The following is a 127661-nucleotide window of genomic DNA, read 5'->3' as shown; positions in this document are numbered from 1 at the left end:
TATTTAGCGTGGTGAGAATGATTGTTTGGATGTTTCAAAGTGTTTGATTGCCCGTGTGTATCAGAGTGTTTAACTGGCCGCGTGTTTCAGAGTGTTCAATTGCCTGTGTGTAAAGGAAAGTGTTCAATTGACCGTGTGTAAAGGAAAGTGTTCAATTGACCGTGTGTAAAGGAAAGTGTTCAATTGACCGTGTGTAAAGAAAAGTGTTCAATTGACCGTGTGTAAAGGAAAGTGTTCAATTGACCGTGTGTAAAGGAAAGTGTTCAATTGACCGTGTGTAAAGGAAAGTGTTCAATTGACCGTGTGTAAAGGAAAGTGTTCAATTGCCTGTGTGTAAAGGAAAGTGTTCAATTGACCGTGTGTAAAGAAAAGTGTTCAATTGCCTGTGTGTAAAGGAAAGTGTTCAATTGACAGTGTGTAAAGGAAAGTGTTCACTTGATAAGCAAAAATTCAAGGAGTGAATAAAACTATATTTCACAAATTTCGACCGCAGCAATGTCTTCTATGTTGTTTTTAGTACCAAATAGTAAATTTTCGTACTAAAATACCAATAACTGTAGAAGTGTTCAGTTGCAGGTGGGGAGTTAAGGTGTTCATTTGACACGCGTTACACGTATGTGTGTGTGTGTGTGTGTGTGTGTGTATTTCAAATTGACAAGTACATATGTACTCATTATGGATCTAGATTTAAAAGTTCAGTATCAATGGGAATAACATCTATAATGTTTAGAGTTATCCTTCTTGCAAAGTATTGAAATATGTGTTATGTACTGATTTATATTATATGTGTTTGAAACCTTTATCTTTTTATTATTTCATTCTTGTTATGTTACAGAGTCTCTCTCTCTCTCTCTCTCTCTCTCTCTCTCTCTCTCTCTCTCTCTCTCTCTCAGAGATCCTGATTTCTATTCGTGTCAATGAATGTAGAACCCAACCAGCCTACTTGTCATCTTTCATTCGACGACAACATGAACAGGATATCGCATGTATTCATGGAAACGAAAACAGTGATGAAGTCTGAGACTTTGTCAGAGACATAAAACAATGTTACACATGTCTCTGACTTCATTCTATTGTTTTCTGGTACGGAAATGTCATTTGTATTATACTAAGCAATGATATTCAGGATTAGAGATACCCTTTTTTCTTTGTTCTAGTAAAATGAGAAGAAGCAAGTTTATATAAGAATTGATGAGAATCACGTTGTTTTTGGAATCATAGAAAACATTCAAAATCATATAGATCTAAGTCTATCATTTTTAAATTATCAAGTAACAGATTGACTGGTTGGGATCTAGTCTCCGCTGATCCTCCACTTTAATCCTCCCCCAGGCTGTCAGGGGTCCCCTACATTGGATACATTTATAGTACAGTAATCATATGTATACGTATTAATCATTATTACAGAAAATAAAGTAGTACACGTAGCAAAAAGGAAAGGTATTGTGACAATATTGTCAAATTTAGATAATTGATTTCAACGGATTGTATAAAAGCAAAAACAAAACCCTCGTATCTCAAGGTATTTTAATATATTTCAAACAAGAATTCATCGTTTTCCCTGCGCTACGTTACTGGAAGCCAGGACACCTCAAGTAGTGGGTTTCTTCGTCATATACTAGTAAATGATAGTATCGATTAAAGTAAGCATTTCGCGACTTCTATGATCATTATAACCATCTAGTTTGCCAATACAACCTATCATTGGGTCAAATGCTGTCTGACTTGTTTCATACAATTTTTATTCCGTTTTTGGCACACTGATTTTGACTGCGGATAACTCCTTTTACCTGATCAGAATATAGGCCTCACGGCGGGTGTGACCGGTCGACATGGGATGCTTACTCCTCCCAAGCACCCGATCCCACCTCTGGTATATCCAGGAGTCCGTGCTTACCCAACTCTCGATTTTGTATTGCTTATAGGAATTATGAGATTGATCACTGTTAGAAAAAATCCAAAGTCGAGGCTAAGTGGGATAAACGTGTATTGTCCATATGCATTTTTGTGTGACATTATATTTAGTTTGTCCACATTTACGTTTCGTTTTATTAATTTGGAAAACAGAACAAATGTTAATATCATTAAATACAAAAATATGTTCCAATATAAAAATACTATCACTTTGAAAAAAATATGTAAATTTATCACTTATATCAACACTTGATTACTTAACTTTGATGCACTAGTCCTCCAGGATATGTACATTGCATCATGTACATGTTCTTTATGTACGGTATATGCATAGGTGTATCTGTATATGTATGCAAGGTGAAGATAATAAACAGTGATCCATCTCATAACTCCTACAAGCAATACAAAATAGATAGTTGGGCAAACACGGACCCCTGGACACACCAGAGGTGGGATCAGGTGCCTAGGAGGGTAAGCATCTCCTTTTGACCGGTCACACCCGCCGTGAGATCTATATCCTAATCAGGTAAACGGAGTTATCCGCAGTCAAAATCAGTGCGCCAAGAACGGCTTAACAATCGGTATGAAACACGTCAGACAGCATTTGACCCAATGCGAGGTTGTATTGACGAACTAGATCGTTATAACGATTGTTGTTATAAAATTTAGAAATTCATTTCAAAATTAAGAATTATCTCCCTCATTGCATAGCTCTTATCCTTGGACGAATTTGGCTCCACTTTTTTTGGCACGCCGATTTTTGGCTATATTTAGCTCTAAAACTTCATAATTATTTCGGATTTCAAACATTTCGGTTGAGCATCACTGAAGAGACATTATTCGTCGAAATGCGCATCTGGTGCATCAAAATTGGTACCGTATAAGTTTTACATTATGACCCCTGGGTCGAGGCCTCTGCTGGTGGACTGTTAGTCCCCGAGGGTCTCTACAGCCCAGTAGCTAAGTACTTCGTTACTAGCTTGAAAATACGGATGTATATTTAATTGTTGTTATATAATATATAAGGATTATCTCCCTCATGCATAGCTCTTATCCTTGGACGAATTTAGCTCCACTTTTTGGCACGCTGTTTTTGGCTATATTTAGCTCTAAAACTTCATAGTTATTCGGATTTTAAACAATTTGGTTGAGCATCACTGAAGAGACATTATTTGTCGAAATGCGCATCTGGTGCATCAAAATTGGTACCGTATAAGTTTTACATCGTTATAACGACCATAGAATTTGCGAAATGCTGACTTCAATCGAGACTGTTGAAATCCATGTACCATCAACTTGTTTGTCAGTAGCTTACCTCGATTTAAAAACTGACTATACCCAGAACAAGCTCTTGCATATCGAATCAGTTGAGATATATAAACACCATATGCAGATGATAATGGAATATTGTATACAATGTATATGTATGTATGTATGTATATGTTTTGTTTTTTCTGTCTTCTTTTTTTCCTATTCAATTACGGAAGAAAAACAAAATGAAAGTTTGAAGTATATAAATCATTTTGAAACCCCGAAAGTCTAAACCCGACTCCTGTGTCGTGAATGTCACAATTTGAGAAGAGGACATCACGGAGATCAGAACCATGTATTTAGTTTATCTCCCATAATTGTGAAAGTAGATAAGAAGAAAAAAATAAGATTTTCATACATTTTCATAATATGGCTATATAGGCTCTGCCCAAAGGCCCCAACCCTTGACAAAGGTACCATGAATTTCTCAATTTATGTATAGATAATTTCATGGACATCATAATCATGCGTTTAGGTCTTTTGAAATATATATGGGACGAGATAAGAAGCTTTTCAATTTTTAATATATTTTTACCATATGGCCATATTGGCCTCACCCTATGACCTAAACCTCAGACTCAGGAAAGGTGGATTTCTCAATTTCAGTAGAGAGCTTCATGGACATCATGTTCATACATTTAGTTCTTTTTAAATGTATTGGAAGTAGAGAAAAATATTTTCTAAGATTTAATACATTTTCACTATATGAGATTGAGATTGATCACTGTTCGTTATCTTCACCTTGCATGACCATATTGACCCCGTCCAAGGGCCTCAACCCCTGATCCAGGAGCCATGAATTGCGCAATTTAGGTAGAGGCCTTCATAGATATCATAGTCATATATTCAGCTTTTCTCATATACATATGGAAGTAGAGTAGACTTTCAAAGATACAACTATGCATTTTCACTATATTGCCATATTGCCCCCCCCCCCCCAACCCTAGGGCCTCAAAATCTGACCCAGGAGCCATGAATTTCTGAATTTAGGTAGAGTGCTTCATGGACATCATAATTGTAATTGCATTTATTTTTTTTCTCAAACGGTGGTCGAGTGGTTAGAGCATCGCGATCAAAATAACAGGGCCTCTCATCGCGTGGGTTCGAATCCAACTCGCCCCGGTAAGTGAGGAATTTTCCTAGTTTACTTTCGGAAGGTCGGTGGTCTCTTCCCAGGTACATAGTATCTGGGTTCTCTCTTCTACCAATTAAAAACTGGGAGTCACCAGATAACTGCAAAATAGTTGAGTGTTGCGGAAAACAGCAAAACAATCAATCAAATACACTGTATGAATGGGAGTAGAGAAGATTTTTAAAGATTTTATACATGTTCACTATATGATTATATTGGCCCTGTCTTAAGGCCCCAAGCCTTACCCAGGGGACATGACTGTAACAATTATGATACAGGATTTCATGAAAATCATAACCATGGATTTTGTTTTTCTCCCACATCTGTGGCAGTAGAGAACATTTATGAAGATATGACCTTTTTAGCATATTTGGCCCCGCCCATGAGGCCGTGGGTAGTAAGGTAATATATTTTACAGTATATATTCCTCTTATCCTAGAAGCGCTTATACCAAAAAAATGGTAACAATTGGTCTTGCAGTTTTCAAGAAGTAAAACTTGCAAAAAATTGTTAACGGACGACGCACGATGCACAACGACGGACGAAGACCAACGACAATAGGTTACCCGAGTGACTCGGGTGATCAAAAAAGTCACTCTGATTCTACGCACAAGTACTCTAAAGTTGATATTAAGAAAGATGCTGGAGTTCCTCATTGATTATATCGTCGTAGTATTTGATGATCAGATATTCCACCAATGTTGGTCATCCCATGGGCACGAATTGTGTCCCTTTGTTACTTGACCTGTTTTTATATTCTTCAACTAGACATCTATGTAGATCAACAACGTTTTCTATTAAGAATTATATTTTTCATTCATCTGGTGGTTCAATGAAAGGTGAAGATAACGAATAGTGATCATAACTCCTATAAGGAATACAAATTCGAACGTTGGGTAAACACAGACGCAGCTGGATTTACCAGAGGTTTGATCAGGTTCCTAGAAATCGTAAGGATCCTCTGTCGACCAGCCACGCCCGCCGTGAGTCCTATATCTTGATGGGGTAAACGGAGCAATTCGTAGTAAAAATCAGTGTGCCAAGAACGGCCTAACAATAGGTATGAAACAAGTTAAATAACATTGTATCTGGGTTCTCTCTTCCACCAATAAAAACTGGACGCCACCAGATAACTGAATAAGTGTTAGGTGTGGCGGAAAACATCAATCAATCAATCGTTGTATTGGCAAACTAGATCATTATAATGGCCATAGAAATGCTGACACTAAAGGAGGCTGTTGAAATCCCTGTAACATGGTTGTGTTTCTCAGTAGCCTGTCTGGATTTAAAATCTGATCATACACAGAACATGCTCAGGTGATAATGGAATATTGTCATATAATTATTGAAAGTTGACGATGGAGAAGCTGAAATTATTTCGTTTGTCATAATGTTGGGTTCTTTTATATGTATAGAAAATTTGCCATTAATATTCATTTTCAATAAAATATCTAAGTATGAATCAGATGTGGAGGTCTCTGTGGTGTCTTTTATTTCGAGTTCACAGGGATATATCGAATCGACATATGAATGAAAATGAGCATTGGTAATAGATAAAACGTCATTTATGTATCTAAATGTCGAATTGAAGGCCACAGCGAAAGATTATTTCTTCTCATGTACATTATTTTGAATAAATTCTTTCATAAGAATATAAACGCAAGTCAGGTAAAAAAGGGGGCAGAATTCGTACCCATGAGATATCTAACAGACTGTTGGAAGACCTCATCACGAAAGACTAAGAAGAAATTGTCAATGAGGAACTCCAGCATATCTTTATTTCAACTTCAGAGTACTTGTGCGTGGAATCAGAATGGTGTTAAACAAAGTAATTTTTTAATGAATGATTACTAGATATGAATATTTCCTTTCCATTTTTTGTTGAAAGTCTAGTCTTTGATTTATCGTGGGGATCGATCGTGTAAACTATTGAAAAGTGACAGTTTTGATGTTGGCGATTTGAGAAAGATTTAGCGATTTCTTTACTAAATGTTCTTTAGAATTTTTTAGAATCCACATTTGATGTACACCACTTCTGCCATATGTTGTGTCATGTTATGTTTAAAGTTTCTCCTTCACAGCTGTTAATGTTTGCATGAGGAGTAAAGATAGGGGCTTGGTAAAACATTTACTGAATCCAACAATGTATCTTTATTTGTACGGATTTTTATGAAGATTAGGAATCCAGTATAGGTATGATATTAAATAAATTTTCATATTCATACATCCCAATGACTGGGATATTAAATGTGTCTAAAACAGAAGCATGATTTTGAAGAATTTCATCTTTTAAAAGGGCAGTTGGAGTATAAGAACGATTACTAAAAGTGGAATTAATGCCAAGTTCGTTTAAAATATCTAATTCTTTGATCACTTCTGGTTTACTAAACACAAAAGTATACATACATATATTCCAGTGAACTTTAAAATAAAAGACAGCACAGGGTCTTCCATATATGCTTCATACCTAGATATTTTATTGTATGACTTCAGCTTCTCCATCGTTAACTTCATTAACATACGATTTGAAACACAATACAGTTTCAAAGGTTTTACGATGCATGGGATGGAATGTTCAACAGACCTCCTCCCTCACACGGAAGCCATGTTCACTATCTACTGCGCAGTGTTAGATTGACAGTACAAAGTAGGTTCCATGTCTTTTAATCCAAATACTCCCATCATTACGTGGTATTATGAAAGGCGAAGATAACAAATAATGATCAATCTCATAACTCCTATATGCAATACAAAATAAACAAGAGGTCCATGGGCCACATCGCTCACCTGAGTCACCTTGGTCCATATCAGAAGACTTTCCATGTATATTTGCATATAAAACCGTAGTCCCTATTATGGCCCCAACCTATCCTGGAGGTCATGGTTTTTGCAAACTTGAATTTACACTATGTCAGAAAGCTTTCATGTAAATGTGAACTTCTTTGGCCCAATGGTTATTGAGAAGAAGATTTCTAAAGATTTTCCCAATATATTTGTATGTAAAACTTTGATCCCCTATTGTGGCCCCATCCTATCCCAGGAGGCCATGACTTGAACAAACTTAACTCTGCACTATGTTAGGAAGCTTTCATGTAAATATCAGCTTTTCTGGCTCAGTGGTTCTTGAGAAGAAGATTTTAATTTTTGCTATATATTTGTATGCAAAACTTTGATCCCCCCTTGTGGCCCCATCCTACCCCCAGGGGCCATGATTTGAACAAACTTGAATCTTCACTATGTCAGAACGTTTTCATGTAAATATCAGCTTTTCTGGCTCAGTGGTTCTTGAGAAGAAGATTTTTAAAGATTTTTGCTATATATTTGTATGTAAAACTTGGATCCCCTATTGTGGCCCCATCCTACCCCAGGGGGCCATGATGTGAACAAACTTAACTCTGCACTATGTTAGGAAGCTGTCATGTAAATATCAGCTTTTCTGGCTCAGTGGTTCTTGAGAAGATTTTTAAAGATTTTCCTATACATTTGTATGTAAAACTTTGATCCCCTATTGTGGCCCCATCCGACCCCTGGGGGCCATGACTTGAACAAACTTGAATCTGCATTATGTCAGAAAGCTTTTTATTAAATATCAGCTTTTCTGGCTCAGTGGTTCTTGAGAAGAAGATTTTTAAGGATTTTTCCTATATATTTGTATGTAAAACTTTGATCCCCCTTGTGGCCCCATCCTACCCCCAGGGGCCATGATTTGAACAAACTTGAATCTTCACTATGTCAGAACGCTTTCATGTAAATATCAGCTTTTCTGGCTCAGTGGTTCTTGAGAAGAAGATTTTTAAAGATTTTTGCTATATATTTGTATGTAAAACTTTGATCCCCCTTGTGGCCCCATCCGACCCCCGGGGGCCAGAATTTTAACAAACTTGAATTTGCACTATATCAGGAAGCTTTCATATAAATATCAGCTTTTCTGGCTCAGTGGTTCTTGAAAAGATTTTTTAAAAGATTTTTCCTATATATTTGTTTGTAAAACGTTGATCCCCTATTGTGGCCCCATACAACCCCCGGGGGTCATGATTTTAACAATTGAGAATCTGCACTACCTAATAGAGCTTATCTATAAATTTCATCTTTTCTGGCCCAGTAGTTCTTGAGAAGAAGATTTTTGAATGACCCTACTTTATTTGTACCTTTTCTTGATTATCTCCCCTTGGAAGGTGGCCTGGCCCTTTATTTTAACAATTTAGAATCCCCTTTACCTAAGGATGCTTTGTGCCAACATTGGTTGAAATTGACCCAGTGGTTTTTGAGAAGAAGTCAAAAATATTAAAACTTTACAGATGGACAGATGGACGGACGGACGGACGGACGTCGGACTACGGGTGATCAGAAAAGCTCACTTGAGCTTTTAGCTCAGGAGAGCTAAAATTGAGAAAACACGGACTACTGGACATAAGGGAGATGAAACAAGTGCCCAGGAGAAGTAAGCATCCCATGTCGACCGGTCACATTGGCTGTGAGCCCTTTGCCTTGATGAGGTAAACGAAGTAATCTGTAGTCAAAATCAGTGTACCATGAGCGGTCTAACAATCGGTATGAAACACATTAGATAGCATTTGACCCAATGCTAGGTTAAATGGGTAAAGTAGATCATTATAACTGCCATAGGATTTGCGAAATGCTGACTTTAAACGAGACTGTTGAAACCCTTGTAACATCATCTTGTTTGTCAGTAACCTGCCCCGATTTAATAACTGATCATACGCAGAACAAGCTTTTGCGTATCAAATTAGCTGAGATACTAGTATATAAACATGATGTGGGGATACAATGTGGGGATGTGAATGGAATACATAATTATTGGGAGTTGACGATGGGGAAGCTGAAATCGTCCCGTTTGTCATAAAGTTGAATTGTTACTTTGCCGTTAGTATTACTTTTTGATAAAATATCTAAGTACGAAGCAGATGTGGAGGACTCCGTGGTGTCTTTGATCTCGAGTTCACATGTATACATCGAATCGACATATGAATGAAAATGATTATTAATAGATAATACGTCTTCGATATATAAATGTCGAGTTGAAGGCCACAGCAAGAGATTTTTTCTTCTCATGTAGAAGTTTTTGAATAAATTATGCTTCATAGGAATATAAAAACAGGTGTGAATCATGGTAAGAACATAAAAACATGTCGTAGTATGTTAGCTGTGTCGCTATGGCATCTAAAGAGGATAGCATATTGCCCTTTAAACCATGTCCTACAGATCTATCCTTTAAAGGATAAAGCAGGGTAAATCAATTGGGTATTGCATGGGACAGGGCTCTGAAGGTCCCAGTAAAACTGAACTATCTTTGGCTACTAGTTCCACAAGGTACCTGTGATGTAATGCATACGACTTGTTCACAGATGTGTCAGTTTAAGAAGCTGACAGATTGATAATGCATCTATCATATTAATTAAGTATCAACATAAGTCATCTGCTTATTTGACAATACTAAACTCCTGAAGCGTCCGACATGACCTCTAACACCATGTGACGTCTCCATATGAGTGAAAGATTCCCAAGAGGGGCGTTAAACAATATACAATTAATCAATTAATTAATCTAACACCACGACTCCAACAGGGTTCATCCTGTAACCACTGGGGTCCTTTCTCGGACTTCAAATTCCTCGCCTATGGGATTGTGTACTTACCAGTTGTGGGGAAACCGAGGTTGCAAGAGAGATAACTCTGACAGGCCTCACAGTAAACCCTACCAATATACTAGTGATAAATCTGTCTCCCCTGCCGATTTATCGATTTTAGCTAAACTGCGTTACATGAAACGTAAGCTTTTCTGATGATCTTTGGACAATCGCTGTCGGTCCGTCCGTCTGTCTGTAAACTTTTCACAATTTCATCCTCTTCCCTTACCAAAATATAAGCCCTCTGGCACACAGTTGCTGCACATTTGCAGCGCATTTGCGGCAAGTTTGCCGCAACTAGTTGCGGCACATTTGCCGCAAGTATACTTTTCGTATGCAATTTTTTCCTCTGGCACACAGTTTGTGGCACAGTTGCGGCACACACTTGCTGCACACTTCTGGCACAGTGTGCGGCATATTTGCCGCAAGTGTACTTTTCGTATGCAAATGTTTCCTCTGGCACACAGTTTGCAGCAAACTTGCGGCACACACTTGCTGCACACTTCTGGCACACAGTGTGCGGCATATTTGCCGCAAGTATACTTTTCGTATGCAAATTTTTCCTCTGGCACACAGTTTGCGGCAAACTTGCGGCACACTCTTGCTGCACACTTCTGGCACACAGTTTGCGGCAAACTTGCGGCACACTTCTGGCACTGTCTGCTCGAAATTAAGGGATCCTATATAAACTAATTCTCCTAAAGCACCGAGTCAATTTGGAATAAATCATAGCTATCATATCATAACAGACAGGCGCGGATCCAGAAATTTCTTCCGGGGGGGGGGGGGGGGGGTCGAACCTTTTCACAAAAAAATATTTATAATATAATAACAGTCAACTCATTTTTCTTATAAATCATTATATGTAATTTTTTTTATCTTTGCAAATTCCATGGGGGGGGGGGGGGTGTCCGGACCCCCCCCCCCCTCCCGACCCACCCCCCACCCCACCCCCACCTCTAGATCCGCGCATGATAGATATACATGTACATATAACAGGCACGAACAATTAAAGGGAGGCCCCCCTTTTTTGTTACGCATCATTTTCACATGCAAATAAAAATATATTAGCTAATTGCCCCCCATCCCACTATTTGATAATAGAAGTGAATGAGAAAAATTTGAGCTCGAAAGTTATGAATATGGCTAATCGGAGGGTGCCCCCCCCCCCCTCCTCCTTTCACTACAAGCGTAAGATGACCTCTCCCCATATCCATCCAATGCTTTAGAAAATTGAAATCTGCAGGAAAAAAATTCAACTTTTACGGCAGTTTCAGATTCTGGTGATCTCATACCCATTATGAATCATACATTTCGTAATTTTCATGTTGATTTACAAACTATTATCATCTTTCTAAAAAAAAAAAATTCTTTGACGTCATTATAGAAGCGGTGGAGGACTCAAGGAATCGACTCGCGTGAAAGTTTTTTTCTTCTCACGGTTAATAAAACTGCATTAATTTGGCTTAATATAGTTTAACCTCCTCTCGTAAGGCTATAGAATATGTGTATCTACAACGATAATATCCTGAGATTTTTTGTGAGCTGACAAAACAGACCTACTTAAATCTTATTCGGTTTGTATACGTGTTAAATGCCTTAAATCAATCGAGAACAATGCTTGATCCTATTTGAATTAACGGCTGAATGGGGCGATGACGCTGGGAATGTAAACTCCTGTCATAATTCTGATTATCACCGAGTACCTTGTCATATTGGAAAACCCTGTCTATATTCAGGCGCGGATCCAAGAGATCACAAGCGGGAAGATTGCAGCCCACTATCCCCCCCCCCTCCTCAAACAGGGGGACCCCTGGCCCCCCCAAGGATCCATGTATTATTACAAAGAGGCGATGACTATAATAATACAGAGAAATGTACTAATTACACAGACACGTGTACTAATTTAGTTATAGCGGGTTTTTTTTTTTCGCGGTGTAATAAATGGCTTATTTTAGCGGTCAAAACTTTCTGCCAAAATTTCACTCGCCAAATATGCACCCAATTGCGATTTCAGTATTTGCAAAAGAGATATATCTTGCTTGTCCGCCAAAAGGTATTCCGCTAATACTATTAGCATACCTTAGATCCAGCAAGTCGCCAAATTTTACACACACGGAAAAAAAAACAAAACACGCTAGCATGTACTAAACCTAAACTGCACACGCCGAGTTTTAATTCTTATGAACTTGGATCGGTAATTAAAAATATCGGGCTTCAATATACTTTGCGAAGTTTTTACAACCGTGATGTGTGTTTATTAATTTATGAGGATATTTCATATACACAATGTAAACAGTATAACACTACAGAATGTTCTACGTTATTTGCATTAGAATAAATAAGTATGAGAACTTGGACAAAACAAATACTTTTTAAAAATAAAGAATACCACAAACACAGAATCCTTAAAAGAAGAATGTGGAGTAGCGCCGGCATGTACGTGTAGAATTCTATAGGTAACTATAAATCTCAAAGCAGTCTGTGGAATGGATTTTCTTTTTAAAGCATGTTAAGTAAACGAACAACAGTTAAAGAAAGGGTTTTAAAAATTGAAAAGCGTGCGTAATTAGTATAACGTTTAAGGTTATTGTCATGTATTAGAAAATGTTTGAAGGTTGCTTTCTTTTTCTTTTTAAAAAACCCTGGATGTGTTTCTGGTTCCCACAGTTTTCGCCCCCGTCCCAGTTTTCGCTCCGGTCCTACAGTTTTCGTGCCAACCATTCATATTTTTGCACCGAACTTGATAATTTTTTCAATGAGATAGAATTGACACTGAATTAAATACCATTGCGCACGTGATGACAATATAAGGTCACAAAACCATTAAAGCGATGTTCACAGGTTGATAAAAGTTTGAAAGTTCAGATTCTATCCAAACAACATGATCAAAATAATGCATGGGACTTTTTCTCGATTTGTTTTCGCGAGTGCGAAGCAAAAACCCCCATGTTACTCTGAAATAAAACTCCACATTCAACTACAAAGCATTGGATATCCTCTATATATACATGTATGTAGAATACTACAATATATTCTTCTGCTGAAATAAATAATCTATATCTTGATATTGCTTCAAGCAGTTTTGTTCCACTTCATTTAAATGCTAATAATAAGACACTTACATGTCCCAATGATTTTTACATTGAAAATTAAATATATTCCAAGATTAGCCGCTTTCAAAATTAAATACATGCGTCCTGTGGGTATCCGATCTTTCTATATACGCTTGCCTGCTTGACAGAAACTGCGTTTGTATAAATTTAGTCCAGACGTCTAGCAAAGTTGTCTCTGGCAGTGTTTATGGGTCATCCATACGGAAAAGAAAATGAAAATGTATTATTATGCAAATTAATTTTATTGCTTTAAACAATTTGGAGAACATATACAGATTTTTTTTAACATGATAATAATAGAGTTGACTATTTTGAAAAGCCTTAGAAGTGAAATCATAACTATGTACACTTATCACAAAAAACAGTGTTTTCGTCCGAATACACATCATAATAATACTATGCAATACATATACAGTATAAATCATAATTTATAATCATGAATAAAAAGGGTGTAAACGATGGCAATAGAGGGTGTATATAGTCAAAGCACGCTTGTGGGGGCAATACTGATAGTAAGAACAGATAACACGGTTAATACAAAGATAAAATTTGTAAAACAAAAAACAAGTTTAAAAAAAACACCAACAAACTTTTGAGCTATTCAAATACTCTCAGTAATACTGATCAACAAACAATAGAAACGTCGCTGGGCGCACACAGTCATAAATACTTCCACTATAACTCCAGGCTGCGCATTTCTATGACAAAATCACCAGCTAACATTCAGAATACGTCACTTCGATAATTCTTTCAAACTGGTGCACTTACTTTTTCATTTATAATCACTTTTTTTTATCATTATTTATAAAAATCCACACATTGAAGGAGATTAAGCAGGTGACCCAGGAAAACCACACAGATGCACTCTTAACGAAATAAATAAGCTCTGTCCTATTTTCGTAAAATCCACATGATAGAAAGCAAAAAAGCTAAGTCTTAGTGATCACTTAACAGGTCTAAAATTTGCCAGAGGAGCGGATCCAATTACTGCACAAAAGACCTCCACTTGACAAGGTCACTGGGTGCTATTCCGAATTTCTTCTTCTTATTGTCCGTTTGGCGGCTAAAGAAATAGCCGCAGGTGGGTTTTTCCTCCGTGTAAAATGGCGCTATCGAGTTCATTTTCACTTTCTCCCCTCCGATGATAACGTAACTGGTTCCACCCTCCTTAACGATCGTGGCAGGGAGCGGATCCGACATGTTGGTATTGTCTCGCTGGAATCGCTGGAAATGGCGAGAATAGCGCTTGGATCCAAGACCTAACTTGCTGAGGCGTTTGTTTTCCAGACGTTCCCAGGTCAGAGTTTTAGGGTTCGGGTTGAAGGACTGGATGTGGGGATACCCTATTTCATCTGGCCTTTGGTCCAGGGCTGTCGGCATTTCCCGTCGCTAAACTCGGTTTCCCTACTCTGTGGGTGCTGGTTTCCTCGATGTTGTAGGTTGCTAACCAACTTAAGGTGTCACAAGTTCAGAAAGCCCGATTCTTAAGCTGTGGAAATCAACAAATCGATGTGGAAAATAGATTTAAACCCCGTGTGCAGAATGGCGTGTAGTGTTTCCGAAGCGTCACATCAGTTCTATAGCGACGGGATGAACTAATATGTAAATCGCAAACGGCCAACGAAAACCCGGAATATCCTTACGAATCGGACTCCAGCGAATTTTAGGGAGGATGTAATCATTCCTTTTCTTTCTTTCTTTTCTTTTTTTTTTTTGGTATTGTTTAAGGTGTCACGAGTATCATGTAACTTCTGTTATCTCAGCTACTGCACGGGTATACTCAATATTTCTGCTCCTATCATTGTATTCAGTATTTAGTAAACAACCTGGCGTACTCAATCGCCTCAGGTTGTGATATTACACACACACACACACACACACACACACACACACACACACACACATGTTAATTGTTAAATAATGATGAAAGTGGAGCAGATGAAATTCACATGTCTGGTAAATGATTAGAAGCTGACCTGTTTGCACTTACTACTTTTTGGAAGAGTTGTCTGCCCTTTGTAAAAATAAGAAAAATCTAATTTTCTAAAAATGTGTGTGGTCAATGATTAATTTTATTTTATATTTTCATTAAGAGAAAGTGTGTGTAACTTTCTACTAAGAGATTTGTATGAAAATATTTCTTTTTAAAATATTGTAATAATTTTCCCATATACTTCAATGTTAAATTCTAGGTGAAATAAATCAAGCAGTAAACAAAATTTTGAAAATTCCTATGGTGGATTATTTTTATTTGTGAACCCTTCAAAATGATACCATGATTACAAATATTCCACCACCCATTTATTAGATATGAAATATGGTCATTATACATTGCACTCAAAGTCAATAAAAGCGTGCAATCGATGTCGTCGGCACTTTATTAGAAAATAAGCTATATTTATAGGTTATAGACTTTGTATGGGAAAATATGACGACCGAGTTTTTGGCGCGTAGACGGACCGAGCTTGCGAGGTTCGTCCGCGACAAAAAACGAGGTCGTCATATTTTCCCATACAAAGTCTATAGCCTTTTTGTTATATCCTTTCAATTTCATTTAGAAACTAACAATGATTTTATTTTAACAATTTCTTTATTGGTTTAACTGAGTAAAAGATGAAAAACACGAAAAATTTGAAAATTAACGGCGTAGTGTATTGATGGTGACGTAATGTTTGCGGGCCGGAATGTTTCCGGGCATATATCGTGTGATATATGCCCGCAAACTTTTTAAAAAAAAAGAAGAGATGAAATTGAAAGTATATATTAACAAATCATATATATTGTGTGCTATGCATTCATGGACCCATAGCCTCCCTAGACGTAGTATACTTTTTTAGTTCCCCTTTACTTATAAACTTGGTAGGAAGCGTAGCTACCCTAATTTTGTAACATACGTTACTGTCGCCGAACAAATTCTTAAAATTGAACAAGCAAATATAAAAATCTGAGAACGTGTTTTTTAATTTTCTTTACGTTAATATCATTTGTATTACCTACATTTTCATTCAATACAAGTTCAACACCTTTTGCGTATGATTTTAAACAGTGGTGTATGTATTACTCATGTCGCCAGATTATATTCTGTGATCATATGGTCAATCAAACACCCAGTGTATGGACAAAGATTTCGTATTATTGAATTAATTGATGTCGTTATGATTTTGCAACATCAGTCGTAAAGAATAACTGATGATGACATCATTTTGGCATAATATTTTCATGGATGTACTGTTGTGTAAGTGTTGAAACATACGTTACATAATTATAGCGCTACTTCATTTACATACAAAAAAGCTATTGTTCTATAACTATTGCAGTCTTTTGTTTTCATGTTTCATACATATTGAAATGTTCGAGAATATTTGTTAATCAATTTTATTTTCTGCCATTTCAAAGATATTGAAAGTGATATCTAGTCGTTTATTTTGCGCTCTTAAAATCTTATTGCTGACTTTTACAGCGGATAATTTCTTGTTGTGTTGATTAAATATTTTCTTTGAAAACCTGTATTTATTGTCTTTCGCAAATTAGAAAAATATATGCTCAGTCAATTCCAATACAAGTTATGGAATAATACATGGAAAATTAATGTTTATCTTACATATTATCATGTCAAGGAATCAGTAACGAAGGTTACATGTGAGAAGAATCTCGAAAAATATACCATACTTTGACCTAATGTAAAAAAAAAAAAAAATAAATAAAAATCTGTCATACTTAACTTGAAACAATTTGAGGTGAGTGTTCAACAGATATTTACCATTAATAAACGCATGTTACCATGTATATTTTGAATGGTCGATAAACCATGATTTTGAAACCCTCAAATGCACGCTTTTGTTGACTTTGGGTGATTGAATACCTTAAGTCAATGAACTTTTTGCGAACCTGACTTGGGTATATAAACATTAATTAATCTCTGTAAATTTCAGACCTGCTGAATTCCTTATCATGAAGACCCCCCCCCCCTCTCTCTCTCTCTCTCTCTCTCTCTCTCTCTCTCTCATACAGTAAGATTCCTGTAAAGGCATTAGTGACTCTTTTAATTTGGATATTGAAAAGTACACATATAAACATGATTAATGAAGTTTAGGTCATAACTGAATGATTTGTGATAAAGAATCCTGAAGATAATGCTGACCCGAGGCTGAAATGATTGACGTTTGAAATATTCAAACGGTTTAGTACATTCCACTAAATATCGCCGGTCAATGCGGTCTTTTTCATTATTCTATTTTCAATTTTTTTTCTGTATCTTCGCCCTCACATCCACAATTAGCCGTCTACTGAAGACTATTATCCACTGTCTATATCAATTGTTCCAATGAACATATTAATCATCTTTAAGAGTATTTGGATTGTACTACCCGCCCATTGTTTTATTGGATCCCTGCCAGACTTTAGTGCGACAGCTGATTCCACCGCTTTAACTGACCGCCTTACATCGTCTCACTCCCCGCTTAATCGAAATTAATTCCGATAATGATTTTGATTAAATGGGTTCTCAAGTACATGTAGTATACCACACTGAATTCATTTGAAGTCCAACTACATGTCCGTATAATCATGGATATGTGCTACGCATTGAAATTGAATTTTTACACCTGTAACTTTTATAGCAAAACTAAGAATAAGTGCACATCTGTTATTTATAAAAACAAGTAGATATTGTAATCCTGTCATTCCTAGCAGTGGCGGATTTAAGAGGAGAGGAAAAAAACCTTTTTATTTCTTGAATTACCTTATTGGGAGAACTTGAATTTTTTCCAAAAACCCTTAAAATTTGCGTCATTTTACTAATTTCACCTTATTAAGTGATAGAAATTAGTATAAATTACTTGAATAGGAGACATATTTCAAGCCCTATAAAATCTGCAAAATCCAGGGCGCCCAACCCCCTTGTAACCACAATTTCTGGATCCACCCCTGCCTAGAGAAAACATATTTTGCTACCATTGTTGGGAGATGAAAACCATTTCTTGCTTGTGTTTCATACTACATGGCTAACAACACTTGCATGTGCTTCAGTGCCAATAAAGAATTGAATGCAACATTGCCACCATTAACTCGAAACTGTTTTTCCCCAGATTACTTAATGCGCAGGCAAATTTAAAGAGTAATTCTGTTTGTGTATTTTGGCACACCGATTTTGACTACAGATTACTCCATTTACCTGATCAAGACATAGGATTCATGGCTGGTGTAACCGGTTGACATGGGCTACTTACTCCTCCTAGGCACCTGATTCCACCTCTGGTATATCTAGGGGTCCATGTCTGCCCAATTCTTTAATTTTGTATTCTTTAACAGGAGCTACGAGATTGATCACTGTTAGTTATCTTCATCTTTTCCGTATAAATATACATCTTCCATGAATAAATATTGTTAAAATTTTAAACAAACAGCATGATCTTCAAATGTCATTTTAGTCTAAGAATGGTCTTCCATATAAACTACACTAATGATAATCAATATCTAAATGTCTTTAAAAGAATTGGGCCAACTATTCTTAATAAAGTAAAATATCTGGCTTTAATACCAAAGTTCATGATAATCTACAAGTTGTGAATCATCATACGAGATTGATCACTGTTCGTTATCTTCACCTTTATAGGACTTATGAAATTGATCACTGTTCGTTATCTTCACCTTTATAGGAGTTATGAGATTGATCACTGTTCGTTATCTTCACCTTTATAGGAGTTATGAGATTGATCACTGTTCGTTATCTTCACTTTTATAGGAGTTATGAGATTGATCACTGTTCGTTATCTTCACTTTTATAGGAGTTATGAGATTGATCACTGTTCGTTATCTTCACCTTTATGGGAGTTATGAGATTGATCGCTGTTCGTTATCTTCACCTTTATAGGAGTGATGAGATTGATCACTGTTCGTTATCTTCACCTTTATGGAAGTTATGATATTAATCACTGTTCGTTATCTTCACCTTTATGGAAGTTACGAGATTAATCACTGTTCGTTATCTTCACCTTTATAGGCGTTATGACATTAATCGCTGTTCGTTATCTTCACCTTTATGGGAGTTATGAGATTAATCACTGTTCGTTCTCTTCACCTTCTATATGCCTAATTCTATAATACTCCCGAGTGTACATCTACACTTAAAGGTGTTATTCTAAATCTTATCACCTGGGTAGTTTTCTTCGTCATGCTAAACTAAAGGTAGGTCTTATTATGTAAACACTACAGTTTTGTTATAATTTCATTAGTCTCACATGGGGATCCAGGTTACAAAAGGTCCTATGTACCTCTTGCTTGTCATAAGAGGTGACTAAATAGGGCGGTCCTTCAGACGAAACTGCAAAAATTGAGGCCCCGTGGCCCGATAAATATCTCCTTACTCTTAGACCTAAAACGCCTAGTATAGGCCTAAATTTTGCAGTCTTTCACCAGCATATGAGTGAAAAATTCTCGAGCTTGGCATTAAACAAAAAAGCATTCAACAGTCATTAACCCTGTAACTTCATCACCTCAAACCAAAAACATAATGAATAGTCTTTCATGGTTGCACACATTTATTTGCCAAACATAGACAACACATAAATCCCGACCAATTCATGAATAGCACCTCTACACAGTGCATCTTATCCACACTCAACTACAGCATTTGACATTAGCCAGAGTGATGATAAGTCTGATCTCCACACACAACTACAGCATTTGGTGTTAGCCAGATTGGTGATAAATCTGATTGGTGACAAGTCTGATCTCCACACACAACTACAGCATTTAGCGTTAGCCAGGGTGATCTGAATCAGTGATTGTATGCACTCTCTAGGGGAGTGCTTGTTTTCTACCTTTCACCATAATCCGAAGGAAAAATAAATTTCTGTTCTATATAATCAGACTGCGAGACATTTTCTAATTCATTTACCAAAAAAAAAAACAAAAAAACCCTGTAGGCACTGCTGATCTTGCTTTCCTTCATAATGTACATTGTATATAAAACTATTTCTGATGGATCTACATGTTTCAGTATGACATTTTCTAACACATTAATACATATATTCTGCATTTAGGTATATGTTAAATAGTGAATTACATGTAAAATCAATAACTCTATGGTGAAGCAATACCCTCGAAATGTGCACTGGATTTCCTCAGCTAAGAATGTAGATGAAAATGACGGATATCTTTTAAAAGTAAAACCTATTCCACCTAACACATGTCAGTCCCAGTCCAGCTGTAGGCTCTACAATAAATTACTACAGGGATGATACCATCAGACACCCAGTATATAGTTTCTTAATCCCAGTAATTCATATTTATATATGGTTTCTTAATCAATTTCAATTTCTGTCAATACATTTCATCTATGCATCAAGATTCCAATTTTCAAAAAGTTGTTTTTCTACTACTCCGACATTGAAACATTCACAAATAAATTCATATACAGTGCAGCACAAAACATACACCTCAATACATGTATTCATCATTATCAATACCCTCCCCCACTTTTTAAAAAATAGAACTTTAAAATACTAAATATATAATACTCAGGAGATCTGGACATTTTGATACCATGAGATGCATTTGTTTCAACAGACAATTCCTCCATGCACATTGGTATATCATTCAATATTCAATTCTAAATCAACAATAACATCTTTCCTTCTGAAATCACATGTTTATCAATCAAAGTCAATTTACATTTGGTTATGAACATGAAGGCTGTCACAATTAGATTTGTAATATGCAAACACTGACATCTCATCTGACAACACGGAACCATTTTCTCAAATAAATGTCTGTACTATAAACCCGACAAGATACTACCTTAAACCATAATTAAAGTCAGCCATATAAATGTATTTGTAGAATTTTGGACATTAAAACCACACGACACATCATGTGCCCTCTCCTGTGTCAGAGTTAACAAGCATGCGGGTTGACATAAAGCTTACATCTAAGTATACATCATTTCCACGATTTTAATAAATGCACACAATGATTTCACAGACAAGCACACATACAATGAACCAGAACTACGAAGTAACACTTCTTCTTAAATAAGGACGAAGGGAGATAAACCCTGTATATCATTGGTCTAAACAACAGATAAATACTCTGGTATAAAAATAATCTTATAAAGAAAAACTTGAAATCCCTCTTGTGTAGATTAGCTTCCCTTCAATAAATAAACATCTATTGTGTATTTACTCTAGCTAAAACTACTGGTCCCCATTCAGAATTTTATAAACCTAGAGAGTTAATTACAATGTGGGGTCACTTTCTTACAACTCCCAGACGTTTTTGAAGAAACGCAGACGAGACCTTGTTAGCGTTGTTCTTCAGGATATCTCGGCCGCTGTGTTTATTCCACTCAACCTCGAAATCTTTCCCTAGGATTTCTGCCCCCTTCTTACGAGTGAGACCGGTCTCGTCTAAGCTCAGCTCGCACATCTGTAGGTCATGAATACCTATAACAAAAAGTCTTTTACAGTCAATTGAATACTTGTTGTAAATCATTTAAAGTTATTTCTTGTTCTGGTATAAAACAAAGTTATGCATGATTGATTAAATACCTGTAACACAGTCATTAGAAAACGATTAAGGTAGCTCACTACATCTTGAGAGAATTTCTCAAATCAACATGAAATGATTTCATTATGAAAAATATGATAATATATATTAAGTGTATTTGTCAAAAAGGTGGAAAATATGCAATTTTGGATTAAAAATGATTTTCCAAAATGTATTTCAATACAAAAGAACAAAAGCCTCTGGTGGATTTGAACTTCGGACCTGCGGTTCTTCAGTCCAAAGCTTTAACCACTGACTGAGCTATGATAATATACAACCAAATCGATGAATACAAACAATTCCATGAAACGTTTAAATTGCCATCTTGTAATAAAGAGTATAAGCTTTGGTGTAGTGAGCTACCCCAAGTACCAATAACAAAGTCATTAGCACAATTAAATAACTATACCAAAAGATCATTAAATGTTGATTGAATACCTATTATACGAAATCATTAACAGTGGATGGATGCCAATGTTATCAAATCATCATTGTTACGATGTCATGTTATATCATCAAACAATTATCGTTGTGATTTATAGAGACCCTTGTCAGAACGAGTGTGGCATTGGGAAATTCCATCGAGGGAACAAGCTTCACAGGGACGAGGATTTGCCGAGTCCTAGACAGTGAATCTTGTCCCTGAGGAAGAATTTACCCATTCCTCATGAGAAAATAATGAAGGATTATTTTTCTCACATTTTACCCACAGTTTAGTGCATTCATTCACAAGATTTGAGAAAATTGAAAATGATTAAAATCCTCATTTGAACTTCAATACAAACACAAATTAAACTGTCAGAAAAAGCATAAAAACCCAAAATTGGTTTATGCTTTGTGTAAACTAAAAAGCCCAGAACTGTCCCCCAGAAAGCTATCTCAAATTGAGATGAAGAAAACAATGTCATATATTTTACTTCTATATGTTATGCAAATCATAGGAATTACACGACATCATAATCAATGATCTCATTACAGTATAAGACAGAAAAATCTCACACGGCTGTCTCACATGAGTAATGTCAGTTACACACTGGCGATCATGTGAGAAAATGTTATATTCCATTATCAAATCATCATCATTATAATGACGTGATATTACATAACGAAATTATCATTCTTACGATAATGTTATGTTAAATGATCAAATAATCATTTGTTACGTTTTATCAGTATGATAATCAGTCATATAAATCTGGTGTTTCTATGTAAATGACCTTTTGTAATTTCAATATATGACACAACACATTGTGACCCTCTACATGAAATTCCAGTATGATTACATCAAAATTGTTTTGCACAGCTCCTTCATTACAGATTTTAAGTTGACATCTTGAGTAATTATCCCCCCCATGACAACTCTTTTTGTGTGCACATTACTCACCAGCAAGCAGAAGAAGTGGCTCTTTGTCCGGATACAGCTCCATCTGACGGGCAATATACTGTCCATCGAAGTGGGCATACCACTGACCATGCTTCTTGTGGGTGGGGTCGTCACGGAACTCGTCCGAGGGCCGTGCAAATGGAATCCGGAAAAATCGCTGCATGTTATCAGCACTTGGTGCCGCTTGTTTTGGTGCCACCTGTGCTTCTGAAGCTGTTGGAAATTAAAACATGATGGTATTAATCAGGTCTATATCAGATTTTTTTTTTATAAGTCAATCAACACAAAGAAAGAGTTATTTCCTTTATATATTCAACAGAACATTAGTATCAAAATTGAGTAAATATTTACTCTTAATACAATTACATTTCTGGTTTCTTTTTTGAAAATGGTCCTGCAGTGCACAAATGAGTAATACATGCTAGCACATTTCCAAACAATTCTAAACTGCAATTCTTAGCACAAAAGAGTCAAAATATAAGCATTTTATGCTAATGTTTACATTGTAATTTACATATGATGATATGCTGGTGTTATTGTCCAAAAGCTTCAATCAGATTTATGTTTCTCTTCAATATTGCGTCACTCATTTCACCTTTTTCTTTAATCAAATGCAATAAAGTAACAAATCACAATTTATCTTTTATCAAATTCTTTAAATTTTGTCATGAATACATTTTAATCACTAGCGGTGGCACTCTCACCATTAGTGACTATGGTTTTATCGTTAGCAACAATAGTACTTTGATTTAAACCCACCATTAGCAGTGACAGTACTTTGATTACACCCACTGTTAGTAGTGACAGTACTTTGATTACACCTACCGTTAGCAGTGACAGTACTTTAAATACACCCACTGTTGGCAGTGACAGTACTTTGATTACACCTACTGTTAGCAGTGACAGTACTTTAAATACACCCACTGTTGGCAGTGACAGTACTTTGATTACACCCACAGTTAGTAGTGACAGTACTTTGATTACACCCACCGTTAACAGTGACAGTACTTTGATTACACCCACTGTTAACAGTGACAGTACTTTGATTACATCCACCGTTAACAGTGACAGTACTTTGATTACACCCACCGTTAACAGTGACAGTACTTTGATTACACCCACCGTTAACAGTGACAGTACTTTGTTTACACCCACCATTAACAGTGACAGTACTTTGTTTACACCCACCGTTAACAGTGACAGTACTTTGATTACACCCACCGTTAACAGTGACAGTACTTTGATTACACCCACCGTTAACAGTGACAGTACTTTGATTAAACCTACCGTTAACAGTGACGCTCTCCGGCGCTCTTTGTTCTCCTTTATCATCAGTCTTCTTCTTGTTTTTTTGTTTCCAGCTGTGGTACACCTTTAGACGCCGGTGAAACTCCTCTCGGCAGGCGTCCAACAACTCGATGTCTGAAACAAGCAGTGCTAAATTCAGTCGTACTGATATAATAAAGGCATCCAACAACTCAATGTCGGAAACAAGCAGCGCTAAAATCAGTCGTACTGATCTAATAAAGGCATCCAACAACTCAATGTCTGAAACAAGCAGTGCTAAATTCAGTCGTACTGATATAATAAAGGCATCCAACAACTCAATGTCGGAAACAAGCAGTGCTAAATTCAGTCGTACTGATATAATAAAGGCATCCAACAACTCAATGTCGGAAACAAGCAGTGCTAAATTCAGTTGTACTGATATAATAAAGGCATCCAACAACTCAATGTCGGAAACAAGCAGCGATAAAATCAGTCGCACTGATATAAGTGAAATCAATCTATGAATTTATGAATGTTATGATTCCTTAAACTGGTTTCTGATTGTCACATGCAGTGCACTATACACATACTTTTTGCCACAAGGAGAATCATTAACTCCTAGACTTTACATAGTTAGATAAAAAGTAGAGAAATGCCACATCTACATGAAATAGACTTGGGTCAGTACAATGAGCAATTTTCTTATCAGTTTCATTTTAAGAAATGATCAATCCCCCATTTAACATATACAACCAAGCTTTGAGCCCCTGTTGTAACTCTGCCTTGGATCTGAAGGTTATTGGTAGGAACAAACTTAAATCCTCAGTATATAAGAACATTTCCATTAAGTTTCTGCTTTTCTGTTTGTTTGGTCCTTGAGAAAAATATTTTAAAACCATTTGTGATTATCTTCCCTTGGAATAGGGGACCCTTAATTTGAACAAACTTGGAACCCCTTTACCTAAGGGCTATTCCAGCAAAAAACGTATGGGGGGGGGATGGCAGCCGATATTTTTTTGGATGGGTGGGGGTGATTTGGGAAATTATATTTGTATGGGTGGTTGTCTTCCAGGTTAAATAAAAAACATGGGTGTCTGTGAATTATGATAAAAGTGAAAACGTATCACGTTACGTTTCTTTTATTACAAAAGAAGAAGAAAAGCGGAGCCATTCTACATTAACTTAAGTACAGATAAAAGATTGATAAATGGGCAGATAACTCAATGTTACCGTAAAACTTTCCCCTCCAAGGCGTTACCCAACCTATTGTACCTGTCCTAAACGACCACCTGTCTAACGCAACCAACGATCATGAGTTTTGCAACCTTTTCGTATAATTTCACCTTTATGAAACGACTGTACATTTTTTCGATTACAACGCGATTCCTACTTTCGATTTCAGTCGCCCCTAACACTTTCGTTTTAAAATGCACAGGTACTAGTTCGGCGGTGATCTACTTTAATCGGCACTCTGAATCATGCAATTATTATACCCAAGCTATCAATTGGTTAACGTGTAATTAACATGCAGCGTCGTGTGAGGTTAATTACCAAAACCCGAGTTGTTGTTTATTTAACAAAATCAAGGATCAGGGAATCACGACTGTTGTTTCCGAAGGTGTGAATTTCGACAGACTTTGAGATGTGTGGGGTAATTCGGATATGAAATCTCCCACCTGGTATACCATTACGTTTAACAGAGTGGAAAATTTGCCTGATTGCGATATAAATCAGGTAAATATTATGCTTGGGACTGAAATTTTAAATGGAATATTCGCGAGTTTCCTGTACGAGAGATTGTAGACTAAGGAAAAAGGAATTTGTTACAATTGGAAAAATGTACAGTCGTTTCAGAAAGGTGAAATTACACGAAAAGGTTGTAAAACTCAAAGGGAAAAAGTCACAATCTATATGCATACACTTTGTAATTTAGGGAAATATCTATGTCTTGCACTTAAGTTGCGAGAAAACGTAACTTGTTGAAAAGTTCTTCTTCGTTGCTTGCTTGAATTTGTACACCGCTATACAATGCCATTTTATGTATACATATTGTAACTGATGTAATAAGACACTTGTCTTTTAAAAGCAATAAAGAGAGGAACAATATATGTGAATTTAAATTTAAAGTGGTATAATATATTCATATTTTATTTAGTTTTATATCATTAAAAAAAAACCCAACTTGTTATTTCAACAATTAACAAGCACCCAGATCATGACATGAGTAAAAAGGACATGCACATCTAGTCCAGAAATGATATGACAATATCCCACATCATTAGTGTAGTGAAACTGTTCGTTTATAATAAGCAAACAGAACTTAGGTTTCTACAACTCGCATGTTTCCAGAGTATACAAAATTAATTGCATTTTTTCTCTCATTTTATATGCTGAGATCATCCTTTTTTTCTCCCTACCAAAATTGCATTGGAAACCAAAATATGTAATTTTTTCTGCAATGATGCTACCTTCATCTCCCGATGAAACAACAAAGAAAGACATTTTATTGCTTATATTTTTTGCATTTTTAAAAATATAAACTAGAATTAAGTTCTAAAATATCATATGGTTCATCCATTTGTTATGTTAAATGAAAAGTATTGAATTGTATGGGTGGTGGTGGCAGGGGAGAATCTAATTGTATGGGTGGTGGTAGCAGAGGAAAATTTAATTGTATGGGTGGCTGTCTTAAAAATAAAGTGCCTTCCCTCCCACCATATTTTTTTTGCTGGAATAGCCCTAAGGATCATTTGTTGCAAATTTAGTTGAAATTGGTCCTGTAGTTCCTAGGACAAAATTGATAATGTTGATAGTTTATAAAAGACAGAAGCTGGATTTTGGCCCAATTGAAATCAATGTCAGCTTCTGAATCAATGTATCTTATTGCAATGACAAATATTGTGGTTTCAAAATTTTCATTGAATTAAAATTTTCATTGTAGTTTTAGTGGGGGTGTATAACCAGAAAATCGTTCTCATAGTTTTAGTGGGGATGTATAACCAGAAAATCAATCACATAGTTTTGCGAATAAAAGGAAAAACCATAGAGCTACTTTTCAGGAAATAAAGTATCACTGACACAGTAATTTTTCAGAAATCCAAAAAGTTTGGTGCCAATAAAAAAAGCTGGATGAAGCCAGAGTAATTGAAGCAGTGGCGTACCACATGACGTGTTGATGGCGTCTCTAAGCTCCGCGTACTTCCACTTAGACAAGTCGTACTTCTTCTGCAGAGCAGCTGCCCTGGTGGCCCGAACCTCCTCAGATCTAAAAATAGAAACAGCAGTCACATGACGTAGCAGCTTACACTTGATATCGATTGAAAAACGGTCACACAGAATTTCCTGCTGGAGAGGCTTGAGATGGTAGACTGAGTGCAGATGAAGCAGACACGATTACATCATGTATATATATATACTGAATATAAATGCAGCTTAAACAGACAGCTTTATACATTGCTTTGTCTACAAGGCAAATTTACAAACGAAAAGACTTGGCTCTAAAATATATAATCAGTTGGATCTTCTTTCAGAAGATATTGAATTTTATTGAGTAAAATCCTGTCACAAGCTGACACTTAACATTTACACTGCGTTAATACTTATCCCTGACAAACATTGGCAGTTCTAGCACAAAGTAGCTTTGCAGAGGGGAGAAGTGATATTTGAGTGCTTAGTGCGTTGTAATAGACTCCATACAACACGCGAGTAAGTGATGAAATTGTCGACCAGACATTGATGCATGATATAACTTTTGTTCTCGTGTTTCATTCATTTTCCAGATTCCATCTCACATGAACACTCTAATATTCATTACAGAAGAATTTTTTTCAACATAAAAGATAAATATCTTACTTTTTACCATCACCAGCGCTGTACATAAGAAAAAAAATCATTTATGTATGAAGTAAACAGTTGGTACACACAGTGAACTAAACATACATAACAAACACAGCCTTAGAATGCTCATCAATACGGTGCAATGAACCTTAGAATGCTCATCAATACGGTGCAATGAAGTTCTAGATGCAGATGAACCTAATGTAATAAGGCACAGAATACAGAAAATGCCAATGTTGAGATTTCAAATTGGTGATCTTAAATAGCATTGTATTAGATATCCAAATATATTCATTTTATCAAAAACTTCCGTGTCTATATAGTAAAGGAATTACAACATCCATTTTATACTGTCATTAACCTACAGTATGTAAACTAGTCTTTGTATCGAGGAACTACGAGGTCCCAATTATCATTAACCTGTGTAAGCTTGTCTCTGTATCGAGGAACCATGAGGTCTTATTTAATATCATTTAACCTGCATAAGCATGTTTCTGTATCAAGGAACCACGAGGTCCTATTCATCATTAACCTGTGTAAGCTTGTCTCTGTATCGAGGAACCACGAGGTCCTATTCATCATTAACCTATGTAAGATTGTCTCTGTATCGAGGAACCACAAGGTCCTATTCATCATTAACCTATGTAAGATTGTCTCTGTATCGAGGAACCACGAGGTCCTATTCATCATTAACCTGTGTAAGATTGTCTCTGTATCGAGGAACCACGAGGTCCTATTCATCATTAACCTGTGTAAGATTGTCTCTGTATTGAGGAACCACGAGGTCCTATTCATCATTAACCTGTGTAAGATTGTCTCTGTATTGAGGAACCACGAGGTCCTATTCATCATTAACCTATGTAAGCTTGTCTCTGTATCGAGGAACCATGAGGTCCTATTCATCATTAACCTGTGTAATCTCATCTCTGTATTTATGAACCATGAGCTCCTATTTATCATTAACCTATGTAAGCTTGTCTCTGTATTGGGGAACCATGAGCTCCTATTATCATTAACCTGGGTAACTTCGTCTCTGTATCGAGGAACTACGAGGTCCTATTTATCATTAATCTGTGTAAGCTTGTTTCTGTATCAAGGAACTACGAGGTCTTATTTATCATTAATCTGCGTAAGCTTGTCTCTGAATCGAGGAACCATCAGGTCCTATTTATCATTAACCTGGGTAACTTCGTCTCTGTATGGAGGAACCACGAGGTCCTATTTATCTGTATAGTGGAGGTAACACAGGCTCCTTTGCATTCTATAAACACCCTTCCAGTACGCTTACCTTTGTAATGGAGGTACCACGAGGTCCTATTTATCATTAACCTGTGCAAGCTTGTTTCTGTATCGAGGATTCACGAGGTCCTATCTACGGTATAGTGGAGGTAACACTAGCTCCTTTGCATTCTATAAACACCCTTCCAGTACGCTTACCTTTGTAATGGAGGTACCACAACATCTTCCACTTCACTTTGATTTTCCGAGGCCAGACGAAGAGCCAGCTCACGGTCACGGCGCTCTTGTTCCAGAATCTCCTGTCTGGAATTTACGAATAATTACTAATAACAACATTCAATTCTCTCAGCTAATTAACATATATATACAATTTTGATTCAAATAGCTTAAAAATATACTCTGCAAAAAAGGTACTGAAATGTACTGTAATTTGACTTTGCCTTACAGAAAAGATTTCTTGTATGTTTGTATTTTAAAACTAGTTTTATCATCAAATGTAGATAAACTGATTTTATCATTAAAGGTAGATAAACTAGTTTTATCATTAAATGTAGATTTGGAAACCTTCTTCTGTTGTCCTCCCTCTCCTTCTCAAGCTGTGCGGACATAATTGCCTGAAGAAAAAAAAATTACCATCATATTCATATATCTAAGTACAAAAGGGATGGGCCTGCAACATTCCACAGGCTAGGTTCACAAGATTATTCCCCGAAAATTAAGTCAATACTTCAGTTTCTAAAAACCACAACCATTTTTCTATTAAAAATACATAAAGGTACATGACAAATCACTAGGAATAGAAACCTTTTGTTTCTTTTCCTCCTCTTCTCTCTTCTTTCTTTCGTCCTCTTCCTTCTTACGTTTTGCCTCCATTTCAGCTTTCCTGAAACACAAATGGAGGAAACAATAGTAAGAGAACATTACAGTGTGGTCTCGTTATGTCGAAACAACAGACAACAACATTACAGTGTGGTCTCGTTATGTAGAAACACACAACAACATTACAGTGTGGTCTCATTATGTGGAAACAATAGACAACATTACAGTGTGGTCTCATTATGTAGAAACAGACAACAACATTACAGTGTGGTCTCATTATGTGTAAACAATAGACAACAACATTACAGTGTGATCTCGTTATGTAGAAACAATAGACAACAACATTACAGTGTGGTCTCATTATGTGGAAACAATAGACAACATTACAGTGTGGTCTCATTATGTGGAAACAATAGACAACATTACAGTGTGGTCTCGTTATGTAGAAACAGACAACAACATTACAGTGTGGTCTCGTTATGTAGAAATAGACAACAACATTACAGTGTGGTCTCATTATGTGGAAACAATAGACAACATTACAGTGTGGTCTCATTATGTAGAAACAGACAACAACATTACAGTGTGGTCTCATTATGTGTAAACAATAGACAACAACATTACAGTGTGATCTCGTTATGTAGAAACAATAGACAACAACATTACAGTGTGATCTCGTTATGTAGAAACAGACAACAACATTACAGTGTGGTCTCATTATGTGGAAACAATAGACAACATTACAGTGTGGTCTCATTATGTAGAAACAGACAACAACATTACAGTGTGGTCTCATTATGTGTAAACAATAGACAACAACATTACAGTGTGATCTCGTTATGTAGAAACAATAGACAACAACATTACAGTGTGGTCTCATTATGTGGAAACAATAGACAACATTACAGTGTGGTCTCGTTATGTAGAAACAGACAACAACATTACAGTGTGGTCTCATTATGTAGAAACAGACAACAACATTACAGTGTGGTCTCATTATGTGTAAACAATAGACAACAACATTACAGTGTGGTCTCATTATGTAGAAACAGACAACAACATTACAGTGTGGTCTCATTATGTGGAAACAATAGACAACATTACAGTGTGGTCTCGTTATGTAGAAACAATAGACAACAACATTACAGTGTGGTCTCGTTATGTGTAAACAATAGACAACAACATTACAGTGTGGTCTCATTATGTGTAAACAATAGACAACAACATTACAGTGTGGTCTCGTTATGTAGAAACAATAGACAACATTACAATGTGGTCTCGTTATGTGTAAACAATAGACAACAACATTACAGTGTGGTCTCGTTATGTGTAAACAATAGACAACAACATTACAGTGTGGTCTCGTTATGTGTAAACAATAGACATCAACATTACAGTGTGGTCTCGTTATGTGGAAACATTAGACAACATTACAGTGTGGTCTCATTATGTGTAAACAATAGACAACAACATTACAGTGTGATCTCGTTATGTAGAAACAATAGACAACATTACAGTGTGGTCTCGTTATGTGTAAACAATAGACAACATTACAGTGTGGTCTCGTTATGTGTAAACAATAGACAACATTACAATGTGGTCTCGTTATGTGTAAACAATAGACAACAACATTACAGTGTGATCTCGTTATGTGTAAACAATAGACAACAACATTACAGTGTGGTCTCATTATGTAGAAACAGACAACAACATTACAGTGTGGTCTCATTATGTAGAAATAGACAACAACATTACAGTGTGGTCTCGTTATGTAGAAATAGACAACAACATTACAGTGTGGTCTCATTATGTGTAAACAATAGACAACAACATTACAGTGTGGTCTTGTTATGTAGAAACAGACAACAACATTACAGTGTGGTCTCATTATGTAGAAATAGACAACAACATTACAGTGTGGTCTCATTATGTGTAAACAATAGACAACAACATTACACTGTGATCTCGTTATGTAGAAACAATAGACAACAACATTACAGTGTGGTCTCGTTATGTGTAAACAATAGACAACAACATTACAGTGTGGTCTCGTTATGTGTAAACAATAGACAACAACATTACAGTGTGGTCTCGTTATGTAGAAACAATAGACAACAACATTACAGTGTGGTCTCGTTATGTGTAAACAATAGACAACAACATTACAGTGTGGTCTCATTATGTGGAAACAATAGACAACAACATTACAGTGTGGTCTCGTTATGTGTAAACAATAGACAACAACATTACAGTGTGGTCTCGTTATGTGTACACAATAGACAACAACATTACAGTGTGGTCTCGTTATGTGTAAACAATAGACAACAACATTAGAGTGTGGTTTCGTTATGTGTAAACAATAGACAACAACATTACAGTGTGGTCTCGTTATGTGTAAACAATAGACAACAACATTACAGTGTGGTCTCGTTATGTAGAAACAGACAACAACATTACAGTGTGGTCTCATTATGTGTAAACAATAGACAACAACATTACAGTGTGGTCTCGTTATGTAGAAACAGACAACAACATTACAGTGTGGTCTCGTTATGTGTAAACAATAGACAACATTACAGTGTGGTCTCGTTATGTGGAAACATTAGACAACATTACAGTGTGGTCCCGTTATGTGGATTAATTGATTGTATCTTGTTTAAAATCCCTTTCGAAAATGCTCTACCTTTAGACCACCACAACAGTTTTTCGTTAATGTGGAAACCAGCAACACTGATGCTTCACTCTCCCGTCAATTCGTTTTAAAGGAAAAAACTTTTACACGTCATGTAAATATGTAAAAAGAACTTGGGTTGACATAAATATATCTAAATTCTATTTAGTTTTTTATTCAGATTGAAATATTTCGCAGTATTTGCATTTGACGAGGTAACAATCATGATAACTTACAACTTCACGATCCCCAAGGTCATGATAACTTACAACTTCCTGAATTCCCTGAGGTTGTGATAACTTACAACTTTCTGAATTCTCTGAGGTCATGATAACTTACAACTTCCTGTATTTGAATTCTCTGAGGTCATTATAACTTACAACTTCCTGAATTCTCTGAGGTCGTAATGACTTACAACTTCCTGAATTCTTTGAGGTCATGATAACTTACAACTTCCTGAATTCTCTGAGGTCGTGATAACTTACAACTTCCTGAATTCGCTGAGGTCATAACTTACAACTTCCTGTATTTGAATTCTCTGACGTTATGATAACTTAAAACTTCCTGAATTCTCTGAGGTCATGATGACTTACAACGTCCTGAATTCTCTGAGGTCGTGATAACTTACAACTTCCTGAATTCTCTGAGGTCATGATAACTTACAACTTCCTGAATTCTCTGAGGTCGTGATAACTTACAACGTCCTGTATTCTCTGAGGTCATGATAACTTACAACTTCCTGAATTCTCTGAGGTCATGATACCTTACAACTTCCTGTATTTGAATTCTCTGATGTTGTGATAACTTACAGCTTCCTCTCTTCTTCTTCCTGTTTCTTCCTTCTTTCTTCCTCTTCCTTTCGTTTCCTCTCTCTCTCCATTTCTTCCTACAAAACCAAAACATACAGCATTAAAGCAAACAACATTACTCCCTAATTCTTCATGCTCAATGTATTTCTGACATTATCTATCAAACCAGTTGGTATTATTAAATGTTTTACCATATTTCAGTATTCATTAAATCTTCCACTTATTGAATCTCATCTGCACCTATTCAATCTAACCTGCATTTATTAAAGATAACCTGCATTGATTTAATCTCACCTGCATTGATTTAATCTCACCTGTATTGATTCAATCTCACCTGCATTGATACAATCTCACCTGCATTGATTTAATCTCACCTGTATTGATTTAATCTCACCTGCATTGATTTAATCTCACCTGTATTGATACAATCTCACCTATATTGATTTAATCTCACCTGTATTGATTCAATCTCACCTGTATCTTCCTGAGCCTATCCTGTTCTTCTTTGATCTTCTCCTCCTCCAGTTTCTTCCTCAGATCTTGGAAAGTCTGATCTATCTGGCTGAGCAGGTGATTCATGGTCCGCTGCATTTCCTCCGCTGACATGTTCACAGTCTAAAACCCAAACCAAAAGTGTAACACCTGTAAAATCACTGTAACACCTGTAAAATCACTGTAACACCTGTACAGATAACACCTGTACAATTATCATAACACCTGTAGTCATTGTAACACCTGTACAATCATTGTAACACCTGTACAGTAATTGTAACACTTGTACAATCATTGTAACACCTGTACAGTCATTATAACACTTGTACAATCATTGTAACACATGTACAATCATAACACCTGTACAATCATTGTAACACCTGTACAGTCATTACACCTGTACAATCATTATAACACCTGTACAGTCATTTAACACCTATACAGTCATTGTAACACCTGTACAATCATAACACCTGTACAATCATTGTAACACCTGTACAGTCATTACACCTGTACAAACATTTTAACAACTGTACAGTCATTGTAACACCTATACAGTCATTACAACACCTATACAGTCATTGTAACACCTATACAGTCATAGTAACACCTGTAAAGTCATTGTAACACCTGTACAATCATTGTAACACCTATACAGTCATTGTAACACCTGTACAGTCATTGTAACACCTATACAGTCATTGTAACACCTGTACAATCATTGTAACACCTGTACAGTCATTGTAACACCTATACAGTCATTGTAACACCTGTACAATCATTGTAACACCTGTACAGTCATTGTAACACCTGTACAGTCATTATAGCACCTGTACAGTCATTGTAACACTTGTACAATCATTGTAACACCTGTACAGTCATTATACACTTGTACAATCATTGTAACACCTGAACAGTCATTGTAACACCTGTACACTTATTACACCTGTACAGTCATTGTAACACCTGTACAGTCATTGTAATACCTGCAAAGTCATTGTAACACCTGTACAGTCATTGTAACACCTGTACAATCATTGTAACACCTGTACAGATCTTGTAACACCTGTAAAGTCATTGTAACACCTGTACAATCATTGTAACACCTGTACAGTCATTGTAACACCTGTAAAGTCATTGTAACACCTGTACAGTCATTGTAACACCTGTACAATCATTGTAACACCTGTACAGTCATTGTAACACCTGTAAAGTCATTGTAACACCTGTACAATCATTGTAACACCTGTAAAGTCATTGTAACACCTTTACAATCATTGCAACACCTGTGCAATCATTGTAACACCTATACAGTCATTGTAACACCTGCAAAGTCATTGTAACACCTATACAGTCATTGTAACACCTGTACAATCATTGTAACACCTGTACAGTCATTGTAACACCTGTACAATCATTGCAACACCTGTGCAATCATCTCAAAGTTATATAGCTGTTTCTGTGTTACCCAATACCCTGAGTCTGTGAACTTTCTGTGTTTGCCCCATACCCAGATTTTGTTAACTTTCTGTGGTTGCCCCATACCCCAATTCTGTTAACTTTATGTGTTTGCCCCATAATGATTAGTTCCAAGTTTTGGAGGAAAAACTGCACGAAGGACTTGAGGTCCTTACACTCACCCTTTACGGTTTTGACCCTTACACTCACCCTTCACGGTTTTGACCCTTACACTCACCCTTCACTGTTTTGACACTTACACTCACCCTTCACTATTTCGACCCTTACACTCACCCTTCACGGCTTTGACACTTACACTCAGCCTTCACAGTTTCAACCCTTACCCTAATTTTGTGAACAAAGTCTTGGAAGGCTTTCTCAATGTCTTTGGCCTGTTTTGTGGCCCTCTCTTTGTCCTTCTTCAGTTGGCTGATGATCTCCTCCATACGGGACAGCTGACCCTGGGACTGCCTCACCTGGACGATCATCTCGTACCTGTTGATTATCAAACAACAGTCACCCCCAGTGTCTCCTCATAACATGATGAACAGAATGCACTGACTCCATCATTTCGATATTCAAAGGGAAAGGCAACCCTAATCACATTGTTGCTTTTCTGAACAAAGTATTACTTACTGATATTGTAAATGACAGTCTTTGACAACAAAAAAATCCTTGTTTAATGGTTAAATCAATACTAAACTTATCATATATTTTGATTTACACACCGCTAAGAAAGCGGCCATTGAAGGTTAATTGATGACGTCACACCGTCAATTCCGTTTTATCTCATCAGCAGCACTGTAAACATGACAAGTCACGAACAGTTAAGTTTGGAGTCGTATAGATTTGAGCCTGTTCTTTCGCAAGAAGGAATTGAAAAAAGAAGGTGTTTATTCCAGTTGCAGACCAGGCAGACGGTACATGCCTCTTCATACAAATATTCCAAACTTCAACTTGTCATTACGCAAATGCTGGATCCACAGTTTACACAGTCTTTTCTTTTCAGATGACTTGTTTGGGTCAGGGATTTCGAAAAAAAAAACTTTTTTCACATCTCCCCTTCACATTAGTGCAATTAACAACTTGATAGGAAGGCATCAACCTATTTGTTTGTAAAATCTACCACATGCACATCTGTGATTACCTTATAATCTTATTAAAACCGGAACAGATGGTGTGACGTGAAAATTGTTGATTTTTGTGGTCTTGAATACAAAAAGAGTTCCACATCATGACAGCCTCTGTAGATAGTGGGAATTTCAATGTTTTCAAATTAGTACTGAAGCTTATCAAGGCTGTATATCAACAGAATAATGTGACAAATCTTTATCATATAATTAATCCTATCATCTATCATGTAAATGTTTTTTGGGTTGCCTTCTCCTTTAGTACAACAGCTGCTTTACTTCCCCACATCTCATAATCTGTTACCTTCACTAGTAGTATTGTAATCATCGCTTTGCTTTTCTTAGAAACTATAGTTTTCCTTATCCCAATTTAAAACTATAAACATTAAATATTATTGAGGTTGTAAACAGGAATTATGGAACAGGGCAAAATACGTCACACCTTAAACTACTTCCTAATGGGACTGAGGAGTATGATGACGTTGACTACTTGGGGCGGAGTCTGATGACATTGAGTACTTACTTGGGGCGGAGTCTGATGACATTGAGTACTTACTTGGGGCGGAGTCTGATGACATTGAGTACTTACTTGGGGCGGAAGCGTCGGACATCTCTCCACATCCTGACAGATTTCTGTAAGGTGATGATCTGAGATCTCCTCCACAGAATCTTGTTCTTCACTGAAAATATATAATTAATCTGACTATACTGATAATCTGGGTGACTACACAGAAAAATTATGTAACAATCATAAGTCTAAACTTGGACTTAAGGTATTCAATGTATAATGACCATATTTCTTATCTAAGAAATGGATGGTGGAATTTTTGCAATCATGGTATCATTTTAAAGGGTTTATCAAATAAAAATAATCCACCATAGGAATTTTCAAAATTTTGTTTACTGCTTGATTTATTTCACCTAGAATTTAACATTGAAGTATATGGGAAAACATGTTTTATTACAATATTTTAAAAAGAAATTATATTTTCATACAAATCTCTTGGTAGAAAGTTACAAACACTTTCTCTTAGTGAAAATATGAAATAAAATTAATCATTGACCACACACATTTTTAGAAAATTAGATTTTTCTTATTTTTACAAAGGGCAGACAACTCTTCCAAAAAGTCTTAAGTGCAAAAAGGTCAGCTTCTAATCATTTACCAGTCAAGCGAATTTCATCTGCTTCAATTTTATCATTATTTAACAATAAACATGTATGTTGATCTAAATCCTTCAAAATTGTTCATTATCCTTTCATTATAGTACACGGAATACCTTAAGTCTGAGATTTTACTCTCTTTTAGACTGTTCAAATAAAAGAAAACTCAAACTCTTTAAGTTTGAGATTTTTTGAGAAATCCAAGCCTGGTTATACAAAGTAAGGGGTTCCTCCACATGATATGGTTATACATTGAAGTAAGGGGTTCCTCCACATGATATAGTTATACATTGAAGTAAGAGGTTCCTCCACATGATATGGTTATACATAATTGAAGTAAGGGGTTCCTCCACATGATATGTGAATTGCAAGATATAGGAGATACAATTATAACTTATAAATTGATGGATAATCTTATCACCGATTCAATACAACATTGCAATCTGTTGGACTTACAGTGAGAGTGCCCCATTGTGCTTTCTTCCCTGTCAGACTTACGTTTTATTACAGAGAGAGCGCCCCACTGTGCTTTCTTCCCTGTCAGACTTACGTTTTATTACAGAGAGACCGCCCCACTGTGCTTTCTTCCCTGTCAGACTTACGTTTTATTATAGAGAGAGTGCCCCATTGTGCTTTCTTCCCTGTCAGACTTACGTTTTATTACAGAGAGAGCGCCCCACTGTGCTTTCTTCCCTGTCAGACTTACGTTTTATTACAGAGAGAGAGCCCCATTGTGCTTTCTTCCCTGTCAGACTTACGTTTTATTACAGAGAGAGTGCCCCATTGTGCTTTCTTCCCTGTCAGACTTACGTTTTATTACAGAGAGAGCACCCCACTGTGCTTTCTTCCCTGTCAGACTTACGTTTTATTACAGAGAGAGCGCCCCACTGTGCTTTCTTCCAGCGAGAACACAGAAGCCACCGTTTCACCTTCTTGACCAACATAGCAAGATTTTCTGGGTCGCTCTTCATAATCTGGTCAAACTCGGCAAATTTTCCAGGACGGAAAAATACTTTTGTCAGACCAAATTTAAATTCATTTTCATTCAATCCTAAAGCTTTGAACAAAGCCTGGAATAAAAAAGAAACACAAATATTGTTAGTCACAAAATGTATAACTGTGTACAGTACTTAGTACATTTCTCATGAAGTTAAAACTTTTTCTTCTGTAAACAATTCTGATGTGGATTTTTTGTGAATTTTTCTGAAACAAAGGACTTTCTGTGGACATATCAGAAACAGCGTATATTTTGAAAACCTTCTCCGAAACAGGAGATTTTGTGTGAAACAGTATGAATATTTCAGCATTAATAACTCATACTGATAGATTACAAAGCTTAACTCCTAATATTAAACATACCGATAGATTACACAGCTTAACTCCTTATAAACATACCGATAGATTACACAGCTTAACTCCTTATAAACATACCGATAGATTACACAGCTTAACTCCTTATAAACATACCGATAGATTACACAGCTTAACTCCTTATAAACATACCGATAGATTACACAGCTTAACTCCTTATAAACATACCGATAGATTACACAGCTTAACTCCTTATAAACATACCGATAGATTACACAGCTTAACTCCTTATAAACATACCGATAGATTACACAGCTTAACTCCTTATAAACATACCGATAGATTACACAGCTTAACTCCTTATAAACATACCGATAGATTACACAGCCTAACTCCTTATAAACATACCGATAGATTACACAGCCTAACTCCTTATAAACATACCGATAGATTACACAGCTTAACTCCTTATAAACATGCCGGTAGATTACACAGCTTAACTCCTTATAAACATACCGATAGATTACACAGCTTAACTCCTTATAAGCATACTGATAGATTACCCAGCTTAACTCCTTATAAACACATTTCCTTAGTATTCCACTTAATTCATCAATTGACTTTGCCCAAAATCTTTCCACTGAAAAATGCTAAAATGTCCTGGGCTTTTTTTCCTGCGAATTTTGGGGATACTAGAACAAGCAATCTCTTAACAGAATGTGTTACGTAGTGCACACACTTCACAGAAGAGGTTTGATGTTACGTTACATAGTGTACATACTTTACAGAAGAGGTTTGATGTTACTTTACGTAGTGTACATACTTTACAGAAGAGGTTTGATGTTATGTTACATAGTTACGTTACATAGTGTACATACTTTACAGAAGAGGTTTGATGTTACGTTACATAGTGTACATACTTTACAGAAGAGGTTTGATGTTACGTTACATAGTGTACACACTTTACAGAAGAGGTTTGATGTTATGTTACAGTGTGATACATACTTTACAGAAGAGCCGTGCGTCCAGACGAGCTATATCAGCAGGCATGTACTTCTTGTACATGTTGTAGAGATCAGAAAACTGGGTTCGGGACGGGAAGCCCTGCTGCATTAGTTCCAACACAGAGCCCATGCCTGTAACATTCACTCATGAATCAGTCTCAAAAAAAAAAACTGTAACATTCACTAACCCTCACTCTCAAAAGTCAACTACGAGCAGAAATCTGTGAGTCAATGAAAATGTTGTACTGTAAGCTTGAATTTGCTGACCCCTGACCTCTCACCTGAGCACTCCAGCTGGCTCAAAATTTGACCCCCTTCAAAAAGATGGTCCACCATTTTCACGTTGGGTTTTATACATCTAATGAAATTTGTTCCCTGAAGAATGAAAATGAATCTTACATACAGGTACCGTGAAGATTAATTAGTTCTTATTCACTTCAAGACTTTTTGCAAAAAAATATTTTCATGAGATATTAATTAAAACATAATGAGTAAGATAATCCCAGGGTTACTTCCCTTAGACTGTGACCTTGAACTCACCGTACTCTTGAGTTTTGCCATCAGTGTCTGTAGCTGGGACCTGAACTTGCTGCCCACACTGATGAAGTTCAGCTTTCCCGAGGAGACCTGGATACCCTCGAACATGGTCTTCAGCATCTTATTCGAACTTGTTTGTATCAGGAACTCCAATGATGCATGGAGGGCATCATTATTTTTCTCGATGAACAGTTTCTGTGAAAGAAAGATCAGTAATTCTACATGAATTGAATTCATAAACAGTTTCTGTGAAAGAAAGATCAGTAATTCTACATCAATTGATTTTATGAACTGTTTACAGTTTTTGTTGTATAAAGTGGAATGATTACTTTTGTTAGACTGAACATAAAGTTGCTGTTTTATAGCAATACAAAAAGCTACATGTATAATACTACACACAATGTCATACAAGTAAAGCACATAGGCACCCTGAGGTGATAACCCTACTAAGACCTGATAATTGTGATGTCTCCCTGCTAAACAGTCAATAATTATATAATGTTACATACAGTGTGATAACAGACGGCTCCAGCAAAATGGCGAATAAGGAATCCCTCGTCATCGCGCACGTCACGGTGCATCTTTAACTTGGACTTTCTCGGCAACTAAAAAATGCAAAAGTAAACAACCCCTTATGAGTATTTTGTCCCAGTTCACCAAAATTACAGGTATTTACACGTGATTGATAATTTTGTACATGTGCATACAAGAACAAACTAATATTAACATAAACTTCCACGAGGACTGATGACTCACTGATTCTGTCAATTGTTACATGAACTTACACATGAATTGATGACTCACTGACTGTAAATTGTTACATGAACTGATGACTCACTAATTTTGGATTGTTACATGAATTTACACATGAACTGATGACTCACTGATTTTTTATTGTTACATGTACTTACACTAAGTCTGAAGTGTGCCTTGTTGCGGTTGTGAACCTCCATTGTGAAATGTTCAGATTTGGGTGTGGGCAGTTTACTTTCTTCGTCCAACAAGTCAAAGATACCACTGGACTTCATCTCAATCAACTCTGTGTAAAACAGCATCAAACAAAACTCCTAATACTCGTAACGGATATTCATTATATACAACAGAACTCCTAATACTCGTAACGAATATTCATTATATACAACAGAACTTTGATTATTGAATGATGACAAGCACTAGAGTTCATTACATTTTACTTCCGAGTAAATTTGTTCCAGTATGTTCTGAGTGATTAGAATAGGATAGCTAAAGTTAAAACCTTTCTCTATAAAAAACAACAATACACAGATACATAATCTTCATTCTTAAAGTCGGACATTAAACAAGAATGAAACATTAGGATACAGTGGAACCCCGTTATTACGTTCCCCCTTTAATACGTTAGTCCGCATATTACGTTGGAATTTCAAAGCACAAAACCATTTCTTAACAAACCTATATGAAATAGACCTCGTTATTACGTTGTCCTAAGATGCCGGGACTCGGTATTACATTGTAAAAATTCCGACGAAAACGTAATAAACCCATAATTATTCAATAGTGATTCTCAAAATAATAAGCCATTCACACCTTGACTGCCTGAGGCAGTCACCACGTAAATTTCCTGGTCTGTTTGGGGATTAGAGACGCTTGACTGATCACGCTTTGATAGATCTAGGGACATCAATACAGGTGAATACCCCGTATCGAAGCCAGTGATAAACAATTAAATAATGTTTATTTAGAAATTGTACTCTATGAAATTTACTTCATTTTTCATATTTTGATAATCAAAGAAATAATTTCTCAACTACCTGCGTGTTCAGCATAGTGCGATTACCTTCGCTATTAAAACTCTATTTACGGACAGCTTTGGTACCAAACATGAAAGACAAGATTTACGGTAGTAATGTTAAAACTGCTTGGGTAACTTCTTGGACATAGGTGACTAAAGGTGTTCAATTAAAAAATTGTCCGTTGTTTGGACATGCAGCTTGGGTGTTCGTAAATCTCATCCATACATACACAAATCAAACTGTCCTGTGTTATCGGCCGATTCGTGCACGGCATTTACCTCTGTGAATATTCTAAAATCCCTTGATGCGCACGTGATTTTAGTGCCATCATTTAGCGTTGTAAATGAAATCTTCGTGCATCATTATATTTTTTTATGTGGATTGTGCTTAAATTGTTCTCTGTGTTTATCGCTGGTGAGAAAAGTGTGTAAGTGTTGGGTATCGTGTGCGTTTTGTGTCTATATATTGTTGTTTTTTGGATGGGGATTTTTTTTTATTGCGTTGTGTATTGTGTAATCAGCGAACTTAATAAAAACGATGTTTTGTTATTTTTTTAATACGAATATTGAATACGAACCGGAACGAGTTATTAAGAGAAATTTACATGAACGCATTGTTTTAAAGTTGAACAAAATGGCGGTCCAAACGAATGCAGAAAAGCAACGTTTATCAAAACATCCTTATGAATCCTACACCAGAAATAAAGAAAAGGGATAAGAACATGAAGAATTACGGACATTAAAGATAAGATGTAAATAAAACAAAGTATCATAATCTTTTAAACAAAAAAACAGTAAAGATATATTCACACACCCCTTAACGGAGTACCAACGGACGATATACAATTTCCAAACGATATTTTTAACGGATTTCACTAGGAACGTTTATTACGTTGCCCCCGGTATTACGTTATTTTATCGTGACAAAATGGAAAACGTAATAACGGGGTTCCACTGTATATACAGTAACTATCTATTTACGGATTAGCATGGATGTTGGTGCTAAGGGGTCATTTGTGGGAGGAAACTGGAGTACTAGGAGGAAATCCATGTGTCCGAGCAGGCGACCACCATACCCTTCACACAAAAACACTGCTGACCATGAGGATTGACCTCAGGGCACAGCGGTGAGATGCAAGTTTCACACACAACCCTTGCCAATCTCAGGGATCAAACTCCAGTCTCAGCGGTGAGAAGCGAGTGTTAACTACTAGTCTCTCACACACAACCACTGCCAATCTCAGGGATCAAACTCCAGTCTCAGCGGTGAGAAGCGAGTGTTAATACTAGCCTCTCACACACAACCACTGCCAATCTCAGGGATCAAACTCCAGTCTCAGCGGTGAGAAGCGAGTGTTAACAAGAGGTACTGTGAGCAATGCTCACTAAGAATACCCCCCGCTTACCCCAATCTCCCAAAGGTTGTTGCTAATAGGTACATGTATAAACTACCTCTTTTCTGAGTGTAAAAAACAAATGGCATGACAAACCGAACCATATTGCTACTTCGATGTCCAGTGCCCTTGACCTTTGACCTTTTGACCCCAAAATCGATAGGGAACATCTTCATCCCATGGGTAGTCCATGTGTATGATATGATGACTGTAGGTGGAAAGGATAACGCTTTAGAGCCCGGAAACCATATTGCTACTTCGATGTCCAGTGCCCTTGACCTTTGACCCCAAAATCGATAGGGAACATCTTCATCCCATGCCATATGTATGATATGGTGACGGTAGGTGGAAAGGATAACACTTTAGAGTCCGGAAACCATATTGCTACTTCGATGTCCAGTGTGCTTGACCTTTGACCCTTTGACCCCAAAATCGATAGGGAACATCTTCATCCCATGGGTAGTCCATATATATGATATGGTGACGGTAGGTGGAAAGGATAATGCTTTAGAGCCCGGAAACCATTGCGTCTACAGACGGACGGACGGACGGACGGACAGACAGACGGACAACCTGATTCCAGTATACCCCCCCACAACTTGTTGCGGAGGGTATAACTACTAGCCTCTCACACACAACCACTGCCAATCTCAGGGATCAAACTCCAGTCTCAGCGGTGAGAAGCGAGTGTTAATACTAGCCTCTCACACACAACCACTGCCAATCTCAGGGATCAAACTCCAGTCTCAGCGGTGAGAAGCGAGTGTTAACTACTAGTCTCTCACACACAACCACTGCCAATCTCAGGGATCAAACTCCAGTCTCAGTTGCTTTACGGATTGTTCAAAGTCATTACGAGCACTTTATGTATAGACACGATTATTTTACGAGTACATACTTAAACTTTATGATTAATACCACCTTCACACTCACAGATTTTTCTTACGAGTCCTTATGGATCTCCGACTTGTAGTCAATCGCAAGTATTCATAAATCACTCGTCGGTATCCGTGTCTAAATCGTAACAATCCGTGTACCCTTTACGGATTTGTGGAATACGTAAGGATCCGTAGGAAAGATCCGTGAATGTGAAAGTACCATTATACAGACATTTCCCTATGTGTATATGAAATGTCTAACATACACAGACTTTTCTTTACACACATACACTAGTGTTAAATCTAGGATCTAGAGAGGGCACACATATCATATGTTCAGAAGGGCACTTTCCCTCGCAGCAAGACAATTTCGGGGCACACTTTCATTGTATCATACTATGATAGTAATAGAATAATCATTTAGCTTCTTTAAAAGTTAATACCCGCTGCCTTGATTTTAAACTTTTCAATCAACCTTGTGAAATAAAGAACAATTGTTTATGTTAACAAATATTTAATATAAAAATTTTATAGAGAAAAAAGGGCATGGTGCAAATATAAAGGTCATGGCTAGTTTGATTTAGATTTAACACTATACCCACTGTTTACTATGTATTGTTTAACATACCTATACAATCCTGATTGTCAGTCCAGGTGATTTTCTTTACATTTAATCCTTCCTTCTCATACAAAATTTGTTCCTAAAGCAGAAATTCAAATCAAATACAACTATTCAATATAAAGAACATACTTCTACAAAAATATCAGCAATTCAATTTGATTTCAACTCAAAAACAAAGTTTAAATTGTTTTTAGACAAAAAGCCAGCCTTGCATATGGTTCATGGAAGACAAGATTACCTCCACCCCCCCCCCCCCCGCAAATTAAAAATAAATAAAATAAAATTGTGCTGCAAAAAAATCTTTTAAAATATTGCAGATCTATTGAATTCATTTCCCAAACATATTTTTCCAAAGTCTGAGAAAAGAGAAAATACTTTCCAATATAAATTTAGCAACGTACTCGTGAACGGCAAACTTTGAGTTAGCAACGTACTCGTGAACGGCAAACTTTGAGTCATCTAGAGCATATTCACCCAATTTGGCATAAATAAACCATTGCGAATTTGAATTCCAATCAAATTTTGCGTTACTGAAAAAATGATCCATCATAATCTTTAAAATGATAGCAATATCATGTTAGACCCTGATGTTTGTTTTTATGGTTAACTGAGCAACAGCTCACCCATTCATATCTACTTGATGATTGCAAACTTTGGAGAAAACAGTACCTCTTTAAGAATCCTTTCATTGAAGAATTGCTGTAGTTTTTCATTGCAATAGTTGATACAAAACTGCTCAAAACTGTTGACTTGAAAATATTCTGCAAAAACATACATATTTCAGTTATGCCGGTCATTTCTAATGAGTTACATATACTTCAGACATTCTATATAAAATGCATGACAGTGAAGCTCTAGAAGTCGGAATGACAGAACCTCGCTATACTTCCAATATATACATGTGTGTGTCTACTTATATACACAGCAGTGAGGCTCTAGATGTCGGAATGACAGAACCTCGCTATAATTCCAATATATACATGTGTGTAGGCCCAACACAGGGTTTGCCACTGGGGAGAATTAACTACTTTCAGAAAGAATCAATATCTATTTGACCTGCAAATGCTGAAGGTCTTGACCTCCTCTGAATGACCTTGTTTGACAATCAATTAAGATATGTGATTAACTATTCACAGCAAAGCAACTTCAAAAATTGAAGCCTCAGAAAAGTCTATTTTTTTTTTATATATATATATATATATATATATATACAGATGAATCACTGCAAACACAAACCAATCTTTGTGATTGACATGATTATTATATGATGCATTACAAAGCACTGAAGTACTACATCAATCTATTCCCTGTGACCTTCACCTTTTGCAAATGACCATAGCAATACATTCGGTTTAATACAAGAAATGTTTGTCTTGGGCACAGGTCACTTTCTGCAACAACAAGGTCATGACTCCCGACAATTCTAAATACAGTCTGCCCAAACTGTGACATCACGTTCCAGATTTCTTTAGTTTAAACAGATTCCTGGACAGACAGTCACTGCATGCTAATCTTTAATATTCCTATTAATTTCATTTCTTCCATTCAAGGGTGGGTAAGTGTTGTATCTGACTGATTAAAATGAACTAGAGATGTTTGTAAAACACATGCCCCCATGGTGCAAAAATGGAAAGGGTTATTCACACACATCATTTAATTGAGAGTAGTATCATCAGTTCAAAATATTGAGCAGACAATATCTTCCTATGTCAAGAGTGGATTGACCATGTAACCTAAAAATCAATAGGGGTCATCTACTCCTAATCCTGTACCAGTGAATCAAGTGTGGTGTCAATCAAGCAAATAATTCTTAAAATATAGAAGACAATATATTATGTCTAGTCTGACCCTTGACCATGTGACCTCAAAATCAATAGGGGTCATCTTCGCCTGAAGATGTATCAGTGTACCAAGTTTGATGTCTCTCAAGCAAAGGATTCTCAAGATATTGAGCGGACAGTGCATTCCTATGTCCAGTTTGACCCTTGACCTTTGACCATGTGGCCTCAAAATCAATAGGGGTCATCTTCTTCTAAAGATATACCAGTGTACCAAGTTCGATGTCTGTCAAGCAAAAGATTTCTAGACATTGAGTGGTCAGTATATTTCTATGTCCAGTTTGACCCTTGGCCTTTGACCATGTGACCTCAAAATCCATAGGGGTCATCTACTCCATGGGATGTACCAGTGTACAAAGGTTGATGTCTATCAAGCAAAGGGTTCTCAAGAAATTGAGCGGACAGTATATTCCTATGTCTAGAGTAGATTGACCCTTGACCTTTTGAAAAACATCAAGGGTCCTCTCCTTCTGATAACGAACCCACATATGAAATATCATTATGATTAAGTGAATGGTTCTCAAGATATTGAGCAGACAACGTGATCTACCGACCGACCGTCGACCGACCGACAGGGGCAATGCAATATGCCCCTCTCCTTTGAAGGGGGGCATGAATATCAACATTGTGTTTGGTTCCTAGCTATCATTTACTCACCAAATCCAGCAATGTCCAGCAGGCCTATGAAGCTCACAGTGGAGGAAAAGGGAATAGCTTTGTTGACACTTGCCACAATGTAGTCAAACAGTCGACTGTAGATGGATTTAGCGAGGGCATCTCGAGCACTAGACGCCTCCCCCGACTTCAGAGGAACTCTAAAACAGATCATAATCTTCATAACATTGTACCAGACAATGATAGGCCTGTACTGATGTATGTAAGTTTGAGTGATTTTGTACAGTACTGTATGTCAGACAAAAACAATGAATGATTTTGTACAGTACTGTATGTCAGACAAAAACAATGAATGATTTTGTACAGTACTGTATGTCAGAAAAACAAAAGGAAGGATTTTATACAGTACTGTAAGGCAAACAGAAGGAATGATTTTGTACAGTACTGTTTGTCAGACAAACAAAAGGAAGAATTTTGTACAGTACTGTATGTCAAACAAACAGAAGGAATGATTTTGGACAGTGCTGTATGTCAGACAAACAGAAGAAATAATTTTAGACAGTGCTGTATGTCAGACAAACAGAAGAAATGATTTTAGACAGTGCTGTATGTCAGACAAACAGAAAGAATGATTTTGTACATACTGTTTGTCAGACAAACAAAAGGAAGGATTTTGTACAGTACTGTATGTCAGACAAACAGAAGGAATGATTTTGGGCAGTGCTGTATGTCAGACAAACAAAAGGAAGGATTTTGTACAGTACTGTATGTCAGACAAACAAAAGGAAGGATTTTGTACAGTACTGTATGTCAGACAAACAGAAGGAATGATTTTGGACAGTGCTGACAAGTAAATAATTAAAACGATACAAAAATTACAAATAATGTACTACACATGATATAAAATTCAAATGGAGTGAATTTCCTTTTCAAAGTGTCTGGGTGAAATTTTTTTTTAAAAAGGGGCTAATATGTCTCTGTATACAGTATTTGGCCTGCACTTACTTAATAGCCGTGCCTTTAGATCCACCCCTCGCTGTCTGCATAATCCTTGTAACGAGACTTTCTCTTAGTTCCTCTTTGTCCAGACCCAGCAGTGTGGAGGAAGTAGCAAGAGACGCCTCAGCTGATGATGTTACCTTACAACCACCTGTCACATCAAAGTCACAATGTTACATTACAATCAGCTGTCATATCAAGGTCATAACATTATCTTACAACCACCTCTCACATCAAGGTCACAATGTTACCTAACAATCAGCTGTCATATCAAGGTCATGAAATTATCTTACAACCACCTCTCACAATGTTACCTTACCATATAAACAACCAGCTGTCATATCAAGGTCACAACATTATCTTACAATGAGCTGTCATATCAAGGTCACAACATTATCTTACAATGAGCTGTCATATCAAGGTCACAACATTATCTTACAATGAGCTGTCATATCAAGGTCACAACATTATCTTACAACCAGTTGTCACATCAAGGTCACAATGTTACCTTACAACCTGCTGTCATATCAAGGTCACAATGTTATCTAACAACAGTCATATCAAGGTCACAGTGTTACCTTACAACAGTCATATCAAGGTCACAATGTTATCTTACAACAGTCATATCAAGGTCACAGTGTTACCTTACAACAGTCATATCAAGGTCACAATGTTACCTTACAAGTCATGTCAAGGTCACAATGTTATCTTACAACAGTCATATCAAGGTCACAGTGTTACCTTACAACAGTCATATCAAGGTCACAATGTTACCTTACAAGTCATGTCAAGGTCACAATGTTACCTTACAACAGTCATATCAAGGTCACAATGTTACCTTACAACAGTCATATCAAGGTCACAATGTTACCTTACAACAGTCATGTCAAAGTCACAGTGTTACCTTACAACAGTCATGTCAAGGTCACAATGTTACCTTACAACAGTCATATCAAGGTCACAATGTTACCTTACAACAGTCATGTCAAGGTCACAGTGTTACCTTACAACAGTCATATTAAGGTCACAGTTACCTTACAACAGTCATATCAGGGTCACATTGTTACCTTACAACAGTCATATCAAGGTCACAATGTTACCTTACAACAGTCATATCAAGGTCACAGTGTTACCCTACAATAGTCATATCAAGGTCACAGTGTAATCTTACAACAGTCATATCAAAGTCACAGTGTTACCTTACAACAGTCATATCAAGGTGACAATGTTATCTTACAACAGTCATGTCAAGGTCACAATGTTACCTTACAACAGTCATATCAAGGTCACAATGTTATCTTACAACAGTCATATCAAGGTCACAATGTTACCTTACAACAGTCATATCAAGGTCACAATGTTACCTTACAACAGTCATATCAAGGTCACAGTGTTACCCTACAACAGTCATAACAAGGTCACAGTGTTACCTTACAACAGTCATATCAAGGTCACAATGTTACCTTACAACAGTCATGTCAAGGTCACAATGTTACCTTACAACAGTCATATCAAGGTCACAATGTTACCTTACAACAGTCATAACAAGGTCACAATTTTATCTTACAACAGTCATATCAAGGTCACAATGTTACCTTACAGCAGTCATGTTAAGGTCACAATGTTATCTTACAACAGTCATATCAAGGTCACAATGTTATCTTACAACAGTCATATCAAGGTCACAATGTTACCTTACAACAGTCATATCAAGTTCACAGTGTTACCTTACAACAGTCATATCAAGGTCACAATGTTATCTTATAACAGTCATATCAAGGTCACAATGTTTCCTTACAACAGTCATGTCAAGGTCACAGTATAACATAACTTGTCATACATTGTAGATCATGATTTAAACACACAGGTAATTCTAATAGTTAGTGACCTAATTCTAATATCGTTACCTAATTCTGATATAATAGAGTGGTTTAGTTCTGACATAAGATGCATGTAAACACTAAGAATGTAGATATTTAAGCCTTCGTGTTCTGTTAATAACACCCTCTCTCATTCGATGTCGATGTTAGAGCTCACCTTTTGTGTCCTCCATATTTTCCTCAAACACGATGTTACCGAGATGTAGAACTGAGGCCACCAGTGTGTAGATCGAGTGCTTGTCCTCGTTAGAAATTCCCAGGTGTGTCATAGCGCCATCACAGACCTGGAAATCTCGAACATCATCAAGAACTGGGTCGTGGAGACTGCCTTGCTTAAGGTACTACAAATAAGGGAATAAAAATGTTTGAAGTGTAAACATTATTTCCCCTGGAAAACGTTCATGTGCAGCAGATCAAAATGAAACAGTATTAGAACGGCAATTGCAATCCTCCCATCCATTGATCTTTCCCCTTACTTCATAATTCTTTTTTATTTCATTAGAATTCATAATTCTTTTTAATTTCATTTGAATTCATAATTCTTTTTAATTTCATTATGAACTAACAATTAACAGTAACGATATTGCCACCAGTAATTTTTTAAACAGATTTCATTTATCATAATTATTCTTCATACAATTTGATCTTCATTATATTCATCATACAGATTTGAAACTACATTAAAAATCAATTTATGCTTCCTTTTCTTCTTCAATTTATATATATTTTAGTTAATCAAAGAAAAGAAAAAAAAAAAAATTAAACAGAAAAGAGTTACTACATGAAAAGAGATATTTTGGGCTCGATGCATCACCTAACGAACACCACAAGAATTATTCTTACAACGATGAATAGACAAATGGTTGGTTTCGAATTTATTCTCGACTTTTCCTTTGAGACAGATGAGCCATTTTAATTCACTATGAACAGAATAAGATCGTCAAACCAAGGGGGGAATGTCTTCACTTGCCAGATCAGGAAACCATCTCAGGATTTCGACTCCTCTGAGGAGGGACGCACTTTATTTACCCCGGGCAATTGGACAGCCATTAACATCTGTTCCTGGTACGTGTATTTTAAATACTAACAAAACCGGGCTAAATCTGAGTTCTAAATCTGAGTACTAAATCTGAGTACGTACCATTTGGCTTTTTCTGTCCTGTCCCAGTTTCTTGTCGTTTTCACGAGTACAGAAATACTGCGTGCAGCCTCTGTTTAAGTACTACAGAAAAAAACGGGGAATACAACATCTTACAAACTACTGACAATACCAGGGTAGGAAATTACAGCTCGTCTAACTGTCCAAGACAGCCCATTTCTTAGATGGCTAGGCTAATTTTATGCAATGGCCCAATGGTCAGGCTAATTTTACAATGGTGGTCAGGCAATTTTTTTTTTACAATGGCACGGTGGTCAGGTTAATTCTTTACAATGGCCTGGTGGTCAGGTTTTATTTTTTTACAATGTCCTGGTGGTCAGGCTAATTTTTTACAATTGACTGGTGGTCAGGCTAATTTTACACAATAGCTCGGGGGTCAGGCTAATTTTACACAATAGCTCGGGGGTCAGGCTAATTTTACACAATACTTTGGGGGTCAGGCTAATTTTACACAATAGTTCGGGGGTCAGGCTAATTTTACACAATAGTTCGGGGGTCAGGCTAATTTTACACAATAGCTCGGGGGTCAGGCTAATTTTACACAATAGCTCGGGGGTCAGGCTAATTTTACACAATAGTTCGGGGGTCAGGCTAATTTTACACAATAGCTCGGGGATCAGGCTAGTTTTACACAATAGTTCGGGGGTCAGGCTAATTTTACACAATAGTTCGGGGGTCAGGCTAATTTTACACAATAGTTCGGGGGTCAGGCTAATTTTACACAATAGTTCGGCTAATCCTAACAACCAGTGTACAACAAAAAATGTCACAATTAAGCTTAATTAGTAAATTCCTTCATAACCCCCCCCCCCCTCCCCATCCCCCATAAAAAAAAAAAACCCACAAAACTGAAAATCAGGCTTGGATTTTTCAAACTTTTGTTGGAGTCATTGTTTTTATCTAAGCAGTCAAAATTTGAGAAACATCTCAGACTTAAATCCAAGTTTTGACTAAGATGTTTTTCAGATAACCAGACCAGGACTGACCGATTTTGAACAGGACAGGCAACTTTTGTGTGTAGCCTGAGCCCTGTGACTTCATTGAGTTTCCAACACTGGACAATACTAAGATGTGGTCATTTTACTGACAATACTAAGATGTGGTCATTTTACTGACAATATTAACATGAGGTCATTTTATTGAGTGCACTGTACAACTCTACCGAAGTTCTCCATGCAAATCTGCTTTAACATACATAAAAATCTGCTATAACATGTATACATACAGTCAAACCTTGTTATCTTGAACTCGATGGGTCTGAGAAAAAACTTCGAGATATCTGAGGATTGGAGGTATCAAGGGTTAACTACTTAGATAACAAGTGGTTGGGACTTGTGAATCACTGTGACATTTATTCATGGTATTAGTCTAAGACATATCGGTGTTCTCGATACAAAAGTTCAACTGTATATCATTCTGCTACAGCATACATACAAAAGTTTAAAGGACACATCTCATGTTTTCAAAGTATACAACATTACATGCATTTTGTCTTCTTTATGCTCATAGTAATTAATTCTAATAGTTCGTTCGCCGAAATTTTGCGATAATTAACCACAATACAGACTTAAATCTAAGCCCTGATTTCAAAAAGTCAAGTTAATTAGGTAGGTAGTCACGTGGTACAGTGACGTCACATGCGTCCCTCGGATTGTGAAAGTACTGCGAGATATTATTAAAAACTCAACTTTTAGGGGCCTAATTTATTTACCATGGGCAACATTCAAATCGATGTTGACAAATTGTCCGAGTTTTATATGTGTTCGCCACCAGTGCACACATATAACAATGTAAATACCCAAATATAGCGAGTAAAGCGTGTATGAAATCAGCAATATTGTGAGTAAATAATGTTTATATGGGTTGCTGTCTACAAACTGTTTGGGGATGTTATTCCTTTATACATCTGTAATTAGCGTTGTTTTTCTAAAATAAACAGTGCAATCTTTATTTATTTTTGGATTAGACAACTATTATGATACGTTAAATTGTTGACAACTAGGCCCTATGCCAAGCTATTGTCACGCGTGCATTTCGGAAAGAAAGAAAAAGACAACACACACAAATCAATAAAAATATTTAAATTTAAAGTGGTAATCACATTATTTTATTTTGATAAAGCAATCTTATTATTATTTTTGAAATGTGATCTGCACGTCTTTAGGAAGTACGAAGTGGGAGCACGGCGTTTAATAGCCTACTGACACACTCAAGATGCTACAAGTTCAATAAGGAAATAATTTTACAATTCAATTTAAAGTTAGGAAATAGAATATTCTATTATTTGTATAATTAAAAGTTCAATTATTTTGTATGTTTAATTTTTTTTTGTGGGTAAATCTACCAGTTGGTAGAAGTTACATTATATCGTTGATATATGTTGTTACAAGGTGAAGGTCAGTTGATCCGAGTGTGTATTGAATTTGAAGAGCAAAACAGAATGTATGCTATAGGCCTACCAGTGCTTATATAGCTTCGATATATCCATTTTCTCGCAGTTTATCAGGGTCTCTGTCCAAGTGTTGTTTGAAAAGGTGACTGGGTGTGTTTTTTAAGGTAAAGTTCTTGCTCCAACAAAAAAATTATCCACGTCATTTTTCTCGTACCTTCCTTAGAAAAATTGAAAATTACTCAGTATTTAATATACTTAATCCTTTCTACCGACAACTAGTACACCCGAGCACGGCACAAAACATCTTAATGTATTATGATTTACAAGCCGTTAACGTGATAATTGGTTTTTTGTCGATTAAAACTAATCTGTTTATGAAATGGCTAATAGATGTTTTCAAACCCGAGGGCGCATATGACGTCACACATAATGGCGCGTAAACTAGCGAAAGAAAATATGCATATCGCAATATTTGAATTTCATCGCTTTCAAACTCGAAAACTACGCAAAATATTTCATTTAAAACACATTTAAAGTAGTTTTAGGCATAAAAAGAGTTAATTTTGCTGAAAAAAATGAAAAAGTTAAGAAACATGCGTTGTATCCTTTAACTGTATATAAATCTGCTACAGCATAAATACAAAAGTTTAACCCTGATATTATTTGTTATGGAAACAATCGTTATAAAAAAAACTTGTAAATTAAGAATTTATGTCATAGATGTACACGTGCTGATTTATTTAATGATAGTTACACATGAATTAAAGGTGAAATAAAAACCATAATTTATGATAGGAATTTTTTTCCCAATCACTGACAAAAATTTGAGACCAATCAATACCTTTACAGTGAAGGTCTGTCCAATAATAAAAGTTGTAAAACTGTGACTTACTAGAACCATGCATTGTGCACAACCTCAGGAATCTAGGAATATCAATTTAGTTGGGGAAGGGGGGAGAGTAGAACAGACAATAAATAAATGCTGGCAAATCTTACATGGAATTGGTCTGGTGATGCCAGCTTGAGCTGTTTGCGTAGATCCTCTGGGGCCCCGGCACACAGTCTGTAGAAAATATGGTAGTTGCGTTCCTCTCGACTCTGAACGATGACTCGAGACTTCTCCAGCAAATAATGGGAGATAAATCCTCCTGCCACCAAATTCTGGAACCGAAAGAGAGAACAAAAATCAGATATTTTGATAGATATTCGAACATGATTTTGATCATCTTGTTAAATAATGGGATAATTCATCATAATTATTAATAATTCATTTTAATATATGCATTAAAGGACTTAGGATGATAACAGCTTTTCTGGGCCCTGTAAAATTCAAAATTTGAAAGACAGACGAAATCTTTTTTTTTGTTTCCTAAAAAAAAAAATTGTGTCCCACATTTCACACAATTTGTTTCTTATAATTAAGTCATCTAGAGTTTTTTACACCTAAAAAGATGCTAATTTGTAATTTTATTCAAACTTAGTTGAAATATTCATTTTTGTGATGGCGATTCTTTCAGAAAACATAGAGTGCAGCTTTAGACCAACAATATCTCTCTTCTACCATTCAATACATTGTACGTGCACTAGGAAGACAAGTCTATAGTGTGAATGTAAAGTTTGTCTAAGCCTGCACTCAGCATCCATTACTTGTAATCAGTATATGTCAGAATACAGAAAACGACAGCAAAACGCCGGGTTTGTGATGTCCCACTTCTATATCATTTTGAAATCAAAGCACAACTGTTTATTTTGGTGGGCAAATACAGCCCTTATTGTATATAGTCCTTTTCACATGCCCTCAATTAAAATTCACAGAAGTAGTAGAGTGTCTATTATAGAAGAGTTATTGAAATCACACATTTTGTCAAAAATCCAGTGATGAGACATTACTGTAAAAAAAGTATAATATTGAGAAATAATATAGAAATCAGCTTTAGAACTGTAGCTATTCAAGAATATATGTATTTCTGTATGAAATAAGCATGCTCACTCATATATGATGTATATGATTATAATATAATATATATATATTCTTATATTAGCTGCATAATTTCCACACATACAAATATGAAAACTCATCCCTTATAGAATCCACTCGGCTTTTGTCTCAAGAAATCTTTCTCCTACTGAGTTTTCTGATATGAATGTAAATCAAGAAAAATGTCTGATTCCCTGAAAATCATCGTAAAATGGTCCTGCTAAAAAAAGTGTCAGTTTAAAAAACAGATACACACCTATTCAAAACACCTAGCTATTTCATTTGGTCTTATGAAAAGTTCTGATACATGTAAGTTCCAAATGGGTTCATTTAAGATTGAATTGCATCACGAGTTAATTGGTCCCCCATATAAAAAACCAGTTTACAGTAGCACACGACAACTATCATGATGATTGGGTCCCGGTTTTAAATGTTGTATCAATTTCAACTTTTATTGTGGTTACCCGTCGGCATCGGTACAATAAAACGGTTAAAGTCTATCATTGAGGGAGTCAGCAAGATTCCAGTTAATCTAGAGCAAGCCTCGGGGAAATAGGCTTGTTCTCCGGAACTCAAAACTTGCTGACTCCCTCATCGATACACTTTAACTGTATACCACGATTTCACAAACTTAGAATTAACAATTTCTGACAACATTGCTGTGAATATTCATTCAATCCCAGTCTAACTCGATACAAGTGTCTACACAATGACACAATATTCCTCTGTTACAAGTGTCTACACAATGACATAATATTCCTCTGGTACAAGTGTCTACACAATGACATAATATTCCTCTGGTACAAGTGTCTACACAATGACATAATATTCCTCTGTTACAAGTGTCTACACAATGACACAATATTCCTCTGTTACAAGTGTCTACACAATGACATAATATTCCTCTGGTACAAGTGTCTACACAATGACACAATATTCCTCTGTTACAAGTGTCTACACAATGACATAATATTCCTCTGGTACAAGTGTCTACACAATGACATAATATTCCTCTGTTACAAGTGTCTACACAATGACACAATATTCCTCTGGTACAAGTGTCTACACAATGACACAATATTCCTCTGGTACAAGTGTCTACACAATGACACAATATTCCTCTGTTACAAGTGTCTACACAATGACACAATATTCCTCTGTTACAAGTGTCTACACAATGACACAATATTCCTCTGTTACAAGTGTCTACACAATGACATAATATTCCTCTGTTACAAGTGTCTACACAATGACATAATATTCCTCTGTTACAAGTGTCTACACAATGACACAATATTCCTCTGGTACAAGTGTCTACACAATGACATAATATTCCTCTGTTACAAGTGTCTACACAATGACACAATATTCCTCTGTTACAAGTGTCTACACAATGACATAATATTCCTCTGGTACAAGTGTCTACACAATGACATAATATTCCTCTGTTACAAGTGTCTACACAATGACACAATATTCCTCTGGTACAAGTGTCTACACAATGACATAATATTCCTCTGTTACAAGTGTCTACACAATGACACAATATTCCTCTGTTACAAGTGTCTACACAATGACATAATATTCCTCTGGTACAAGTGTCTACACAATGACACACAATACTCCTCTGATACATGTGTCTACATAATGACACACAATATTCCTCTGGTACAAGCAAATTTCAATTACAACAATCCCTAGGTTGACCTTTGACCTCTAAAAATGACCTTGATGTGTGTTACTGACATTTAACCTGAATGTAAAATTAATCCAGTCTGCTATGGATGGTTTGAGTTTTAAAGTTATGGCAAGTTTAGTTACGATACCAAATGCCAACACATAATGCACTGAATTTTTCTGAGGGTCATGCAAGTTTATACAGTTACATGTTACAACTAAAAGTGTTTGTGTGATACAACTAGTGTATTTATAGCACAAAGCAAAAATAGTGTACATACACTACGTGAAGCAGTACTCTATCAGCTACTTCAGATCCACAGCATATCATTAATGTGAGAAAAATGGTGTCAAACAATCTTCAAACCAATAAAATGAAAAACAGCTCATAGCGAAACAATACATTCAAAATCTTCATTTCGTGTGAGAATTTCTGAATAACTGGGAAACTAAACTAAAATTGAACAATATCTGACCTTGAACTGTTTACCCTAAGCTAATAGACAGACAAGTACTGTCGAGTTTACATGTCAGATGTGAAATACACAAATACAATTACTGTAAACGTACTTTTTTTCCACGTGTTCATAAGTCCGCGGAATCACAATTTCTGCTTATTCCGCGGGTAGAAAATCGGGCGGATTTCTTAGATTGCCACTTTCATTTACTTTAAGTACGCTGCGATAAATTTCCGTGGAAAATTTGTGACCGCGTACATAGCGTAAATTAATACCGCGCAGAAAAAAGTACTTCTACAGTATATATATAAGTGTTCTAAGATTTTTCAAGTTCATTTTACAAGAGACTCGTAAGTAGGTGTACACATGTAATTAACATACACATGTAATTAGCATATACATGTAATTAACATATCAATGTAATTAGCATACACATGTAATTAGCATATACATGTAATTAACATGTAGATGTAATTAGCATACTTATGTAATTAGCATATGCATGTAATTAACATATCGATGTAATTAGTATATACATGTAACTAGCATATACATATAATTTGAAAGAGACAGAGTCACTGTGACCCTCACTGATTGACAGAATGACTGTACGTAAAGAGAGAAGGGAAGGGGGGGGGATACTGCACTAACTCTCACTGGCATACAATATGAGGCGGGGCACAGTCCTACAGTACTCTGAAACCCAGGAAAATAACAGTATCACAATCACTATAAATCAAGTGATCAACAACCCACCTCTGGTGGAAAGGAGTTCTCCCCAGTTATAAGTGGGGAAAGTCCCTCACATTATAGATAGTTCTCCCCAGTTATAAGTGGGGAAAGTCCCTCACATTATAGATAGTTCTCCCCAGTTAGAAGTGGGGAAAGTCCCTCACATTATAGATAGTTCTCCTCAGTTAGAAGTGGGGAAAGTCCCTCACATTATAGATAGTTCTCCTCAGTTATAAGTGGGGAAAGTCCCTCACATTATAGATAGTTCTCCTCAGTTAGAAGTGGGGAAAGTCCCTCACATTATAGATACAATGTAGTTCTCCTCAGTTAGAAGTGGGGAAAGTCCCTCACATTATAGATAGTTCTCCTCAGTTTATAAGTGGGGAAAGTCCCTCACATTATAGATAGTTCTCCTCAGTTAGAAGTGGGGAAAGTCCCTCACATTATAGATAGTTCTCCCCAGTTTTAAGTGGGGAAAGTCCCTCACATTATAGATGGTTCTCCTTAGTTAGAAGTGGGGAAAGTCTCTCACATTATAGATAGTTCTCCTCAGTTAGAAGTGGGGAAAGTCCCTCACATTATAGATAGTTCTCCTCAGTTAGAAGTGGGGAAAGTCCCTCACATTATAGATAGTTCTCCCCAGTTATAAGTGGGGAAAGTCCCTCACATTATAGATAGTTCTCCCCAGTTAGAAGTGGGGAAAGTCCCTCACATTATTGATAGTTCTCCTCAGTTAGAAGTGGGGAAAGTCCCTCACATTATAGATAGTTCTCCTCAGTTATAAGTGGGGAAAGTCTCTCACATTATAGATAGTTCTCCTCAGTTAGGAGTGGGGAAAGTCCCTCACATTATAGATAGTTCTCCCCAGTTATAAGTGGGGAAAGTCCCTCACATTATAGATAGTTCTCCCCAGTTATAAGTGGGGAAAGTCCCTCACATTATAGATAGTTCTTAGCAGTTATAAGTGGGGAAAGTCCCTCGGATTATACTCCAGAAATAATGTCATTCATCAAACTGATTAGTTTCTCAAATTATATTCCAGAAATAATGTGAATTATCAAACTGTATAATGTGTACTTGTTAAGTGTTAATCTACTATAGGTATAAATATGTATTGATAATGATTAGGTTATGCACAGAATCCACTTCACCCAGATACTGTTTAATATATATATATATATATATAAAGAAATAAATACAAGTCAAAGATTAGTGAGATAAATACGTGAGTTTCAAACTCAACACTGCACGCTAATACCTACTTGTTGCTTCATGGCCTGTAAAATAACATCCGTTATCATTCAACTTCTGTAATTTTCTCTCTCACTTCATGCAGTGTATACCAATTTCTTATTAATATTACGTTCCACTTAAATATTAATGCAGTCAAATTTACGACATAAATTTTTCTTTCAAATCAAGAAATGTTTTGTTAATAATAAACTGAACTTATATTCCAAAAACAGTTTCACTGAGAGTCCCACTGGACTTCATTATAGTATACTCCTGTAGTGCATGTTAATCAGATTCCGAGACAGGCTTACAATATTTTAAGATATGCATGGTTGTTCAGTAGCTTTTTAGCAATACGTACCTTGTTGTCAAAATGAATTTCAATGAATTTTCCGAACCGACTACTGTTGTTGTTTCGGACGGTTTTAGCATTTCCGAAGGCCTCCAGTAACGGATTGGCTGTGTAAAAAAAATACGGCAATATTAGCTGTTATCTCTGGAAGGGGTATTCACATTTCTAATGTTTTTTCCTTTGATATCTTTACCAGTTGTAATGATAGCCATTTCCTCATGAATGCAATGTAACTGCAGATCTGTAGCGTTATGGTTTTATATTCTTGTCTTTGACCACAACGCTACAGTTCCTGTAACGTAAATATTGTGCAATTTACGGCGCAAGATTTTCTGCGCACGTTTGGGGATGTATTTATCCACTTTCCAGCATTGGGCAGTCATCCCTTCATTCCCTAATTGTAAACATATTTTATTACCAACCTGTATACTTCATCCACCTCTCAATCTTTTATAATCCTATATACAGACCGATAAACTCACTTGTTTTGAATTTTCTGCCATCCGACAGCCATGTTAACCTACTGACGAGATCGGATGGCAGAAAATTCAAAACAAGCGAGTTTATCGGTCTGTAGAGACGATTATAAAGGATTGAGAAGTGGATAAAATATACAGGTTGGTAATAAAATATGTTTACAATTAGGGAATGAAGGGTAGATGATTGTCCAATGCTGGAAAGTGGATAAATACATCCCCAAACCTGCGCAGAAAATCTTGCGCCGTAAATTGCACAATATTTATGTTACAGGAACTGTAGCGTTATGGTCAAAGACAAGAATATAAAACCATAACGCTACAGATCTGCAGCTAGAATGCAATGTAGTTGTGAACTCAATGATAAATGTAATAACATGTTTATTTTAATGGCTAGGAAGTGTGACAGTTGAATGTAAATATAGAAAATAATGCATGAAGATTTCAAACTATTTTTTTGCTTAATATTCCGAAAGTCAAAATAATCAATATTACGTAACTTATGCCTTAGGATCGAGTGCTGCTCCAGCTGGATTATTTATGCCCCCCCCCCCCCTTCTGAGATAAATTCTCGCTGAATGACGTGTTTATCTGTAGTAACTTACATTCCAGGATCGCCCGCTCCCGCTGGTTGATGCCACCCCCCCCCGATGACTGACAAACTTATTTGTTGTAACACTTACACTCTAGGATCCTCTGCTCTAGCTGGTTGATGTGGGCTCCCCAGGATTCTGTGAGGTACTTCAGAATATACTTGGTGGATTCTGTCTTTCCGGCCCCGGACTCTCCAGACACGATGATAGATTGGCTCATCTTGTTGACTTTCATGTCACGGAATGCCTTGTCAGCTGACAATAGATCAAAAGACAGCCCATTAATTATTAAATTAAAATGTCGGCCCATTAATCACTGAATTCAAACAACAGCCCATTAATTACTGAATTCAAACGACAGCCCGTTAATTATTGAATTCAAATGACAGCCCATTAATCACTGAATTCAAAGGACAGCCCATTAATCACTAAATTCAAATGACAGCCCATTGAATTCAAAGGACAGCCCATTAATCACTAAATTCAAACAACAGCCAATTAATCACTGAATTCAAACAACAGCCCATTAATTACTTATATCAAACAACAGCCCATTAATTACTTATATCAAACAACAGTCCATTAATTACTGAATTCAAACGACAGCCAATTATTAATTGAATCCAATGACAGCCCGTTAATCATTGAATTCAAACGACAGCCCATTAATTACTTATATCAAACAAGAGCCCATTTTGTACACAAAAGTATATGTTCTTAATGACCTAGATTGTTACAAAATGACCTTGAGTGACCTTTGTCCGAAAGTCATTGGATTTGCCTAATGATCAATAATTGTTGAAATTGTTGAAATGAAGCTTTTTTTTCTTCATATATATTGTATATATTCGGGGTGAACTTGACCTTACAAAATGACCTGGAGATTGTCTAAAAACCATTTGCTTATCACTTATTTGCGTAATAAATGATCAATACCTGTTCAAAAACTGTTGAAATATGGAGCTTTTATATCTTCCGAGTGACCCTGACCTTTTCAAAATATCCTTGAGAGACCTTGTTTCAAAAGTCCTCGTCTCAAGGAACATTTGTGATCAATTATAAGTCGCCAGCAACATGCTGTTTTTCTTAAACGATAAAATTTTAAACCCACCATCTTGATTTTGTTGCTAAGTACTAACTGAGTTATCTTTCTTTGTGGTCAATCACTTTTTCCTGTTCATGGGAATTTACGCATGCAAGGCCATTACAGGGAAGCAATGAAAAAAAAAAAAAAACCAAGTCCCTTCCCTCTCCCAAACAAAACTGAGTAATTTTACAGCAAGTTTTTACAGTGCTTACCCATAGCATACACGTGAGTAGGAAGATTAAAAAACAAGTACTGGATTAGTACTGAATCTGCAACATCTCCAGCGCTTACCTATAGCATACACGTGAGGAGGCAGGGTCCCCAGTGACTTCCCTTTGTATTTCTTAATTGTGGCGGAGGAATACAGCTCTGGGATTTCATAATACGGGTTAATGGCGATCAGGATGTTGGCTGTGTACGTCTGTAAAGATCAAAGGTTAAAAACACCGACATCACAGAATGGAGGCTCCATGGACAAGGTCTGCACAGAAGCACATATACATCAAACAAACATCACAGATACAGAAAGATTAACAGAACAAGTCTGCCTTACATTTCACAAAATCTGCTTATTACTAAGTTTGTAATCTTGGGTATCTGTAATGATGCCTGGAGCATGTGCTTTCTGTTCTTAGAGGGAAACAATGTTTTTTTCAGATTCGAGTATTTTACATGAAAGTATAATGATATACATTCTTCTGTGAAAAACTCACATAGATCTGGTTCTTCATGTATCGGATCCTTAAGTTGTTCAACAAAGTGGCTTCATTCAGGTACATCAGCGCACCTACAAGCAACACAAAATCAGCAAGCAGTTGACATCATTGTATGCATGCAAATCATCTTAACATAAAATTTTAATTTCAATTAACTTATCATTTATTTTTAAGGTTTTTTCTACACTAAAATTAAACTGCTGTTAGTAACAGATACAATTTCAGTTCAGCTGTTTTTTTAATAATACCAATTCATGACCAGCCTAAGACTCATGCATACAAAACATTTCTAACATTCTAAAAGTCTATAATAATATCATCCAATCAAATGTCAATAATAATATCATCCAATCAAAAATCAATAATAATATCATCCAATCAAACGTCAATGATAATATCATCCAATCAAATGACCATCATAATATCATTCAATCAAATGTCAATGATAATATCATCCAATCAAACATCAATAATAGTATCATCCAATCAAATGTCAATGAAGGCACCATCCAATCAAATGTCAATGATAGCATCATCCAATCAAACGACCATGATAATATCATCCAATCAAACGACCATGATAATATCATCAAATCAAATGTCATTGATAGTATCATCCACTCAAATGTCAATGATAATATCATCCAATCAATGCCAATATCAAATTTTCCAGAAAACTTACAATTATCTTCCACATCTTTATTGTCGTATTCCTCTGCAGGAAATGTACGGTCGTAGATAGCATTGATTGTCTACAAAAAGACAGACACAAATAAGAACTTGTTAAAGACTATAGCTACATTTACAAAATATTCAATTTCTACGCACAGTCTACTGAGAAAACCAAGTTCATGCACGCAAACTGATCATACAGCAGGTCAGCATGAATGTGTAAGATTAATCTCTGCTGAGGGATGTAGGCAAATTTGTGACATAAAAATGGTACTCCCTACACACATATTCTTATCTTACACACGTTCACATTCATTTCTGCAGCTGAATCTCTACACACATATTCTTATCTTACACACTGTCACATTCACTTCTGTAGCTGAATCACGACAACAGTGGAGTGGGATGCATCGACTCAATACCCAGGTCTGCGCTTACTGCTGTTGTTGTTCATTTTGAATTTAATTATAACCAATCCAAGAACACGTGCAATTAAGTATCATAAATACTCATTTTGGAGCCAAATCAAATATAAAATCACTTGGACTGAATCGAACCTGGTATTAAGGGATCTGTATCGCAAATAAACTACACCACAACACAGATTAGCAACAATTAGTTATCACATATAGTGATACCATCACCAGGGTCACTAGACTTACAGTTCCGGGAGCATCAAATGGTTCTATAGCGATACTGTCACTCCCGATGTCCACGATCCGTCCGAGTTTAAACCCCTCCGTGGCGTGGGGCACCCAGACCTTCTTTCCACCATCCATGGCTGTACACCACAATCTGTAGAAAGAAAATCATCCCCATTGATAAATCTGACGGCCATACATGAAACATGATTCATGTGTCTTTGTACAAGGAGGTGCCAATTTCACAGGTACGACAGTATTTCATAAGTAAGAAGCAAACAGCTATATACATCTCTAGCAGTATCAACTGTCACGGCCCGATTATTGGGTTTTACGGAACGTATTGAGAGGATGTGACTTGTCATACGATACAACAGAGGCACAGTGTAACATTTGTCTATAGATATTCTGTATAGATTGTATTACACATTTCAGTATCTAAAACAATTAAACAATGACACAGAAATCATATATACCATGCAGGCTCCAATTTATTTAAACAAATCATATACCACACTTCAGTTTAAACAAATCATATACAACGCTTCAATTCAAACAAATTATATACCACACTTCCATTTGATGACCGCAAAACTGAGGTCCCGTGTCACAGCAGGTGTGCACGATAAAGATTCCTTCCTGCTCAATGGCCATAGGCGCCAAGCATAGGCCTAAATTTTGCAGCCCTTCACCGGCAATGGTGACGTCTCCATATGAGTGAAATATTCTCGAGAGGGACGTTAAACAATATTTAACCAAGCAATCAATTTAAACAGATTATATATCATGCTAAAAGTTAAACAAATTATATATAGCTGAACTCCAATTTAAACAGATTATATACCATGCTAAAAGTTAAACAAATTATATATAGCTGAACTCCAATCTAAACAGATTATAAATACCATGCTACAAGTTAAACAAATTATATACAGCTGAACTCCAATCTAAACAGAATCATTATACCACCCTCAAGTTGAACACATTTCTTAAATCAAAATGGCGAAAAGTCACTGTGTGATTATTTCAACAGCATTTGTTTCCAATAAACGATACCATTCCCTTCCAATAAATGGTACCTGGATTCCCAATAAATGGTACCTGGATTTCCAATAAATGGTTCCTGGATTCCCAATAAATGGTACCTGCATTCCCAATAAATGGTACCTGGATTCCCAATGCCAATCAAATTTTCCTATTTTGAGGCTAAAATATGCCCAGTAACAAATTTTTTAATCTTCTTAATGTGAGACTCTGAATTCGCTTCACATGAAACGTAATTTCATCACTTCCTCTTAAATAGAAGGTAGAGGTCAATTATAAAATGGTCCTCGTTTGTAAAATTGTAAACAATGAATACTTATTCATCCTTTAAAATATATGCTATTCAGAATTCATTTTAAAACAAATGGCAGCTGTTGATACGAGATATAATTCCCAATTTGTTCTATCTTGATTGTTGTCTCGCATTCACAATAAAACACCTCTAAGTGACCCACAATCCTCTGACACACTTTAGTTGTTCTGTTCTGAACATTAAGTCCACAAATTTGGAGAACCACTACGAGGTTTGTGTGTGGGTAGTAGGGAATTTTCTGTCTGCCTCCAATGTTTCTGAATCTATGAAATCTACCCCATTATCCTTGAAATGAATGATTTTTTTTTTTAGATTTAGACAAAACACTGGTACACTCTAAGAGTGTTCAACAGCAACTGTCTCATAAATCAGGTGACCTTCACCTTGTGTCAACAGCAACTGTGTCATATATATCAGGTGACCTTCAGACAAATAAAACATTATCTCTAATGACCTTCACACAAATAAAACGTTCTGTTTAATGACCTTCACACAAATAAAACATTATCTCTAATGACCTTCACACAAATAAAACATTATCTCTAATGACCTTCACACAAATAAAACATTATGTCTAATGACCTTCACACAAATAAAACATTACGTCTAATGACCTTCACACAAATAAAACATTATGTCTAATGACCTTCACACAAATAAAACATTATGTCTAATGACCTTCACACAAATAAAACATGTCTAATGACCAGACAGAAAGGGAAGATAGAAGACAGATGGACACATTCAATACTATAAAGTCCTTTACATATTACTGCATTTTTTAAATTTCGTTTACTTTAATAAGTTCTATTCCAAAAATTCAATTATTTACAAAACATTTTACATGGCATAGCATAGTACTAATCAATGTTTACTTTTAAATTAAATAATTTCTCCTGCACATCAACAAATCTAAATTACAATAAATTTTGTTTATCAGGAAGTGATTCATTAATATTTACTTTTCCAGTTGAAAGAATATGAATCAATTTGTTGTCATGACACATCAAATCACTGACTAAATTAAAAACATCATGAATTTACATCACAAAGGCTCAGCAATGTTTAACATAACAGCAGAGTCTCTCAGTGTTATGTGCATTAGTCTTGTAGAATCTCCATAACAAAAAAAGAATCCTTGGAACAATTAAGACAGAAATAAAAAGATTTCACAGAGAGAAGGAATATCTGACACACCTTTGATGATGTCTCTAGGAAAATAAAATAGGTTGGATACAGATAACACACACACCAACTGCCTCCCATTAATTAATTTCATTAATCAATTAAAAATGTCGGAACCTGACAGTCTGATATAGAGCTTCAAAGTATGACTGTTTACAACACAGGAGATGCTGCCTGCTTTTTGATGGAAATACTAGTTTTATAACCTTATCATACCCCTCTGCTGTAATATCACAGAGACTGTGTTACAGGTTTCTGCCTATAGGAACCAATTTCAAAGTGAGTGTGCAATGTGTGTGTATAAATAGGTGGATATCTTGCACAAATTTTCGTGTCTCTGAATTTCCAACAAAAAAAAAAACTACTAACATTTTGTGAGCTGGCACGTCATGTAAATTTCTACTAATGCCCCAATACTCCCCACCCACCCCCTCCCCCTGACCTAAAGCTCTTGTTGATCAGTAAGTTAATTGTCAGTATAGAACTGTGTTGTCACCACTAGTTGTACTAGGGGATTATAGGACTGAGTGTACATTTGTGTAGAGATATATAAATCAGTGCCTGTGATTGTACAAGCTTATCTAATTCCCTGGGCATGTAAACAAGCTTTTTATTGGTGATTTATAATCAACTACTCAATGATCTCCACTGCACTAGCACCCCTGACCTTTGTTAAACCTATCCTCCCATCCCCTCCCAAGTAAAAACAGTTTTAAAAAAATCAATTTTAGAAAGAAAGAAAGAAAAATGTAATATACATGATGTCTATGATGATATTCTAAATGCATCGTAAGTTTCATGGTATATGAATAATGTTGATCAAATAAATTCTGGTCAATAAATGCATGTTGAATCAGAAGTTCACTAAAAATATATTGACACAAATTGAATTAATTAATAACACTGCATGTATTTCAAAGCAACACTACACAGAGTGTTGTGTACAATCAATATATATATACTTCTAACTGTCGCCTAAAATCCAACAGAAATCTGCCGTCATGAATTAATAATTAATAGTCTTCTTCGAAACCCTGTCTCCTTTATCTGTTCATATAATTATACTAACTGAAGAAGAAAAAATCTTCTGAGTGATGCCGACTAGTTCCATTCAATGCTCAGATTACAATGAGGAATTTTCTCTTTTTTTTATACAATATACACATATTGTAATAACATGTATTAGTCCTGGTGTAATGTTTAATTCGTAAGAAAATCTTCACACATACTTAAGTCTACATGATTTTATCTTGTCTACCCACACCCATAACGCTGGTGATAAATCTCAGGCATGGGTGTATACAGATACACAGTTACACAGTCAGTCAATATATACACCTGTCTTCATCAAGTGTTACCATGGAAACCAATACCAATGTCTACCTGTACTCCTGAAAAGCCCAGTTGTTTTTAAATATTGATCAGTTATTTGCTCTAAAATTGCAGAACATATACGACGCTAAATAATGAATATTGTACACAGAACATGTACGATGTAAAATAATGAATATTGTACACAGAACATGTACGATGTAAAATAATGAATATTGTACACAGAACATGTACGATGTAAAATAATGAATATTGTACACAGAACATGTACGATGTAAAATAATGAATATTGTACACAGAACATGTACGATGTAAAATAATGAATATTGTACACAGAACACTTGTATAAATAACGGAAGGTTTTAAATATTTCACACAGGTCGCTGAGATATCGAACTCTGGACCCCATCAGGGGCATCGAAAAATGTATATTGGCATTTTGTCTAATATTGGGGACTGGGTACAAGCCTATCATAAAAACAATTAAAAACTGTCATTTGTATATTACACCTTAAAGCTACTGCATGGATTATAGGAATACGTGCTGGCTATCCCTTACTGTGGACAATGATGTAGCCTGTAGGAATGAACTCAGTCTGGAGAATAATATTATCAAAGATATCGGTCATGTTAGCTGTAGCAGGAGCTTCAAAAATCAGTTCTTCCACTTATAACATACGACAAAAAGAGGCAACTCAGCACATTAGCTAGGGTACTATAAATATTCTAAATTACTGTAAATATGTGAGTATATAATTATATCGCTTTGTTTTGTGTAGAATGACCCAGTTGCATTGTCTTTCACCCTTTTTTTTTCAAAATCAGCTTCTCAGATGATCCATAGAGTTGGTTGATCGACTTCAGTAACTATACCTCTAGTTATAGATTTTTTTTTCAATATTAATTGTTTCTAACCGAGAGAGAGAGAGAGAGAGAGAGAGAGAGAGAGAGAGAGAGAGAGAGAGAGATCAAAATATGAATATGAAGTGTTTGTTTACAATTTACACCTTAGGATTTATTGAACATAGGTAAGGTACGTGACATTTTGAATTAACACCTTTTACAAAAATAAATTCTCAGTCTATTGCATTCCTGTCTCGTTCATTAATCGCTAAACTTCCTCGAAATCATGAATCAACCCTGAAGATTGAAAGTGTTTTAGATAAGACTGAAAGATCCGCCCCGAGTTGTTACATGAAACAACCAACAGGAACGAGCATGCTTCTGTTTGCCTCTCGCCACGTGTTGTTACGTAATGTGGACATCTATAAAATGTTTCCATCTAATCTGTAATTATTGCGAGTCAAAACTTATACCTGGCGAGTACAGGAGCTTATCGCGATTTACAAAAAATGCTGAAAAAAAGGTGGATCCCGTTTATGTACACACGTCTTAGACAGCCAGGGTTCGGTTCTTTGTGTTCCCGCTTTCATGACACGACAGCGAGCTTCTGGCGAAAGCAGATCCACATTTTACCAAAAACTTACGAAATATACAAAAGACAAACACTCACCTTTCCTAGGGACGGCAGATTTGTCGTCTCAAAGGTCTACACTAACCTCAGGTGTGACTTCCGGTTACAGGTGCCGGTGAATTGACATTCTATAAATAGTTCTGCGTAGTCTGTTGCGCACTGTGAAACTCAAACAGGTATGGCCGGAGGGGCAATAATAAAACACAGAAAACAAAACGAAGTAAAAATATTTTTTTATGGCGGAGAGAATTTGATCAACAAATCAAGTGGTTTTTTTTTAAAAATGGTGTCGATTGTTTTAAAGAATGATCATCGTTCTAATTATTGACATGATCTAATCTTCTTAAAGAAAAAAGAAAAGAAAAAAATGATTAAAAATTTTATCTGTAAAATTCGTTATCCTTCCTTTATTCCCCCTTTTTTGAATTCATGTTTTATATTTTCATAGACATATTTATAATAGAAATTCAAATTCTTTATTGGCACAACACATAAACAAGTAATGGTTATTAGGCCCTACCCATGTGTAAAACAAATAATTTTAATAATGATAGTGATGACATGGCATAGCGATAGTGTTTCATACTTATGACAATAGTGATATTGTATATATACTTGTGTCTTTAAATGACAATTATGGTGGATAATTCATAAAATATTCATAATTAAGAACATTAGAATACACATTCTTGTACAAACATAGAAAAACTTGCATGTGTACTCATGTCTCTATGGTAAACAAGTTTATATGTACATGTACATTAATGCAACGGACCAGACCGGGATTTGAACCCGGGCCCCCTGAATTCTCTCCCTCCTCCTTTGATATCTTCACCCTTGAAGACCCAAAACCCAGAAACCCAGATTTTTTTTTTGGTTACACCTGGTAGGACTTTCATCTGCAAGTCCAAGGGTGGTCAAAGGCACCAAATGTAATCGGAAAGGAGAAAATGTAACGGACTAGACCCGGGATTCGACACCCCCCCCCCCCCCCGGACCCCCTAATCTCGAGATACGGAGATGACCAGACCGGGATTCAAATCCGAGTCGCCTGAATATCCAATCAGGTGCTCTACCAACGGAGGTAAATGACCATCCGCGACCGAACCTGACTGACCGCTATATTCTTCTAAACAGGTAGACAGGTGTTCTACCAACTGATCTAACTGGCCTGACAATTTAAGGAGGGAGGAATGTAGCGGTCAGTCAGGTTCGGTCGCGGGTGGTCAGTTACCTCCGTTGGTAGAGCACCTGATTGGATATTCAGGGGACTCGGGTTTGAATCTCGGTCTGGTCCGTTGCATTTTTCCCTTCTTGTTCAATTTGGCATTTTCACCTGTCGAATTCAGGGGCTGACCTACGCACTAAATGTAACAGGAAAAGAGAAAATGTCACATACCAAATCGGGATTCCAACCCGGGTCCCCTGAATCTCCATCCAGTCAGGTGCTCTACCAACTGAGGTAACAGGCCACCGACGACCGAACCCACTGACTGCTGCTGATACATGAATATACACACACAAACACACACACCTACATCATCTTTTAAATCCAAAATTAACACTGTTTTAAGGAAATATTCATGAATGCATTAGAATTGATTTTTTAAATATCATTTTTTAAGCTTGATTTATTTTATTGATCCTAATGGAGAAGGACTTGGTGTGCTCCACCACTGTAAATACGGAGGATTACGTAGTTCCTTCATTTAAATCCATAAGCTTTAATTAACAATTTCCATACATTGTAATTTAATACCAAATGTAACCAAGGGATTCTGTACTTACATGTGATATCATCAATTAGACTAATCACTATATCATATATTAGTTTTTAAAATATGTTATGGGTCAGAATAAAAAATACCCTTCATAATACAGCAGCAGAATTAACTAACAAAGGCCATCAAACAATAAAATTTATTAACAATTAATAATTGAAAGAAAATTGTAACAATAGAAAATACTAAGTTACGGTAGTTGAACAATGAATATCAAAATCCGTGCTGAACTGAATCTACACACACAAAATAGTTACTCGTAATTCCAAACTCCTACTTTTCAGTTATAAATAATCCAGATCCATAGAAAGTGTCTATCCAGAGCTTTTTTTTTAATCAAAGCTTTTTTTAATCAGAGCTTTTTATACCCTAAAAATTCACAGTGTATTTGCAATAAGAGTGAATTTTCTCGTACAATCTTGAAAGACAATGACGCAACCAATACGTCATTTTCTATTAAAGAAATAAGCATGAGTTCTAGAACAATCTACGTCACAGGTGTCAATCGAGTGCAAGTAGTCCACAACAAGATGCAAACATTCAACTCTAGAACAATCTTGGTCATGGGTGTCGATTAAGCGCAAATAGTACAGAACAAATACCACCTGATTCCACGCGCAAGTAGTCTGAAGTTGAAATTAAAAATATGCTGGAGTTCCTCAAGTAGATATTCTTCATAGTCTTTGGTGATCAGGCCTTCCAAAAGTCTGTTAGAATCCCCATGGGCACGAATTGTTTTGCTTTGTTAGCTGATCTTTTCATATTCCTATGAAGCAGAATTTAATCAAAAACTTCTACGTTAGAAGAAATACTGAATATATTGCTGTGGACATTTAGATATATCGACGACGTTTTATCTATTAAGAATCATAATTTTCATTCATATGTCGATTCGACATATCCTTGTGAACCCAAAATAAAAGATTTCACAGAGTCGTCTACTTCTGCTTCATGCTTAGATGTTTGATTGACAATAGATATTAACAGCAAACAGTTTTTACTAACAAATCAACTTTATTCTAAACGGGATGATTTCAGCTTCTCCGTCGACAACTTCCCATATTTATGTAGCAATATTCCATTATCACCTATATATGGTGTTTATATCTCTCAACTGATTCGAAACGCAAACGCTTGTTCTGCGTATGATCAGATTTTAAATCGAGGTCAGGCTACTGACAAACAGTTGATGGTGCAGGGGTTTCAACAGTCTCTATTGAAGTCAACATTTCCCAAATTCTATGGTTGTTATAACACTCTAGTTTGTCAATACAATTCATCATTGGATCAACTGTTGTCGGATTTGTTTCAAACCGATTGTTAGACCGTTCTTGACACACTGATTTTAACTACGGATACCTCTGTTTACCCGATCAGGATATAGGGCTCATGGTGGGTGTGACCGGTCGACAGGGGATGCTCACTCCTTCTAGACACCTGATCCCACTTCTGGTATATCCAGGGGTCCGTGTTTGCCCAAATCTATTTTATATTGCTTATGGGAGTTATGAGGTTGATCACGGTTCGTTATCTTCGCCTTTCATATGCACATTCACTATTGTAACAATTTTATAAATTTTACAAACTTTATAACATTTTATATTTTCTTCATTTTCATTTACATTTTCTAAGTTTTTTAATAAAGAGAAAACCCAACGACAGTAGCAACAATAATACGTATAACTGAAAACTAGTTTTCTTAAGAGGATGTGCCACATTCTGTCGTACATATTTTATATTGCATGTCAGGAGCATTATTGTTGGTATATTTGTCTGGGGTTCTCCTATTTGACATTTTTTTGTCTTTCAAACCTGAGAAAATCAATAAGTGTCACCCGAATCAATGAAGACGACATCTTTAGAGCAATTTGTTAAGAAAACGTAATAGTTTCATATGTCGTTTACCCTTTTCTTTGCATTATAAGAAAAATCCCAAAGTAAACTTGCGTCTTTTTGAGGTCAATATTAGTAATAGTTTATTTTCACATCCTCCATCGACAAGATTAACCCAATGTCTAGGTAGGAGACGTTATCTTTGAATCGTCTAGACACTTCTCCCATGTACGTGGAGCAATAAAGTCGTAAAATTATCTGTCTCCTGTCCTGTTTTCGGTTTTCAAAAGGTCACATCAAGCACGCTGATTAAAAAGAAATCAATAGAAAAAAGGGAACTATCTGTGTATATATTGTAACAGTTTTGATTTTTGTTGCAGTCTTTTTCACTCAATGTATTTCACAGCCCCTGAGGAACATGACGCAACAATGCGAATCTCAAAAGGCTTATTACAAATAGCGTGTATACAGATTCAGTTAGAAAGGGAAGCAACTCCAATATATGCAAGTGTGAAGTTGTCAAAAAGAGTTGTTGTCTCCCCTGGCGGTGAAATCATTGTTTCAGGTTTACTGGTTATACTGTAGGATGTGCAGAGAAGTCTGCATATAATCAAGGGCGGATCCATTTGAACCATACGCGTTCTTGGAAAACAAATTCCTTCTAGTTGCAAGGACTTTAGGCAATCCTGATAAAAAGTTTTTCATGGTACATGTTTCAGACAGGCATATCGGAGCTGACAAGAACACAACAGTAGTATCATCACAAAGTCAAAAAGTTTCCTAAATTCCTCTGAATTGTGTGTCATTATTTGAAAGGTCACCAAAAAGTTTGTCTGAAGAACAAACATTACAATCGTTCAACAGGCTAATCTCCTATAAATATTTTTTTGTGGGTCCCGATGGAAAATTTGTTAGAACCAAGACATGTACTTTTGTCGCAATGTTTCGAGGGGACATCACGCTTATAAATTTTCAACTGAGTGTAAACAAGATTTCAATGACGTATTTACTCATAATTTTTCGTCATAAACATTAATCATATATAATTACAAGATGTTTCCAACGAAAGTCGGTACTTTCTGTTTAGCATAAAATCGATGTCCGTGTAAACCATGTTTTAACCATCGACAATTATCAATCGTACCCATTCCTCAGCATAACCTACTATAATCTCTAATGCTTGATGTAATTGTATGCAAAATTTACTACTATTATTCTTTACATGAAAAAAAAAAAAAACCGTTTCCCTATCAAGATGGCTTACGCGGTAAGCATCAAAAGATTGCACGGACGCCTCGATCGCCAGGTTAGGTAGATGAGGTACACACAAAGACTAACAACTAAATGTCCATCAATTTCTAGCATCCGGCCTGAAGCTTAATTTCTCCTATAGACAACTAAATAAAGTCACCGAAAAACGGATGCAAAAAGAAACCTCTAGATGATATAGCCGGCACTTCATGGATTTCTACACTGGATCTGGTATCAGACTATTGGCAGTGTAAAGTAGAAGAAAAAAGACAAACCTTTAAATAATTGCTTTTTCAACACATATGGGTTATGATTTAAGGTGTTGTCCTTTGAAATATCCGATGCCCGAGTTGCTCTGAAAGGCTCATGGAATTGGTTTGAATAGGTATTTGGTGGGAAGAGTGCCTTTTGTTATGTAGACGACACCATTGTTTTTTGGTTCTAGTTTTGATCAGGCTGTGCAAAATCTTAAGTCTGTTGTTGATAGACTCAGATCCGCCAAGTTGACATTGAAGCCATCAAAATTTAACATTGAAGCTATCAAAATCTGAAGATTCATAAAAGGGACGTCAGACAATATATAATGAATGAAAATGTAAGATTTTCCAGCAGACAGTGTTCCCCCAGGTAATACTGTGTCTTGTGCAGGGATACAATGGGATTCCTGGACGATTGATAACATTCAGACTTATCCTACTCCTACCAGTGTTACAGATGTCCGTAGTTTCTTGGGTCTTACGGATATTACCGGAGGTTCTTATTTTTTTTTTTACTACTGAATCTCAAAGCATGAATCTGTGCAAGAAAGGCTTTGAATCCCCAAAAAGTGCAAGCAGCTACTGATGAGATGTCAAAAACACGACACACATTCCCTGCTACAATATAAAGACAAATCGGTAGGCGACAGAGTTCCAATGACTACAGCCTATCTCCCTGTCTTGAAAGACCTCAAGAAAATTCTGAAGAAACATATTCCCATTCTTCATATCAATCCAAGAATGGTCGAGGTCTTCAAGGAACCTCCCATGGCTGCCATCGGACGCGGTGGTGCGAACCATATTGGGAAATCCTTTGCCCGATGTGGGCTTTAAAACATGTTCTGATGGCAGTTGCCTGTTGTACAAACACAGAGTGAGCACAGAGAGTTTTAAGAGCCATATCACCGGCCGATGCTACCGAATCCTTGGGAACATATCCTGTCTTTCAAGATCGAAAGGCTGTAACTTCGAGTCCTGCTGGCCGTATCAAATGTAAAAAAAAAAAAAAAAAAAAAAAAAAAAAAAAAAAAAAAAAAAAACAACAACAAAAAAACAACAACAAAAAAAACAAAAAAAAAACAAAACAACTCCAGGTAGTAACTGCTCCTTCGCCTTCTAGAAATTAGAATATCAGGTCTATTGGACGAAACCTTAAAATCATAGGTCCTGTGTCTCAACAGACGTTAGCACGATACCAAATCCTAACTGATACGATCCTGAGTGACATTCACAAGTCTAAATTTGTTGTACATCACCCACACATAGTGACGTCTTAAAATGAGTGAAAATGCACACAGATTCGTATAAAAAAAACTAGCGAAAACACCCGTTAACAACATGAATCTGTTGTAATCAACAATCAATAGAAAAGACAAAATGAATTGAGGTATTTCAGGCGTTCTTTTTTAATCTAAAAACAAACATTTCCTTGATCACAATTAGACATAGTAACATTTTTGATATCTTATACAAGCATTGTACAATCCATTGTATACGTGACAAGATTCTGTAGAATTATACTTTTTTGGGTCTAAAAAGACATCCTGGTAAATTGATCCATATTGGTGTGATGGGAAGACGAGAAAGGACCATTCAAGTGGAGAACTTATAAATCTGGATATTTTGATTCCTAAATAAGTCATCGAGATCAGTGAGGTTTCCGATTAGCTGAATCGCATCAGATCGAGCGAATACCAAATGTAAAAAACGTAGAGTTGGTCCCCAGATAACATCACACTGAAGCTAATTGCAACCGTAATACCATAACTATGAATATGAAATTAGATATTTATGTTCACGCCACGGAATAAACGAAATTCAAACACACACGGAAATTTGTGAATTAAGTATATTTCAATACTGCATATCACTACACAATGTTTCTGAAAAATGGAAAGAAAGCATTATCAACTTCAGAAACAGTGCCATTCATTTCGCTGCTTCCTTTTCTTCTTTCAACTTCACTTTGCTTGTTTTTCCTTTGAGGGCGCAGTATAATCCTATTATCAATGAAACCAAAAGCACGGCACAAATTCCGAGAACCACCACAATGATTGTCAAGGAATCTAGAAATAAGAAGAAAACCATTATTTATAATAAAGAAAAATCCTGCATATACTACACCAGTAACAGTATTTTATAGCTTATACCTTTTTTGAATATATGAACTTTCATTAATGTGTTATATTGCAAACACTGCTAAATTGCTCTTTCGCTATTCACTTTTGAATTGATGTGGCATTTGTTAACTTAAAAAGTTTGTAGTATCTTTCCAAATAAGAAGGGATTATATATAGAAGGGATTAGATATACTTTTTTGCAGGAATGCATACCTTTTTTCAATATTTCAAATGTCAGTATTCATATATTAATATTTCAAAGAATCTTCTATGCATGAAAAACTTTTACATGATATAGTGCATAAAGTATTCATGTGTAAAGATATACATCTAAACGTCTTTTCCTCAAATAGCTCAACTTTCACGTCTGAGGTTTTGGAAAATACGTACATCATGTGCAGTGTTATTTGAAGAAGTGTAAACGACAAAAAAAAAAAAAAAAAAAAAAAAAAAAAAAAAACCAAAACAAAAAAACCAAAAAAGGAGAGAGAATATTTACAGAGTATTAACAGAGGCTGATAATAAGGTGAAGATAACGAATAATGATCAATCTCAAAACTTCTATAAGGAATACAGAGGTGGGATCAGGTGTCTAGGAGGAGTAAGCATCCCTTGTCGACCTGATATGTAAGTTTGGTTTGCAAATTACCTGTTGCATCGTCTGCCTTCATAACACTATACCAAACAAACAAATAAAACACTTCTTTAAAACCTAAATGAATATATCACGTGATGTATTATTTCTCCTTTTTTGAAAATCAGCTTGCATTGAAGAGTTAGTTGGTAAATATTGATACTCTGATGACAATTTGTTTGCACGAGACATACGTATTGCATAACGAATCGTGAACGTTTGATAGTGCACATTTATGCACCATTGATTGGCATTAAATTTAATGTTTTATCCTGCGGTTGTATCAGTAGATTACTTACCGACAAACCGGTCCGTTTTGTTCTTCAACACACCGTGTTCCTCTGTTACACGGATTATTTGCCTCCAGAATTTGACACTGTGTGGTGGTACTGGTAAAGTTCACTGAAATAGTTCATTTGTGTACATAGAGTATTCTTTAGAGCAGAAGTGACTTACTGATATAAAAATAATGACACATTTTCCTTAAGTTTGCTTTACATAAAGACCTACATAACATTATCACATGTTAATTTTTTTCGGCATGCGCAATACCGCTGAATTTCAATACATGTATATATACCGAATCCTCCCGAAGAATCCACAAATGCCATTGAAGATACCGGTGTACTCCTCCCGTCATAAGTCACGTTCTCTTTACCAGACAACAGAGCTTGGTTCACAGACATTATGCTTGATGCTGCAGATGCATCGCTTTTTGTGATCAGGCCATAATCAACGATTAAACTTCCTTTCCTTAAACCACAATGGAAATTAAAATCACAAAATTTACACCTTATGACGTTCTCCCTGTTGTCTCAATTCTATCCCAGACTCTATATGTACAAAAGTGTATTCATCTTTACCAAATGCTTGTTCACATTGGAAATATATAGTCTAAATTCATCCAGGTGTATGCAATATTGAACCGATACAATAAAGAATTTTAATAGAAAGGCCTGAAATCACACGGTCATACATACTGGTCCTCCGTCAAAAATGAGCATCACAAAGAAAACTAAACCATTCACCCATTGATTAGAATGTTTAGCTGAGTAATTACAAAAGAAAGTATACTTCCTCATTACTTGAGCAGTATAATACATTGCAGTATTGTCCATTGAAGTTTATATTGTTTGCAGCTAGTAAATCATCATTGTTTTTATTGGTTAATGTCAATTATCATTGTTTTCATTGGTTATAGTCAGTTATCAATGTTTTCATTGCTTACAGCTAGTCAGTTATCACTGTTTTCATTGGTTATAGTCAGTTATCACTGTTTTCATTGGTTATAGTCAGTTATCAATGTTTTCATTGGTTATAGTCAGTTTTCACTGTTTTCATTGGTTATAGTCAGTCATCTCTGTTTTCGTTAGTTATAGTCAGTTTTCACCGTTTTCATTGGTTATAGTCAGTTATCAATGTTTTCATTGGTTCTAGTCAGTCATCTCTGTTTTCGTTAGTTATAGTCAGTTTTCACTGTTTTCGTTAGTTATAGTCAGTTTTGACCGTTTTCATTGGTTACAGCTAGTCAGTTATCACTGTTTTCATTGGTTATAGTCAGTTATCACTGTTTTCATTGGTTATAGTCAGTTATCAATGTTTTCATTGGTTCTAGTCAGTCATCTCTGTTTTCGTTAGTTATAGTCAGTTATCACTGTTTTCATTGGTTATAGTCAGTTATCAATGTTTTCATTGGTTATAGTCAGTTTTCACTGTTTTCATTGGTTATAGTCAGTCATCTCTGTTTTCGTTAGTTATAGTCAGTTTTCACCGTTTTCATTGGTTATAGTCAGTTATCACTGTTTTCATTGGTTATAGTCAGTTATCAATGTTTTCATTGGTTATAGTCAGTTTTCACTGTTTTCATTGGTTATAGTCAGTCATCTCTGTTTTCGTTAGTTATAGTCAGTTTTCACCGTTTTCATTGGTTACAGCTAGTCAGTTATACTGCTTTAATTGGTTGTAATCAGCCATAAATATTCATTACACAGTTACAGACAGTGGCTAATTATTTCTTCGTCAGTCACCTTGTTTTCATTGACTAGCCACGCTATTCCTTATGACATTAACTTTTCTTATGAAAATCTGGACATGACGAACAGTGATCATTCTCATAATTCCGACAAATAAAATAAGATAAAGAGTTTGGTAGAGACGGATCACAGAAGTGGAGTTAGATGTCAATGAGGGGTAAACATCAATATAATCAATTACAATCAAAATGATTGAGAGATTGTTAATTACAACAATTGAGATACAACGCTTAAATCGTTATATTTTTGTATACCTAACAAGTGATACTGTGGTGGTATCAACTATCGTGGGCATCAGATGCCGTGGGTCAGTCACAATTCAGTTTCTTTAATACGATTTACTTTGGAAACAGGCTTTTCGAGAAAAAAATTTTTTGTTGATTACATCCTTTCGTTGTCAGCCACGAAACCAACAAACATTGATACTCACCGAAAAATAATGAAACCACAGTACTTGCTTCATATATGTACCCCTGCTTGCAGCCATGTTTAAGTAAACATAAATTTAGGGTAATTAGAAACAATGAAATATGTGAAGTGCAGACAACGAACAGTGATCAATCTCAAATCCTATGAAAACCACAAAAGTAAGAGATGGGCAAAACTGGCTCCCTGGATATACCAGAGGTGGGATCAGGTACATGTACCTCGGAGGTTTAAGCATCACGAATTGACGGATTACACCCTCCGTGAGCCCTATATCTTGAAAGGTGAAGATGACGAACAGTGATCAATCTTATAACTCCTACAAGCAATATAAAATAGATTGTTGGGCAAACACGAACCCCTGGACACACCAGAGGTGGGATCAGGTGCTGAAGAGGAGTAAGCATCCCCTGTCGACCGGTCACACCCGCCGTGAGCCCTATTTCTTGATCAGGTAAAGGGAGGTATCCCCTGTCGACACAATGATAACTTATATTGTCAAATTTGATCGTTATAACGACCATAACATTTGGGAAATGCTTAATTTAAACGAGACTGTTGAAACCCCTGTATCTTTGCCATGTTAATGGAGACATAACTAGACAGTTTTATAACTTTTACTTGACCTCACTATTACTTTGTGGTAACTGTAAGCAAACTTAGAGAAGAAATGCATACCACCATGAATAGTTTTCATGTCTTGATTATCACGCGCCCCTATAAGTATTTTCCCCCTTTTATGATGACGGCTAATATCTTGGAATTGATCTCCATATCATTCTACAGCGGTTTTGAAATCAATAAGCTATTTGTTTTTGGTACAGACAGGGGAAAGTACGTTATGGAATTTCAGAACATTTCACGAATATTGCAAACAAGTTCAATCTCGTATTTTTAAAATATGCTTTATGAGATTGGTCACCGTTTGTTATCGTCCCATTCTTTACGTATCTAATATTTGACAGTAAAATTGGCTGTGGAATATGTCGACGAAATCTAGAGGCGTTGAGTTTGCCAAACACTGTTTTTGTAAATTCTACACTTTTCGGTGTATTTTCATGATCATTATACTGCAGCAAATGAAAGTTAACACCATACAGAATATTACGAGGTACGTCACACATACCTGAGTGCTGTCACTCTACAAGTTTTCAAATGGCTTCCCAGTCTTTTACTATAGATGGTTGATAACTACAAAAATGAATCGATTTCTTTTTTTTACATGTAAATGTCAACTCAGATTTTGTGTACAGAAGCTATTCGTGGATGTCTTGTCGGTAGAGTCCATAAGACAAAACTACCACTTGCATTCAGACTATTATATTGTATAGTTCAATATCAATATATTCGGATCACACATTGAAATAACAATTTACCGCTTTTCAGTATGAAAGGTGAAGACAACGAACAGTGATTAATCTCCTAAAGTATGTGTCGTTTTGAACAATTGTAACGAAGAAATGAATTTATATAATTTATTTCTTAGTTTTAAAACTCCTCATTTTAATTTCAGAATTTGAAGCTACGAAACATTATTTAATTCCCAAATTCTTAAAAATTCACACTACCGAGATACAACGCAATGCGATTTAAACGAACAAATTTATAAAATTTCAACCAGATACCAAAATACTTTACGGGAAGGATGAACTTGTGTATTGTCTTGTTTGTGATGCATGTACTTTAAAATTCAGATACAATAATGAAGGGAAGATGACGAACTGTGATCAATATCATACAAAATCAGGAAAAGGGCATAAACGTATCTCTGGACGCACTGGAGGTAGGATTAGGTGCATAGGGAAAGTTATCACTCCCTGTTGACCAGTCACACCCGCCGTGTTTTCGGGCTACTCGAACTCAGAGGTACATCATAAATTTATCATGAATTGATGTATGGTTACATTTTTCTCACTAAATAGTGCTAGATTGGAGATGCACGTATGGAACTTCTTGTTCAATGTTGAAGTGGTTGCAACAAATGTAAACTTTGCAAAATTCTTGTAGCGTCCATTATGTCGAACAAAAACATGGACAATTTTGAATGCAGTGTCAATGTTAAATGTAGAAGAAATATTTCAAATGACCGTTAGGTATTCCTTTTAAATTCGCGTCTATGAAGTTTTGTCTCACTGATCGAATGCAATATATACAGAATGAAACTGAACAAACAAAAGTCATTTAGACAGGGTATGGAATGGTTCCGTTTCTTGTTGATATTTATGTCTTAAAGCTATTTTACTATTTTGATATTTCATTCGTATCCGAATAGTTATATCACAAATCGCATTTTCCTCTATGAACCAACCAATTACAGCGCGCGACACAATCAGTTCATATTGACTATGAACGAAAAATGAAGTAGTTTAAAGCACGCGACTGAGAGAGCGGAATGATTTGGAAAAAATACAACATGTGTTACAAAGATCTCGCAAGTCACACATCGGATTAAGATTGTAAATTTGCGTGGATTATCATCCCGATATTGCGGTATCCTACCTCCAAAATATAATGCACCTTGCAATGAGATAAAAGGCAGGGTGAGACGATTTGTGACGCCATGTCTATGTGTTAACGTACGTCACAATACGATTGGGACTAAGGCTAGGAGTTTGTTTAATGCAACAAAATAGAAGCAATGTAAACAAACGGTGATTTAGTAAATGAATATAAATAATGAATAGCACTGTAGACCTGTTCATGGTCAATATGAACGGATTTGAATTTGAGCTCAAAAGTAATGTTCATTTCTTAAATGTATTCAAATCCTCGAACTGAGACTGAATCCATCTTTCTTTTGTAATGATTAACTTGTTTTCTCACATTAGTACCGCGCTATTCTTAAACATATGTGTAGGTTTAACAGTTTTGAATCCATTTTATAGCAAAGATATTATTCTTCAAAATCCTGCTGCAGTTTAAGGTAGAGACGGATAGCAACCACGTGATCAGTAAAAATCGTGTATTTGCACGTGAATTTGTTTTCCGGAATTCCGTACACCGTCATAGAGTAGTTGAAAAACATAAAGGGGTTCCGAAAGTACAAGTTGTTGCTGTGACTGACTCGATGATTGAGGGGGTCGTCTCGACGAAAGATAGAGACAGTTGGCCATAGTTTAGATTAGGAATACGTCAATGTAATAATAGTGGACCAAATGTTTCGTCCGTGCAGAATGGCACTTTTTACCTCACGACCATGCATAGCTGCGCTACGTAAACGATTTTACAAAGTTGTTGATGTAGCGTGATCGTGATGTCCGACTCCGAGTGCTGCGAGTTTCAATACTGTTTATGTAGTCATTGAGAGTTTAAACAAAGTTTCTTCTGAGAAGAGGGATTCGATGGATGCATTCAACGTGGACAACGAGATTATAATTTCGTTTGGTAAGTGAAAAAATATGGCAAATTAAATTTGTATTCAACCCACTTTTCCTCTGCTATTTCACAACGTGATTTTATAATAACATCTATAAACACACAACTTGGAGATGTTTCATTTTCTTTGCATTTATGTATTCCATATGTGCCCAAAATATAACTCCTACATGCTCATGTAATTGTAAATGAATATCATGTATATGTCACATTTAAAAAAAATAGGGCTCTCCCAAGTTTTGGGGGGGGGGGGGGGTGGTATACATGATAGTACTTATAATATCTTGAAATTTCATTGACCTAAGAGATATATCAAATCTGGGGTTTCATGTTTCACACAAGCATGCAAGTCTACAATTTAAAATATTAATATTTTGTAAAATCACAAGCCCCCTCATAGGCAAATGTATGTATTGTATGAACATAAGATATGTATGTCCTTCTCTTGACCCACACTTGGTAAAGGAGACATGTCTGATAAATTTAGAGTTGACTTGTTTTGATATTATTAGAATGAACTGGTAGTTTATCATATGAAAATATATCTGTCATCTCATATTGCAATATGATAATCATGATGTTTATTCACCTCATTAAGGGGGGGGGGTGTATGGGGTATGTACAGTTTAAATAGAAGTTAGCTATAACAATATAAAGTAAATAACAATCATTCAGATGTACTACTACTGCAAGAGTTCACATTGCTGCACTGCACACATTTAACATAGTGTTACATATGTAATACTGATTTCAGACAAGATTTTAAAAATTAACATAATAAATGTAATTTTCAATATATCAGTATTTTAAAGTTCACTGAAGATGCATTGAGACACACAATTTTAAAATTGACATTGTCTGACACAGTATAATTAATGATTAATACTGACTGTGCAAATATTAATTATGATGATTTTTTCCCTAAGTGTCATCCTAAGGACCAGTGCAAGTTGAAATGGGCTTCGAGTCAACAACTTCAACAGCAATTTGCCTTGAAAATCAGCAAGAAAGGTACAGTATTTTCTAAGATAGAATTTTTTATTTTAACACCAGACATTTGTAAAGACAATTCTTAGTATATTAAATAATCATATTCATCTTTTTTTATCAATATTTGAATATAAAAAATATATTTTAACAGGTACTTCATTTACATTGATGATGTCATATCCTCTGGACCCCACAACTTTACAGGTTACAGAGAAAATTCAAGAACTTCTGCACAATGTGGAACTTGGATAGAATCAATAATGTATTTGTGAGAAAGACAATAATATTGCATAAATGTAGATGAAGTGTCATTGTTGATTATTCTAAGTTTTTGATATATCAAAATCAGTAAACATTTCTAAATGAAAATAAAATACCAATTTTATATCTTTTAATCAATGTGTTTGAATTTCTCATTTTCTACTACCCCCCCCCCCCCCCAACACATTCAGTGCATATATACCGTGAACTGGGAGAAATTAGGGGGGGGGGGGGGTAACCGGCGCGAGCCCCCCTAAAATTTTCAAGATTAAGGTAAATCGTGGTATGTTGTTTAGAAAAATGTATACGATAAAAGAAGCAATAATTTCCTCCAATCTCGGAGAAATAAATGTCTGACAAAACGTTTTGATTTATTGAATTACTTTTAGACCCCTGCCTCATACAGTCCGTTCCCCCCCCCCCCCCCCCCCCCGATTACAGTTCCCAATCCGCCCCTGAAATAGCTTATAGAAACCTTCTTATTGTCATGTTCAATTCTCAGAGGTAATTTGGGATCGAATGCTTAAACATTTTAAGTTATTAAAAAGTCAGTAGTTTATCTCTGCTGGCTAAATCCTTCTTCTCAATGCGCCGAGTGCAATTCATGATGTCTATGTTCCTGCTCATTCTTTCTCCTCCATACCATGCAGTATATTAAAGGGGTTGGGATGTAATGGAGACATTTGTTTTAACAAATATAAATTGTATTTCTATTTTTTGTGGGGATTTTTATGTGGGAAAACTCTAATATTAATCATCAAATGTGATGACGTATGATAAATTTATATTCTGAGTGTAAGTGCACAAAGGTCAACAACAAGAACTACAACAGAGTATAAGCTAAAATTTGAAATACATACTTTCTGTATTATATTTATTAATTTAAAAAAGGTATTACAAAGAATCTTCGAATTTCAGCAAGCTTTTTTTGATGGATTGTTTACAACATCTTTTAATAATCCTTTTTCTTACGAAAATGTGTAGTTTGTAAAAAGGGGGTGGGGTTAGGAATTTTTTGCTAGTTCCATATTGAACCCCATTATGGTGTATAATTTTTTTGTTATATTTAACTTACTAATAGACTAACCACTTAATGAAATAAAATAAGAAATTTGATGGGTAATTTTTTTGCACCTAAAGCAAAAGTATGACCCTGTGTGCAAATATTGTGCACTATTTTAAGGTGATAGGCCAATGTAGCTGTGTTGAAGTAATGTTGTTGCATGTTAACAATGATTGCTGAACTTGAAATTGATGTGTAATATACAATTATGTGAAAGGTTGTTTGAAACCATATATGACAAGTTATGATCCTTTTTACAATAAAAATGTTATAGCTCTATTCGTATATTGCCCTCTACTTATTTTTCTTCACTTTTTACGCTTTGCAAAGACTAAAGAAGGTGCTATTAAAATTGCCATATTTCTCAAAAACAAGGTCGATTACCAACATTGATTTTTTAATATGTTTTATATCAAAGCTTCATCATAAACATATATCGAAATTTAAAAAATTCAATGTTTAATTTTTTTTAGCATCAACCTATCAATCTCTACCTTAAGACACATTTGATATCCATGTCAATGGGTCGGGTGAATGAGTTACCGTACCTATACTGGATTCCTAAACAGCACAAAACCCTTACAAACAAAGATACAATGCTGGATCCAGTAAGTGATCTACCAAGCCCCTATTGTGGCACCTCACGAAAATATCAATAACTGTGAAGAAGAAACTTCAAACGTATTATGCCACAACATACACCAGAAGTAGTGTGTCAATCAAATGTGGATTTTAGGAAATTCTATAGACCTTTTATTTAAAAGTTTGAAATTACAAAATTGTTATAAAATCAACATAAAAATGTATGACTTTTCAACTCTTTACACGACCATTCCTCACGATGACTTACAGACTAAACTTTATGACAGTTGCTTCCTGAACAAAAAATATTCATATCTGATGACCAGTCATTGACGATTAACTTTTAAAACAATAGTACTTTAAACTTGTTATCAAAAATATGCTGGAGTGCCTTACTGGCAGTATCTTTATAATCTCTGATGTTTACTCTTCGTTATCTTCTATTACATTTTCATAATGTAAAACTTATACGGTACCAATTTTGATACACCAGATGCGCATTTCGACAAATAATGTCTCTTCAGTGATGCTCAACCGAAATGTTTGCAATCCGAAATAACTATGAAGTTTTAGATCTAAATATAGCCAAAAACAGCGTAAGTAAGTAAGTAAGTAATTTTTATTTAATGTCGGAAACTATATACAGGTAAACAATAAAGCGCGCCAAACAAGTGGAGCCAAATTCGTCCAAGGATAAGAGCTATGCATGAGGGAGATAATCCTTAATTTTGAAATGAATTTCTAAATTTTATAACAGCAATTAAATATACATCCGTATTTTCAAGCTAGTAACGAAGTAATTAGCTACTGGGCTGTAGAGACCCTCGGGGACTAACAGTCCACCAGCAGAGGCCTCGACCCAGGGGTCATAATGTAAAACTTATACGGTATCAATTTTGATGCACCAGATGCGCATTTCGACAAATAATGTCTCTTCAGTGATGCTCAACCGAAATGTTTGCAATCCGAAATAACTATGAAGTTTTAGATCTAAATATAATAAATCCCAAAGAAAGACAACGCATGTAACGTAAAGGTCATAATAGGATTCTATGGAAATAAGATTATTGAAATGTATACCGTCTATTGAAAATTCCCCTGTACATGTACCTATTCTGAGTGTAAGTGTATGGTTATATGTGATATACACAGCGTAGGCTTGACTATGAGGTCACTTGATGGTGTCATGTATGGTTTACAACGGAGGAAATCAAACTATTTTAAAAAGACTTCGGCGTAGGAAATACTCTAAATAAATGGAGAATAAACAAAATCATCTACACAATATTGTTATTGCCGCAAAAGCGATATCAGTTTAGCGCATAAATGATGATTCAAACATATCAAGTCGACAAAGTGAAATACTGATCGAACAGGACGACCTTATGAAAGAATCGCTGATAAATTCCGAGGGCATGTCTTACGTTGGATGAATTCAGAGTAAATTCGATATTTGCAATTCATGTGACGTCATCATATATGACGCGATGTAGTGCACGTAAGTCACCGTCCTCTCCCCTTTTGAGTTGAATATAAATATATTGATTTTGAAATAAAAAGTATTGTTCCCGAGTTTTTTTTTATATTTTCATTTGCATGGAAAGGACTATATCTTGACTTATTTGCCTGTGGTGTGTCTAAAGGAGTATACGTAGGTTAGCCTATTTGCTTTTACGACCGATTTAGATTCTCTTCTGATTTGTGTTGTCCCAATTGCAAGTTTTAGGTCACAACATGCCCTAGAGTGATACTCTTGTGATCTGTATTGCTCCAATTCTATTTTTGTTCACGGCATGCCATATTGTGAACAATAGTCATTTTCATATCGCGAAATAATAGTTTCCAGTCACAGTTACGGAGTAGATTTGTTAGTTTGAACATCTTTTTATGTGTTTGCAACATTTATATGAAACTGAAAGCTTATATTATGTACGTTAGGAATGCACATCATGATGAAAGGTGAAGATAGCGAGCAGTTATCAATCTCATAAATCCTATAAGCAATACAAAATAAATCATACCGCTGATTCAGCCTTCCCTTTCACAGATGAGTATTGGATGCTATCGGATAAATTCTCTGTAATGAGAATGGCCATCTCCAAAACAAACGTGAATTTTATCTCTTCATTTGCCGTGGTTGGGAATTCCGTCGTTAATGTAGGCGGTCTTCTGGATGTAGTCTGTAGATGAAAAGGTGAATATAACGAACATTGGTCAATCTCTTAACTCCTATAAGATTACGAATAGAGACACGGACAAACACGGACCCCTAGATATATCAGAGGTGGACTCATGTGCCATTGGAGTAGTAAGCATCTCTTGTCGACCGGTCACACCCGACGTGAGCCCTATATCTTCATCGGGTAAATGTAGTAATCCGTAGTCGCAATCAGTGTGCCAAGAACACCTAACAAACACGGCGTAACAATCGGTATGAAACACACCAGACCGCATTTTAACCAATGACAGGTTGTAATGGCAAACTAGATCGTTATAATGACCATAAAATTTGCGAAATGCTGACTTTAGCACGACTGTTGAACACACACTTGTTTGTCAGTAGCTTATCTCGAAAGAAGCCCTAACGTATCGAATCAGTTGAAAGACATAAACACCATAAGCAGGTGATAATGCAATATGAGAAGTTGACGATGGAGAAGCTGAAATCATTCTGTTTGTCATAAAGGTGAGCGGTATTAAGTAATCCATTAAAAATGGTTTTCTAGGTGAACCAAAGACCTTTTGTGGGAATAGTCTGTGTTTGTTAAAACTGACATGGTAGAAGTTTGCATTGTTCGAGCAAGTTCATTTTCAACGGAAAACGTTTTTACGTTCAACCTTAAACTTATCGCTGTGTTTGACTTAGAAGTTGGTACATGTAACGGCTGACGTCACTGACGAATCAACATTACTGGGTACTGGGTCGTTACCTGCAGAATTCCACATAGGTTTGGCTCTTCTGTAGTTATTTCCGTTGTCTGTGGTGTGGTCCTAGAGAAACAATGACCGCAACAATACGTCTTCCCATATTGTGGGCAGCATGCTGATGTGCAACCAGGTAACTTATCACCGTATTCGCAACCTGTTATAACATAATCATTGATTATCTCACGACCGTCGAAATCAGCTTAAGATGATGAAATTTAGTTCGCTTACCTTTTCTTCCGGTATAGAAACGAGAGCACGTTTTACAGCAAGCTGTTTTGAAAAATGAAAAGTAGCACAGGTGTGATTTCGCACTTGTACACATCTTTCTCATTTGATCACCAAATAAACAAGATTCTGAAATAGAAAATATGTGTAAATTTAAGGTTTATAAGAGAAGAGGCCAATCAATACTACATTCACACGAACCACTGCCATGATGATATAATATGATACACTGTCGTTTCTTGTAATGCACACACACACACACACACACACACACACACACACACACACACACACACACACACACACACACACACACGATTCTTTAAATCTAACAATATATATGTATTTTACTCATTGTAGCATCTGCATGTAATTTTCATTTGCAGATCGAAGGAAGGGTAATGAATTGAAAGAGTGTTCTAGACTGCTTCTCTTTCCCTTTAGAACAGAAAATTTGGTGTCTCCTTTCGATATTCAAATATAACCAATCCCACCCGCTCCTTAGATTGAGTAGAATGAAAAGCAAATCAAACATTTGATTGTAATTCACGTGTAAATAATGTGGGGCACTAGACGAGATGATGCACTACTCCTTTTCCTTGATTTAAAGTTTTATATAAATGTTTAGTCTGCGCCATCCCTTGATGCTCATTGAAACTTTTTTGGTTTCTCCAGAATATAAGTTGAAGCTTTACAATAGTTAGAATCAATTTAGCAATCAAGTAATTTATACATCTTAAACAACATTTGCAGTCTGGAGGAGTAGATCTGTGTTTCGTATTTCCTTACACATGTTACACGAGTACCTATTTACATACAACTCACTAATGATCTAATTAGAACGTGTCCATCAACCATTGGTTCATGCCCATTTTATTTCTATTCTTAACATTCTAAACTTTTATTATGATGGATTACACTGATCTAATCAGAAGATTGTCTTCATAAACAGAGGGTCTATGTCCCCTTAACCTTCATGTCCATATTTATCATGTAGGTGCAACTATATCGAAATAGAATGACAGATTGTTTAAATTATTTTGTTCAAAACAAATAAGGTCGTACTTATAAAAACATTCAAGCAAAATTTTGGTTTTAGATTCTTTTTACAAAGAATCTTTACTGAGATCAGAACATTTATTTTGGTCTGTGATATCTCTATCTATATATATTTTTTTCTTCTTCCACGTTTGCACCTTTGATGTATTCTATAAATGAAATAAAATAAAATCATGCTGAATATGCCTTTCCGGCGGTTACCTGATCCCACCTCTGGTGTGTCCAGGGGTCTGTGTTTGCCCAACTATCTATTTTGTATTGCTTATAGGAGTTATGAGATTGATCAATGTTCGTTATCTTCACCTTGCATCCAGAGAAAACTCATGCTGTAATATTTCCAAATTGAATATGTTTTCGTATTATATAAAAATGTTTTCATAAATTAAACACCTATAAGAGAATAGCATTTAAACATCGTGTTCAATTTTCAAATAAAATATGTGTTTTAAAGAAAAAAATCAACCTGAATTTTTTTGGTAATTCAGATGAAAGGTGAAGATAACGAATGGTGATCAATCTCTTAACTCAGATGTGAAATGTAAAAGAATAACATTTAACGAGTGCATTTAAAAAAAAAAGTGTTTTAAAGAGGAAAAATCAATTTGATTTGTTTCCAGTGATTCAGATGTGACATTTTGAATGAGGGCATATCTTGTTCAGTCGATCATCTTTTTATCAAACTCATTTTTGGTTATATGTTTACCGATGAATGCCTTCTTTAAAATGAAAAAATAGATAATAAAAATCTGACGATATTCAACCTGATTTTCCGACTATTTCTTGAATAGTGCAGGGTAAAGATAACGAACAGTGATCAATCTCATAACTCCTATAAGCAATACAAAATAGATAGTTGGGCAAAAGCGAACCCCTGGACACACCAGAGGTGGGATCAGGTGCCTAGGAGGAGTAAGCATCCCCTGTTGAAGTATGAAGTGAAAATTTTATTTTCTACATGGACGGAGGAAATTTAGACTGAAGTCTTTTTTGCAAAAATATTTTCCTTATTAGTGTCCGGACATAGACTGTTTGAATGTTAGGCTGTTCTTGGCACACTGATTTTGACTACGGACAACTCCGTTTACCTGATATATAGGGATCATTGTGGGTGTGACCGGTCGACAGGACGTGGTTACTCCTCCAAGGCATCTGGTCCCACCTCTAATATATCCAGGGGTCTGTGTTTGCCCAAATGTATTTTGTATTACTTATGGGAGTTATGATTGATTGATTAAATATTGTTTAACGTCACTCTCGATTGATTAAATATTGTTTAACGTCACTCTCGAGAATATTTCACTCATATGGAGACGTCACCACTGCCGGTGAAGGGCTGTAAAATTTAGGTCTATGCTCTGCGCTTATGGCCATTGAGCAGGGTGGGATCTTTATCGTGCCACACCTGCAGTGACATCGGACCTCAGTTTTTGCGGTCTCATCCGAAGGACCACCCCAATTTAGTCGCCTCTTACGACAATAGGAGTTATGAGATTGATCACTGTTCATTATATTTACCTTTCATTTACATTTGCACCTCTGGTGTGTCCAAGGGTCCGTGTTTGCCCAACTATATATTTACTATTGCTTGCGGGAGTTATGCGATTGATCACTGTTCGTTATCTTCACCTTTCATAATATCCTCATCCGAACCTGTTTATACCTAACATTAAGATAGCCCATTTTATCTACTGTCCCAATTTCTATGTTCAATGTCTCTATTTACATCTTCTTTTGTAATGTCTCTTTCCGAACTGTTTATACCGTATAATAAGGATCCGTCCATTTTCAGAACATTCGTTCATTTTGACCCTCGAAACATCGACATTGATAAACAGCTATACCAGAAAAGGTAAATCAAAGATGTATGGAATAACATATCGTACGTTGCCTTGGGGTGCAGAGACATCATAAGTACATACACCTGATACACACCACTTACCGTCGCCTGGGGGTGCAGAGACATCATAGGTACATACACCTGATATACACCACTAAAGGAGACAAAATTGTCATTTAATCTATAAATCACGAGACTGATGCATTTATCAGGGTAATTAACGTCTCATAAATTTACTACGTTCAATTGTACACATGTTTTAGTTCTTTTGTCATTAATAAATGTTTAAGCAAAAATGTTTGAAGCTGAAAAATGCAAAAGAACGGAATAAGCTTACCTTCCTGTTTCCGCACTGTAGACCGTCCCCGCCCACAGATTGTATACAATCCCCACTTCCATCCGTTTTAAAACACCAAAGTGTTGTACAAATGGTTGTGTAATTGACGTCATACAGAGTCTGTTGACAAAAATTTATATGAGCATGTGATTAGCTTTTGCATCACTTTGATCTTGGCAAAATATTTTTTATTTCATTTCCAAACGTATGATAAGTATACATATGCCGATAGCGAACCATGATCTATCTCACCAATCTTATTAAACATACAAATTTGAGAGGAAAGATTAGAATATCAAGATTACCATTTTCAATTGTAAAACAACTTTGTGCTATAAATATCCGTTATAGCTATAAAAAAAAAAAACCCCAAAAATAACAACAACAAAAAAACGCTTTCGAGATGAATGAATTTTAATTTTTATGATGATATTTCTAAACTGTAAATGCAGGATGCTTTGACCAGAAAACACCGTCCCTTTGGGCTGTACTGTATGGTGCCCTTTGAACTGCACTTACGTTGCAGAATGATGATCCAGAGCCATGAATATGTTTACACTGAGCATCGGCATCAAAAATCTGCCCCGGCAAACTTGTGAACTTGTTTAAAGCTGTGGAGTCAAACGATCCGCTCAGAGCTGTCATGCAATTATTTCCATCACTGATAAAATAAATGTATGTTCCGATCAAATATTACCCACTACGAAACCTTTATACACTGGAAATATGCCCCCCCCCCCCCCAAAAAAAATAAAGATAAAACAATTTACATTCCAGTAAAAGCAGACGTAATCTAAATCATTATATACTACAATTATAGCATTAAACAACCCCCTCCACCCCCCACCCCCCCCCAAAAAAAAACCAACCAACAAACAAAAAAACCTGACAAAAACTGGATGTTCTAGCGAGACTTTCCCTTATCCTGAGCATTTTATTGGAAATTTCACACATACAAAAGAATTTTTTTCCATCTTATACGTACGAGTTTAGACTGTCGATATAGGCGATAAATTCTTTCGTTGAACAAGATGAAAATTTCCAAGGGTTTGTAGTTTCAACCACAGAAGCCCGAGACGACATTATATAGTGTTCATCTTTGCAGCCATTATTACCAAGTCCGTCATGAGATGCGCCCAAGCTAATGTAACGGGGAAAAAACATGGTTTGCAAGACCTACCAATCACATAATTTCTACTGTGTAGTTTTGAAAGAAAGGTGAAAATAACGAACAGTGATCAATCTCATAACTCCTATAAGCAATACAAAATAGAAAGTTGGGCAAACACGGACCCCTGGACACACCAGAGATGGGATCATGTGCCTAGGAGGAGTAAGCATCCCCTGTCGAAATCTTCTTACCTGTGTCCCAGTTCATGTGCAGCGGTTGAAAGCATGATAAAGTCGAAATGGTCCTCCACAATAGATACACTTCTGGATTTACAAACCTGCGACATCCAAGCCAGCCCAATAATGCTACTTGAACCACTATTTGTAAAGTCGTATCTGAGGGGTAAGAACAAAAACATGACTGGTAGTATAAAAAAGATACCCCACAAAGCAAAACTTGATAGTAATAAAAGGTACCCCACAAAGCAAAACCTGATAATAATAAAAGATACCCCACAAAGCAAAACCTGATAGTAATAAAAGATACCCAATAAAGCAAAACTTGTGAAAAATTAAGGTTGATCAACCATGTTGTGGAAAACACAGATACTACATCATCCTATAAGTTGTACGTAAAAAAAAAAAGAAAAAAGAAAATGACTCCTTGTAACCAATCTTACTGAGTTCCTTTGTAAATCCATTTTCATAATTATGGGAAACTTTTGCAAGATCTTTAACACTAACTGCAATTTATTTTATGTGATTTCGAACTCTTTACCATTGTTGAACGTATGCGGAGCTTCTAAATGTTTATTTTTTTCTCAAGAAGCGCGATTAATATTGATGAAAATGGGCGGACACGAGAAAACGGCATATTATATGTGATTAAATTAAAGAAAGGGCTTGTCGCGGGATTTGCAATAAGACAACGACATTGTTATATGTTCCAAATCCTCTTATGTACCTTGAAAACATGATTGCATTATCATGATCAGGGAGACCAGAAGTGTTCTGTAACCAGGCTGTGATGGAATCTAAAACAGTATCGGCATCCACTTTTGGTTTTGGGCTGGAGGAATCTTTGTGAGTTTCAGTGAAAGCAGATTTTGCTGCTGTCTACATAATATAAAGTATAACATGATGGAAGTAGAATAACCGTTACTGCATGATATAAAGTATAACATGATGGAATTAGAATAACCGTTACTGCATGATATAAAGTATAACATGATGGAATTAGAATAACCGTTACTGCATGATATAAAGTATAACATAATGGAAGTAGAATAACCATTACCTGAAAAGAGACTAGAGGGATTTACTGCAGAAATTTCAATCTCGGTAATGAAAAGGCAAAGATAACGAACAATTATCAATCTCATAATTCCATCATGATATGACATGAAACGCCCTTTTTATCACATTGTTCCCCATCGTGAGGCTGCTCTCAGCACACTGATTTTGAGTACGGATAACTCCGTTTACCTGATCAGGATATAGGGCTCACTGTGGGTGTGACCGGTCGACAGAGGATGCTTACTCCTCCTAGGCTACTAATCGTACCTCTAGCATATCAAGGGGTCCGTGTTTGCCCAACTCTCTATTTTGTATTGCTTATAGGAGTTATGAGATCGATCACTGTTCGTTATATTCGCCTTTCATTTGATAGGCCAGCATCATGAACTACTGTGAAATTGAAAATACAAACCAGTCTCTCTTGTGTTAAAGCTCACATACTATTGATAATAAAGGATTTGAAGTTTAAAAACGTACCCTGAAAACTAAATATTTTCATCCGATACACACCTTTTTTATATCTTAGCGTACGTTTTCAATGGTTAAGTCGATTAAAAAGTCCCAAGGTTTCAAGAAAATGAACCGACACAATCAAGTAGTGTTCGTTTTGATAAGACGCATATATCATTAAAAAAAAAGTTTATCGTAGACATGACGTGCTCAACAATGGCAATTGCAACATCAACTTACATCAGCAATGTAGATTCCTCCATAAACGACGGATATGCTGTAAGCCTCTGTCTGAATGTTTTTGTACCGTACGTCCATCTGTAATGGCGAATAGATAAGGGGGTCAAGATTTACTTAAAGGTCACAGGAGACGGTTTTTAACAATACCTTTTCTCTTCATAATTATCAACTTTGTTTCATAGACTCCTCATAAAAATGCTTTTTCAAGATTAAAAACGATATTAACTCGAAAAAATTTAAGTGTAAAGGTAGTCGAAATAGGAAATTGTTACCCGATTATCGTTCCTGATTTCCTGAATTTGTGATGTCATAAGAGACCACACTCAGATTTGCGAATCAAAACAAATCACAAATATCGACGATTCATTCACAGCTGGAGGAGTTTTTGAATGGGGAACCATATTTCGGTATACAAGGATGTCACTTTGAACTCATAATTAATGTAAATGCCAGCCACATCGACGATTTTTCATCGGAGGACGAACAGAAGATCGATCAAAGTCCTATTTATTCTCGGAATCGGTTGATATAATACTGATTGGTTAATGATAAATGTATGATGATTTCAGAGTACATTCTCTGATGACGATAAGAGGAATATAGATATTATTACTTGCGCTATTTCTAACCCCATACAGACACGCACCATCGTTTTTCTCTCAAAAGGGGGTGTGTCAAGTTGAATGTTGACTGACAAAAAGGTGGGGACCCCCTTATCTCCCTTGCTTTCATATGCCTAAGTCCCATCCTGACTCGAATATCTTCCATAAAGCCAGATCGGAATTTCCTTTGCACACATCGTGAGCGCCGTATTTTGAATTTATTTTCATAGGATGTTTACAAGTATCATGTGCAGTTATTTTAGTTTAACAGGTGAATATAATAATAGATATAAATGACTACTAAACATTCTTTTACAATAAAATTTGCAACATTAGAGACTATATGAATAATGATTTACTATCACTTTACTTAACATCTAACATTATTTTTTGTTTTAAATTTTATCCCCAATAGGGAAATTAACGTGCAAATTAGTGCTTCATTTAAAAAATCAACAACGTGTAATTTCAATATCGCTCCACCATTTGCTTTGAACATTCTCTTTCAAACATAAAAGGAGGGGGGATATGATAATGCAACTTTCAGCATATAAAGTTAGACCTATTCATCTTCAATTTATTTACTTATATATTTAGAGAAACAGATTCTGATCAGAAGAGTTTCATATGATTATTTCAGGGTCAAATTTCATTTCGAAACAAATCAGATCATCTTTAAATACTAAATTATGAATATCTGTTCTACCGTCATTATACAGTCAACGTTTTGCAGGATTTTATCGTCTTCGTCGTGCTTGCAGTTGTTCTGTAGTCGAAAATAGTTAGAACTGCATCTGTTCTAAGAATTAATTTCATAAACCCAATATTTTTTGCCAAAGTAGAGTGTATACGATGACGAAACTAATCCTCATCAACCCCCGTAATCGCATATAATGATTGTCAAACAACTTCGAGTTCTGTGTTCTCGGTGTAGATTTCACACCCAAGTCTTTCTGAACATTGGATCATTTAGACAAAATATAAAAGAATACCTGACTTGCTACATTACAGTTGAATGTAAGCACGTTGAACATTTTGATGGTTAAAACCCTCAGTTGTTAGTATAAACAAATGCACATTTGCGTCAAACTGGTCTCTTTTGACGTCATCAAGCAAGGGAGATAAGTCATCATACTATTTTGATACTTCACACCACAGCAACATTTAACGGTCTGTGGCGCCTGTTAGCTTACGATTTTTTTGAATGACTTATTTACACATGAAAGGTGAAGATGTTAAGTAAATTAAAAAAACATTTTCGTGCAAAACAATTTTTTTTTTGAAAATCGTCTCCTATGACCCTTCACATAGTATAGAGAATGTCTTTTCCAGAATTTGTAATATCGTGTTATATTGAATGGGCTTTGAATTGTGTCCTCCAATCACCAAGTCCACATCATGTCAAAACTAAATCCTAGAGAAAATGGAGAATGAATTGTTTTGAATAGGTTCACTTTACAGCTTTTTGGAATGGTGTGACTAATTAGTGAGATATAGTATTCATAAACTGGTTTATTATTTATTCATATCGGCCGTATGCTTATATCTAATCAATGTTCCTGCTTTGAACCGGTGTCTAATGGTATAACCTTTGACCTCCCCAAAACCCAGTTGTTTTGGTATGTTTACATAACAAGGAGAGCCACAAATGGATACACCATGGTTTAGATAATAAACATACCCCATTTATAACCCAGGCATAATATTGTCGTATATTGTACTTGGCTTCCGTGTCTTTGTTCGCTGTCGATCCTGCTTTGCTTTGGGTAAACCAACTGCAAGATAAGTACAGGTACATGTATTGAACGTATTCTCTTTACGTGCATCAGAGTGAGAAATTAAATCAACGATGTAAGATCTAACGTGTATCTAAGTAAACCTTCCAAAATCATCGGTAAGCGTAAAATAACACACCCTACTGCTGACATAATATATCAGTGATCAGATATATAGTTAATTCAACGCGTTGTTTATCAGTTCATCACAAAACACAGAATGCTCACTTACTAGTTGTATATAGAGTAGTCTACAATCAAAAGCATTTCTACTTTGTATTCTGTAACATTGCGTTTTGTATCTGATGAATTGGCGTTTTTAGCTGTCGTTTGAAAGAGTGGTCGTTCTACAACATAAAAACGTGAAAATAAATTCAAGGTGCTATTTTTCTGTCATTTTTATTGTGCCGGTATACTTTGTATCATTGTAGACAAGAGTCAATATCTTTTATGTTTAACTGGAACAAATCTAAATGAAACTAAATGTCAGCTGTATGTCTGCAGATCCATTGTGTACAGATCTAGTGATTCCAATGTTGAAAGACTTCCGATAATAAGTGAAATTGTGAAGATTGTGCAGCTAACTCTGATTAAAGGTCATCTCAGGATACATCTACGAAAATGTGACAACTATAATTCTATTTCAGTGTTTAATTCTGTATACGTTATCCGGTTATGTTTAACCCGCTCAACTTGTAAATGAATGAAAATTAAATGAAGTGCTAACAAAATTGATATATTTCTTGGACTAATATTTACCAATATTCATGTCATCGTCATACAGGAACTGCCTATGTTTGATTTTCAGAACTTTAAACACGGAAGTGCTGTCAGGAGATCCGCTGCAGTTCAAGTCCTTAGGTTCTAAGAAGAATTCTTCTGCTCTGTCTTCAAAGCTCCCAAACTTAAAGCGAACATTACGTTTGCAAAATAAGAATATCAGAAGTGTTATGTTCACGAATAATCAGTAGATTTACGTTCAAAATCTACATCTGACCTCTCTGAGAGCCAAATGAGGAAATGATTGCGCAGAAAGACATAGGTATGTAGGTATTTAATACTTGATGATCAATATTAGTTGGCTGTGGGGAGTGAAAGAACAGATGGTTTTGCAATTTTCAGTCGCTTTGAGGTCATAAAGACTTCAGTGTATAAATTGGGGTAAGAAATCTAACTTCACAATTGTTTCTAATGTTGCACATTCTATGTAATTGCTTGTAACACTGTAGAAACACTCTGTTTAGTGGAAATGAAGCTGGATCCACTTATAAGTCGACCAGAAAAATAGATGTTTAACTCTTTCAGTAGAAATATGACGTTTTCTCTGTTCTTTATCTTCACCTTTCATCTACGTATGTAAGATACAGATATTCTATGAAAGAAAGGTATGAAAGATATTTCTATCTTTCATATCACGTGACGTTTATCTTTCATATCCCATGACGTAATAATCAATACACAACTAGCCTGCAACTTGCCTCGATTGACGAACACTAGCGTCCGCAAAGCTCTTGTACAAAAGAATGACAGATTGTAATGTCCCTGATAATGTCCAGGTGTATGTGACCGGACACAAAAATACACATTCCTTGAACAACTACCGCGCGCTCAACTACAGCCACAAATTCCTCATGTAGAAAATGCTGTCGAGTACATTTATGTCATCCGGTGCATTATGCCAGTTCACAGAAACCCAGCCCACAAGGTCAACTACTTCTAGGCCTACCTCCACATTCACCATGCCAACGTCTACTGTTCCTATCTGTGTCTCAGGTGAAACAAGTGCCTCCAATGTCCATGAGACTCGAGTCCTTGCACGCGTGGAAAACGAAAGTCTATCCATGCCCATATCCACCAACAAAAACCACTTGGAATTTCTCTTCACACATTCGTCATTAAATAACTGCTCATTTAATATCAATATCAATGCTCCTTTAACTTAAAGCGCGCAGTTGTGGATTCAGATTCTGATTAGGTCTATCAAAATGTTTCGCGCTGATGGACTACCCAGCCATGTCACGCATCACCCTGTTTATTGATTTATTGTGTACTTATTCAAAGAGGAATAACTCTAATACAATTCACTTAGGTACTCTACGGCCGATTGTTTGTCAGCAACGTAGTTCCCAAAATGAAGGTCGTAGAATTCGATCCTGGTGTTATTTTTAATGTACAACGAAGAATTAATTGGAAATTCTCAAAATGGCGTCGCTAGGCACAAGGAAATAGGAATATTCCTAGAAATATGAGAGAAAAATGCTCTCTTATGAGTTGCCATGAAATATTAAGGTGATTCCATCCTTGGGGTTGCAAAATAGCGATAAAACACTCGGCTCCCACAGCCTTAAGAGAGTCTTATATTATCTCATTGCAAAGATTACATACTGTGAATATCAAGATATTAAGCTCTGGTAAACAAGCTCCTCTGAGACTGGAATTGAGCATTCATTTGGAATTGTTAAGCTATATCTAGGGACTACACTGTGTGTGTATTCAAACCCGCTACGGGCATTATGTATACCTATCGTGATTTAATAGGTGGTTACTGTTATGTTTCTCTGTCAATAACTGTAGATTTACTAGTATTTATGATTGAATTCTGCTGAATTATAAGGGTTTATTCTTACCCATACCACTACATACATATGGGAAGTTGAGTATGGAAAAAGTAAAATCATTCCTGACAATATCTATGTTTAAAAACACCCAACTGTGAAGATCATATGGAAGACTGTGGTATCATTCCTTCGAATATTTTAAATCAACATTCAAATGACGAGTAGAGGAAACCTCGACCATATATCTAAATGTCGAAGATAAACGTAACAGTAAAAGGTCTCACATGAATTATATAATTATTTAATTATCACGTGAAACATGAAGATTACGAACAGTGATCAATCTCATGTCCCTGGAAGAGTAGAATAAATACGGACCCCTTCATATACCAGAGGTGTGACCATGAACCTAGGAGGAGTTAGCATCCAGTGTCGACTGGTCACACCCGCCGTGAGCCCTGTATCTTGATCTGGTAAACATTGTATTGTAGATGGCCATCAGATCAGGGAACCAAGAATGACCTTACAATCGATATGAATCACGTCAGATAGCATTTGACCCAATGGAAAACATTACAAATATCATCAAACACGAACGGTAGTATTTCAGCAAGTAATGTTTTGAATGAAAGATCACAAAATATGAATATATTAATGTTCCATTTTTTTGAAAAGGTGAAGACAACGAATAGTAATGGAGACTATAGAAGCAGTTTCTATGATATCAAAAAGCCTAATGTAAAAGTTGAAGATAACAAACAGTGATCAATCTCATAACTCCTATAAAGGTGAAGATAACAAACAGTGATCAATCTCATAACTCCTATAACGGTGAAGATAACCAACAGTAATCAATCTCATAACTCCTATAACGGTGAAGATAACCAACAGTGATCAATCTCATAACCTCTATAAAGGTGAAGATAACGAACAGTGGTCAATCTCATAACTCCTATAAAGGTGAAGATAACCAACAGTGATCAATCTCATAACTCCTATAAAGGTGAAGATAACGAACAGTAATCAATCTCATAACTCCTATAAAGGTGAAGATAACGAACAATGATTAATCTCATAACTCCTATAAAGGTGACGATAACGAACAGTGATCAATCTCATAACTCCTATAAAGGTGACGATAACGAACAGTGATCAATCTCATAACTCCCATCAAGGTGGAGATAACGAACAGTGATCAATCTCATAACTCCTAAAAAGGTGAAGATAACCAACAGTGATCAATCTCATAACTCCTATAAGCAATACAAAATAAATAGTTGGGCAAACACGGACCTCTGGATACACCAGAGATGGGATCAGGTGCCTAGGAGGAGTAATACCCCCTATCGACCGGTTACACCCGCCGTGAGCCCTACATCCTGATCATGTAATGTTTGATTTATGGTAAAAACTAGTCGTGTACAGTGTTAAAAGTGAAAAGTCCTGGTGCTGTTGTTTTCATTTGATTTGATGATTTAAATGAACATGTTGCCGTATGAAAAGTTTTGTAGATGGGAATTAACAGTTCATATAAGAATCAAATCAATACAGTTAAACTAGTAACATAGCTTTGATTATAACTACACCAGAACTCCAAACACTGATGCGCAATGTAACAAATTATATGTTTCTGTTGATATAGGTGTTGCTAACTGTGTTTACTTTCACTCAGGACTTACCATGCAGGACGAGGTTTCTGTGGTCTCCACGTAAAATGCTGCGAACTTTTGCTGGTCTTGATAGAAGAACACATTCTAGAAGAGTTACAATATTGTAACTATACGTACCAACCTGTTCTCTTAAAATTTTATTTCCGCTGTTGATGTTTGCAATGTTAACTACAGTATTTTTTATGGTCAGCAAATACTTGAACGTCAATTGGTGAGATACAAGAGAGATACATAGCTGAATTAGTTTTGTTATGTAAACAAGGCTCCTGCTATGTTTTTGGTTTACATAAGTTAAATATAATTTGTTTACATACGTTAAATATACTAGTGGTAATTTCGCTTACAGCGGATGTTTCAAATTACAAGTTCATTCGAAACACAATTAATTGAAGTGCTTGTCACATCTCAGTTTGTTTCAAACATCATCATGTTAAGCAATCTGTATGTACCAAAATCATGGCACAGGCATTGTTTACATAACAAGGAGGTGTGTGTGTGCTGTATCTCACTTGTAGCTCAATAACTTACTTTAACAATTTTGCTGACCATTAGAAATACCTTAGGTAAGGATTGTAAACATTAAAAGTGTAAAATGTGAACATTTCCAGTCCAAATCGTGTTCATGTCCCCTTTGATACTAATCTACAACCTTACATTACATTATCTCTTCATCTGGATAACATCGTAAATAAAATCACGAAAAATGGATGATTGTCAAAACTAATCAAACATAGAATATTTTTACTTCCTCTTGACTCCAGTGATAGATGAGAAAGGCGTCAAGGTATAGGACTCACAGCGGGTGTGTCCAGTCGACATAGGATGCTTACTCCTCCTAGGCGCCTGATCCCACCTCTGGTATATTTTGTGTTCCTCATAGGAGTTAGGAGATTGATCACTGTTCATTATCTTCACTTTTCTGTACTACAGAACATTATGTTATGGTGGGATAATGATTTCGAAATATACAAAGGGATTCCTAGATAATGTTAATGATTTTGTGGTTCTTGGTGTCTCCTGTTTGCGTTTGTGTATTATGACCTGGTTGATAAAATGAGCATATCTACTAAATCTAGACCCCATGATTAGTCAGCGATGATTAACGAACACCGTTAAGAAATTACTGAGACTGTGCATATTCGGATACGTAAACAGATATTCTCCAGTGAAATCAAATCGATCACGAGAAGTTCGACTAACCTTTGCAAGTGACAATATCCCTAACTTCAGCAAACATCTACCTTAAGGAAGTTATCTTCTGAGACTTTGAGCACAACTGCGCAGGATGCTACAACTAAGTTTTTACAGCTTCAATACTGATCCCATTGGTGCAAGCATATTACACATCTATTACTGAACCCTATCCAGTTGAAAATGTTTGTGTCAATTCAAATTTTGAAAGGGTTTGGCAGGGGCTATTTTTTATGGCGGAAGAATTGATTAATCAAAACGTTCTAAATCTGCATGATATTACAGTTTATGTTTCATTCAATGTATTGCCTATTCTTATACTTCTATACGTGTATTTCAGTTTAATAACTAATGATACAGGTAGCTGAGACTTGGAACTAGTTCAAATGTTGTAATATATTAACTTGGTGGATATATTTTTCCAAACAGAACACCGATTCTTAAAGAATGTTTAATTAATTTACTTGAAATTTTGTATAAATATTCAGTATTTTTGCCAATAATTCAAAAATTTGATCTCCAACCCCTACTTGAAAATCTGTAAAATTTTAGAAATTGACATTACTGCTAATATGTCCTTTTAAACTCTCAATTTTGATATGATGAAGGTTTTCGTTTTTCAAGTGTAAAAATGTCATTATTTATTCTTAAGCTTTTTTTAATTTGTAGTGTTAGAAGACATGATTATGTATATATTTTACGTATTGATTGATTTGTGTTGCTTGTATTGTGTTGACACCAACAGACAAGTCAACTTTAATTAAATAAATGTTAAGTGCAAAAAGGTCATGTTTAGAACACTGTAGCTCAATAACAAGCGTTGCGACCCCAGTTTTTCTTTTTAATTCACTAATCCTCCTTCAATGTAGAAATCTAAAATAAACTTCCCCCCCAAAAAGACATTACTCCAAATCTCAGGTGCGAAATTCTTTAAATACAGATGAAAGTCAAATATTTAGTAAATGTCACTGACTGATATTGTAATGAAAAAGTGAGGACTTAACCTTCTATGTATCATACTGTAAATACTCCGACAATCAATACATCTTTATCTTGCATTAATTTTCTGACATATCTGCTTGGCTTTAACAATTAGCTCACATTACGTACAGGGAAAGGTGAAGATAACGAACAGTGATCAATCTCATATCCCCTATAAGCAATAACAAATAGAGATTTGGGCAAACACGGACCCCTGGATATACCAGAGATGGGATCGGGTGCCTATGGGGAGTACAAATTCCCTGTCAACCGGTCACACCCACCATTTTGTAATTGAAAGTCGGACAAGAACTCCACATGAAAAAAGTTTTGATAACGAACACTGATCAATCTCATAAATACCACAAAGAATAGAAATTAATACTAGAGCAAGCAAACACCCTGGACATACTGCATGCGGGATCTGGTACCTAGCAGGACTAGACATCTCATGACCGGTCATACTTGCCGTGGACTATATATCTTGCTCAGGTAAATAGAGTAACGAGCAGTCAAAATCAGTCTGTACAGAACTACCTAACCGTTGCTATGAAACACACCAGCATTCAGCCTAATCAATGAGTCTGAGTGTTGTTTTCCTTTACTCACATCCTTCCTCTGTATCAGTTGTCTGACTATATTCCCACGGGCGTCACTTATATACACCGGGACGTTTACAGACAGCTCATTTCTTCTTCTCAGATGAAGATCTACTGTCCCATTATTAAATGGAAAAGTGATTTCTATCTTTTCAGCTGGAACAGAGATTCCATCTGTTGAGCGTCGTAATCTTTCACCGTCTTCCTTCACATCTACCACTACAGCAGCTAGGAGAAAGGGTGGGGATAATATAATGACAATAAAGAAAAAGAAACGTGGAAATTTTGAATATCAAAATAATACAATCTTTCCGAAGCACAAAATATAAAATTCTTATTCATTAAGTATCAAGTAATATACATATCGATGTATATCAATGAAAGGTGAAGATAACGAACAGCGATCAATCTCATAACTCCTATAACCAATACAAAATAGATAGTTGGGCAAACACGGACCCCTGGATACACCAGAAGTGGGCTCAGATGCCTAGGAGGAGTAAGCGTCCCCTGTCGACCGGTCACACCCGCCGTGAGCCCTATATCCTGATCAGGTAAACGGAGTTATCCATAGTTAAAATCAGTGTGCCAAGAACGATCTAACAATCGGTATGAAACATGTCAGACAGCATTTGACCCAATGTATAATCATTATCAGGGATTAAGAGCAGTTAGTTTTTTTAATTCCAATATTGTTACACTAATTGTTTTATGTGTACTTTTGGTATATACTTTCACGGTTGAAATCCACAAACACTCGTCTCAGAAACAAAGAGAATGTACCTAAGCGAAATGCAAACTTTGGGAGATGACGTCTCAAGTTGAAAAGGACATGGACACGATTTGAGCTGAATATTGTTAAATTCTATTTTTCCATTTTCAATGTTTAAGGTGCTTTATTAAGGTATTTCTAATGGTCTTCAAAATTTTGAATGTCAGTTGTCGAGGTACATGGGAGATACAGTTCTTTGTTATATAAACAAGACTTGTGGCTATCTATCTATCTATCTATCTATCTATCTATCTATCTATCTATCTATCTACATTATATATTTATCCACCCATCCATCTATCTATCTATCAATCCATCTATCTATCTATTTATCTGTCTGTCTGTCTGTTTGTCTATCTATCTATCTATCTATATATCTATCTATTTATCTATCTGTCTGTCTGTCTGTCTGTCTGTCTATATATCTATCTATCTGTCTCCCTATCTATCTATCTATCTGTCTGTTTGTCTGTCTATTTATCTATATGTCTGTCTATCTATCTATCTATCTATCTATCTATCTATCTATCTATCTATATGTCTGTCTGTCTGTCTGTCTGTCTGTCTATCTATCCATCTCTCTCTCTCTCTCTCTCTCTCTCTCTCTCTCTCTCTCTCTCTCTCTCTCTCTCTCTCTCTCTCTCTCTGTGTGTCTATCTATCTATCTATCTATCTATCTATATATCTATTTATCTATCTGCCTGTATGTCTGTCTGTCTGTCTGTCTATCTATCTCTCTCTCTTTCTATCTATCTATTTATCTCTCTCTCTCTCTCTCTCTCTCTCTCTCTCTCTCTGTCTCTCTCTCTCTCTCTCTCTCTCTCTCTCTCTCTCTCTCTCTCTCTCTCTCTCTCTCTCTCTCTCTCTTCCCAACGACAAGAAAGATAGAAATTCTACAGATTGTAACTTTTATCGACCTAAAGATACGTAAACCTGAAAATTTGAGCTAATTTTCCGGCATGATTGATCTTCAAATGTTCTGACTTAGAGAGAAATATATTAAGTTTTTCAAAGGTTTGATATTCATGTACCCCAATGATAATATGAATTATATGAACTATTTTCGTTCCTAATTCAGAATTGTCGTCTAGATCTTAAACATCGGGTTAATGTTAACTACGTAAAGCTCTTACCCAGTTCCTCGCCGTCTATGTCGTCGGGAAGGGGAAGATGAAGTTCATATGTTGAATGTATAATCCATATAAAATTGACTATCAGTAACGAATATCGTGCCATCTGATCGTACATTCTCTCAATTTCAACATCCAGGTAACCGCTGAATGAGTATTTATTCCGTATGTATCTATAAGGTAGCTTAAGGATGTTGTGTTATCCACGATGTAGAGCAACGCTTTTGAGAATATCGTTATTCATTTTCATAGCAATGCATGTCATGAGCTCTGATTTCACACAAAAGTACCTTGAGGTTCAAATTAAAAATTTGGCGTAGTTCCTCTTATCTTTCTCTTTTTGTGTATAGAACATCTTTGCTATCTTGTTAATTTTTACTTGATATTTTTACTATTGTCTTTTTTTCTGTGAAATATTGATAATGACTATGAGATCCTCAAATGTATTATTTTCGATTATGCTAAGATTTTATGAGCATGAAAAAGTGAAGATAACAAGCAGTGATCAATGGTCATAACTCCTATAAGGAGCACAAAATAGAGAGTTGGACACACACGAACCCTGAATTAACCAACGATGGAATCAGGTTCCTTGGAGGAGTAAGCATCCCCTGTTGACCAGACACACCCGCCGAGAGCCCTATATCTTTGCAAGATAAACGGAGTAATCCGTAGTCAGAATTAGTGTACCAAGAACGTTCTAACAGTTGGAATGAAACACGTCAGACAGTAGTTGACCCAAATGAGCCATAAATTCCCGAATTTTGCCAGATTTCATTTCTAGGTTTCAATCAATTGTTAGTATTGTCTTACAAGAATTAAGCTTACACAAACTTACTGTAAACATATTGTATAGTTGACTTTGAATGAATTAGAATGAGCGAATGTTGTTGATTGGTTGGAAGTAAATTGTTTTAACGTTCCGGTAGAGAATATTTTATTCATATGGACACGTCACCATTACCGGTGAAGGGCTACAAAATTACAGCCTATGCTCGGCGCTTACGGCTTTTGAGCAGGGAAGTTGATTGATTAATGGATGAGCTGTGAGGGTTCTTAAGCGTAACAAATCTACTGCGACACAGGACATCTATTTTAAGGTCATCTCTGAGGACCCGTGACATTAAAACATGTTGCTGAACGTTTGGCGATGGAACTGTCACTACCTGTTTTAACGATTTAGGTATCTTTTGACTGGGATTCGAACCCCGTCCTTCCCCTAAAAGTGAACGGGGAAAATGTACATGCTCAATATTTTCTTGTTTCGATATTTTTGGACGTGGAATTTGAATATCGGACAAGATATATTAGCTGATAATACCATATTCTATTTGGTGCTAGATTGCTGTATCCCGAATATCATCTCCGTTAAAAGTGATTATAACGAGCAGTGATCAATGTCATAACTCCTATAATGTAAAACTTATACGGTACCAATTTTGATGCACCAGATGCGCATTTCGACAAACAATGTCTCTTCAGTGGTATTCAACCGAAATGTTTGAAATCCGAAATAACGATAAGCTTGCTAGAGCTATTATAGGGAAAAACAATGTGCCAAAAAGTGGAGTCAAATTCGTCTAAGGATAAGAACTTTGCATGAGGGAGATAATCCTTAATTTTGAAATGAATTTCTAAATTGTATAACAGCAGTTAAATATCCATCCGTATTTTCAAGCTAGTAACCAAGTACTTAGCTACTGGGCTGTAGAGACCCTTGGGAACTAACAGTCCACCAGCAGAGGCCCCGACCCAGGGGTCATAATGTAAAACTTATACGGTACCAAATTTGATGCACCAGATGCGCATTTTGACAAAAATTGTCTCTTCAGTGATGCTCAACCGAATTGTTTGAAATCGAAATAACAATGAAGTGTTAGAGCTTTTATAGGGAAAACTAGTGTGCCAAAAAATGGAGTCAAAATCGTCTAAGGTTAAGAGCTATGCGTGAGGGAGATGATTATTAATGAAATGAATTTCTAAATTTTATAACAGCAATTAGATATATACAACCTCAAGCAATTGTCAATATTGTATTAAATGACTTAATCTTATAACATCTTTACATCACAACATATAGTACTTTAAGATTTATTTCTCACTCATAGGCTTCAGCATATTTAACATATGTATCAAGCAAGGAAGATGTTCACGCTTTATGGCAAAATATATTTTGTAAAATTGTTTGATAGCATGTATACATCCTCATGCTGCGAGTTGAAACGTTCACATCGAACAACATGAAAGATATATTAAGGATCTGCCATAAGGTAATAACCGGTCCGGCCAAAACTACAGACTTATTGAAGGATTTAACATAAGATGACATCCGGTCATTGGCTGACATCCTGTAAAGTTTAAAGTTCAATATCCATTGTAACGTAAGTCACTGGTCACATACAGCCGAAAAGTAGCACAAATGTAGGCGATACATATAAATCTAACAAAGCGGTTATAATATTCTCATTAAGGTGATGGATAAACGATTTTAAAGAAGATAGAAACCAAAATTATAGCACCATATAGTAAAACCCAATACACAAATAGTCTGATTTTGTACAGGTAAGAAATGAATGGTTATTTAAAGAGACGTATCAACAAACGATGAAATTGAAAAGTAGTCACAGAAATTAACCCCAGGTTTCAATTATAAGAAACAAGAACATATGTAAAAGTTAGAAATACATAATAGGACAAAAACAAATAAACAACGTTCTTTTTTTTTTTGGTATGTACTGTTCCTTTTTTAAACTTGGAGCTAATTGCATAGTTGACATTGAATTAGTTAGAATGTTTAGCGAATGTAGTGGATTGGGATTGAATGTTATTCAGGATGATTATTGAGTAACGAGAGTACACAGTGAATTGAAATGATATTCAAAATTGATATCAGGGAGTGAAAAGTGAATGAGAAAGACGCACATGCTCAATAGTTTCCTGTTTTAGTATTTTTGGTCTTAGAATTAAACATTCGAGAAGATTCAATGGTTGATGACATCACGTGCCATTTAATGTCAGATCACTGTATCCGGAACATCTTCATCCGCCAAGAAAACGGTTTATACCATTAGATTGTACACTGATTTTAACTACAGATAACTCTGTTTACCTGATCAAGAAATTCATGTAAGGGTACTACGGGTGTGACAGGTCGACAGGGAATGCTTAATCCTCATAGGCATATGTATATATGTATAATATAAATAGCAATATTTGTCTATTCCTTTTAGGCACCAGATCCCACCTCTGGTATATCCAGGTGTACGTGTTTGTCCAACTCTTTATTTCGAATAGCTTATAGAAGTTAAAAGATTGATCACTGTTCGTTTCTTTCATCTTTCAATCGAAAGCTTTAAATGGCACCAGTCTCATATCAAAGGCTATTATAGGAAAAGTAAAAAAGACAATCAATTTTTAAACAGTATAACGTAGAGGAACTTGTGATTGTTTTCTCAGTGGACTATACATACATAGGATTGTTCATGGAATTATTATTATCCAATGGCTGTTTTCTATCCTTAATCTTTGGCGATGATAATCAACGATAAACCTTGGGATATTCTATTCATCAGTGTGTGTATTAGAAAATTCCTGAAAAAAGCATCGCGTCCCAACTTGACCACCCTAGAAACTCATTGTCCGCTGTGTCACCCCATTTAGAAATGGGTTTTTCAATCCATTAAAGAACAATAAGACCAGACTGAATCATTCATGTTTTTATTTTGAAAATAAAACACAAAAATATACACAGGTATGGACCGAAAAATGTCAGCGATGCAATGGAAGCGCCAGCCCTCTGTAACCCTAGACACCCGCTAAAAATATTCAATTCAATCATTAATAAATGGACAAATAGAAATAGAATACATGTTTATCTTTAATTACTAATTTCATGACAGGAATCGCTCTAGGAAAAATCCTTTAAAATATCTCTGAAACTATTTAAGTTTGGACTTTCATATTTTGTACATATATTCTGTACAGACAGGTCGTTCATGTAATGATGTGGTGTGAACTTGTGATCTTGACTAGGACGTTTGACCTACTTTTGATTCAAATATGACCTATTTAATATGTTCTGAACTATTCTAGGTCGATTGTTCATATTTTGTATGTATATATCTTGTGGCAAGATATTTCATTTCATAGTAAGTCCCCTGACCTTGTCACTTTGAACTTATAGATTCACCTACTTTAAAAACAAACGTAACCTATCAACTATTACCGCAACTATTTTAAGTGGGGCTTTCATCGCTGGAATATATATTTTGTATGTTTAGACCTCGTACATCAGGGGGCCTCTGTTACGTAGTGGTTAAAGCATAACGCTCAAACTCACACAGCCTCTCACATCTGCTCGGCGTGCGTTCGAATCCCGCTCGCGCCGATAAGTGGGAAAGTTTCCCAGTTTACTTGCGAAAGGTTGGTGGTCTTTTCCCAGGTACATTGCATCTGGGTTCTCTCTTCCACCATTAAAAACTGGGTGCCTCCAAATAACTGAAAAATTGTTGAGTGTGGCGGAAAACATTAATCAATCAGTCAATTAATTGTACACCATGGTGTTTGATCTTTTAATCTAAGAATATTACATATCTTTTAAAAAATATCGACCTATTCAATATTCCTGAAATCTGCAAGACAGGGTCTTTCTTATTCGGTATATAGATTCCTTATGGCTGAACTTTCTTATTCGGTATATAGATTACCCGTGACAGGACTTTCTTATTCGGAATATATATTTCCTATGACAGGACTTTCTTATTCGGAATATACTTTCCTTATGACATGACCTTATTTTGTGAAGTCTGACTGTGTAACCTTGACTTTGGAGTTGGACCTACTCTTTAAATCTCTGACCTATTTTATATCTCAGGAAGTATAAGGTAGGGATTTCACATCTTGTTTATATATTTCTGATGGATAGACCATCCATTTCATACTATGACTACTGCCCTTTTGACCTTGTATTTTGACCTTTTGAAAAAATATACCCGGTCAGATGTCTTCGTAACTATTCAGGGTGGATTTTTTTTTCTTTGTATAGAGTTTCTTTCTGACAAAACGGTGATACATCACATTTGATATTGTAACCTTGACCCACTTTTTCAAAAACCTTACTAATCAATATCTCTATTTAAAGTAAATATTTCTTATTTTGTGCAAGTAATCTTGATGGAAAGACGAAGTTATACTTTGTTTTTTAACTCTGTGTACCCTTGGGTGTTACCGGCGGGTCAAAAAGTGCCCCAAAAGGGAATTTTTTTTTTCAAACTCTTCCTCTCTACAACTGCTTAAAAATCCAACTAAAATTTTAGTGATGTAGAGCTGGAAGCCTTCTAGTATTCTATTATAGAATATGTCGTAGAGGTCAAGTACGGTGGTTTTCCTAAAACTTGAGATTTATACAGATAAATGTCTTTCGTACACTTAAGGATCAATTTCCATGACAATCTTTATAAAAATCATTCGCATGCATTACACAGCGCTATCAACTTTTACCAGAGCGATCGATAAATATGTTGTGACGTGCATTATCGATCGTAGATTATGACGTCATCTGAGACAACTTTCGATTGCATTGATAGGTTTTTTATTGTGTTTACATAGATAAAACCCTGCATTTATGGTACAATGTGCTGCTTGGAACTGCAATGTGAAATCGGGACAGGGATTAAGTTTGTTTCTTTTCCCAAAAGACCATAAATTTTGAAAAATTTGGAGACTGAAACTGAAAAGAGACATTGGAATTTGTGACAAGCCACACTTTCGCATTTATTATTAGTATTATCATTATTATTACGCATTCATTTATATAAATCGCAAAATTACGTATAGTTTCTATGCGCTGTACAATGTTTACATTTGACGTGTGTTGTGAAGAAATTACATGTACTAATAGGCATAATTCACATTTTATGATATTGTATGCAAGGTGAAGATAACGAACAGTGATCAATCTCATAACTCCTACAAGCAATACAAAATAGATAGTTGGGCAAATTATATCTACATGTAGATGTTTAAGAAAGGGGTGGGGTTACAAATTGTCTCAAATGACGTAATAAGAAAGGGCGACAATTCCTTCATTCGTTTCTATAAACAACGATTTTTGAATAGGCATTTTGCGCATATACCTGGATTTAAAAAAGGATAAACACATCAATAAACTTTTCAAAACGGGTTTTAATGAATTATAAACTTTATTTTCAAATCTATTTTTATTACACTTGACATTTAAACTGGACATTTTTCAACGCATTATGCAACTATTAATCAAAACCTACCAAATATCCAATTGTTTAATCATATCATATTTATTATTTTTGTCTGTTCATAATCTCTATAAAACAAATAAGCTAATTTAAGCTTTTATGGGTTACCACTAGTTCTTATATGATAATTTGTCATGTTATTTATACAGTTACTTATTTTGTAACTGTTATAACTGATTAATGCTTTAGATTATGCCTGCAGGTTTCAATTTGTTATTTTAAATTTACAATCATGACATTCTCTGATATTTCATACCCGAATAAAATGAAATGAAATGTAAAACATTTAGATAGGGGATCCAAAATTATCTTAATGAATATTGTCTTGATGTTTGTAAATGCATAATTAAGAAAAGCAGAAAAGGATGTACCAGAATTGTGAATTTTGCAACCCCAGAGTTTGACTCTAGTGCTGATCAAAATTAGTCATTTCGCGTTAATGTTACATATATTATATCATATCATATTTTGCTGTCTGACGTTTTTCATACCGATTGTTAGTCGTTCTTGATATATTGATTTTGACGATGGATGACTCCGTTTACCTGATCAGGATATAGGGTTCACGGCGGGTGTGACCGGTCGACAGGGGATGCTTACTCCTCCTTGGCACCTGGTGTGTTCGGGGATCCATGTTTGCCCAACTAGCTATTTTGTATTGCGTATACGAGTTATGTGATTGATCGTTGTTCGTTATCTTCACCTTTCTTTGAAAGGAATGAACATTTCCGTACTTTATGTAAAGGTAACCTTTGAGATGAATTTCATTATATTCTGGAATGGAAAGCATTATGCAAATTACGTAGAGATTTTTTAGATGTAGGATATTGTTTTTACCGAAACACAAATAAAATTGTGAACACGTTCTTCTAAAGATTCGGTATCTCTAATAAAGCTATATATGTTTATTTTGAAAATCAATCATATTGTCTGTTCTCCATATTTTACATCTGTTTGACCTCTGTTATTAAATGTGTTTTATGTACCTAATGTACCATTCCATGATTTGAGCGAAATAAATTGAACTGAAGTGAATCCAGCAGGAGTTTTAAATTTTGCTTCAGATTGGTTTCTACTAAAACTGCATTTTTTGACTAAATGAAGTAAATATCAAAGTTTTAACGTTAAAAATATTGATGAACATATCCTATACGTCATATAAAACAAATTTCTCTGGTGTAGCCTAACTTCGTAATGTCCCGCTCAAGATTGTTCACTCATATGGAGACGTCACTATTTCCGGTGAAGGGCTGAGGCGCTTACAGCCTTTGCTTTGTCGTGCCACAGGGCCTCTATTTATGCGGTCTCATCCGAAGGACTGCCTCATTTACTCACCTCTTACCACAAGCAAGTGTGGCGGAAGTTGATTTCAACCTTATGTGCAGACATGCACGAAGAGGATTAAGTAGGTGAGTTACGACAAGGGGTACTGAGGACATATTCTGACGCAGATCTCCACGGGACCCTATACTCTGATCGAATCTACTTGCTTTTTGACAACTCCAACATTGTATTAGTTGAGAATTTTTTATTAGAAATTCCAAGAACGCGTCATATGAAAATACTCTAAATACATGCAAACTTTCCAGATATTACTTGATAATTCGATTTTAAGATCACATGAAGTGAACTACTCAAACAAAAGAACAATGATTTAAATTTGATCATTATATATGAGAGTAAATATAATACAGATTTATAGAAAGTCAGGAACGGGACCCACTGAAAAACAGTATACTTTGACTGAATCAAAATATTTTGAGAACTTGAACACTATACTTTGGAAAATATATTTTATGAACATCATGCATTTGCAAATCTATGAACATGATAACTATTCTAATGACTAAATAGAAGTAAATCATCGGAACTTATGAGGATTTTTGAGAGTGTGATAAATCTTTATTGAGATGACTGAAATGTTATTTGATTGAGAAGTTGTCATTACATGTATATTTGAGACAAGTTGAAAAAATATATACAGGAACAAACATGACCCAGACACTCTTTGAAAAAAGAGTATATAAATATGATATTCATTTGTTCATTCCACAACTACCGGTTCAGGATATAATCCTGCTCATGACGTAGTTAGATAATGAAACGAAAACGTTTATTACCTGAATTTAATCTCTAAATTTTGAGTGTCAAAGCATGCTAGAAAAAATATAGATGTATGGAAATGGAATCGGCCGCACACTCTAATGCATGTCTCCATCTCAAAAGGTGATCACTCACAAAGTTCGGAAATATTCCCCATAAGCTCAAAAGAAAAACAGTGCATGGGTGTGATGTTCATGTTCCTATATTCTCTTCAGAAAACAAATTTGCTCACTTAAAAGACATGAGGTTAATTCAATTTTGGAAACCGCGTTTTTAAACCATCATATACAGTTGCTTCTTCAACAAAAATGGAAAAGGGAAATATTCATATCTAATGATCAGTCATCCAAAAACTTATTTTATTAAACACAACCTTGATTCCACGCGCAAGTACTCCGAAGTTGAAATAAAAAATATGCTAGAGTTCTTCATTGACAATATCTTCATGGTCTTTGGTGATCAGGTCTTCAAACAGTCTGTTGGAATTTCTGTGGGCACTTACTGTGCTCCTTTGTAAGCGGACCTGTTTCTATATTCATATGAAGCAGAATTTATTCAAAAACGTCTACGTGAGAAGAAAAAATCTCTTCCTGTGGCCATCAATTCGACATTTCGATATATCGACGACGTTTTGTTTATTAACAATGATAACTTTCATTCATATGTCGATTTGATATATCCCTGTGAGCTCAAAATAAAACACACCATGGAGTCGTCCACTTCTGCTTCATACTTAGATATCTTTTTGAAAGTAGACATTACCGGCAAACTGACAACTCAACTGTATGACAAACGGATTTATTTTAGCTTCTCTATCGACAACTTCCCATATTTATGTAGCAGACAAACAAGTTGATAGTACAGGGATTTCAACAGTCTCGATTGAAGTCAGCATTTCGCAAATTCTATGGTCGTTATAACGATCTAGTTCGTCAATACAACCTATCATTGGGTCATATGCCGTCTAACCTGTTTCATACCGATTGTTAGACCGTTCTTGCCACACTGACTTTGACTATGGATAACTCTGTTTACCTGATCAAGATTAAGGGCTAAGGCGAGTATGATCGATCGACAGGGGATGCTTACTCTTTCTAGGCACCTGATCCCACCTCTCGTGTGTCCAGGGGTCCTTGTTTGCCGAACTATATATTTTGTATTTCTTATAGGAGTTATGAGATTGATCACTGTTCGTTACCCTCACTTTTCATGTATATTTTTCTTTTGGATTTAATAAACTATCAGTTTTACATTATGACCCCTGGGGCGAAGCCTCTGCTTGTGAACTGTTAGTCCCCGAGGGTCTCTACAGTCCAGTAGCTAAGTACTTCGTTACTAGTTTGAAAATACGGATGTATATTTAATTGCTGTCATAAAATTTAGAAATTCATTTCAAAATTAAGGATTATCTCCCTCATGCATATCTCTTATCCTTAAACGAATTTGACTCCACTTTTTTGGCACGCTGTTTTTTTTTTGCTATAATAGCTCTAAAACTTCATTGTTATTTCGGATTTCAAACATTTCGGTTGTTTACATTACATTATTTGTCGGAATGCGCATCTGGTGTATCAAAATTGGTACCGTATAAGTTTGACACTATGGACTCTTATATCATGTCTATTATTGAATGATTACTACAAAATGAATTACCATTAATGATTCCTCATTCAGGCAATTACTATGTCTGTACTGTTTTTAGTTCACCCGAGTTAAGCTTTTTGCAACACACCTCACCATGTACCAATGTTGATGCACCAGATGCACATTTCGACTAATAATGTTCAGTTATGCTCAAGCCAAAATTTTGGAAATTCGAAATAACAATAAACTTGTGAGAGCTAAAAGGAAAACTAGAGTGTTAAAAACTAGAGCAAAATTCGTCCAAGGATCAGAGCTATTCATGAGGTAGATATAATCCTTAATTTTGAAATGACTCCACCAGCAGAAGCCTTGAGCCTGGGGTCGTAATGTAAAAAATATACCGACTTTCAGTACGGTCAGTATTTTGATTATACTAGACGACGTGTCAACCAGTGTTATATCGTTATTGTTGATATTGATGGAAGAACATATATCGAGTGACAAGTATCATCGGGGAAGAAGAGTCCACCAGCGGAGATACAAGTTTAATGGTTAAATGAAAAGGTAAATATAACGAACAGGGATCAATCTCATAACTCCTTTAGGGAATACAAAATCAAGACTTTGGTAAACACGGACCCCTTGATATACCAGAGGTGGGATCGAGTGCCTAGGAGGTGTACGCATCTCCTGTCAACCGATCACATCAGCCGTGAGCCATGTATCTTGATTGAGTAAACGGCGTAATCCGTAGTCTAAATTAGTGTGTGAAGAATGGTCTAACAATTGGTAGGAAACACATGATACAGCAATTAACCCAATGATATATTGTGTTGGGAAACTATAGAAATTGTGAAATGCTGATTTTAATACAGACTGTTGAAACCCCTGTAACATGAACTTGTTTGTCAGTAGCCTGCCTCGATTTCAAAACCGATCATACGGAGAACAAGCTTTTGTGTAACGAATCAATTGAATCATAAACGCCATATGCCTGATCATGATATAGGGCTCAAGGCGGGTGTGACCGGGCAGCAGGGGATGCTTACTCCTCCTAGACACCCGATCCCATCCCTGGTGCGTCCAGGGGTCCATGTTTGCCCAACTATCTATTTTGCATTGCTTATAGGAGTTATGAGATTGATCACTGTTCGTTATCTTCGCCTTGCATGCATGTGATAATGAAATATTGCTACATTTACATGGGAAGTTAACGATGAGTAATCTGAAATCTTCTTGTTTATCATAAAGTTGAGTTGGTTTGTTTCTGCTGTTGACATCGATGTTCAATGAAATATCAAAATACGAAGCAGATTTAGCTTTCAATAATTTATTTTTCTAATTCGACTGACAATAGGTGGAGAACTTGGAAAACATCGATGACCAAAATCACCCCTCAGCGATAGGGTTTGAAAGCAATACACTGAAACATCACAATGTACAAAACAACAATAACGTTAAATCTCACTACTATAGGCGACACAATTTAGTACACCATGAGATCATAGTTAATAAAACAACGACGATCACCATTATGACGTTGAATGTTTAACATGACATATTTCAAACACGTACCCTGTCTATCCGTGATTTTTGGCATTAAAACCGACTAGTTACATAAATGAACGAAAGCGTTTTTACATATATTCAAGCGAAAAAAATAACGTCTCTAAATTTTCCCAAGTCACATGAGTTAGTTAGATTCTAAAACACAAAATACGCAAGGAATAGAACTCGAACATTCCTTACCGTATACTTTAGAACTCTTCATTTTATCGTTTGAGACATTCCTGCTTACCATGTCTTAATCAAAACTCAACATTGGAATATTTTCAGTCATCATACTTTTATCAATAATAAGTGGGGGAGGGAAGAATTATAACATTAAACTTGAATATCTTGAAAAGTGGTGTTAAATATGTACGAACATTTGTAGATAGAAATTGTGTATATATATTAATGATATGCAAAGGTCAAACTAAAACGTTTCTTTACAACCGCATATAAAAATATTGTAAAAATGCTGGTTGAGAAAATCCAAAGAGAAGACTCATATTTTTTGAAACAGCATGACCCAAAAACCTGGTGAAATTTATGCAATTATCTTTTTTCCTGTTAAGAATTCGTAACTTCTTTCTCAGATAATTGAGAAACGATACAGAAAAACCCAGCAATGCTGTTGTAAGAATATACTAGTATTATTTGTTAAACACGTATAATTTTTACTCATTAGTCCTGACCATCATCAAGGTCCCTTTTAACGCTCTATCACTGTCCCCAGTAGTCCACATCGTGTCCTCCGCGTTGAGGTCTAAAGTTAAACATGAACCGTGCCACCAGGCTCCATGTCTTATCACTGCACAGTTATCTCCACTGTCTATGCGATTATCCTGATCATATGTAGTGAACGTCTGTCCATCGTCGTACTCCATAATATCGTCTACAACAGATAATTAATAACTGTTACATCAATAAGAATTCATTCATTATCAGATGTCGCGTTATGAAACTAGATGTTAAAATGTTGTTAAGGTTTGTACGGATAATGTATCAAATTTAACATTTTCTTGTCATGTATAAATCGACTTACATTTGTTAATCATTTGGTTTGTAAATGGTATATCCTTTATTAAACAAATCTCGATGTATAGGCATGCGATACAAGTTACTTCCGGTATGTCCAGGAGTCCATGTTTAAATTTGGATTCTTTATAGGAGTTATGAGAATGCTAACTGGAAAACTCACCTTGTCTTGTAACATCATAAAGATTATTGGAATAGTTATTTCCACATGTTTATAGTTAATTCTACATTAACAATATTACGCATCGTGGGTATTTATCATTTGATCAGTCTCAATTGAAGTCAGCATTTCGCAAATTCTATCGTCTTTATAACGATCTACTTCGTCAATACAACCTCGCATTGGGTCAAATGCTGTCTGACGTGTTTCATACCGATTGTTAAGCCGTTCTTGGCACACTGATTTTGACTGCGGATAACTCCGTTTACCTGATCAGGATATCGGGCTCACGGCGGGTGTGACCGGTCAACAGGGGATGCTTACTCCTCCTAGGCACCTGATCCCACCTCTGGTGTGTCCAGGGGTCCGTGTTTGCCCAACTATCTATTTTGTAGGAGTTATGAGATTGTTCACTGTTCGCTATCTTCACCTTGCATATATATATATATATATATATATATATATATATATATATATATTGAATTCATAAGGAAAATAAAAAGAAATCATATCCAGGGGGATGACCTTGCGATAAAGCATTACGTCATATTTAGACAAAGCCATCCTTCGCTTTAAATCTTTTTTAATGTAATGGATTTATTTACGTAATTGATGTTGACATTGTTAAAAAATAGAGGAAATTTCCAAAAATATGAAATATAGATCACATATATTATGACCGTAGTTTCAAAGATTTAGAAGCATTCCTTTTGCGTAGTTCTGTTTTTACGCATCGTCGGTCAAATTGAAGAATAGCAAAAAGAAAGAAAGGAAAACAATGCAAGGAAGTAAATTAAATCATTAACTACTACTGATTGGAGAGAGAGAGAAAAAAAGAGAGAGAGAGAGAGAGAGTTCATTGATTTATTTTTAGCACGAGATAAGTGCACGCAATAATATTGCATCTTAATAAAAATAGATAAATATAAATAAAAACGAGCAAAGTAAGTTGTTTACAGATGTGAGTCACCTGATTTGCTCTTCAATAGCTAAAAATGACGACGATTGCCCATATTCCTCGTCGTCAATGAGGAACTATCGCTTTTTCCTCACCTAATATTCGTTTTAATAAAACCCCACGAATTGCATTAATTTTTCTTGCTGTGAAAAAAAAAATTCGAATCACGAATTGCGCGTCACAAGTAGCACCCGATAATGTAACTCTAAATATGTGACGTCACGATACATCCCTGAATAGATACGATCTTACCGGAAGCATCATAACATCAGGTAAATTGTTATGGAGTGTTAACAAAATTTCACACTATACCCTTATATACGTAAGTTTATATGATATGACGGAAGGCAATGTTTTTAAACGTGGTCTGTAGCGGAAGAACCCCAATTCGTTATGTCATATAGAGTGAATAACACACATTTTCGCATTGTACTGGTATTCCCATCCCCAATTTTATGGATTCACTGCAATTTTCACAAGAATGTATTGCTAATAAAAATGTTGATGAGGTAAAAAAAGGAGTTATCCTTGGCAGGTGGTTTTACGGTTAGTGACCAAGCAGAGAAAACAAGATACAATGAGCTAAGATAATAAATAAAACACATACATACCCGCTGTTCCTGAAGGCCCCGATACAGTGAGCTTGTATTTACTGGCCGCATTCCCGACATGAAATGTGGTATACTTAGCATAAAACTGGTCGCAATCCAAACTTTGAAGCTGAACCCAAAGTACTTGATCATTTTTCTTCGTCAAAGTATGAATTGCATCATTTCCTGTTAGGCACCATGGAAAATCAAAACAATCATAAGGATATGATAAAATCATATGCCAGCGATAGCTAAAAGAAATCTCTTGATATGCTTCAGCGATATTTCCCCATGTAATATTCATCTGGAATTGTAGTCAATTCAAATGCGAGTTTTGAGAATACTGGTATAATTCAATATATGATGATTTTTTCTAAAATTGAAAACGAATTGCCAGTTTTCTCCATAACTGATCTTTATGTTTTTCCCTTTTAAATATTTACAATTGGACACTTCATTTCAACATCGATATCCAATATGTTGGTAAGAAATATTTCATTTCTTTTATGTAAAGACGTTGATACAAATTTATAAAATCTTTAAAAATCTGTAAAGATTATATACGTAATCATAATACAAAAATATCTTGCATATTTTAAGCCAGGCAAACTTATTTCCTTTGGTCTAACAAGCGCAACACTGTTCTCATTCGCATCTCTCATCATTATAAGTTATAGATCAGGTCATTGAGGGAATATGATTTGTTGAATAGCAAACCAAGAAAACAATAAACGTGCAATTTGGAGTATAAATTCATCATTAGATTTTAAAAGTGTAACTTTAATTCTAGCTTTTTAGTACATCTTTCGTCATTTATAGTCATCTTAAATAAAACCTCGTTTGTCATGAGGACGAGACAAGTCAACACCAACATTCAACAATCTAACTGCTTAGATATATCGTATGTCATTTTAGTGTTTTACTTAATTCGCTATAAGGTACCGTTTGTTGTCAGAATCTGGTGATTTATGTATTCATTGTCGAAATGCGCATCTGGTGCATCAAAATTGGTACCGTACAGGTTTTACATTATGACCCCTGGGTCGAGGCCTCTGCTGGTGAACTGTTAGTCCCCGTGGGTCTCTATAGCCCAGTAGCTAAGTACTTCGTTACTAGCTTGAAAATACGGATGTATATTTAATTGCTGTTATAAAATTTAGAAATTCATTTCAAAATTAAAGATTATCTCCCTCACGCATAGCTCTTATCCTTAGACGAATTTGACTCCATTTTTTGGCACACTGTTTTTCGGTGTAATAGCTCTAAAACTTCAATGTTATTTCGGATTTCAAACATTTCGGTTGAGCATCACTGGAGAGACATTATTTGTCGAAATGCGCATCTGGTGCATCAAAATTGGTACCGTATAAGTTTTACATATGTATTCCCATATATAGATAACATATATTGATAACATTCTTACCAATCCAGTAGCTGTTGCATGGATCTCCAAATCCGTTTTTGTATTCCTCCCATTTCTTATAAAAATCCGTTTTATCAACCTTTTTTTTGGATGACCTATGCAAATATTTTGAAATAAAAATGTTGTAGTCATTTAGCTGAGATAATTAAATACACATGGTTGCTAACCTATCATCTACCTGAGTCTATGTAATCCAAATAGTGATAAAATTTTTGATATAAATATTCGAATGCTTTCTTAACAGATGCATGGTTTAACATAAACACATCCTAGACCTTTACTTGAATAAAGCAGCTTCAAACGAAAGTACGAAAGCCTATTGAGCTCATTTCAGTAGCTGAGATTTTTTTGTGTTATAACTCGAAACATTTAAAAAAAAAAAGGAACAAAAAAAGAACACGCTTAATGGGTTTTTGAAGCTTTCCAATTGTTTCCTAATGCATGCATGTTATAATTTCATAACAATTCTGATTTCAAAGTTAAAAGACGTAAAGATTTCTAGTAAAGAAGTCGATCCGATAAACTGAATCCAGCTGATTTGTATTGTTTAGATTATATAGTTGTATAAGAACTTACCGTCCAACCGCCTCCCTCCGTAGTCATGTCACAGAACACTTTCTTTTTTTGATCGTCCAAGTTTATCTCATATACACCATCCTTTCCTTTTACGCTGGGTAGTTTGTTCAAAATATCATTGCAACTTTCATACCGCATGCTCAAAGCTGCAATGATTATTATAGGATTAAACATTATCGATGTGTAAACTCCGAACATTTTACTCACAAACTGAATAAAAGTGCGAAGCACTTTTATGTTTAAGTTTGTGAGTAAAATGTTCGGAGTTTACACATCGATAAATTCTTCAAAAAGAATGTTTGATTCTTATAATTTCAATTCATTCACTTTATTGACAATTGCAAACATTTGAATTATTATAATAATAATAATGATTGGTTTTATATAGTGCCTTATCCAGCGTATGCTGCTCAAAGCGCTTTACAATAATCAATGTACATTATTACCCCGGCAGACCTTATATCAATCTAGAACTTTCTCAGCCTCCTAGGAAGCATGCAGTGCAAGCTGCCATTACAAGCGCTAGAACACTAACATTCTAACAATATCTTTCAATGTCTATAGCCAGGTACCCCTTTTACACTTGGGGGGAGTGAGGAAATTCATGTAAAGTGCCTTTCCCAAGGACACAACGTCAGCCCTACCGCGGCCAGGACTCGAACCCACGACCTTTCGGTCGAGAGTCTGACGGCCTAATCACTAGGCCACCGACGCCACAAAATTAATTTGCCCGCACTATGTTATTTGTGTTCAGGCGTGTTTGAATACATCGCGATTTCGGATTTATTGATGGGTAAAGTCTTGTTCAGGTTTATTTTTGTCCAATCAAAACAATTGTAATAAATAACATTGGAATTATACAATAATTAATTATGGCAATATATTTCATACATTCCCCAATTTCAACAAAAAATTAGTTAAATGAAGTTTTTGAATACAATTTTTATTTCATCATTTGAGTTATGAGATTGATCTATGTTGATTATTTTCACCTTTCATGGGAAAAAATTTAGTATTGAAGTATTTTGTCACTGACTGAAATCTGTTTTTAGAAATGGTATTCACAATATATTTAGATGCAAGTTGAAGATGGAGAAGCGGAAATTATTCCGTTTGTCATACAGTTGAATTTCCAGTTTGTCGTTAATATCTACTTTCAATAGAATATCTAAGTCTGGACCAGAACTGAACGACTATGTGGTGCCTTTTATTTCGAGCTCACGGGGATATATCGAATTGACAGATGAATGAAAGTTATAATTGTTAATAGACAAAACGTCGTCGATATATCTAACTGTTGAATTGAAGGCCACAGTAAGATAGTTTTTCTTCTAACAGGCATATGACAACGCATATCAAAATCAATATTTCGAATATAGAACCTCAAATCTGGTGTAGTCTTTGGGACAGAGGTGGAATCCGGTAATTAATCTTTTTTTCAATATTTCATGAATCGAATGTTTGGAAAACATTGAAGATAAGATGAAAACATTACGCCATTGTCGCAATTAAGGATGTTTTGATAGGATCAGCATTATTTTGTACAGTTTCACAATATATCTATTGGCAATTTATTTTGTATTTTATGCACTTTTTATCAGTTACCTCGTGATCGACGTCTTCCCCAAAACAACTACATTATTTCACGTAATTTTAAACGTAAATATCTACGGTCCTCAGTAAAACTGCGTCTAGATGAATATCTATTCTGATGGCATGCTTGGGTTACTATGGATAACTTATTCTTATTAAAACAATATGTTAAATCAATGTTTATTTCACTACGTTATTATGACTATAAACCCCAAAAAGCATGAATTTTTAACAATTCTTTCATAATCGTGCAGACAGAAGATTGGTCACTTCCGGTGTGTTCAGGAGTCTTTGTTTCTTCCGTTCGGAATTTTACATTATCTAGGCGATTTATATGATTTATCCTTTTTCGTCATCACCCATTGTACAGGAATATCATCTTTTTTCTCTCTTACACGCCGGCTCTGAAACATTTACCTTTCCGCTTCATTGGTGGACTGTTGATGGCGTCATTGTTAGTCAGGCAAACAAGGATCACACCCGTTACAAATGCAATCTGGTTTGAACAATATACAGAAACCCCGTGATTTATCTGATATGTTCTTCTTACTATATTGCTGTGTGTATATAAACCAAAAGAGTTAATCGATGTTTCTGTTTCTTTTGTAAATGAAAGGCGAAGATAAGGAATAGTGATCAATTTCATAACTCCTATAAGCAACACAAAATAGATAGTTGGACAAACACGGACCCCTGGACACACCAGAGGTGGGATCAGGTGCTTTGGAATAAGCATCCCCTGTCGACCGGTGACACCCGCCATGAGCCCTATATCTTCATCAGGTAAACGGAGTTATCCGTAGTCAAAATCAGTGTGTCATGAACGAACTAACAATCGGCATGAAACACGTCAGACAGTATTTGACCCAATGATAGATTGCATAGAATTTGCGAAATGCTGACTTCAATCGACAATGTGGCCAAATTACGAATTTCTCACGTTACAACACGTTCTATTACAGGAAGTTATTTTTTTTTTTTATTTCCATGTTGTTTGAGCTAAATTAGCACAAGTTAACATAATTGTATACTGTTTAACGTCCTGCTCGAAAATATTTCGCTCACATGGAGCTTGTTTGCCCAACTTTGTATTTAGTATCACTTACAGGAGTTATGGAATTAATCACTGTTCATTATCTTCACCTTTCATTCTAATTTATCTATTATTTCTGATGAAAAGTATATTCGCCAAAACTAACTGATTTTCTTTTTCCAATCAGATGACTAATGTACATCTAATTCAATGTATCACTTACCTCCAAACAGTGCATGTTGTTTTTGTGCAACAGTCAGAATTACAATACATCAAAGGTGCATTTATTTGTAACTTATGTCATGAACTGTCAATCAATAACTCCCCCCACTTATACCATGAACTGCCTGTCAATAACTCCACCCACTTATATCACGAACTGTCAATCAATAACTCCACCCACTTATATTATGAACTGCCAGTCAATAACTCCACCCACTTCACATTTGTTTTATATTCTAATGGTAATTTCATTCGAAGACTGCTGTTTGATACATCAAATAAAACTGTGACTATGTTCCATGTCTTTGTTTAGTAACGTAAGTACAGCGATAATACAGACGAAGTCAAACAAAATGTCATGATCTTAACAACATGATAGTTAATTAATTCATTATAAAGAGCTTTTCATATTTTGTTTTTACCGTAAGCAGAAAAGTTATAGCAACTAGCAGTCTTTTTTTTTTTTTAAATTCTTTTTTATAAAAAACGATAGCTCTTTTTGTATCCCGTTACTCATTGTATCATTTGACAAATAAAATAATTTCCACTTAAAGGTCAAAAGCATTTCTGCACTTTTAGAATTCACTGCACATTAATTACAACTTTCATATTTTAAGAACTTCATGAAAATTTAATATTTAACGTTATCATTAAAACAAAATTCAGAAAATATGCAGAGTTCACTGAAGATTCGAGACAAATGTTACTTTTAGTGTTATTTTTAAAATGTTTTTGTGCGTCAATTTATGAATTACGAGGTAGAGCTGTTTTTATGCTAACTACTATGATATGTGAATGATCTAGTTCAAATGAAGTTCTAACGACATGATTATCCTAGTAAATGTTACAAACTGTTACACATATAAAAGATAACATTAGACTGCAGTAGAAATGTT

General features: G+C 35.7%; 4 protein-coding genes and 1 long non-coding RNA gene across 8 annotated transcripts; 1 reads left to right on the top strand and 4 right to left on the bottom strand.

Moving 5' to 3' along the window:
* Nucleotides 1-13343: 13343 nt before the first annotated feature.
* On the bottom strand, nt 13344-14712 carry LOC125677265 (uncharacterized). The gene has a single exon (XM_048915271.2). The coding sequence runs from the start codon at nt 14498-14500 to the stop codon at nt 14105-14107; it is 396 nt and encodes a 131-aa protein (XP_048771228.1). The 5' UTR covers nt 14501-14712; the 3' UTR covers nt 13344-14104.
* A 4929-nt stretch (nt 14713-19641) lies between these two features.
* On the bottom strand, nt 19642-70483 carry LOC125674087 (unconventional myosin-VI-like). Of its 4 annotated transcripts, XM_056159466.1 has the most exons (33): nt 70342-70483; nt 64976-65108; nt 64324-64393; nt 63639-63712; nt 63217-63346; nt 61929-62093; nt 60779-60876; nt 60447-60461; nt 55336-55500; nt 51930-52010; nt 50946-51129; nt 48915-49059; nt 47952-48109; nt 46126-46217; nt 45463-45535; nt 41703-41830; nt 41301-41396; nt 40795-40986; nt 40536-40629; nt 40256-40386; nt 38802-39009; nt 37365-37455; nt 35990-36140; nt 34170-34310; nt 33696-33772; nt 30201-30279; nt 29961-30010; nt 29595-29699; nt 28173-28190; nt 27482-27585; nt 24339-24473; nt 23052-23264; nt 19642-21564 (listed from the first exon to the last, which is right to left on the bottom strand). In XM_056159466.1, the coding sequence occupies exons 2-33, from the start codon at nt 65090-65092 to the stop codon at nt 21371-21373; spliced, it is 3774 nt and encodes a 1257-aa protein (XP_056015441.1). In that variant the 5' UTR covers nt 65093-65108; nt 70342-70483; the 3' UTR covers nt 19642-21370. The 4 variants fall into 4 exon arrangements, with proteins under 4 accessions (XP_056015441.1, XP_056015444.1, XP_056015442.1 ...); XM_056159469.1 differs by lacking the exon at nt 28173-28190; XM_056159467.1 differs by lacking the exon at nt 60447-60461.
* Nucleotides 70484-78025: 7542 nt separating this feature from the next.
* LOC125674457 (A disintegrin and metalloproteinase with thrombospondin motifs 3-like) lies at nt 78026-107774 on the bottom strand. Its single transcript, XM_056161097.1, has 20 exons — nt 107672-107774; nt 105777-105994; nt 103005-103079; nt 99527-99671; nt 99000-99114; nt 98674-98767; nt 96391-96468; nt 95369-95520; nt 94657-94800; nt 94280-94435; nt 94126-94128; nt 93814-93955; nt 93295-93414; nt 93060-93111; nt 90065-90190; nt 89839-89990; nt 88930-89088; nt 81764-81828; nt 78759-78931; nt 78026-78580 (listed from the first exon to the last, which is right to left on the bottom strand). Exons 1-20 carry the CDS (start codon nt 107772-107774, stop codon nt 78474-78476), a joined length of 2379 nt encoding a protein of 792 aa, XP_056017072.1. The 3' UTR covers nt 78026-78473.
* Nucleotides 83574-85690, top strand: LOC130053042 (uncharacterized). Its single transcript, XR_008801485.1, has 3 exons — nt 83574-84021; nt 84939-85023; nt 85154-85690. It is a non-coding gene; the product is annotated as an uncharacterized LOC130053042 (long non-coding RNA).
* Nucleotides 107775-119849: 12075 nt separating the features above from the next.
* On the bottom strand, nt 119850-124055 carry LOC125674455 (ficolin-1-like). The gene is made up of 3 exons (XM_048911598.2): nt 123918-124055; nt 121940-122048; nt 119850-120067 (listed from the first exon to the last, which is right to left on the bottom strand). The coding sequence occupies exons 1-3, from the start codon at nt 124053-124055 to the stop codon at nt 119850-119852; spliced, it is 465 nt and encodes a 154-aa protein (XP_048767555.2).
* Between the last annotated feature and the right edge of the window lie 3606 nt (nt 124056-127661).

This window comes from Ostrea edulis, chromosome 3, assembly GCF_947568905.1.
Source record: "Ostrea edulis chromosome 3, xbOstEdul1.1, whole genome shotgun sequence".
Taxonomy (NCBI): Eukaryota; Metazoa; Mollusca; class Bivalvia; order Ostreida; family Ostreidae; genus Ostrea; species Ostrea edulis.
The sequence above is the reverse complement of the archived record's forward strand: the minus strand, read 5'-3'. Positions and strand labels throughout refer to the sequence as shown.

Coding starts and splice junctions, on each gene's coding strand:
- LOC125677265 (XM_048915271.2), bottom strand. CDS start 14,500: ATGCCGACAGCCCTGGACCAAAGGCCAGATGAAATAGGGTATCCCCAC.
- LOC125674087 (XM_056159466.1), bottom strand. CDS start 65,092: ATGGATGGTGGAAAGAAGGTCTGGGTGCCCCACGCCACGGAGGGGTTT. Junction 45,536..46,125: donor ATGAAAGGATTCTTAAAGAG/GTACTGTTTTCT, acceptor TTTCTGCTTTAG/GAACAAATTTTGTATGAGAA. Junction 37,456..38,801: donor CGCTCTCTCTGTAATAAAAC/GTAAGTCTGACA, acceptor ATATATTTTCAG/TGAAGAACAAGATTCTGTGG.
- LOC125674457 (XM_056161097.1), bottom strand. CDS start 107,774: ATGGCACGATATTCGTTACTGATAGTCAATTTTATATGGATTATACAT. Junction 94,801..95,368: donor AATGCAATCATGTTTTCAAG/GTACATAAGAGG, acceptor CTTACCCCTCAG/ATACGACTTTACAAATAGTG. Junction 93,415..93,813: donor CTGGATCATCATTCTGCAAC/GTAAGTGCAGTT, acceptor TTTTGTCAACAG/ACTCTGTATGACGTCAATTA.
- LOC125674455 (XM_048911598.2), bottom strand. CDS start 124,055: ATGCGGTATGAAAGTTGCAATGATATTTTGAACAAACTACCCAGCGTA. Junction 122,049..123,917: donor CGGAGGGAGGCGGTTGGACG/GTAAGTTCTTAT, acceptor CTTTGGGTTCAG/CTTCAAAGTTTGGATTGCGA. Junction 120,068..121,939: donor GGGGCCTTCAGGAACAGCGG/GTATGTATGTGT, acceptor TATCTGTTGTAG/ACGATATTATGGAGTACGAC.